At 53.5% G+C, this 114,677-nt stretch overlaps 7 protein-coding genes and 1 non-coding gene across 17 annotated transcripts; 4 read left to right on the top strand and 4 right to left on the bottom strand.

The window, feature by feature from the left end:
* Positions 1-525: 525 nt before the first annotated feature.
* SLC9A5 (solute carrier family 9 member A5) lies at positions 526-15,017 on the bottom strand. 7 transcript variants are annotated; one of them, XM_061445460.1, is made up of 16 exons: positions 14,832-15,017; positions 9,564-9,866; positions 8,719-8,882; positions 8,345-8,423; positions 7,767-7,944; positions 7,412-7,632; positions 7,026-7,228; positions 6,249-6,338; positions 6,075-6,145; positions 5,105-5,234; positions 4,801-4,889; positions 4,460-4,586; positions 4,160-4,330; positions 3,199-3,289; positions 2,815-2,987; positions 526-2,572 (listed from the first exon to the last, which is right to left on the bottom strand). In XM_061445460.1, the coding sequence occupies exons 1-16, from the start codon at positions 14,962-14,964 to the stop codon at positions 2,132-2,134; spliced, it is 2,664 nt and encodes an 887-aa protein (XP_061301444.1). In that variant the 5' UTR covers positions 14,965-15,017; the 3' UTR covers positions 526-2,131. The 7 variants fall into 7 exon arrangements, with proteins under 7 accessions (XP_061301444.1, XP_061301446.1, XP_061301445.1 ...); XM_061445462.1 differs by having other exon boundaries at positions 2,856-2,987; XM_061445461.1 differs by having other exon boundaries at positions 3,220-3,289.
* Positions 15,018-16,839: 1,822 nt separating this feature from the next.
* Positions 16,840-32,762, top strand: FHOD1 (formin homology 2 domain containing 1). 2 transcript variants are annotated; one of them, XM_061445440.1, is made up of 24 exons: positions 16,840-17,032; positions 22,959-23,065; positions 23,188-23,252; positions 24,569-24,636; positions 24,736-24,841; positions 24,968-25,062; positions 25,445-25,556; positions 25,658-25,752; positions 25,849-25,992; positions 26,099-26,307; positions 26,757-26,867; positions 27,152-27,175; positions 27,623-27,676; positions 28,111-28,277; positions 28,516-29,363; positions 29,632-29,784; positions 29,929-30,111; positions 30,343-30,462; positions 30,638-30,799; positions 30,899-31,089; positions 31,171-31,363; positions 31,442-31,595; positions 31,681-31,857; positions 32,375-32,762. In XM_061445440.1, the coding sequence occupies exons 1-24, from the start codon at positions 16,862-16,864 to the stop codon at positions 32,455-32,457; spliced, it is 3,792 nt and encodes a 1,263-aa protein (XP_061301424.1). In that variant the 5' UTR covers positions 16,840-16,861; the 3' UTR covers positions 32,458-32,762. The 2 variants fall into 2 exon arrangements, with proteins under 2 accessions (XP_061301424.1, XP_061301425.1); XM_061445441.1 differs by lacking the exons at positions 27,152-27,175; positions 27,623-27,676.
* An 8,219-nt stretch (positions 32,763-40,981) lies between these two features.
* HSD11B2 (hydroxysteroid 11-beta dehydrogenase 2) lies at positions 40,982-56,918 on the top strand. The gene is made up of 5 exons (XM_061445470.1): positions 40,982-41,267; positions 53,932-54,144; positions 54,399-54,584; positions 55,076-55,213; positions 56,016-56,918. Exons 1-5 carry the CDS (start codon positions 40,997-40,999, stop codon positions 56,375-56,377), a joined length of 1,170 nt encoding a protein of 389 aa, XP_061301454.1. The 5' UTR covers positions 40,982-40,996; the 3' UTR covers positions 56,378-56,918.
* Positions 56,919-57,411: 493 nt separating this feature from the next.
* On the bottom strand, positions 57,412-95,377 carry ATP6V0D1 (ATPase H+ transporting V0 subunit d1). The gene is made up of 8 exons (XM_061445471.1): positions 95,196-95,377; positions 84,335-84,506; positions 67,999-68,177; positions 64,891-64,970; positions 61,058-61,135; positions 60,238-60,414; positions 59,226-59,303; positions 57,412-58,736 (listed from the first exon to the last, which is right to left on the bottom strand). The coding sequence occupies exons 1-8, from the start codon at positions 95,323-95,325 to the stop codon at positions 58,575-58,577; spliced, it is 1,056 nt and encodes a 351-aa protein (XP_061301455.1). The 5' UTR covers positions 95,326-95,377; the 3' UTR covers positions 57,412-58,574.
* A 1,690-nt stretch (positions 95,378-97,067) lies between these two features.
* AGRP (agouti related neuropeptide) lies at positions 97,068-98,367 on the bottom strand. The gene is made up of 3 exons (XM_061445296.1): positions 98,182-98,367; positions 97,850-97,944; positions 97,068-97,335 (listed from the first exon to the last, which is right to left on the bottom strand). Exons 1-3 carry the CDS (start codon positions 98,348-98,350, stop codon positions 97,144-97,146), a joined length of 456 nt encoding a protein of 151 aa, XP_061301280.1. The 5' UTR covers positions 98,351-98,367; the 3' UTR covers positions 97,068-97,143.
* A 2,925-nt stretch (positions 98,368-101,292) lies between these two features.
* LOC133265159 (SNF-related serine/threonine-protein kinase-like) lies at positions 101,293-106,618 on the top strand. Of its 3 annotated transcripts, XM_061445438.1 has the most exons (6): positions 101,293-101,422; positions 102,178-102,793; positions 104,445-104,586; positions 104,703-104,915; positions 105,008-105,136; positions 105,664-106,617. In XM_061445438.1, exons 2-6 carry the CDS (start codon positions 102,205-102,207, stop codon positions 106,508-106,510), a joined length of 1,920 nt encoding a protein of 639 aa, XP_061301422.1. In that variant the 5' UTR covers positions 101,293-101,422; positions 102,178-102,204; the 3' UTR covers positions 106,511-106,617. The 3 variants fall into 3 exon arrangements, with proteins under 3 accessions (XP_061301422.1, XP_061301423.1, XP_061301421.1); XM_061445439.1 differs by lacking the exon at positions 101,293-101,422 and having other exon boundaries at positions 101,860-102,658; positions 105,664-106,618; XM_061445437.1 differs by lacking the exon at positions 101,293-101,422 and having other exon boundaries at positions 101,862-102,793; positions 105,664-106,618.
* A 1,197-nt stretch (positions 106,619-107,815) lies between these two features.
* On the bottom strand, positions 107,816-107,888 carry TRNAK-UUU (transfer RNA lysine (anticodon UUU)). Its single transcript has one exon. It is a non-coding gene; the product is annotated as a tRNA-Lys (tRNA).
* A 1,844-nt stretch (positions 107,889-109,732) lies between these two features.
* On the top strand, positions 109,733-114,300 carry SETD6 (SET domain containing 6, protein lysine methyltransferase). The gene is made up of 8 exons (XM_061445436.1): positions 109,733-109,855; positions 109,940-110,084; positions 110,480-110,621; positions 110,927-111,121; positions 111,292-111,415; positions 111,726-111,906; positions 112,126-112,268; positions 113,214-114,300. The coding sequence occupies exons 2-8, from the start codon at positions 109,979-109,981 to the stop codon at positions 113,523-113,525; spliced, it is 1,203 nt and encodes a 400-aa protein (XP_061301420.1). The 5' UTR covers positions 109,733-109,855; positions 109,940-109,978; the 3' UTR covers positions 113,526-114,300.
* Positions 114,301-114,677: the final 377 nt, after the last annotated feature.

Genomic DNA, 114,677 nt, shown 5'->3' with positions numbered 1-114,677 from the left:
AAAAGGACCTGTGGGTGATGGTAGATGCTAGACTGAACATGAACCACACATCTTGAACACAAACCACACACCTACCTTGTGAATCAAGTCTCCCTGAGGAGAAGCAAAGCCAGCAGATGGAACGAAGTGCAATGCCACCACATTGCACATCCAATGCAGGATGCTCTGAAACAGACCCATTTGAACCACATGTTTGGCAAAGGTAGAGGAAGTATGGACATGGGATGATGTGGGCTCCCATCACTCTGGTGCTGTGTACAACACTGGAGTTGTAGTGCCCTGCTGGCCTCTTGCTGGCTGCTCCCCACAGCCTGGCCTAATAACAGCTACAGGCAAGCTTCTGTTTGGAAAGAATTTCACATTTTCCACAAACATCCTCAAAACTAGGAAACCCAGTTAGGCACAGTGAGTCTGAGAGGGGGCTGTGGCCTCAGGCGGAGAGGAATAGAGGGAGAACCAAATCAGAATCTGCAGCAACCAGGACATGCAGAGGTTCCCAGAAAGCAGAGAAATCAGACCACGATATCTGCTCCAACTCAGCTTTATTGAACATTACAAAATACTCTGCATATATTTTCACATTAAAACAATATTCTTGCAAATAAGAGATTAAGTCTTGAGTCATCCAGGGTGCCCATGGCTACAGAAAACACTGACTCAGCTAAGGATTTAGTATGGCCCAATATCAGCAATCAAAACCAGAATAAGGCATACCAGAAATGCAAAACTATATAAAAACCTTTTAAAAACTTCATGCTCATCCAGTGGAACAGGTACCAAGCACAATAATAGCCTTTGTTGAGCCTTGCTGACAGCACCAGGGGGTACCACCAGCTTGCCTGCTCCACACTGGGCTCACTCACCCAGTACCTCCAAGTATCCCCAAGTGTCACCTGCTGTCCCAGCACACCCCTGTAGCTGGAACAGGCAGTTATTTACCTGCTCTGGGGCATTACCAGCCCAAATCCCCATTCTTCCTTCAGAGGAGCTAGTGCCCAGCTGCTGTGCTGAGCTTTTGCATGCAGAGCAGCTTTTGGGGAGCAATTCTTGGTCTTTGGGGTGACACCAGGGCTGTTGCCACCGTATCTTACCAGCCTCTCAGGAGGGCCCAAGGGTGGCTGGGAGGTGGTGGCAACAGACCTTGAAGATGCACTTGGTTCTCACCTATCACCCCTGTTGCTGATGTACATTCATACCTGCTGCTTCTTCAATCCTTGCCCCATGACCAGCCCTACCAGCTGATGAGCCCCAAGCAACTGGAGAGACTGGGATGTGGGCAGGATGAATACCAAGGTTGCTATACAGGGCAGCTGCCCCCTACCAGTCTGAAAGCTGAACATGGCATTTTTGGGAACACATCCAGGCCACAGGCATGAGGCTGGCACAGCAGGTTGGCTGCTGGAGGGGCCCTAGCATACAGGTTCACTAGTCGAGCTCCTCGTGGAGCCAGAGCCCAGAAGAGCTGCACCCAGTCCTGAGAAGGTCATGTCCTTGCCTCTGTGATACCTCCATAACCCAGGAACACAGAGCTGCCATGGCAAGAAGCCCATCTCTGACCTTCTAGGTGCATCCACGCATGCTGTGAGGAGCCAGCACTGTAGCCACTTTAAAGTCAACAGCCCACCACTGGGTGTGAATGGGCTCCACGTACCAGCACAGCTCCCAGGGCTCTCCCCAGAGGTCTACTCACAGCAGGTTGGAAATCAGCTCCACCATGCTTCTACACCCGTGAGCAGCCGCAACCCATTAACCAGCACCCACACACCCCAGGGCAGCACAGCCACTACAGGATAGAGTCCCCTTGGGATCCCAGCCCTGGGAGGAACATCTCTGCCCTCCCAGCTGCAGAGATACATATCCTGAGAGGAAAAATGAGGTTTGGGGTCTGGGTGAATGGAGGCTGGTACCTGCTGTTGCAGCAGAAATCCCAGTTATCGACTAGTTTGTATCAGTAAGTGCATAGGCAAAGCCCACCCTGCAGTGCAGCTCTGGCAGGAGTAGTGGATTCTTCTGCCACTCCTGATTTATGGAGATACACAAGCTTTACAACTCAAGACAGCAGAATGGCCACAGCCCTCATTCCTTTCACCATCCACAGTGTGCCCTCAGAGGTGGCTCACTCAGTTGAGCATCAGCCCCCTGGGCTCCGTGGTTGGCAGCACCCTGCCCTGCTTCTCTGTGGCCATAAAAGGCTGCATTTCCTGCTGCTCTGCACCACTGGGGTTGCTGTCACTCTGTGACCGCCCATTCTTAGAGACATGGCTGGGGAACTGGAAGCAGGAGCTCTGCTCTGGCATGACTTGGCTCGCAGACTGGAGTTGCTCCTCCCGAACAGGGCAGGCAAACCTCTTGTGCTGAGGTCCACTCTCGATGCCTGGCGGGGAAGCAATGCTCTCCAGGGAGGAGATGCTTTGGTTCCACGCCTTCTGCATATCCACTGGCACGATTTTGGTGGTCTCCGAGGAGATGTAAACAGCCAGACCAGCCTGGTCTCCTTTCCATGGCAGCTCCTTCTCTGCCAAGGTGGGTGAGGGAGGGATGATGCAGGGGCTGGGGCAGACATACAGGCTGTCTGGGGGTGCAGAAGGAGTGACAGTGAGATTTTGCACAGCTCTTGGTTCCTCCTCAGGCTCTGCAAGTATTGCAGAACCAACCACTACCAAATGGTCAGCTGGCCCAGGCATGCAGGAGCCACCAGGGAGGTTCTGCCATGACTCCAGAGCCACAGAGAACAGGGATTCTCCCATTCATGCTCTGCTGACTTTGGGTTTGCCCAGGCCAAAGCAATTTAGTGGCCCAGGAAGGACAAGTTACCTTAATGGCAGCTGCCCTGGCATGGGAGCACCAGTGCCTACCAGAAGCTGTCTTTCCCTGCAGGACATCATCGGTGGCTCGAGCAATGAACACAATCCCTTCATCATCTTCTCTCTCCGTCTCTGAGCCATCGCTCTCCTCCTCCTCGGAGCTGATCATCACCAGGACAGGAGCTGCAGCCAGATGGAGGGAGTTGCTTTGGAGGCTGGAGCACCGTGTAGGGGAGGACTGCACCCATGGGACAAGGACTTGGTGCTAGTACAACCACTTGTGCTGTTGTGCCACCATGCTGGCAGTAAGCAGGCACAGGGGGCTGCTCCCATCCTATCCTATCCCATCTCACGCCACCCCACCCCACCAGGTCCCCATGCAGGACTTGCAGACCTTGCCTGCCACCCGCCTCACCAGCATCCTGCCAGGGGACATTTCTGTGCATCTTGTCATTGGGAGCCTCTCTCGTCACAGAGATGTTCTTCTGTGAAGGAAGAGGGACCATCTGGGACCTGCCCAAGCAAACCCCTAACCCCAGCCCAGATGGCCCTGCAAGATAGGGTAACCCCAGGGACCCAGCTTCCCACCCCAGCCAGATTCCTAGCCCTTAGGCATTGCATCTTCATAGCCCTCCAACAAACAGCTCAGTTTCAATGGCTTCAAAAACCTCCAAATGAGAGAAGATACCTAAGGCTCAATTTAAGCCACGGGGCCTGGATCTGCAGTGATGTTCAGGCTACTTTATGCTGAGTGCTCTTGGAAAACAAATATGGGGCTTCCTCAGGGCTTGGGACTGCTTTGCCCAGGGAAAAGCCACACCACAGCAGTGCTGGGATGGTGAGGACACATGGACATGTAACACCCACGTGCTCACAAAGAGCATATGACAGGCTGAGAGAGCTGGGCTTCTTCAGCCCAGAGAAGGCTCCGAGGAGACCTTAGAGCAGCTCCAGTGCCTAAAGGGGCCACAAGAAACCTGTAGAGGTGTTTTGGACAAGGGTCTGTAGGGACAGGACAAGGGGGAATGGCTTTAACCTGACAGAGGGGAGATTGGCTGCTCCATCCCTGGCAGTGTTCAAGGTCAGGTTGGACAGGGCTTGGAGCAACGTGGTGTAGTGGAAGATGTCCCTGTCCATGGCAGGGAGTTGGAACTGGATGAGCTTTAAGCTCCCTTCCAACTCAAATGACGCTGTGATTCTGTGATATGCAGGACTAAGATGAGATTAGCAGCTTTCCCCACTGTTTCTGCAGCTGCTGATGCCCTTCAGCACCTCACCTACACCCCACTGTCTGCATCCTGGGGGAGGCCAAATCTCAGAGCTAGGAAAGGAGCAGGACGCTGTGGAGTGCTTGCCTTTTTCCTGCCCTTTTCCTTCAGCCTGGCCTTACTCTTGGAGAAGCAGATGTTGTGCTTTGTGGACTTGAAGGTCTCCAGGCGCCTCCTCATGTTCTGACGGAAGATTTCTTTGTCTTGGCGCTCTTGTTTATCTGGAGAGATGAAGTGACGGCTGTAGCTGGCCTTGTACTGGCCGAGGGAGAGGCAAAGAGACACAGGGTGAGCAGCTGGCCCCACAGAGCATACTCCACCCCTGCTCCTCTTGTGGGTGCTGCTACCCTCAGGGTCAACTGCACGCCACGGCGAAGGAGCACTCACCCGCCGGCGTGGCTTGTACAGGTTCCCTCGCAGCACGTGGTGCATGGCAGCATCCTCCTTGTCCCGCCGGCTCCGCACAGTGTCAATCACCTGCATGTCCAGGCACGCACCACTCCCACTCTCCCTCCTGGGGGGAGATGGAGATGGAGATAGAGGTGGAGCGGAGATGGAGATTGAGGTTGAAATGAAGGTGGAGATAGATGGAGTTGGTGGGACTGGGCTACATGCCCCCATCCTATCAGCCCTCTGCCAGCCCTGGCACAACACATCCCCACGTAAAAGGGAAGATGCAGGAGTCCAGCGAGGTCTGCCCAGGGGCTTGGGGGGATGCTTGTACTCACAGGAGGTTTGTGACTGATGACTCCGAAATGGACGTGCGGCTGGGCATTGAGGGCAGAGCCAGCTTGGCAGCAGAGAATGCATGTCCACCCTGGGAGATGAGAGGGCAAAGCTGGCAGCAGGGCAGCAAGAACCTCACTGGTCTGGGGGTTCCCCACTGCCTGTCCTGCGGGTACATGTGTAGCCATACATGATGGAGCCACCACCCCAGGCCACCAGCTCCTGTTGGGGCCATCCCATCACCCGGTCCCCCCCATATGCCCCTGGTGGGGAAGCTGATAGCAACATGGATGTTCAGCTTAATACCTGGTCAACAAAGCTGATAGCATCACGGATGTTTAGCTTGTAGTAAACATCCCAGATCTCATCCCGCAGCCTGTAGGCAGATTTCCGCATCAGGAGCTGGCTCAGGTACTTCTTGTCAAACTGTTCCCACCTGCCATAAGATGAAGACATGGGTGATTAGCGCTCAGGGGTACCACAGACAGGGACCCCTGCCCTGTAAGGTTGACTGTTCAAAGCATGCTGAAAGCAGGCTGCGCACACAGGACCTGGCTCTGCCCAGGGACACACTGCCAGGGAGAGCAGGAGCACAGGGGACATGCTGACCCTTCATCTCTGTCCAAGGGGAAGTCAGAGACAAGTGGGTCTGTGGGAGTGGAACTGGGGCCAACAGCTGCCCAGCTGGAGCCCTTCCCCTCCAGGAAACAGGCTTTTCTCAACCTGTTCCTGTTGCTGTGCTGCAGATAAACACTGCCCAGGACTTAACAGGGCCAGTCCCTCCTCAGTACCCAGCTCCCCACCCATGGAGAGTCACTGGGCCATAGCCCCATGCCCCATGCCCCATCCCTAGCAGTGTTCAAGGCCAGGCTGGACAGGACTTGGAGCAACCGGGTCTAGTAGATGGTTCCTGCCCATGGCAGGAACTGGATGACCTTTAAAGTCTCTTCCAACCCAACCCAAACCATTCTATGACTGCCACCACCACGGACACCCCATGCCTCCCCAGTAGCTCCAGCACAAGCAAGCAATGCCAGCTCCTGCAGCATCCCCAGGTCCACCTGCCTGACCTCTCTCTAGGATGCTTTAGGTACTTCGGTCTGATGTATAATAGGAGGCAGATGGTCCCTTTCCAGATGGACTGACTGATGGACATACAGCCTTCTTTGTCCTACTGCCCTGCCTACAGCCAGGCTGTCCTGCAATGTCCCCATGACTGGCATTATGTCCCTCTTCCACCTGATGGCCGGCAGAGGATCCTGGGTAAGATACTCACTTGTCCCGCCAGTAATGGTAGCCATGGTGCCCCACAATATCCTCCACTGCTGCCATGATGTGGTCAAAGGCCTTGAGTGAGGAGAAGAGGGTGAAAGCAGTGACAAGGCTGCAGGTGCCCCAGGAGTGCTGACGCAGCACAGGGAGCCAGGCAGCCTTCACTACCAGCACCTACGTGCTCATGCAGCTCCTCATTCAGCGTGGGCTTGTGGTGGTCACTGCGCTTCACCTTCAGCCACGTCACCAGGGGTTTGATGGTGAGGCCCTGGAATGCAGGAAAAGGCAAGGGAAAGACTGGGAGGGCAAGAGGGTGAGTGGCTGGGGCAAGGGAAGCAGAAGTAGCAAGAAGTCCCTAAACCATGTCACTAAGGGACATGGATTAGTGGTGGACTTGGCAGTCCTGGGGTAAAGGTTGGACTTGATGATCTTAAAGGTCTTTTCCAACTCAGTTGATTTTAAGATTCTATGAAGTGACTGGGAACAGCAGCTATGCCAGCAGCACATACCCCTACCAACCCGAGCCTCTGTGCCTGGACCTCGGTGATACTCCCATGTCCAAGGCAGCAACCATGTTGTACCCCGTCAAGTCCCCTTTCCCCTACGATCACATCCATCCACCCTTTGTCTCCCCTTCCCAGGGTGGAGGGACTGCAGAGCCAGGGGCCATCAGCAGCATTGTAAAGAGAACATTCTCAACACACTGTTGCTGTTGTTGGAGCCAACCCCAGAACAAGAAGCCAATGGGGAAACAATGTGGAGCATGGCCCCACTATTGCAACAGTCACCACCATGGCCCTCCACACCAGCCTGGTGATGGATGAAGTGCCAAGAGGCACTGAGAACCAAAGAAGTACTGGCCCCAAGCACATGGCCCCAAGCACCCGCCTGGCCCCGCAGGCCACCTCTGGGGCAAGAAGGCAGCACTGGAGAAGGGCACACTGCCCATCCTCACCTGCACAATGACAGTGAAGAACACCACCACAATGGTCGTTGCCACAAAATAGTCCTTGGCTTTCACCTTTGTCCTGTCCAGCAGGATGACCAGGGCAAAGGCCACGGCCCCGCGGAGGCCACCATATGACATGACCACTTGGTCTATCCTGTCCAGAGGAATGAGGCGGAAGCGGTTGAGCACACAGGTCTGCAGGACAACACCTAGGAAAGGAGAAGGAGAGCCTGGGATGCTGGCAGGGATGCTGGGATGCTCCTGGAGATGGGGCAAACCACAGCCAGGAACCATGGCTGGCCTCATATCCCAGCATTTCTTGGGGAATGCCACTTTTTGATATGAAAAGAGCTGGGTTTTTACTGGCCAGAGGCACTGAGGGGCAGACTTACCCACAGCTCTGAAGAGCAGGATATAGAACAGGGTGCCCAGCACCAGTGCTGTGTCCCATGCCCATTTGGAGGTGTCCACTGCCGAGATGCCCAGAAACATGAAGATGATGGTTTCTGAGCTGCTGGCCAGTGTCTTCATGGTGTACTTGACCGTGGTGCGGGACTTCTGGGAGATATTGGCTTCTACATACTTCTTGCAGCAGATCCCACAGAAGGTGACTCTGCAGAGGGGCAGAAGGAGTTGGCATGACCTTGCGGTGGGATAAGGAGTGGGTCTGCTCACCACCTCTTGCTGCTCAGCACTTCACCCCTAATTTCCTGGACCCCCCACTCCATGGGATGCCCCAGAACTCACGCCAGGATGGAGGAGAGTGAGACCATCTCAGCAACAAGGTATGCAACATAGGCCAGGAGGAAAACGAAGAGTGGCTCGATGATGCGCACGTGCTTGGTGAACCGTGTGATCAGGGCCAGGAGGAAGGCAAAGAGCAGCCCCACAGCCGTGCCCCCCAGGCTCACCAGGAAGAAGGAAGCTGGTGGGGGGAGAAGACTCATCTGCACTATAAGCAATTGAGCCCAGCTCCTGTGCCCCCATGACCATACCATGCTGGGCTGGCCCTTGTGCTCCCACCCGGCTCCCCACCAAAGTGTCCCATGATGACAGCCAGGATGTGTAGATGAGGCCCTTAGTGATATGGTTCATTGGTGGCCCTGGCAGTGCTGGGAAATGGTTGGACTTTATGATCTTGAAGGTTTTTTCCAACCTGGTTGATTCTATGATTATGATTTTATTATTCTGATTATGTGACCACTTGGGATGGAGATGACAGAGCTGTGGTGCTCACTGCCACAGAGCAGGACAGCACCTATGCTTTCCTCCAGCACTACCACACTGGTGGAGAAGATGGAGGGGCTGGTGGGGCACATACTTACCTACCCCCTTCACGTAGTCTGTGGCACGGATATGCTCTGGGCCCAGCTCCACAAAAGAGTTGAAGACCTTGTACAGCACCTGCAGGCAAGGCAAATGCCTTGGGGAAGGCAGGGTATTATCCTGCCTTGAAAGGGACAGCACCCATGGGCAGGATGGACCCTGCAGAAGAGGCTTCACCCACCCCAAATCTGTCAGGCAACACAGCTCATCTCAACAGGCAAAGTCCCACAGGGACAGGAGAGAAAAAAGGCCAAGAGAGCATAGGGATGCCCCCAGTTGAGGATGTCACCTGCATCCTCTGCCTGTCCTGGGGGGCTCCAGCACTCTGGCCCAAACCTGGTTCCACATTAGGGTCCCCCAAGCTTCAACTCACCACAGTGACAGCATCATTCAGGAGAGACTCGCCAAACACGATGATGAAGAGGGTCTCATTTACATGGACCTCTTCAAAGACAGCCAGCACTGCCACAGGGTCCACAGCTGAGATGAGGCTGCCAAAGAGCAGGAAATCCATCAACCCAGCTTCAACACCTGGATCTGCTAGGACAGAAGGACCAAGTTCAGGCAGACCATCTGCCCCAGAGTCCCTCTCATCAGCCTGAAACAAGCCAATCCCTCATCTGCTCCTGGTCATCTGGCTGCAGCATCCCACCTTGGGATGCACTGGGCTGAGCCTGGGAGTGCTCACAGATGTCTGGGGTCTCCAAGCAAAGCACATTCTTGCTGCAACATGAGGGCAGCAGGGCTTGGATGTCCCCCTTGCACCCAGGTGCATTGCTGCCCCTTCAGTAGGTATAGACCAAAGGAGGCTTAGCAGCCCCACCTCAGGTCCAGGCATCAAGTGGTTCCTGAGGACTCAGTAGAGCTCAAACCACAGCCCAGGCCCCCAAAGGCCAGTAGCTCAAGCAAAGGACAGGGAACACAGCAGTGAGCCAGCAGAGCTAGTCAAACTCTGGGACAAAAATAGCAAAGACATGAGTCACCCAGTGCCAAGGCAGACCCATTTGTCCTGCATGCTTGACAGTCTTGCCAGAGCACTGTTCCTGGGATGCCAGGACCCCGCTCCTGCTATAATTCCTGGGAGTCCATGGCAGGGCCAGGCAGTGGACTCTGAACCTGGGGGTACTTTGCACCTCCAACTTATCTTTTGGGTTGGGTGATGGCGATGGTTGGTTGGGTTGGGGATGTGGTCTAAGCTGAACAGCCCTGTGCACGCACCCATAACCCCGGCCCGATGCAGCCCCCAGAGTGCAGTGCCAGTGGTGAAGGAGTTCCAGAGGGTGCCCACCACCGCGTAGGTGAGGATGGCACCGATGTTGTCGAAGAACAGTCGGCTGGGCATGAAGTAGCCTGAGTCAAGCACGATGGGGGGCAGAAGGAAGAGGAAGAACATGTTGGGCTCCAGCTGGTACTCAGCTTTCTTTGCCACAGCCAACACAATGCCCCCCAGGCCCAGCCCCAGCAGGATGAGGAGGCAGCTCTCCGGCACGATGGACGTCACCTTCCTTGACAGGTGGAAAACTAGAAGGAAAGGAGGAATGAGAGCATCAGCTAAACAGACAGAGCATCTCAGATCCACAAGCTCCACAGAAGGCTTGGTTGACACATAACAGACGCCAGGGAGGACAAGGGAGCACTTAAGGCAGCTTTGTGGCCATGTGTGCACAGACCTTCCAGCTAGCTCCCAGGTCAGGATTTCAGGTACCTGACCTTTTGGGAATTTCCTTTCCTCCTCAGCCACTGTCTATCAAGCCAAGCAGCCAGGAATTTTGCTTTGCTTGGCCTCTGGTATTTGCCCTTAATGGCTCAAAGCAGCCAGCAAGCATGTTCACAGTGTCACAAGCAATGCTGGCTGCTGTTTGAGACATCCTGGTTCACCGGGACACATTACCCCACTCAGAGATGAGGATGCTCAGCCCTGGTGATGAGGTGACCTTGTTTGCAGCCGTCTGAGCAAGCAGGGGGAGCAGCATGCAAAACACTGCAGCACTAGGCAGTCTCCATGCCCTCAGCACCAGCTAAACTATGTGCATGCAAAAACCAGGCACAAAGGAGCTGCAAATCTAGAGATCAGTTTATTCCCTATGAGGTTTGGACCAAATCTTCAGCTGCCACAGATCAGGATATATTTTTAAAGCCTGCTGGTTATGTTCGGTATTCATCCATCAGCAATGTGGCAGTGAGCCTGCAGCTCAGGCACAAGCCAGTAAAACGTCACACCAGACAGCACAGGGCACTCGTTCCTCCAGGCAGCCTTGTCCCCAAGGCCAGGGCATCCCGTGTAATCACAAATCATTCCAGCTTTCTGGTGGGCAAGCCCCCACCCCTGAGGATTTCTCCAGCCTAGAGTAGGGTGGTGTATTTTTGGTACCCCTCAAAGGGCAGTGCTTGGGGCAAGGCTGTTAAGGGTCACAGTGGTTTTGCTCCCCTCATTGTTGAGTTCTGCATTCATCCAGCCCACCTCTCTAGCTTGACTTGGTCATCAGATGAAGAAACCTCCTTTTGGGCATTGGGTTCTGGAGCCACCCCTGTCCTTGAGCAGCCAGCAGGTACAACGGACAACATGGCAGCCTCTGAGCCATCACATGGCTGCAATCCCAGCCCTGCTGCCAACCCAAAACCCAGTCCCTAAAGCCCTTTAGCTGGATTAGAGATGCCTGTTGCTTGTGCCAAGTCATCCTGCCAGAAGGAAAGCTGTGCTGTGGTCACACACCAACCCAAGGTCACTTGGCTTCTTTCCTCCTTAGGAACCCCCATGGACACACCTTAATTTCTGCTTAGGCCAGGGTCCTGTCTCCAGTGCCGTAGACCTGGAGAGGAGCCCAGGAACAAGCAGCACTTCATCATCAGGTTTCCATGCCCTTGACTTTTCCCTTTGAATCTGCCCCACCCCTGCTCTATCCTTTCTGGGGCAGGTCCCAGAGTCCCTGAGATGCAGACACCCTGGAAACTGAGGCCATCACCTCCTGTTCTTCCTTTCTTCTTTCCTAACATCCCTTAGTTGATTTGCTTTCCTTTGCTGCAGCTGAGCACTGAATAAGAGGAGATAACTCAACCTCAGAGATCTGATTCTTAACTAGAGACAACACCTTTGAGCCCACCACCAAATGTGCAGGCTAAGGGTTGCTTTTCCTCCTGCTGAGACCTTCCCAGTGACCGGCACTGCTCCTTGGCATGGTGAGCCATGTCCGTGCTGTCCTGGTGAGCTCCAGCACTGCTTCCCTTCCATAACACACCAGGAACATTGCCTCAGCCATGAGGAGAGGGGCAACCACCTGAAGGGGAAAGAGCTGCAGAGCACCCATGGCCAAGCCTCCATCATGGCTCTGTGGCTTGTCTGCAGAGCCTAGGGCATCCCATTTGCCCCCATCTGCCTTCACGTGATCCAGCCATGGAGGCAGGAGCAATATGGACACTACAGCCTTCCCATCCCACTCACAGGCCGGAGAAGGGCTGGCTGAGCTCCAGCCCAGCGGAATTCTCACTAAATGACTGCAGAAGCTATGGCAAAGCCCTGTTCACCCCACATAAGCCAGGCAAAGGCAGTGCTGGTGGGTACATGGTGCCTGTAGCATGCTGCAAAATCACTTCCCGCCCACAGAAACACAGCTCCAAGTTTTCCAGAAAGGAACAAGGCGTCCGGCCTCTTTCTGCACGCTTGGGATCATTGCCAAGATCCCTGCTCCGGCAACCCATATGCACTTTCCGTGCTGCAGAGATATGCCCTCCCTGGCTGGAGAGATTTGAGAGAGCCCACAGAGATGCTATGGGGACATGGCTCCTGGCTGTCATCCATCATTCCTTCCCCCAAGCCAAAAACTTGGGCAAAGAAGGGAGCAGCATCGATGGGAAAGACCTTGCTTGTTCACAAAGCCCCTGGCTGAGGAGGAATGCTGCCATCCTCCCAAGTGAATAACAGCACACGAGCTCCTTTGTGCCGCGGGAAGCAGTCAGCAGGGACGGATAGAACAAGCTCTAATTTTACACACACTAGTCAAGGATTTCAGTATTAAAGGTTCCCACAGCAACAGTAACTTAGCCACATGTGAATTAACTTCAGAGCCATAATCTACTCTCAGGCATTTATAATAAATGATTTGCCATTGGCAAGACTCGGATTCAAAACCTGCCTCTGCTCCTCTGATGCTGGGGGAATGGCGAAACACCTAAACCAAGACATGAGCACCGGGGGACAGAGGTGATGGTGCAAAGGGAGAGGGTTGTGACCCATGGGGTGCTGCTGGGTGGAAAAAGTTGCCACCACTGCACTTAAATTCAATGGCAGTTCAGCCCTTGACTTCAAGGGTAACCAAATTCTGACCAAGGAACATCATCGGGTGTTCAAGGCCAGGTTGGACGGGGCTTAGAGCAACATGGTGTAGTGGAAGGTGTCCCTGCCCATGGCAGAGGGTTGGAAATGGATGAGCTTTAAGGTCCCTTCCAACACAAACCAGTCTGGGATTCTATGATTCTGACAAAGTCCTGCCAAAGGGGCAACTGTGGGAGCATGTCTGGGGCAATGCTGATCACCCCTCTCCCCACACCTGTTCAAGAAGACCTGTGCTCTGACCAGGGATGGAAAAGGCAGCAAAGCCTGAATGATGCCTCACTGTGCAGGAAGGCAACACCCAAGCCAGTTTCTCCCTGCCCCGGATGTTTGCTAGGGGCACCCTGGCATCGTGACTGCCTTGGAGAACAGAGACCACAGTGTCATTTCCCCATCACCCAGGCGCAGGGCCGCTTCCTCCTCTGCAGTCACAGGGCTGTGAGCTGGCAGCCCAGTGCTATAACTCCAATGGCTCCTCTGCATCAGCCTATGCCCAGTGTCCATGGTGCTGCAGCTGGTGCTGCCCCTCTGCTCCAAAGCATCCTTCACCCCTGGCTCCACCTTGTCTGGCCTCCTGTGTGCCCTGGGGACTATGTGTGCCACCTCCAGGGTCACCAGCTGCATGGTCCCATGTCAGGGAGCATGAGATCCTGAGGCCATGTGGATGTGGAGTGACCTACTGGATGGGACTGCTTGCAGCCCTTGCCCCCAGGTGTGGATGTTGCTCCTAGCTCCAGGCTCCCAGTATCCATTGGACTCACTGGATGTACTGAGCCAGGCAGCCCAGAGCTACTGACCACCAGGGTTGTGTCTCCCAGATGACAGTGGCCATCAGCTTGCCTCAGGCCTTGAAGAGCATGGCGGGGTTGGGGACTTGGGAATGGCCCCAGCTTGCTCCCGCACAGCATCCTGGATAGGATGAGGCAAGGGTGATGATGGGAGCACATCAAGGAAAACCCACACAGGGAGCCGCTCCAGGGAGGTGCTTGAGATAATCAAATAAAAGCCACTGAAAGGAATCGCCTCTCTCATCTTTTGCAGGTAGGAGAGACTTACTCAGCAGCTGGAGGTGGCAGAGCTGAAGACAGAGGGTTACATTTTTAAGCCTACGATGTCCTTTAATTCATTCCTCGTGATGCTATAGATCTCCCTTGTGAGAAGGCGAGAAAGGAGAGAAGCACGAGCTCCGTGGCCATGGGTTCAGTGATCCTTGGAGATAGGCAGAGACCAGCTGGTGCTCACAGCAGAGGCTGAATGCTGCATACTGAGACCTACTGCTGGTCCCTCACTGCTCAGACTCTCCCCCACCTAACTCTGAACCCACACTTCTTGAGCCAGCTCCAAACTATGAGGATGCCTGTGCCCCCTGCCACAGGGGCTGTGCCCACAGTGTGACCTCCGAGGAGGAAACAAACCTGCCTCAAGGACACGGCCTCAACCCCTGAGCCCAGCACCAGGGCACTACTGGGGATCAGCCCTCTGGGGACCCTGGTCAGCACCCATACATGGGCATCCCCTCCCCAGCACCCAGGGTGCAGGGGAGGGCACAGCCCTGCAGCACCTCACCCACCTCCTCCTTGCACCTTCCTCCTCCTCCTTGCCTCCGCCCTGGCTCCGTGGTCCGGTGCTGGGGAGCACAAGAGTCTGAGGCCATGTGAATGTGGAGTGACCCACAGCAGGGGATCACAGGCACGAACCCATCTCCAGGCTGCTGGGGACACGTCTTGCCCAACACCTGCACCACTGGGTGTACTTCCTGGGGCTGGGGGGCTACCAAGCAGTCTCCAGCCCAGCTGATAGCATGCGCTGTGCCAGCCTCTGGGGCACGGGACATCTTTTGGGGGCATCTCTGCTCAGCTCTTCTCATGAGCCCTCCCTCTGTGCCCACCCATCCATCCGTCAATTGCAGGGAAAACAGGCCCAGGCCCCTGTGTTGTTCCGCTGGCTGTGCCTTCGCTTCGTCCCAGGGAAGGGGATGGGGGATGAGCCATGGGGTCGTACCGGGCACGCAGCCCTGGGAGGCAGTGGCACCCTCACCTCGCATACAGGGATGTCGTACCCCACCCTACCCTCTCCGCGATGGGCGCAGGAGCTCCCCGTGCCCCGGGGGACGGGAGCTGGGGAAGCGGTGACGGGGGACAGGACACACGGACACTCACCGATCTTGGCTAGGCTGGCCACTAGGATCCAGGCGGCCACCAGGCAGGGCGCCTGCACTTCCTGCCACTGCCACCGCAGCAGCTCAACGCTCGCCGGGGCGGCGGGACTAGGGGAGGCCGTCTGCGGCTGCATGGCCGCATCCCTCCGCGCCGTTCCTGCCGCTCCTCGCCGCTCTGCCGCGATACCGGCCCTTGCCGCGTCACGCGCACATCCGCGCCGCGCCGGCCCCCTCCGCCACCGGCTCCGCCAGCCCCTCCCTCCCGCCAACCCTCTCGGTATTGCCGGGGGCCCCGGTACTGGCTTGCACACCCCGCGCACTCTGCTCCGCCGCGCCCCGACTGCGCCAGTCCCGGTCCCCTCCAGTGTCCCTGCACCACCTCCGCTGTTACGCTGCCACACCTCGGCCCCCTGAGCCAGATCCGGTTCCACCCCCCTATCAGCCTGGTGCCGCTGGGGTCCCGGTACCCCCCTACCCCATGCCAAACCCCTGCCCTACTCCTCCCTGCAACTTCTCTGGTGCCACCTGCATCACTCTGGTGTCCCCTGCCTTGCTCCTCCCTGATACCATACCCGTGCCTCCTGCATCACCTCGGTGCCCCGTGTCCTCCACTGGCACCCATGCTCCGCCCAAGTCCCCTCACCCTGGTTCAGTCCTCCTGCACCCATCATGTTCTCAGTCTCCTCAGTCCCCCTCCTGCTGCCAACCAAGACCACCCATTCCTGCCCCAGCCGCTGCCTGAGCACTAGTCTGGAAGCATTCCAAAGGGGTCCCGCTTCCCTCCTCAGCCCCTCTTAGACACCCCTAAAAGCTCCCACTTGCCCACCAAACCTAGGCTGTCCACTCTGCTCCAGGAGGTGCCCCATCTCCCTCATCCCATCTCTGTGGTCCCAGATCCAGGGCCTCATGGCCTGGGCAGACAGTGAGTGATGCCCAGCAGCCTGAGGAGCAGTGATGCTGCCTGGCAGAGGGCAGGAAGGCGTGGTATCAGCACACTTCATGGAGAGCCAGCTCTGAGCTGCATCCGTGTGTCCCTGGAGCATAGACAGAAGGACACCTTGTCTGTGGAGACACAGGAAAAGCCTTGCAAGGGCTGCCCTGAGAAGCCGCTGCCTCCTGTTTCCCCTTTAAGCTGCCAAAGGTTTAATTAAATCCCCCTTTGCCTTGCCTCCCACAGGCTGGTCCTGCCCTGCTGCTCTGGCCTCTTGGACCCAGCCTGTGCTACTGCATGGGGGTCTCTGCAAAGCTCCCCCAGTCTGTTCACACCTCTCTCCTACTGGGGGCCAAGAGAGAGGGGAACACCACTTCATTGTGTTGAGCTATTTGCACTGCCCAGTATGCAATCAAAAAGGTCAAATCACCTTTGCTAAAGCTTTTCCTTGAAGGCTTGTGCTTTGTGCTGAGTCCATGGGAGATGAAATCTGCCCATGTCCCCATTCCTAGTGCAGCCGTGCTTCTCCTGGGGATCCTCCCAGGGGTTCTGGCTCCCCTTTGCATCCTCCTTCCCAAACTCACCTTCCCAAACTCACCATACAACACTACTCTGTCCATTTTGGATGTTCTCGTTAACATCGACACCCTGCATGCGCAACGATCTCGTTTGTATCAACACCGGCCTTGGAGGCACTGAGCTGCCCCGCTGGCCCCCAGCTTTGGGGTAAGACCCACCGGCACCACGGAGCCCCACGGAGCCTGCTGGAGCATCCCCCAGACTCCCCTGGAGCCCCCCGAAGCATCGCGGGAGCGTCCCCTGGACCATCCCCCGGAATCCTCCGAATGTTCCGCCGGATCACTTCGGATCCCTCCGGAGTATTCCTGGAGCACCCCCTACAGCATCCCCCGGAGCATCCCCGGGAGCTGCCGGGAGGCCGCGGGAGGGCGCCCCGAGCGGTCCGTAGCGGAGGGGGCGTGGCCGGGAGGGGGATGGGGGCGTGGTCACCGGAGGGGGTGCGTTCGGTGGGGTGGGCTCAGACGGGGGCGTGGCTTCCTGCGCTGCTCCGGTGGCGGAGAGGGGGCTGCGCTGGTGGCGTCATGGCGGAGGTGGTGGTTCAGTGCCGGATCCAGTACCTGGAGGACTCGGATCCCTTCGGCTGCGGCAGCTTCCCGGAGCCACGGCGAGCCCCGGTTTATGCCGTGGTGGAGGCGCTGCCCCTTGGGGCGCAGCTGCCAGCGCTGCACCGCCTGGTCGGGACTCCGCTGCCGGTGAGGGGGAGCCACGGGCGGGCGGGGAAGGCGGGCAGGTACAGGGCTGGAGTCGGGAGTGGTCTGGAAGGAGCACGGAGGGGAGGTGAGGGAGGGACTGGGCAGTGTGCCCCCGCCGGAGCACGGACAGCGCTCCCGGTGTGAGTCACGGCGGAATCCTTGAGCCCTCTGCGGGAGATGCCGGTTCTCGGCCGGCACCGGATGAGTCGGCTGAGAGGAAGAGAATGTGCTTGCTCAGAGCAGTCAGGAACCCGGGCAAAGGGAAGCAGGATGAGGGCACGTGTCCATTCCCATCTCGTCGGGGCTGACCCAGGCAGCGGTCTCCTATTCCAACATCCACCCTTCACACTCCGTTCCAGGAGTAGAGCCGAGCCTCGAAGGGAGCACGCCGCTCCCTGACACCGGGGGGACCGGGCCAGCATCCCCACTCACTGCAGCACGTGAGCTTTGGGGAGGTGCCGGTGGGGCCGGAGGACCCACAGCCCTTCACTCTGCCAGTCCACCGGCAGTCTTCAGCGGAAACTTGTGCTGAGCAATTTCCTCCGTCCAGGAGGAAGGCAGGAGGCCAAAGCAAGGCTCCGTTTCTTGCTTGTGTGGCCTCAGGCCTGCTCCAGGCTGGGTAAAAGAGGCTAGGGAGAAGAGGAGTCGGGGGACCTTCCCTCTGGGGTGTCTTGTTGGAGTGATGCTGTCAGAGCATCCTTTACAGGGTGGGGATAGGCTTGTTTTCTTTAATGCGTGTGGACCAGCAGAGCTTTGGCAATGGCTGAGCATCTCTTGTCTTGCAGCACAGCAGGAGTGCAGGCAGGAACCCAGGCAGGCAGGGGCAATGTACCCTGCTCATAGCTGGAGACGACAGATGGAGGCAGCAGGAGGGGGAAATCAGTTCCATGTGCCTGGCACTGAGCTTGCTGCCCTGCCAGGGAGAGGGGATCACTGCGAGACTTTTGCCTGCACCACAAAACATTCCCTTTTAACCCACTTTTCATTTTCCTTGAAGCAAAGTGTCAGTGTCTCATGTCATCGTCATCGTGGGATTTTTAGGTGGTGACTAAATGGAGTTTGTTTGGGAACAACCAGCCCTGAGACATGACGAATGGAGCAAACTCAAATTTCAGGCATGTGCTCTCCTCCCAGGCAGAAGCTGGCTGTAACGGGATCACCATCCGAGGGTGCTGTGTGGTGACATGGGGGGGCTGGGTATGGCGTTCCCTAGGACAGGAGTGCTGCAAAGAGGTCCTGTGCGCAGCAGAGGCATGTTGATCTGGGATTTCAAGCTTTGTTCTCTGCCTAAGTCAAGTTCTGGATATTTTTTTATCTGTAGTTTTCCTACATCGTGTAACTCTTGGTGACATTTGCAAATAGGACCCTGCTTTGGGTTTATAAGCCAGAGTCCTCATTTATATGAGTTATATAGGTTATAAACCATGATCCCTTTATTACGTAGAGCTTTCTGAGCCGCAGCCCAGCCTGACAAGTTGGGATGCTGGCTGGGATTTGCATGAGACAATGTGTTCATTGGGAGCCTCTGCACGGGGATTTACAGCCTGCGGAGCAAGGTCACTATCCTGAGCCACCTGGTTCAATCCAAATCCAGAGCTGGCACCCCGGAACTGCTCAGATGACATTACACTGGTACAATGAGCAGAAACGTCCCTTGGTGCCCCTTGTGCCAGGTGGTGCTCAGCTCCATTACTCACTGCCCTAAAATTAGTAAATGAACAGTCAGATTTTTCCCAAGGAACTGGCTGTTAATAAAAATCAGCCAGGGGTGCCTGGTGCCAGGCTTGTCCTGCAGGGCAGCATGCCCAGAGCTGAGCAGCACAGGGAGGAGGATGCAGTGGCTGGGAGAATGCAACCAGAGGTCCCTACATCACCAAAGGAGGATGAACTATAGAGCCCATGGGGTTCTGTCGTGGGGGCTAGTGGCATCCTGCCCTCCCTGGGCACAGGAGAGCTGCTCCCAGCCCTGGGAACAGCCTGGAGAAGATGAGCAGGAGGTTTCTCATGCCAGTATCACTGCCTTGAACAGCCTGTCCTGCCCCATGACACCCCCAGTGCTTCCTCTCCTGCAGCTCAACCCACCGCTGATGACTTTTTCATGCTCTCCGGAAAATGTGTTTGTGCTTGGAAATACCTTCCTGCTTTGTTTGTGCTGCTGCATTGTTCAGCTACGGGCTGATACTATCTTCTCCTGCTCTCCAGCATTTTTCTAGTACCCTTGGGTGATGCTCGTGCTGGGCGTGGGCCTTTTCTGAACCTCCACAAGCAGGTTTTGACAGGGAAGGTCCCCAGATGCTGCTGCACTCCCTTGCCCCAGAGATCTAGGGATTTTTCCAAATAATTGCATAACCCAGGGGCTGGAGCATTACTTTCCCCTTCCCCCACTGGAAACCCAGGGAAAAGCAAACAGCTCTCTGTCCTTGGTGCCATAAGCTCACTGCAAGCTCTCAGGCTTGATAGAGGAGAGCTCCTAGTGCACTTACAAAGTGCATGAGCCTCGTCCCACCAGCCCCATTGTCCTCTATTTCCTAACTGGCTCAAGGGGAGCTTTGCTCTGGTTCACCTCAGACAGGCATGGAAGTGGTGAGATGGGGTCCACAGCAGCACTTTGAAACTGCTGTTTGCTTCTTGCCAAATGGTTAGGGCCAGGTGCTGGTGCTCAGCAGCCTCTGGCGATTCCCAGCTCCCGGCAGTGTCCATGCATAGGTCCCAGGGTGGGAGTTGTAGCCAGGCATGCATTCCATGGGTTTGCCGGAGTGCCAGCAATGGAGTGCCAGCTTCAGCAATCCTCCGGTTGCCTTGGGTCTGTTGATGAGAAACGTGGCTCTGTTAACGAGCAACAAGCCTGGCTGGAGGAGCAGCAAGGACCGTTTGCGAGCAGGTGTGCAGTTCTGGGCCAGCTCTGGGTGACCTCCAGAGACCCCTTCTGGCCCCGGGATGGATTTTTACCCCCATGATAAGGTAATGGCAGTGCTCCCATCCACTTGCTGCCATCCATCAGATAGGTGCAGGCAGGACCAAAAGCCTGCCAATAAACAACCTTCTGAGCCATGAAATGGAATGCACTTGGTTGCTGGTTGGGGCTGTCTTGTGTTTAACTCCTCCTTCAGCTGCAGCAAATGTTAGATTTTTTTTTCTGTATTTCCCCCATGGCCTTCCTAGAAGAGCTGAAGCAACACGAGCAAACTGTGGTCAGTGCAGAAAGAAAGTGTTGGAGAAAGGGGAAAATGTTTCCTCCGCTGGCAGATAAAGAGGATATTCACTGCCCAGCCATGGAGCATTCTCCCGTGTGGGAATGCCATGATATGGGTGAGCAGGAAGACATGATGCCATGGTGCGTGGCACCAGTTAGGTTGTGGGTGGAGGATGTCTCCATCACATCCCATGGTTCAGGGGGCAGCCCCATCCTGAGGGGAGCTGGCTTTCCCTGGGAAATCACTTGCCTGGCATGTATGTCATTGCTGAACTGCAAAGCCAGCCACAACACTAGAGGTTGGTAGAATCAGGGAGATCCATGTGTTCCTGCCTTCCCCATGTCTCAGGTCTGAGGCATCAGCATAGGTAGAGTGGGGCTTTCTTAACACAGGCAAATCCCTCTCTGGACCATGGGGTCCTGGTCCCACACTGGGGCTGGCACCAGCACTTTTTGTCCTCAGGGAGACACCAGAACCTCCCCATGTAGCAGATGAAGGGCATCAGTACTGCTGGGGGTGCACGGGCCTCCTTGGAGCCTCGGGCTGGAGGTGTGACCGTGGGATGCTCTCCTTCCCCTGCAAGTCCCTATGACACTTGAAGCTCAGCTCATTTTGAAATGGATTTACATGCAGGAGGCAGATAGATCAGAGCTGCCCCACGCCAGGATCTGTCTTTACCCCATGACCCCAGTGTGCTGTCCCCAGCAGCACAGCCCCGAGGTCCCAGCTCAGAGCCTCAGCTGGTGCTCCCTGGGGTGGAAATGCTGTCCTGAGATGTTTGGCAGGGCAGCATGAGCCTGGGACAGCCTGTCCCATCCCCGGGGGCTGCTGCTTGCCAGGGGGGGTGCAGCCAAAGCTGGGCCCAGCTCTTGGAGCGTCCCTCGTGGGGAGCGCTGCCAAGCTCACACGGGAAACATGTGGGGTCGAGTCCCAGGGGCTTGGCCTACCCCACCAGCTGGGACATGTCACTGGCCTCAAGAGGAGCTGGGGATGTCAGCTCTGGCTTGCTGGGGTTCTGGCTGCCCAGAGAAGGCGAAGCTTTTGTGCTGGAGCTGTGAGAGTTGCTTTGTACTGTGTTTGAGTGCCCAGAAGGATGCAGTGGTGCCTGGGAGGATGTGGGAATGCCTGAGGAGATGCCTGACAGGATGTGGGTATTCCCAGGAGGATGCAGAGATGCCTAAAGGGGTGGTTATGAGGTTACAAAGATGCCCAGGAGGATGTGGGGTTGGCTGAAGGGATACCCAGGGGGATGCAGCCTAGGAGGATGCAGGGGTGCACAGGAGGACACATGAATGCCTGGAAGAGTCTGTCCCTGTGGAGACATTGAAGATTTCCCCTGCATCAAACCCTGCATGGGGCTAGCATGAGCAAACACCCTACACAGAGGCAGGGCTAGCAGCCGAGAGTGCAGCCGAGGACAAGCCTGTGTTTGGTGCAGGTTGCCATGGCTGGCTGGCATGGCCAGCAACTGCTGGAGGTGGAGTAGGACGCTATGAATATGAACAACCCAGCAGCAGTGCCCTGCCAAATTGCTTCTTATCCAAGGCTTAGTCAGAGTTGTTAATGGTGTTAATGCACGTGGCATTTCTTCCTTGCCCTCAGGTTTACTGTCACGTTCACAGTGAAGTCATGTAAGCTCTTGTGACTTCCGGCACTGCTGTGGGTCACTTGAGGGTGGCCAGGGCCATGGTGGTGAAAGGCATTGATGGTAAAGGCAGAAAAGCTGTGACCATGTCCTCGGCCACAGGTTGTGCAGTTTGGGGCTGAAATTGAGGTGGGTTTTTGAGTGACTGATGAGCCCCACTTCTCTTCCCTGGTTGCTGCTTGTGCTGCTTGCTCTTTTTGGCAGCAGTAGTAGCATTAATCATGGGGTTTTATCCCTGATGCTCAGCTCCCCAGGTGGTTACACAGCAACTGCTGTGGGCAGTTGGGAAGGGGCATCAATTCCTTAGAGGTAGGGTGAGGGGTGTACTACAAATGCTTTAGGAACAGGTCCAGATGTGCAGGGTACTGGCAAGACCAGGCAGGCATTTGCGCTCCCTTTGCCCCTACATACACCTTGAGGGCAAATTGCTCCCATCAGGAGCTCACCCAGGATCCCTGGGTGCTGTAGGGTGCTGCTGGGTCCCAGGCAGTTCAGGGGCTCTGGAGCACCCCCAGGTGCTGTGCCCGCCTGTCAGGGTGCACCATGGGTGCTGTACATGGACTTTTAAGGGAGATGGCCTCACCCTAGCCTTGCCTTGGGCTGTGCTTTTCTGGGTCAGTCAGCTGGAAGATGCTGCATGGCTGTAGGCTGAGCCAGAGGCTGCGTCACCGGGGGACACCCCTGTGGGGTTTTCGCCTGTTTGGGGTGTCCTCTTGTGTGCCTTGGTGGTTCTCACAGACCCAGTCTGTGCAGGTGGAGGCAATTCATCAGCCCAGGCGAAGGCACTAGCCCTGGGAGGAGGCAGGTCCTGCCCTGGTGCCCCAGGGGTGCAAATCTGCCAAGGAACCTGGCACTACCCTCGCTCTGCCTTTTTCCAGCCTGGGGCTCCATGTTTTTTCTGTTTGCCATTGGAGGGTGCCAGAGCATTTCCCCATGGGTCCAGGATGGGATCTCCCACCCTGCTGTGGGATGTGGCTGCTGGGTGTGCTCGGTGTGTGCAGGAGGGTGACCCAGGGATGCTGCATCCTCTGGAGCCGGGAGGGCTGTGGTGGGCACAGGGGCTCAGCCAGGCTATCTGCATCCCCAGCTGGAGGACTGCACACTGCAGGTCTCACCCTCTGGGCACTACCTGGACCTTGACTTATCCCTGCTGGAGCAGAAGGATGATCTGGAAAGTTTCTACGAGGAGGTCAGGTGAGGCACATGGGGTGGCCAAGCCCTCCAGGGATGGTACACGGGGAGCTCATGTGCGTGTGAACAATGGGAACCATGGTGATTCCAACTACAAATGCTCACAGAGTTTCCCCTGTCCCTAGGAAGGGGAGACGGCCAACCCTGATCCTTCGCACACAGCTCTCTGTCCGAGTCCATGCCATCATTGGTGAGTCCTCCTCCGGCAGCTTGTCCCCCTCTCTGGGTGGTGGCTTGATCTCTGCCAAGAGTTTTGGACAGGCTTTTTGTGATGGAAAGAGGGAGCAATCAGCCCAGGGCTGCTTCTGCTCCATAACCTGTCCCTGAGATTCAGGGACATGGACCCCATGAGGCTGGTGGGGACCTGCTGGGTTAATCCCCTGCATCCTCAGAGATCAGGATTTTTGCCCTTTGGGCTGGGAGCCCACCACCCACTGCAGATACTCCGGGTCATTCAGGCAAGCTCTAAATATAGCCTTGCAGGATGCAAATAAATAGTTTTGCGCAGCAGAAAGTGCTGCTGCACCTTGGGGCTGCCTGCTCGGAGGTCCTGCACAATGCTCAGGAGTGCCGAAGCGTCTTTCCTCCTTAGCAAGAGGGGAAACAAGTGCTGAGCAGAGAATACTGGCTGGGCATCAGCTGGCCAGGCAGGGCTGCAGCCAAGCCTGAGTGACGCGGGAAGGGTCAGGAAGGCCAGGATCGGGGTCATGCTCTTTGTGAGCAGTTCCCAGGCTCAGACTGAGCTCTGGACTGTCTGCTTTCCCTCTGGGCTGCTCTGTTTTCCCTCTGGCTGCAGTGACAAGCTGATAAGTGAGCAGAGGAGGCTGCTGGGACTTCATGTTTTACAGAGCCCTGTCAGCATTACTGGAGGGTTCCTTGCACAGCTTGCTTCTGGCTTGTTACACGCATAAGCCTGACCCAAATAACTCGGGATGCTCAGATAACTCGAGCTTTGGATGCAGGAAGTGCTGACTCCCAGTGGCTTTGGTCTGCACATTTGTTTTAAGTGGAACTTTCCAGTTTCCCATTGCCCTGGCTGTTTCGTGCAGGCTCCTGCCTGCAGGCACCATCCCCATAAGCACATAGTCTCCTTCCCAGTGTCTGTCCTTCTGTCCCCGAGCCAGTGTCATGCTGCCATCCTTCCCATCCCCATCCTGCAGCTTTTCCCAAGCTGTGGGGCTGCTGGGAACTCCAGGATCAGGGCAAATGTGTAAGGAGTGATGGCTAAAAGTAGCTCAACCTCTTGCCCTTGTTCCTGTTTCGGTTATGCACAGGAAACCAGAGGAGATTCTTATGTCATTGCCGGGCAGAAAAAGGCGGCAAAACGAAAGGAAATTGGAAGGTGGCATGGCTGGAATAAGTAGGGGTGTTGCTGCAGCTGCCTCCACCCGGGGGCAGTGCCGGCATCATGGGATGACAGCACAGGGTTGAGTTGAGTTGAGGGGCTTTCCCAGGCAGCTGGCGGCATTCCAAAGCCCCGATTCAACATCAGTCCTTTTGTTCCAGAGAAGCTGTACAACTCGCAAGGGCCGGAGCTGCGGCGATCTCTCTTCTCCCTCAAGCAGCTTTTTCAGGTACAGTGATGCTGGTGGGGCCCAGGGGGAGTTCCCTGGGGTTTGGCAGCCCACCCCTGCCTCCCCACACTGCGGTAACACCTGGCCTTTGGCCTGCAGGAGGACAAGGACCTGGTGCCGGAGTTTGTGAACCTGGATGGGCTGACGTGCCTGATCAAAGTGGGGGCAGAGGCTGACCAGAACTACAAGAATTACATCCTCCGGGGTTGGTGTTTGGGCACCTCTCATCCCTAGGGAGGAAGACTGGCACTTGGAGGGGGGTGAGGCAGCCCCCTCCAAGAAAAGCCCTATCCCTGCTGCGCTGTGACCCTGCCTGCTCTCTGCCTTGCAGCCTTGAGCCAGATCATGCTCTTCGTGGATGGGATGCAGGGTGTCATCAACCACAACGAGACTGTCCAGTGGCTCTACACTCTGTCAGGAAGCCCAGTAAGCTCCTGTTGCCCTGGGGGCTGCCTGTGCCCCTCACTGCACCCTTCTTCCCTGCCTGTGGCTGTCTCCTTGCACTGTCCCATAGGGGATTTATCCCATCCTTTTCCTTTGGGCTCAGTGCCCTTTGTATGTGTTGGGTTCTGCTCCCAACGATTTGGAAGCCATGCAGGTTTCTGGAGCCTCCCCATCCTGATGTGGCCATGCTCCTGGGCAGAGAGTTTGAGCAAAAAGGTCCCACTCCAGGTGCCTTCCCAGTGCCCATTGCCCGTCAGCATCATAGCTGCAGGCCAGTCTGTGGTCCCATGGCAAAGCCCCCAGCCCCAGAGCATGGTGACCCAGCAGACACCACTGCCATCCCAGCCACTGTCCCTTGTCCCAGTATCGCCTGGTGGTGAAGATGGCTCTGAAGCTGCTGCTGGTGTTTGTGGAGTACACAGAGCCCAATGCCCTGCTTGTCATCCACGCCGTCAATGCCGTGGACCAGGCAAGAGGTGGGTGCAGCAGCAGCCTCTGCAAGGTCCCCACCGGGGGACAACATATGTGTGTGTGTGTCCTTGTCCCGTGTGTCACTGGCATGGGCTGTTTTTCCTAGGAACCTGTCCCTGGTCCAACCTGATGGCTGTCCTGGAGCAACGCAATGGGGCTGACACAGAGCTGCTGGTCTTTGCCATGACACTGATCAACAAGGTCCAGGGGGGTGGCAGGGTGTCCCTGTGGTGCCACAGTGGCAGGGCTCAGTGTGGGTCACACTGGCGTCACCACCATCCTTTTGGTCCTGCTTAGACACTGGCAGCCCTCCCAGACCAGGATACGTTTTACGATGTGACGGACTGCCTGGAGCAGCAGGGCATGGAACAGGTAGTGCAGCAGTTCCTAGGCAGCAAGGGCACCGACCTTGACTTGAAACACCAGTTCACACTCTACGAGGTGAGTGTGGCTCCTGTGGGGTCTGACCATGCACCATGTCCTGTGGCAGCAGGGAGGGCAAGTGGGGGGGTGGTGGGGCTGACAAGCCCTCCTGTTCCCTCCACAGAGTGCGCTCAAACTGGAGGATGGTGTGGAAGAGCCACCCTCAGGGGGACGCAAGGACCGGAGGAGGACAGACGAGGGCCGGCGTGGGTGGCGATTCCAGGCCGGCTGCCCAGAGCCTGGTCCTGATGCACAGCTTGGGTCTCCTGGAACCCCAAAGGAGCCCCCCACTGAGGAGACCCCAGCTGTCCCCATGCTGAGCAGCGCAACAGAGTAAGTTTGGCTGGAGGTGGCCCAAGGTGGGAATGGTCCCAGGACTCTTTCATCAGGGTCTGTAGCAATATGACAAGGGGTGATGGGTTTAAACTGAAGCAGGGGAAGTTCAGGCTAGATAGAAGGAAGAAGTTCTTTACTGTGAGGATGCTGAGGCCCTGGCACAGGTTGCCCAGAGAAGCTGTGGCTGCCCCATCCCTGGCAGTGTTCAAGGCCAGGTTGGATGGGGCGTGGAGCAACCTGGTCTAGTGGAAAGTGTCCCTGCCCATGGCAGGGGTTTGGAGCTGGATGAGCTTTAAGGTCCTTTCCAACCCAAACCAGTCTGGGATTCTGTTTCTATGGTGAAGATGCTGGGATACAGTGTGAGCAGTGCTCAGGTCCATTCTCAGTGCCAGGGTGAGGGCAGCTCTGCAGGACTTGCCCTCATTCCCTGTCACCTCTTTCTCCAGCCTGTGTCCCAGCAGTGTCTTCAGCAGCGCGTCCAGCGTGCAGCTCGCACTGGCCTCCCCACCGGCTGACAAGGAGCAGCCTCCAGCCCCAGGCGAGCGCAGTGTCTACAGGTAGGGAGCCAGGAGGGGCTGGGTGCACAGGGGTCCCCCCGGGGTGGCATGGGGGCTCCCAAGAGTGTGGGGTGCACCTGTGTCAACACAGGGAAACAGGGTCTAGGTAGGCACCAGGGATGGAGAGAAGTGTAACAGGGGGAGCAGATGTCTGAAAGGGACCGGCCAGGGGCTCCAGGGCATCCTTCACGTGTGCACAGCTCCTCTCCAGCAACTCCTCACTCTTCCTCTTGTCCACGCTTGACCTCTTCTCTGCCTACTCTCTTCTATCTTTCCTTTTGCAGGCTGCGCCAAACTGCCCCTGTCTGGTAAGTGCCTGGGCTCTGCATGTGTGTGCTTCTTCCCAGAGTGATGCTCTGGCAGGAACGGGCGCTGTCGTGCCCCACTTGCTGTTCCCATCCCTCACCTCTCCCCTCTGGCCCCCATCATCGAAGGGTGACAGCATCTTCTTCTCCCCACCTTCTAGGGTGAGATGTCCCTCTGGGGCTGGCAGGGGCCTGGCATTGCATTCCTGGTGGCATACTGGGTGGCTCTGGTGCAGTGGATGCTGCACCATCTCACCAGCACCTAATGTCATTTTGTGCCTGGGCAGGAAGGGATTCGCTGGGCATCTCCCGGCTCCCCAGTGAACCCCAGTGCCATGGGGTGACAGCAGGACAAGGGTCCCATGCTGGCGGGCTGTCAGAGGGGGTGTGCAGGAGGAGCGAGCCCAGGGGGTCTGGCAGCAGTGGGGGCTAACCCCTATTTTCCCTCAGGCGGGAGGATGACCCCTCCTTGCATGGGGACAAGCCTATTTTGAGGAGGTTTGAGTAAGTAGAGGCATGCGTGTGTCTCCAGGTGTGTGTTTCCTTTGGCCAGCGCCTGCTGGAGGCTTCTGGCCTCTGGCCACACAGGGCATGCAGAGCAGGACAGTCCCCACAAATCTCTGCCTGGGTTTTGTAGCTTTTGGATGAGGGTTGCAGTGAGCACCAGGTCTGCTGGGGCCAAAAGGTGACAAAGACATGAGCCTTTGGCTCTCATGGGACTGCAGCATCTCTGTCCCCAGACTTTGGTGGCATCATCTGCCTCTCTGCAGCACTTAGAGGAGGTTGAATCCTCCATGTTCCTGATGTTGTGTGGCCCAGGCAGGGGGTTTCTGTGCTGTGGGGCTGGCTGTGCAGTGTGACATGGCATGGTTTGCGCATTGTCCCAATTATCCCCATCCCTGCCTTGCTCCTGGCCAACATCTGCCCCTGTCTTGCAGAGCTCGCTTCCTGGAGAATCTGGCTGCAGCCCAGAAGGACAAGATCTCTTCCATGACCAAGGGACAGCTCAATGTCTTCAGTGATGCTGCACTGCAGCATCCCACCACTCTCGCTTGGGACAGGGATAGCAGTGCCCCTGAGTCCAGCATGGAGACACCCAACACAAGTAAGTGTTTCCAGGGTATGTGTTGCTGGCTCTGGGCTCATTGGGGTCCCCATAATGGGCATTAGTGGCCTTTCTGCCCCCAGCCCATGCCTGATACTCAGAGCCATGGAGAAGCTGGGTGGTGCCTCCCTGTCCCACTCCCAACACCGGCATCCGAGCACAGCCCACCAAGGAGCAGGACCCCAACTCTACGTGCAGCCCAGCACAGTTACCGCAGCCTCTACCCCTCTCCCTGCAGGGTCTTGCCTGGCTCAGCAGGACACCACTGATTCCTGCAGCACCATCTCCTCTGACACCAAGTTCATGCTGGACATGCTCTACGCTAAAGGCTCCTCAGAGCCAGGGAGGGAGAAGATCTCCCCTGAGGTCCCCTCATCTGCCCTGGTCCAGAGTGAGGTGGTGATGGATACCGTTGGAGGTGGCAGCCAGGAGCAGGAGGGTGCCTGGTCCCGTGGCAGGGCTCCAGATGGGCTGGTGGCCAGTGCTCATGCCAAGCTAGTGCGTGCCATGTCCAGCGTAGATGCTGAGACCCACACACAGAAGTTGGAGAACACTGGGATGATGCCCATCAAGAAGGATGTGGAGCTGACATGGGAGCGCCTGGAGGCCAGCCCTGCACAGCTGAAGATCAAGGACCTGGACTTTACTGATCTGGGGGAAGAAGAAGACTTTGACATCCTGGACACGGGGCCAATAACCAATGGCTCCTTGCTCCCTCCCGCAATTGAAGTAACAAAAGCTGGAGCATTAATGGCTCCCCCTCCACCTCCTGCTGTCCTTGGCTGCCCACCACCTCCACCTCCACCTCCTGCATTTTCTGGCTGCCCACCACCTCCGCCTCTTGCTGTCCCTGGCTGCCCACCTCTGCCAGGGATGCCAGGCCCTTCCATAATGGATGGTCCCTCTGAGGCCAAGAAGAAGACAGTGAAGCTCTTCTGGAAGGAGTTGAAGCAGCTAGATGGCACTGTGGGGACAGGCAGGTTTGGCCAGGCGACGCTGTGGGCATCCCTGCAGAGCGTTGAAGTCAATACTGCCAAACTGGAACATCTCTTTGAGTCACGGTCAAAGGAAGTACCAACTTCAAAGGTACCCATGGGCTGGTACCCATCAGCCAAGGGGAATTGAAGGGTGGGAGGAAGGCTGTTAATTCCTTTGGGGACCCTAGGCATGCACTGTCACCCCTACCCTCTGCTGATGATGTGTACCTGCAGCCTGGAGACTTGGCAGGGACAGTGATAGGCGGTGTGTGGGTCTGGCTTACCACCAGGTCTCTGATCAGCTCATTGTGTCCATTGTGTTTTCTTGAAGGAAGCCCTTTGCTTTCCTCTCCCCATCTATCCCATCCTCTTTGTAGAAGGCCATTGATGGGAAGAAGGTGGTTGTGGTGCTGGACCCCAAGAGGAGCAATGCTATCAACATTGGCCTCACGGTACTGCCGCCTGTGCACATCATCAAGACAGCTGTGCTCAACTTCGATGAGTTTGCAGTCAATAAGGAAGGGATTGAGGTGAGCACAAGAGAAGCTTAGCCCCCCTGAGGTCCTTGTATAGGTCATTTCCCCTGGCCAGAAGGCCTGCCTGCCACTGTCAGCCCTGAGTGACATATCTCATGGTGACATGTTTGGAGTCTGACACATCCCTCCTTGCTCTAGAAAATCCTGACCATGGTTCCAACCGAGGAGGAGAAGCAGAAGATCCAGGAGGCCCAGCTGGCTAACCCTGATGTGCCCTTGGGCTCTGCGGAGCAGTTCCTGCTCTCCCTGTCTTCCATCAGTGACCTCACAGCCAGGCTCCAGCTCTGGGCCTTCAAGCTGGACTATGAGAGCCTGGAGCAGGTACAGAGCCATGTACCCCATTGTGCCCTCCCAGCCCCAGCAGTGCTGAGCTCTGAGCCAAGTGGGGATGAGCCATGTCCAAGTACAGCAAGTGCCATCCTGGCTGGGGACGGGCTGCAGGTCTCCAAGGCAAGCACAGGCTTGGGTTGACCACATGGGCAAGAGCGAATGCTGAAGTTCCTAAGGGAGGGGGATGGCCAAGGGGTCTTATCTGCATCTCTCCTCTTCCAGGAGATTGCAGAGCCACTCTTTGATCTGAAGGTGGGCATGGAGCAGCTGGCTGAAAACCACACCTTCAAGTGCATTCTGGCCACACTGCTGGCCATGGGCAACTTCTTGAATGGCTCCCAGGTGAGAAGCAGCGTGTGGAGGGATGTGGCCTGTCTTGAGTGCTGCAAGCACGGGATGAGCTATGGTGCATGGGAGCTTGGGATGGCACCTGAGGCTGGGTGGTGCTGCTGGGTCTGAGGACTGGAGGTGTGCTGGAGGAGAGATGAAGGACTTGCTGAGTCCATTGTGGTTTCAGAGCAGAGGCTTTGAGCTGGGCTACCTAGAAAAGGTCTCGGAAGTGAAGGACACAGTGCACCGGCAATCCCTGCTCCACCATCTCTGCCAGATGGTGGTAGAAAAGTTCCCAGAAACCACTGACCTCTACTCGGAGATTGCCTCCATCACCCGCTCTGCCAAGGTAAGGCAAGGCAGATGATACCTGCACAAGGCAAACCTGTGGATCCCACAGCTGCCCAGCTCCACAGCATGGCCAAATGCTGACATCTTGCTCTACCAGGTTGACTTTGATGAGCTCGCCAACAGCCTGGTGCAACTGGAGCGGAGGTGCAGGGCCTCCTGGGACAACCTGAAGGTGATTGCCAAGCATGAGACCAAGCCAATGCTGAAAACCAAGCTGACAGACTTCCTCAAGGACAGCACCCAGCGCATCGTTGTCTTGAAGGTGGTGCACAGGCGTGTCCTCAACAGGTCAGTGCCTCAGGCCTTGGGGGCACAGTGGGTAACCCCCTCAGTCCCATCGATGGCCTGTCATGACCGGTGTCCCTGCAGGTTTCACTCCTTCCTGCTGTACCTGGGGTATCCGGTGAGTGCAGCACGGGATGTGAAGGTGACTCCCATCTGCAAGTTGCTGCGGGAGTTTGCCTTGGAATACCGCACGTGCCGGGAGCGCGTCCTGCAGCAGCAGAAGAAACGGGCTGCCCACCGTGAGCGCAACAAGACCCGTGGACGGCTCATCACTGAGGTACAGGCACACTCGCCTGTCACCACCACCAAGTGTTGCCCACCAGGTCCCTGACGCCTGCATCTTCTCCCACTGTAGACAGAAAAGTTCTTCGGCATCACTGAGGCTGCTTCCCCACCTGCCGTGGTATCCAGCAGCCCCAAGGAGCAGATGGAAGCAGGTCATGAGAGCATGAAGAGCCTGCTGGCCTCTCCCACGGACAACCCTGCCCGCCGCAGCCGCTCCAGCCAGGGTAGGAGTGGGGTGGCAGGGGCACACAAGGCATGCCTGGCTGGCTGGGCACAGCTGATGACAGCATCCCGCTTGTCCCCTTGCAGGGACAGGGCACACCAGCCCGGCTCAGGGCTCTCCAGCCCAAGAGGATGTTCCCAGCTCCCCAGATGATGCTTCAGATGAAATCATGGACCAGCTGGTGAAGTCGGTCACTCACAACACCAACCCACGACCCTGTGCCAACAAGGAGCGCAGGAGGTCCCGTGGCAATAGGAAGTCGTGTAAGTTCCAGCCCTATCCCCATACCCTTTACTGGCTCTGGTCTGTATGCTGTGCCTGTTTCCCTGTACTCTGTCCCATTTCTCTGTCTCTGTCCCACCTGTGTCCCTGATTTTGTGCCTATTGCAGCTCTATGTCTCTCTTCCCATGCTCTAGTATGTACCTGCACTTTGTCCCATCTCAGTGTCCCTGTCCCCATACCCTCTCCCACCTTTGTGGCCCTGTCCCTGTACTCTTTCCCATCTTTGCATCCCTGTCCCATCTCTGTGTCTGTACTCATGCTCTATCCCCATGCCTTGCCCCATGTCTGTCTCCTTGTTCCTATACCCTGCCTGGCTCCTTCCCTTCTGGCCACCCCTGATCTCCTATGTTGAGCCCACCAGCCCACAGCAGCTTGTACACTGAGACCAGACTGTGCCACTGCCACCCCTCCCCAGTATGTCAGAGCTACCCTGTCCAGTGGGCACCCTGAGCCATCACTGCTCATGCTGCCAGTGCCACCCTCTCCTCTTCCCGCAGTGAGACGGACACTGAAGAGCGGGCTCAGCGATGACCTCGTGCAGGCACTGGGCCTGGGGCGGGCACCTGGCATGGAGGTTTGAGGGGGCTTGTGCTGCTCCCCACCACTGTAGGAGGTGGTGGCAGGTGCTCCAGGATTGGCATCCTTGGTCTCACCTTGCTTTTCCTTGCTGGCCTCCAGCTCCTGGGTGTGCAGGCAGCAGGATGGGAATGATGCCCTGGAGCTGCTTTATGGGGATAGAGGATGCTCAGTGCCTATGCATGGGCGTGAAGGTTCTGGGTTCATCTTCACAACAGTATTAAAGGGGTTAAGGGGCTGGACCCAGACCCCCTCTGGGAACTGGGTCTGGCCTATGGCCCCTGTGTTAATAAAGTAATTGACACGCTGCTAGTGTCCCGTATCTGTGCACTGGAGAGGCTGGGGTACCCTGTGCCAAACCTGGATTCGTGTCCTGGCTGCATCCCCAGCCCCGCTGCCCAGGAAAGCACTGGGCTTGCAGGGACCATCATCCCTCCCAGGGACAGTGTGGTCCCCTCTTTACCAGGACACAGGGGGAGACCCTGCCAGCCGGAGCAAGCACTGCTGCAAGCTCAAGGCTGCACGCTCAAGGACAGGAACAGCAGCTCCAGCATGAGCCAAGGGGAAATCAAGAATTTATGCCCTGTCTCCAGCGTCTCCTGGGGGATTTCAGCCGGACCTAGACGTGGATCTGGGACCAGGCTGTTTCCCTCCCACAGTGAGTTCAGGGCACAGCAGCCATGTTGCCCCTGCAAACCTGGTCAGGCTGCAAGCCTGGGAAACAGAGTCCCAGACTGGTTTGGGTAGGAAGGGTCCTTCAAGCTCATCCAGTTCCAAACCCCTGCCATGGGGCAGGGCCGCCTTCCACTAGAGCAGGTTGCTCAACATCTCCCTGGGCTTGGGGCTGCCTCATCATGTCAACACAGCAAGGGCAGCATCTACTATGCCCATGGGGGACTGGCAAATGTCAAGGCAGGAACATGCCACCTGTTGGCCCAGTATCATTCATGCCATCCTGGGCACAGGTTATTACCCTCACTGGATGCTGGTTGTGATGCTCCCTGTGGGTGCTAGGTGGTGAGTACCACTTCTGAGCATCCACTTCTGCCAGCTGTAATGCTTTGGGCACTCACCTGTGGTAGAGACATTTGGGAACAGTGTCACATCATCCATCAGAGCAGCTCCACCTCGGCACTGCCCCGGTGCTGCCTCCAGCCCTGAATCCTGCACAGCAGGTCCCTGTGGCTTTCAAGGAATGAAGAAAAACTCCACCAGGCAGGACAGCTTCTTTTTCTGAGCTAACCTTTGCCCAGGGTTGTCCCTCTCCTACGAGGCTGGACACACTGGTGGCCTTGGAGGAGCTGGGCAATACTAGGTTGTGACGTACCTGAGATGTTCCCAGGTGGCTCCAAAGCCAGCAAGATACTATGGTAAGAGCTGCAGATGTCCCAGAGATGCCCCAAGACATGGTCTGGCTCTCCTTCCTTCCAGGTGCTTGCTTTGTGTTCACAAAGAGATGATGAAGCAGTCACAACAGGCTGCTTTGAGCCACACAGCAGGAAGGAGAAAGGGGTAATAAAGCCTCTTTCAAACACCCTGCACCTGCCCCAAAACGTACATGTGACAACCCCAGGATGGTTGCTCCTGAGGGCTTGCTGGGGGCAAACCGAAGCAGGATGCTGAGAAATGCCCCCGCTCCCCCCATCCACGCTCCCCCCGATGGTTTGGTGGCTGTGCTCCAGCAAAGGCCTCTGCCAACCCGTTTGTTTTTTTCCACCCGGGAATTTTTGCAGCCTTGGAGATATTTCCAGGATTCCCAGCCCAGCTCTGGGCACGCGCTGCCCTTGAGCGGTGCCTCAAGTGCTTGGTTTGGCCACGGCACAAGGGGCTTATGCCAAAAACCCACCAGGCAGGAGCACCGCCCCCGGGATAGAGAGGAGGTGCCTGGGTGCTGGAGCCCCGTTGTAAGCGGATGCAGGTTGGTGGGGATGGCCTTGGACACGAGGGAGTCGGGATGCTGCACCCCAGGAGGATGCTCGGGGTGGGGTAAGGTGACCTCTATGATGGTGCCTCCATCCTGCACCCGGGCTCAGTTCCTGCTTGGCTCCCGCCCTTGCCAGCCCAGGCCACCGGCTGTGTCCTGCTGCCACGAGGGGGCACGGCGAGGCCACCCGAAACACCCTTCGCATCTTACCGCTCCTCCTTGTCGCGTCCTGCCACTTTGCAGGCGCTCGCAACTGGCCTTCTCTTTGATGTTGTGTCCCTCCTCCGTCACCCAGGGAGGCTGCACCCTGCTCCCCCCCTACCCCCAGAGAGATGTCCTGCCACTTCCATGTCCCCAGTGGAATGAATGACAGCCATGTCCTTGGTCCTGGCCATCTGGCTGGCTGGCAGGGACAAGCTCATCTCTCCAGCGCTTGTCCCTGGCCCCCATCTCTCCCTGGCCCCCTTTCAATCACTGGGGATAAGCCCAGCTTCTTTTGCTGTCCCATTTCCCCTCTTCTATAGCAGTTCGATAGCAGAGACAATCCCACCCAGTACCCAGCCTGTGCTCATGTCCCCTGCCTCCTGCATCCCACCCTGCCTGCCCTGTCCATGACACTGTCCCAGCACAGAATCTTCTTTGTTGCCAAGCTCCAAGGTCAGCTCCAGCTTCCTGCCCCTTGGGCATGTCCCCACCGCTGTCCCCAAGCTCAACAAGGGGACCTTCTGTGGTCCTGGAATAATAGTTGCCACTCAGCCCTGCCACCTTGCACGAGAAGCATGATTCCCGCCAGGGATAGCACAACCTCACTTTTGGTCAGGGGCTGGAGCCATCTAGAGTGCCTCTTGCAAGCACTGGTGTGCCCTGGCCACCTTCCAGAAGCATCAGGATCATCTGTCCCACCACCCCAAATTCCTCCTACTGTCTCAGCTGGAAAACTCCTCCTCTATCTCCTGTCCCCAGCCCTCTTAAGCAATCCCAGGCTAGCAACATGCTCTGTTCTGCAGCCACCTTCCCCAGCAGTACAGAGGCGTAGGACAGGAACCAGGTCACAGTTGCTCTGACCTACTGCCCTCTTCCCTGGGGGCACCTGGAGCATGGCCCAGCCAATTTCCCCTGGGATCTGTCTTAGGGCCAAGGGGGAGCCACGTTTCCCTTGTCCCCATCACCCTAAAACTGAGGTAGAGTCCCTGTGACAAGCATGAAAGAGGAAGGTAATGCTGGGCTGGCAAAGCAAGCTGAGCATGGGTACTACTCATGCCCCAGGAGATGGAGGATGCAAAGTACAAGGCATTAGTGGAGCTGGTAGCACTTCAGAGCATCACCTATGCTTCCCAGCCACACCAAAGGAACAAGGTCCCTGCAGTCCAAAAGCAGCTCCTGTTCGGAAAACCATGGAGAACCTGGTGAAAGGCCTGGAGCAGAAGTGTGACAAGGAATGGTTAAGGGAACTGCAGGATTTAGTCTGGAGAAGAGAAAGCTCAGGGGTGCCCTTATCACTCCCTACAACTGCCTGGCAGAAGGATGGAGCCAGGAGGTAGCTGGTCTCTGCTCCCAAGGAACAAGGGATAGGACAAGAGGAAATGGCCTCAGGGTGCACCAGGGGTGGTTTAGACTGGATGTTAGGAGTAATTTTTCCCCCAGAGGGTGTTCAGGCATTGGAACAGGCTGCCCCAGGCAGCGGTGGAGTCACCGTCCCTGGAATTGTCCACAGACTGTGTAGACAAGTACCTGAGTGACATGGTTTAGTGGTTGACCTTGGCAGTGTTGGGGAACAGTTGGACATGGTGATCTTAAACATCTTTTCCAACTTGCCATTTCAACCACAATAGATTCTATGATTCTATTGTGCAGAAAGCCTGGCTGGTGAAGAAGAGCTGCCAAGGCTGCATGGGTGAGTGGACATGGGAATCCAGGGTCCTCATCAGGACAGAAAAGCTTCAGGTCAGGATAAGGAGTGGCTTCCCAGAAGGTGAAACTTCTCCCAAAGCTATGAATGCGGATGGAAGTGAAGCTGGGTTTGGTAAGTACCTGGGGATCCTGCGCAACCTGAAGAAAACAAGTCAGGGGCAGGAACTTTCCAAGAACGAGGGGATTTGCAAAGAGCCAGATGTGGGGTCAGCACTCAGCTGGATGCTCCATGCTGTCATTATGAGCACTGGGGAGCAGCCCTGCCACTCCAGCCACAGCACCTTTGGAGCAGAGAGGTCCCACCAGGAGCTGGGGAGTGGTTTGTACTGTGCCACCATCCAGCTGAGATGTAGGAACCCCCTGCAGATGTAGGATCAAAGCCTAGGACTCAGGCTGATCCCACCAATGTGTCACCAGATGCATGGAATGATGGGCACAGACTGTCACCCATGCTTTACAGCAGCAAAACACAAGGAAATCCCCGAAAGAATTCCTCAAGCATGGCCTGAATTATGTTGGGAAAAAGGGGTGGGAAGTCCTAGGGGGAGAAAGGGGAGAAGATCCCAGCACAAGTACTTAAAGTGGCTTCTTGAGCAGTTGGCTCAGCTTTGCCATGCTGCGGGAAATACCTCCATACTGGGCTTTGGTAGAACCAAGTTTCCATGCACTGCACTTGAGGAAGGACCATGGGTATCCTTCCCTAAGTGCTGGGTGCAGAAAAGGCTTCCAGGACCTGACCCTGGCTTAGCTGAATCACAGCCACCTGAGGATCTGCCCTCTGTGGAGAAGAAAGCAACAATGACAGAGCTCTCACTCAGCAAAGCCCAGTCAGAACAAGTAGAATATTGCAAGTTCAGTGGCAGGACACAAATAATTGATGCTGGGAGTAACTAATCACTGTCCTCTCTGAGAAAAAATTTGACATTTTGGGTCAAAATGAGAGCGAATTCCAGGCAGTGCAATGGCCTTTGTCATCCCTGAACTGCATTTGGCCCCTTAACAGGCTCCAGTGTCCCACATTTTCCCTGTGAAGAAGGATGGACCCACCTCCATCCCAAGGACTCCTTGAGGACATGGTGTGGGAAAGAGGGAGCCCCATCTGCTTTAGCTAGTGAGGGACATTTCCAGAGCTTCCTTTAATGTGGGCTTGATAGACTATGATAGGTACCCAGACCACAGATGACATCCATGTGGGTCCAACCCCCATAGTCCCCCCTCCTGAGACAAGTGGACAATTCCACATGGCCTTTGTGAGGAGGCACAAGCCTCTGCAGACAAAAGTGCCCTGTTGGGTGCTCGCCTGGGTGGTGATAATAAGGCGATAATAGCCATGGAAGAAGGACTTGCTGTTTTGGAGAAGATTAAGTATCTGTGGGAGCAGTGTGGATGAATCATATCCCTCATGGGCTCAGAGCCCCTGGAAATGGCTCATGGCACTTCGAAAACAATGTCGTGAATCTTCTGCAGATGAGATTAGGGAGTGGAACAATTATCTCAAAACCTGTTAGTCATGGGAGGCTCCACGGAGCTGGAGGAACAGCTTAGGGCAAGGGGAGCACTAGGAAGATGTGGAGTGTGTCCCCACTGCTGTGGACCTGAGTGAGCAGCCCCAGTGAGGGTGTGGGAGGCGGCTGTGGTGGAACCAGCCCCTTTCCCCCTGAAGAAGGTGAGCTGTAATTACCAGAACAGGTAAGGAAAAGCTCAAATAGGTCAAAAGGTAATGGGGCTATCACCAGCATTTCCTAACAGCACAGCACAGCTGGGAGGCACCCTCCACTGTTGAGCAATGGGAAGATGAACAAGGCCAGGCACTGTCTTCAAGGGAATAGCCACCAAGGTCACCCTAACGGCATGCCAGCCTATTAGGGAAGAGCTGGAGACAGCCACAGTTACCAAAAGGTGCTGTTGATCCAGTCCCACCCCACCAGAGCATTCATGGGGAGCCCTGCCTGCAGCTGACAGAGAACATCATGGCTACCTACAACCCATCCTGAGGTGTCCCTCAAGAATAGCATGCTAAGACCACGTGTGAGGAGCTCTGGAAGTGATGGATGAATGGACACCCAAACCAGCTCTCAAGGGAATGCAGGAATTCACACTGCAGCTTGGGAATGGCCACATCTACCCTTTGTGAAACACTGTCACTGGTAGAGACTCTACGTTCTGACTGTCTCTGTAAGGCACCGTATCCCCAGCCCTGCTCCCTTGCACACCCCACAAGCTCTGGCTCTGTTGGAGGATGGAGACCATGTCTCTGAAAAACAACCTTTATCCAAAAGGATTTCTCCAGTCCTGGTGAAGCAATGGGTGGGGATTTTTAACAGGGTCCTGTTCAGGGCCTGAGGCTCAGCCTTCTGGCTACCTCCATCTTTTTCACCCAGTTCAGTAGCCCAGTGCCACAAGAGAGCAGGATCCTGTGGGAGAACCCACAGCCATACTGTTGGGAACATCCCTCCTCCTCTACCTCACCAGCATTCCCGGCATTCCCCTGTCTGGAACATCAGGGCTGTGGACCTAGCCATGTCCCATCACCACACCCCAGCAAAACCACCCCAGCCTGTTTGACACAGCACTTCTGCTGCTGCTGAAATGTGGGGTTTGTGCCAGTACCAAGGGGAGTTGTTCCCAGGAAGGATGGCATGGATATCCACTGCCATTGCCAGGGCTGGCAGGGGCTGGCAGAGCCCGGTTCCTCTGGAATCAGAGACTAGTGTTGATGCTGGCATGTGAAAGCCTCTCCTGGAGGTCATCGAGGGTCATGCCCAGAGCAGGATTACCAAGTACAGAGAGTTGGTAAAATATTAAAGCGGGTGCTTAATAAAGCGAGCCCAGTCACAGCAATTCTTGATGTAATAAACCTCGGAAGGAGAGGACTTTGCCTCTCCAGACAGGTTGATATGGGGAGCTCCTGCTGGCACTCACTGGAGATGGCACGGACCTGGCACCAGCACTGCATGGTGAGGTTTCCCACAAGCCTCATGGCACCAGCCAGGGAAAGCCAGGAGCCGACATTCCAGCGCAGCTCGCCATGCTGCAGCCCCACAGTACTGCTGGGTAGGCAGGATGCTGTCTGCTCTGGGTGGGGGATGAAGAGCAGGATGCTGAGAAGTGGTTTGGGAGCAGATGGAAAGGGATTCACACCTTACCTGCCTGCTCCTGGCACAGGGAGAAACGGAAGCGTGGCTGGACACAGCACTGGGACTTGGGTGGAAGGTGGCCATATGGTGTCCATATGGCGCTTCCCCAGCAGATAAGCAGGTCTGGGGGCACCATCCTGTGAGTGGAGACACCGGGGGGGGGGGGGGGAGGTTCGTGGGGGCACTGTGCCCTGTGCTCCCGTTGTCCCAGCAGGATGTGAGTGCTGGTGGCACTGGTCTTGGCTTTGACAGCAGGCAGGGAAGGCACCCTCCCACCAAGCACTGCTGCTTGAAGCCAGGAAGCTCTGCCTGGCATGAGCACCGAGCCATGCCAGGCTGAACCAAGCTGAGCTGAGCTGTGCTGTGCTGTGCTGAGCCATGCCATGTTGAGCTGAGCAGAGCTGTGGCGACCTGTGTAGGGTGAATGTCCTGAGCTGTGCTGAACCGAGCCAAGCTGAGCTGTGCTGAGGTGGCATGACATCTTAAACCATGCTGAACCAAGCTGAGCCATGCTGAGCTGAGCCGAGCCATACCATGTTGAGCTGTGCTGAACTGAGCCCAGTTGAGCTCTACCTATTTAGGTGGCATGATGTCCTGAGCTGTGCTAAACTGATCCAAGCGGCACCAAGCTGCACTGAGCTGAGCCATGCTGAGCTGAGCCATGCCCACCTATGCGGTGTGATGTCCTAAGCTATGCTGTAGATGGTATGATGTCCTGAGCTGTGGTCAAATGAATCATGCTGAGCCAGGCTGATCCAAGCTAAACCATGCCATGCTGAGCTACATTGTGCCATGCTGAGCTGGGCTGTGCCTACCTAAGTGGCATCATGCCCTGAGCCATCTTGAAAGGAGCTAAGCCACGTTGTAGGTGGCATGATGTTCTGAGCTTTGCTGAACTGAGCTGAACTGTGTCTACCTGCGCAGCATCATGTCCTGAGCTGAGCTGAACCAAGCTGAGCCAAAATGAATTATACTAGGTAGCACAATGTCCAGAGCTGGGTTGAGCTGAGCCGAGCTGTGCCTGCCTGGAGGGGCATCATGTCGTGAGCTGAGCTGAACAGAGCTGAACTGAGTTATGCCTGCCTAGGCGGCACAATGTCCCAAGCTGAGCCATACTGAGGTGAGCCGAGCTGAACTGCGCCCTACCGACGTGGCACAATGTCCCACGCTGTGCTGAGCCGAGCCGAGTTGAGCCATGCCTACCGAGATGGCATGATGCCCCAGGCTGTGCTGGGGCGAGCCGAGCCGAGCCGAGCCAAGCTGAGCCGTCCCTACCTGGAAGGCATCAAGTCCTGAGCAGAGCTGACCCGAGCTGAGCTTATCGAGGTGGCACAGCGCCTGGAGCCGAGGCGCGCCGAGCAGCGTGCGCCCGGCAGTCCCGACGGGCTCCCGCGGCACCGGCTCCCGTGCCCCGCTCCGATGTCCCGGTGTGCCGATGCCCCAGCGCGGACCCTCCGGTCTCCCATTGGCGGTGTGGCTGCCGGCCCCGCCCCTTTCCCCCCCTGCCTGGGCGGTTATAAACGGGCGCGGCGGGGCCGGCCGCGGTGGCAGCGGCGGGGCCGGGGCCCAGGATGGAGCCGGGGCTGGAGCGCTGGGCTTACGGCGCGCTGTGGGCGGCGCTGGCCGGCAGCCTGGCGCTGCGGGCGGCGCGGCGGGCGCTGGGGCCGGGCCGGGGGCTGCTGCTGCCGCTGGCGCTGCTGGCAGCGCTGCAGAGCCTGTGCCGCGCCTGCCTGCCGCTGCCCCTGGGGCTCGCCCTGGCCGCCGCCGCCGCCGGGCTTCTGCTGTGGCGGGCAGCGCCCCGCAGGCTGCTGCCGGCCGCGGGCAGAGCCGTCCTGGTCACAGGTGAGTGCGGGGACACGCGGTCTCGACGTCCCGACGGCCGCAGCGGGGAGCGGGACGCACCGCGGGCACCGGCACGGTGCTGGCTGCGGTGTCCTGCCTGGTTGTCACCCCGCGGGAGGAGCGGCTCCGCCGCGCATCACTCCTCCTCCTCTCGTCCAAGCAGAACTGTTCAGTATGTCCCCTCTCTTGCCCCCGTCCTAAAGCAAGGAGGTTTCACGGAGCTGCGTTGGACCCTGAAGCAGCTCCGCCGCTCGAGCAGTCACCACGCTGCCGGGAGCTGCTTCCTCTGGAAGCTGGGAGATGGAATGGGACATGTGGTGGGGCTGGCGCAGAGCCGGGCAGCTGGTTTGTGAGCACCTCGGCTGGCCCGAGGGCTGTCCTCTCTTTCCCTCCGGAGCCATGCTTGTTCTTAGAAAGCTTCTTGTAGTATCTCTAGAGGCTACAACAGAGCCCAGGGCTGAGCACAACTGTTCGCCCAGAGCTCCATCCCAGGAGCTTCCAGGGACAAGGGAGGAGGCTGTTTTCCGTCTTTGCAAGAGCATGCTTGGGAAGTGCTGCTCCACTCTGACCACCTCTTTGGGCTGCCTGGCACAGACCTCCTCCTTGGGAAAGGTGGCTCTGCGGTAGATGTGCTGTGCTCCCAGACCAGGCTTTGCACAGCTCTGCCCTGGTGGCTAAATCTCTTTAGGATAGCTTGATATACAAGGGTTTTTTTACACTCCTTTCTCCTGGCAGTGGGACTGGAGGATGATGAAGGTAGGCTGGGGTCAGCAGGCTCTGTGCTGTGAGATGATGGGTGAGGAGGAAGCACTGAAGTCAGGGTGGTTGTTGCTGCTGGTGAGCTGGGAAAGCACTGCTGGCTCCACATGAATGCAGAGCAAAGGGAAACTTGTGGGCACGACCTTGGTGGTGCTCCCAAGGACAAGAGCCTGCATCCTGGTGGGGATGGTTTGGAGACCACAAGTTGGAAAAGGGGGGCTGCATGCTTCTTAGCTGGGTCTTATGGTGGAGAGTCTTTGAGAAGGAGAGAGCTGAATGCTCCATTCAACTCAAAGGGCTCTGTGGTGTTGGTGAGAAGCAGAGGGAGGCCTTTCTGGAGGAGGAAGCTCGGATGAACAGGGCAGTGGATGAATGGATGATTCAACTGCGTGAAGGTCAAAGCCTCAGCAGGGCAGGGCTGCCTGGGGAGGACGTACCTGACAGCCATGTGCTCACAGGTGCCCTGTGGCACACTGGGTTTAGCCAGCCCTGGCTCGGTGGCACTGCCTGTATAATTAGTGAGTCAGTGTCTGGAACAAGGTGTTCTTGCCCTGGTGCGTTGAGGTGACACCTCTGCAGCGTTTGCTCTCGGCTGTGAATATTTTGTGGTTTTACAGGTTGTAGGCGCAGGCTGTGGTGCGGGATCATCACTGCTCCAGCAGGTGCCTGCCCAGGGGCAGATGCAAGGGCTGCTCTGCCCAGGATGGCATTCCTAGCTGGAGCATTTGCAGAGTAATTAGCCTGATTCCTTTGCAGATTAATCTGGGACACCTCCTGGCAACTGCCTATTGAGTCACTGCTAGTATCTCCTGTGGTAGCAGCCAGGGAGGATCAGTGCAGGAGCAAGATCTTTGACAGGGAGAAGCATGGAGTTGGGTGCCAGGGCTGCTGAACATCAGTGAAGGTGTGTAAGGTCAGGGACAGGGTTTCTGCGATGTTGTGTCTTGCTGGACACTGGGAAATACAACAAAAGCCCCTCCTGATCCCTGCCATGGAGCCGTGCAGGTCCCAGCCCGAAGAGCTTTGTGCATCGCTTCCTTTTATATACATTTCTTGGACACTGGTTTAATCCTGCAGCAGGGAGTTGCACAGGTTTGGTGATGTAGTGGAGCAAGGGAACATGGCTGAGGTGCTGTTGTATCTCACAGTTGAGGTGCCCCAGCTCTTCCAGCTGCCCACTGTTCCAGCCTCCCTGGGAACAACCCCAAGCTGAGCTCTGCATGTCATGCTCCAGCCGTATGTCCTGGTCTGGACATTGCTGCCTAATCAACAATTAGTTCATGGGAAGGGCTGAAGGAAAACTCTGTGGCTTGGTGGGAAAGTGGCAGAGATGTGTAGTGGCAGCAGGACTGGAAAGTTGTGGCATTCCCCTTGCATTGCAGGTTTGCATTTTAGGTGTTGCACAAGAGGCTGGGGTTTGGCTGGAGCAGGGATGGACAGCTTGCCTGAAAGGGGCAAGGAATGCTGTGGTCTCCCACTGTGCATCCCTTGGGCCAGCAATGTAGGTCAGCTACTAGTCTCCGTGGTGCTGTGTTGATCCATAGCTGTGACCTTGGGGCTTTTGCTCTGCATCCTGATGGTCCAGCTTCTCTGACAGCATTTGATAGCCTGTATGTGGGCTGGCTGGGGGCAGGGAGTGAGGAAAGTGTTAATTCTGCCTTCCATGGGGAGGTCACAACTGTTTGCAGTGGGGAGGAGAATGCCCTCTTGTGCAGAACAGGCTGGGAGAGGTCAGGCCCAGGACAATGGGCTGAACGAGGAGGGGAGTGGAGATCCTGAGAGGGAGACAGCAGCCATCTCTATGCTGTCCTGACCCTGCCCATGAGCCTAAATATGCCTCTAAGTCGAGCCCAAGGTCTAGCACAGGCTTTGGCTAAGCTGCGGGGATCCCAGCATGCTTGTGATGTGGGCTTGCTAGGTACAGGCAGCAGCAGCAAGCTGCAAGATAGTTGCCATCCCTCACTAGTGCTGTGTGGTTTGGGCACACTGGGGTGCTGATGGTGGTTGGCACCATGTGCCAGGGACTCACTGCAAGCAACCGTGTTCTGAGCATCAAACGGACAGCTTCTGTGTGTGCAAGCCCCTTCCCAAAGTTCAAAAGGGTATTTTTGGGTGTTCTCAGGTGTGTTGGAGTCCTCTGAGCTGTGTGAGCGAAAAGGAGGGGTGCTGCTTGTATCTCCTATGTCCCCTATCCCCTTCCTATGGGGAATCAACATAAAAAGCAGTCCAGCCTCTGCAGCCTGTGCAAGGGTGATGGTCTGTGAGAGCAGCCTTGGAGGGAGGTGCTGAGCTGACGCTGACATGAGTTGTGTGTAAGGTATTGGTTCTTACACTTCAGCTTGGATGAGCAGTTGAAAGTGGTGCTCTGGAAGTTGAAAGCCCTGTCTGTGACAGCTGCACCGAATTACACAGCTCTGAAACCATCCACAACCACTGGATGACTGCCTCAGGGAGGTAATTTGGGTCTCGCGTCCTTGTAGCTCCACAGGTGTAGCCTATGGAGCAGGAGGCACCTGTGCTCTCCCTGATAAATCATCTCTGTGAACAAAGCTGGATGGCAGGTCAGGCTCCCCCAGCACCAACCCTTCCAAGTTTTCCTTTCTTCTGCTTCCTTGCTCCAGGGAAAACATGGCTTTCCTGGTGGGGCTCTCTTGTTACAATTGCATGCCCCATTAGCAATCTGAAATGGGTCAGAGCTTCAGATCATGTTCAAGGTTAACAGAGGTTTTGCAACTTGATCACAGTCAAGCGGATCTTCAGTATTTCCCATGGACTCTCCAGATGTGGAAGCATCTGGTGACTGTGGCAGGATAGTGATTCAATCCAGATGTTGGGACTCTCACTGTTCTGCTTCAAAGGTAAATCACTTTCCCCTGTGAAAGAGCAGCATCACCCCTGCCTGGACTGGGGTGGTGTCTCTTAGACCTGTTTTCCAGCTAAACTGGGTGATAGAGAGATGTTGGGGGTTGAGACTTTGGGGCTGTTGAGTATCCCGGGCTGGCTCCAGAATGGATGTGGCTGGTGCACTGGCATGGCATGCTCCAAACCTGTACTTGGTGCTGAGCCTGCCAGCAGCCTCACAGTGAGTTAAGCTTTATGCAAGGACACTGTAGTTCTTCATAGAAAGCTTCTCTGCTTCTGGAGCCAATGAGCCAGCTCAGAGGTACCTGGAGCCTTTCCCCAGGCTAAGTGCAGGCTGAACATCAGCTTGTTCTCTGGAATGGCTCTGTTTTTTCCAGGATCTATTAAAAATTAACAGCAGAGACAACTGCTGTCCAAGCTGAGAGCAGGGAGGACGGGACCAAGACCAAACAGCCAAACACCCGAACTGCAACCCTGATGTACAAGCAATCCCTTGTGTATTTAAAGTATGGGGGGAAAAAAGCAGCACGTAGTTCTAGTGAGGGGTTTTGCTGCCAGTTTCTGGGAGCAGAGCAGAAAACCTGCTCTCTCAGCCACTCATTGCAGGGCTGAAACTCATCCCCCCACCTCCAACGTTGTCAGCAGCTCTCTATGATTTTAGGATTCTTCTTCCCCTCGGTAGGTTTCTTCAGAACTTGATACCTGCCCCTGCTCACCAAGAGATGTCAATATACCCACTCAGCTTGTCCTTGCTTATCTATTGAATGAGCACTTTTGAAGTCCACTAATGACACAGACCTGTTGGGATGGGGTTTTAGCACTGCTAACCAAGAAAAATTGGTAAGTATGATGAGGAGGAAAAGCACATAGAAGTTGCACACTGTGGGAGACCAGAATTGGGAGAGAAACCCAAGCTGGCTTGATTAGCACTCGGGGTTATGCAGGGACATGAGAGCAACAAAGCAGAGACTTCCCTGCAGAAATGAGATTGTCAGATGGGAACGGATGCTTCGGGAGAAGAGGAGTGGAGGCAGTGGCTGCCCTCTCTCCAATGAGCAGCACATCTTTAATGAGGTCTGGGATTGTGTTACCCACTGTTGAGTCTAGCTCCCCTCAAGCCAGGATCAGGTTACACAGGAGCTGCGCTGCTTTTACTACTGGTAGCACAGGGATGATGGGCTTGCCCACGAAGGATTTTGCTTGAGCAGAGGTGAAGTGGGAGGTCTTCAAAGTGCCTCTACCAAGCCTGGCGAGCATTTATTTTCTCTCCATGGTCTTTCAGTGCCATTCCAAAACCCCAGCTGGGGGACCTCAGTTTGCCCAAATGACCTATGCAGGAAGAAAGGCTGTAGGGCTTTCACAGCTCTTCACCTCCCCATGTCCTTACTGCCATCTCAGATCTGAGTACTGCTATGGAGCCTGCAAGATGGAAAATGACCGGGACTGTTGCCTTCATGCTGTCGGTGTGTTGCTATAAGTATTACCTGGGGCTTTCCTTAACCTTGCCCAGCATATATCTGTTACCTCCTTGTCTAGTTCCCTCAGCTGCTGTGGTACATCCACTGCCTCCAGTCACTGTTCTTCTGTCCCAGCCTGTGCACGCTTCCACATGCAACATATCACTTCTGCTTCTTTCTGCACTGGAGAGCTGCCAGCCTCTGAGCTTTATTGACTTCCCCATTGGAAGCTGGCTCCCACATGCTGCTGTCCCGGGATTTGCTGGCTCTGAGGCTGTAATCTTGAAAAGCAGTTTTTGGCTTTACAGGCTTTGTGGTGGTGCAGCCTCTTGTTGGGGTTGACCCTTCAGGAGCCAGATGGTGGGTGCTGGCCAGGCAGGCTGGGGAGGCATGGGCTGTGAGCTCAGGTCCTGGAGGAGGTACCTGCCCTGGTGCCTTCCACGGAGGCTTTTTAAAGCCTGGCTTCTTGTTTCAAGCCTTTCTCATTGCCTTCTGGTGGTGGTGATCTTGTGCGGGGTCTCTCAGCTTCCACCAGACATACCCTTCAGCAGATCTATGATCCCTCCCTACCCTGTTTCTCCACTGTGGTGGCCATACTCCAGTTTGGCATAAACATCACACCATGCACATCTGCTTCTTGTGCCCCTTGTCCAGTGACACTGTGCTTGCTCCTCTCCAGGGTCCCAGTTACCAGGCAGGGACAAGGTCTAACCTGGGGTGTGCAGCCATCCTGTGGTGACTTCTGTCCCCTTCAGCTGATGTGCTGTGCTCTGCCTGTGCTGTTCCAAGCCAAAGGGCACACATAGGTGCTGCTGTGTGCATTGCTCTTCAGCCTGGGTCAACACGATTGTGTCCAAGCACATCAGCCTGGAGGCTACCTTCATGTATTTTGTCAGAATGCACCAAAACAGGCTTGTGATACTCAAACTGATGAGTTGGTGGGAGCTGCAGGTTGGGGATGAGGGGGGGACAACTTAAACCAGGTACAGAAAGGGCTGGTGTGGCTTGAGGTGGTCATGGGGGTACAATTCAGCCTAGGGGCCTAAAGAGTTCAGTGTATTTCAAAAGCTGTCTTGGCTGGTGCTCAGTTGGTGCTCACTTGCGTGTTTTGCTCCTGAGTGTTTTTGTTGACCCCAAAACAACTCTCCCCCAAAGAAAACCCCCAAACCTGAGCTCCACATGGATGTGGAAGCTGCAAGAGAAAATAGAGTTGGTGCAACTGCAGAGCCTGTTGTGGTGTGGGGATGGGCAGGGTTTGCACCCGTTCTGCTTGCCTGGGCTTGTGGCATGTGATGGCAGTTTATTCTTGTGACAAGGGGAGTGATGAGATGGCACCTTACAAACTTAGATCACCAAAATACCCGTGAACTGACACAGCCCCATTGAAACCACGTTAGCTTTGTCATGGTGCTGCTTAACATTGTGATCCCCTGACCTTGGTCTGGAGCCCCACCTCTGGGCTTCGTCCCTGCTGATACTGCCTGTCCCAGACTCCTGTGCCTTGTCACCACCACAGTGTAGTGGCTGGAGTGGCACCCTCTGTACTTCAAAGCTCTTCCATGGCTGACCTGACACACCATACGGCCAGAGGTTCTCCTGGTCCTGTGCTAGAAATACCTTGTCTGAGATGTCCCAGGGTGGTGGTGGCTCATGGTGATCCATGTAGGAGAGCTGGTCTTCCTTTCTGCTGCCTGTGGATGGCTTCGCCCTGCCTGTAGCAGACCTTCTACCTCTCCTTGATGGCTTCTGGGGCCTGATGTGTTACTGCATGGGAGAGATGGATATGAGGCTTGGCTGGAGTCTCTGGGGAGCCTTTTTGCATCCCAGGGATGCTACCAGCAGGTGACCAAGGCATGGCTTTGCTGCCACCACCTTGTTCCCCGGGAGTATCTTCAGTGCTGAATCCCAGCCATGGTCCATGGAGATTTCCAGCTTCCCAGCCTGCCTCTCCAAGAGCCCAGGATGCGTTACTGGCATTGGCTTATCAGCACTGATCCAGTTGAGCCATCCCTGGGCCACGGGTGTCCTTCCCAGTGACAGCTCTTGCTGATGGATGCCTTTTGCGGCTCACCGGCTCTGTGTTCCTGGTTCACCATGTTCCCTCTGAAGGTGATTATTAACCCAATTATCGCTGCAGCTCTTCACAACTTCCTCTTCTCGGGCACACATCCATCCGTCCATCCATTCCTCCCACATTAGCTCTGATGTACCGGCTGTGCCCTTGCCCAGGCGCTGTCATCTTCTCCATCTCATGCCTGCCCATGGAAAGCTCAAATTCTTGTCTATGAGAAGATTTCCCCTTGGTGGGAGCTGGAAGATGCTGCCTGGCCCTGGGATGTGGTGAGCGGCTGCTTCTAGGAAATTCCTGTGTCCTTTTTCTGTGAAACCCTGCCATGGTGCTGGGAGGAGAAGCACTTCCTCACCTGCCTGTTTGCAAGCCCTGGGCTGGTTCTCATCAGCAGCACCATTGCTACCATTCCACGTCATCTCCTAAGCTGTCCTGTGCCTCCTGCTCCTGCGTCTGAGGAAGACTGGTGCTTTTGCATCTGCACTTTGCTGGTGCAAGCACTTAAACTGAGCTTAGCAGGTCTGGGTGCCAAGCTTAAAGCCTGACTGCAAGCTCATGGATGGATCCTGACCTTCTTGAGCATCTTACCAGGCACAGGCCTTGTGCAGGGGAAGGTGGCTGAGCTTGTTTCTGTCCTGGCTGTGCCATGTATAAGCTCCTGGCTTTGTTAGCCCCGCCAGCTGCAGGCAGCATCTGCTGCTCACAGCTTTGGGGAGGGGGATAAGGCATCTGGGTGGCTTTCAGTGACAGCAACAGGGAGGGCTGTGGCTTCTAGCCCTGGTTTATCTCACACTGCTCTTATTGGGCCCCCAGTAATGATGCACCAGCGCCTGCTCCTGAGAAATGGGCTTTAATTCAGGAGCTGTGGGTGCATCTGCACCAGCCTCGGGCTCCTTGTCATCCCTGCCTGGCTGCTCTGGGTTGTCTAGGCAGAAAATCAGATTTTCCCCCTTCTGTGTTTTTTTTTTTTAAGTACAAGATCTCGCCCCAGGTGGAGGTGATGGTGTGGGAGGCTTCAGAACCACTCAGCTAATCTGTTGTAATTCATACCATCTGGCCATTGTCCCTGTCCAGGGAGGGGATCTGGTCATCCATATACCCCCTGTGGTGATGGGCATCCCCAGTTCTGCCTTCTGCCGTGGTCTGTCAGCATCCCTCGGGTGGCTGCCTGGCCCCTGCCACCCTCGTGGTGGAACAGCTTGGGTGGGGGCTTGGCTGTTGTCCCATCACCAAGGATTTGGATCATCACTGAAGGCTGGTTTAAATTTCATTTAATTAGGCTTGTGGCTTCCTGAAACCAGGTGCTGAGGACCAGCTGCAGCACTGGGGCTGCTGCCACCTGCCTGGCTCCATCTGCCTGGAGACCTCCATGGGGAAGGAACAGGGACACCCCGGTGCCAGCCACTGGCTGGGCTGTGGTTTCCTGTTGATGGTTATGGCATGGGTTGGTGGGGACCTTGGGTGCAGGTGATGGTGGCCACGCAGCGTGGTGGTGGCTCAGCTGCTGTGGGTGCTCCTGCTGTCCCCTCCCTCCACAGCACCCTGCCAAGAATTTGTTCCCTTTCGCTCAGGGCTGACATCACCCCTTTATCGCTCCCTGCTCCAAATGTGCCCAGCATCCGGGAGGTGTTGGCAGCAGGGCCCTGCCCTGCACACATGGGCTTTTGCTGGGTGCTTTTGTTCCAAATGGACCTGCCCAGCCCATGTCTCTTTTGGGGAGCCACGTCCCCACTGCTGGCACCATCCCCCCCACTGGTGCCATCCCTGCTCAGTGCACCCTCACCCTGGGATTCCTTATCCACATGGATGGAGCCAGGATTAGCCCTTGCTGCACCTGCTGAGGTCCCCAGATGGGTCTCCCCATGGTGTGGCTGCATTCAAACCCAACCTGTGCTGGAGCAGCTAGATCTGAGGTGGTGGTGGAGGATCTTGCCAGGGCCATGAGGCTGTGTTTTGCTTGGCATCCCAGGCAGGATTTGAGCTTGAGCCTATGGAAACAAGCAGCTCAGTGTGTTAATCCTCTCAGCCTTGGCGCCCCAGCTCCCCTCTGGCTGATGGTGTCCTTGAGCCCAGCGCCATCCCCAGGCTGTGAAGCTGGTGACAGTGATGAAAGCTTCATCTTGGCAAGGTGTCTTGGACAGGGTGGTGGGACACACAGTCCAAAAGCTCTGTTTGGGAGGTGGAATCGTTGTCCTGGGGTTTGGGGAGCAGTGGCTGGCAAGCACCCAGCTGCCTCTGGCCTTGGTGGTGATGGAGCATCCTCAAGGGGTGCCCCAAAGCCACCCCACTGCACCTGCTGAGTGCCTCAGGAGCAGTCCCTTGGGGCTGCCTGTGCTAACCTGGGTGCTTCATCAGGTGCTCAATCCTAGGGCAACCCCTCCCCAGGTTCTGCACTGGGATCCAAACATGAATGGAGCAGTTGCACCCAGGCATATGGGACTGCTTCAGCTGAGCTGCACTTCCAGCCAGAGATTTTGCCAGGTCTGTGCTGGTCCTCACCCATCATGCATGGCTCAGAGATGAGCATGTACAGCTTGTTGTAATTCATACAGAAATGAGGATGCCCAGGGGTGAGGCTCGTGGCTTGAGGATGTTCTGCTTGTGGCTCAGGGATGAAGATTCATGGCTCACAGCTCAGGTGGGGAAGCTGCTCTTGCCTTGCATGGGGTTGAGCGCTGTAGATGTGTCCCACCAGCCCTCCATCCCCAAGGATGGGCACAGGAGCAGGGGAGTGGTTGGGCTTTGGCAGCTCATGGGCAGTATCCACATTATCACCCATCTCAGCTCCGCTCAGCAAAGAGCAGCATTGATTTTGAGCATGTCTGTGCATGGTGGCCTTGGTTTTGGCGGCAGGAGCAGGCCAAAGACCTGAGACAGCAGAAAGCCAGTGCCTGACTCACCTGAAAGAGCTTCATCCACACCGAACTGGGACCTCAGCTGGTGCATGAGTCCAGCCACGGCAGCACCTCCACCATGGCCAGGCTGCCGAGGCTGGATGGGAGCTGCTGGGCTGGCACAGCACAGCCCCTCCAGTGGCTTCACTTTCACCATCAAGGGGCATCTCCGGGCAGTGGTGCATGGTGCTGCATGGTTGGTCTTCTTCAGTGCAGGTGGGAGAGCACCCATCAGCAATGCTGGAGCCCAGGCCTTTTTGCTTCTCAAGATAGGTAAAGCTCAGGCTTATCGTGCCACAGTTCCTCTGGAGGCTGGTGTGCCCTGCTCCTGGGGAAGCTGCTGCAGGGGCTGGAGCTTCCAGTCAGCCCCTGGAACAGGCATTTGCCCCCACTGCTGGATTTTGCAGCCTAGACTTGTGCTTTGCTGCAACAGAAACCTCTGGTGCTGGCCGGGAGCCGAGGGGAGTATGAGATGGGGGCTTCAAGACACCAACCCTCCTTCACTGCACTCCCCATTCTGGGCTTCTCTTGCTCTTGGTCCGACTGCGGTCCCTCCCACCAGCACGGATGCAAAACGGGTTGGCAAGCTGGAAACGGGCTGGTGCCGGCATCTCCTCGTGATGCAGCATCCTTGGAGGCTGCACAGACTGTCCGGCTCCAGCACTCCCAGAGGCTCATGTGCTGGTAGCCACGAGAAGTGAGTGTGGCCCTGGGCGAGCTGCAGGGCCACGTGCTGTGGTCCCCAGGGGTTCATTGTCCCTCCCTGCACTCTTGGCCATGCCTGAGTGCAGCGGCTGGGAAGCAGAAACCTTAAATAACTCCAGAGCATCCTCACCCTCCCAGCCCTGGGCTTCCCGCCAACATCCCAGGATGGGGTTTTTTGTGTGTGTGAATAAATTAGAACTTCCGAAACAAGCCCTGTGACCGCCCTGCTGCTCTAAGGCAAAACAAGCCCTGCCTGGCTCAGGCAGCACGCAGCTCTGTTTGTTGCCTCCAAGCCACGGTTGCCTGAAAGAAGCTGGCAGACTTGTCCCTCTGAGGTTTTTGGGATGCTTCCTGGTGTTTTGAGGCTTGGGAGGTGATCGGGAGCTTCATGGTTGGACTGGAAGCTTTTCTTGCTGGCTGGGGTGGGAGCAACGCAGGTAACTGTTAAGGCCGTGGCCACCAGCACTTTTATTTTTAAACCTTATCTTTATTGTAGTTTTCTCCTGCCCTGTTGGGAAAGGAGAAACACAACTTATCTGGCCAGCTGCTGGCAGCATGACCTGTTCCCAGGGAGGGGAGAGGTGGATGTCCTGCATCAGCAGCACCTTCTGCATCCCCTTTGGCACAAAGGATGGAGCCAGGAGCAATGATGCTGGGGTGATGCTGAGCCAGCCTGGCACGCACCTATGATGGGTGCTGGGTGGGAAAGGAAGGTCCCTGTAGCCCCTTACTGCCACCTGAGCACCTCTGGTGTGTGATATCACTCTGGTCTCTGGCCATGGGCTTCATTATGGGTTTCTGATGCAGCAATAAAGTCAATTCTGAGCTGAGGACAGCTTAACTGGCACCCCAAGAGCTGGTGCTGGCAGCAACCAGATCCCAGGCTGGGGATGCAGGAATGGGGAGGTGAGGGGGCAGCCGGTCCTTGTGCCCACCCTGGGTCTGGTGGGATGGGTGCTAGGAGGAGTCTGGGTTCTGCAAAGCTGGTGGCAGTGCCCAGGGCCACCATTGTGCCCATCCCAGGGTGGCTCCAGGTGCCTATGGGACTATTTCTCAGGGGTGTCCTAAGGAGCACACAAGGGTGCCATGCAGGAGAGTGCAGGGACCATGGGTTGTCCCTGCAGCACTCCCCTGTTAATGGTTAATGTGACTGAGCAGCAGAACAGGCTGTACCTTGCTGCTGCTGTTTGTTTGCATCGCAGGCTCTCCACCCTGGCCACTGGCCCCACAACACCCTGCTCCTGTCTGAACTGTCCTCCAGCCACCCTGACAGTAGCTTTGGGGGTGACAGTGTCATCTGCTTGAGCTGAGATGTAAGAGACGAGGCTGAGATCAGGCACGGTAGCACCAGTGCTCTCCAGCACGGGACATCCTAGTTGGATGCTCCCTTGAAGGATGTGGGGTGGCAGGAGCAGACCAGGATTCCTCTTTTTTATCCCCTTCTTTATTCCCCTTGGCACCCCAGCTGGGAAAGGGTGTGCTGTACCTCTTGGCCACCATTTCTGGGAGGTGAAAAGCATTCAGAGAAAGGCACCAACTCCCATGGAGCCTTGTGCCAGCTCTGAGTGATGCCAGTGGAGATTTTGGAGGCTGTATGGCGCTTGCCCCATACCCCTGCAGGGCTCTGGGCTATCCTGGTTCCGCACTGTATCTGCAGCTTGCATCAGATTGGTGCTCAGGGTGACAGGGTTGAAGACAAAAGTATTTTCTTTCTCCCATGCATGATAGATTGAAAACAGCAACTCTGACCTGCAAATACTCCAGAGGAAGGCTGGGAGCCGGGTGATGAGCCAGGGTGGTTGGGAGATGGGGGAACGATGCTGGAGATGGCGTTTGGTCCATGTGGATGGAGAGGCAGAACTTGGGGTCTCTGGGCATGGAGACAGGCTATACTGTAGGGCTCCTCTTGGCTCTTGCAGGCTGTGACTCGGGCTTTGGGCAGGCGACGGCACGGCACTTGGATGCCATGGGCTTCCAGGTGTTTGCCAGTGTGCTGGACCCACAGGGACTCGGTGCCCAGGAGCTGCGCAGGAGCTGCTCCTCAAGGCTGACACTGCTGCAGATGGACCTGACCAAGCCAGAGGACATCCAGCGTGTCCTGCAGCACATCCAGACACACACCAATAGCACAGGTAGGAGCCCTTGCCACACCTCAGGGACACTATGCAGCTCCCCAGGATCTCAAGCAGTGCCAAGCGTCCACGTGTCCCCCATCATGGACTGCAACCCTGTGGGCATCCATAACAGCCTCTGCCAATGGGACTTGTCCTGGGACACCCCATGATTCCCCTGCAGGACCCCCATGAGCTGGGGAGCAGAGGGGATCCCTGGGGGGGGGGGGGTGTCTCCCATTGGGGTCACTTCTTCAAGCATCCTATCCTCACAGGACTCTGGGGCCTGGTAAACAATGCTGGCTTCAATGACACCATCGCCGACGCCGAGCTCTCACCGCTGGGCAAGTTTCGCACCTGCATGGAGGTGAACTTCTTTGGCTCGCTAGAGCTCACCAAGGGGCTCCTGCCCCTGCTGCGCTCCGCTGGTGGACGCATCGTCACTGTGAGCAGCCCTGCAGGTGAGCAGCTGCCTTCTGCCTGGCCCACCAGACCCCTGGCACCCCAAGTCCCCAGTGCCAGCTGCATCCAACTGGCACCCAGTACCCTGGGGTGGGCCAGTGACATTGCTGAGCTCCACAGTGGGCATCCACACAACCCACAGGGCTGTGTGTGCACTCAGGGGACAGCAGTGTGGGCAACGTCAGCCCAGCTCCCACATTGGGGTTGCCTCCCACATTGCCTCCAGGGGGGATAACAACCCCAAGCTTAGGCTGGCCCAGGGAGGGAAGAACAGCTTCCTCTCCTCCGTTTTTCCATCCTCTGGTTAAAACACATTAATTTGAACCAAATTCCAGCTGCTTTCTCAGTGAAACAAAACCTAAGCCCTTTCTGTGTGCAGGGGCTGGGAGTGCAGCCCTGTTGAAGTCCTCCCAGTCCCTGCCTGTGCCTAGGACATGCAGGCAGCTGCCTGCTCAGTAAGCCTGCTCACTCCTCCTCTTGCTCCTGCAAGGTGACATGCCCTTCCCCTGCCTGGCAGCCTATGGGGCCTCGAAGGCAGCACTGAGCCTGCTCATGGACACCTTCCGCAGTGAGCTCCAGCCCTGGGGCGTCAAAGTCAGCCTCGTCCTACCAGGCTACTACAAGACAGGTAAGAGCGACAGTGCCTGCTGGCTGCCTGCGCCTGCAGGTAAAGGGCAGGTACCCCTGGGAGGCAGAAGATGGAACAATGGCAGATGCTGCCAGATGCAGATTCTGAGCAGCCCCAGCCTCCTGTGGCCTTTGGGCTCTGGTTGGTGACAGGCATGGTCAGGAGCAAGCTCTGCCTGCAGATCCTGAAGATCAGGAAGAGAAGACATGCTGAGACCTGCGCTTGTTCAGCCAGGAGAAGGCAGCTTTTGGAAGACCTTGTAACAGTCTTTCAATACCCAAAGGGCTCCTACAAGAAACCTGGAGAGGGTCTTCGGGCAAGAGCCTGCAGGGACAGGCAAGGGAGAATGGCTTTAACCTGACAGAGGGGAGACTGAGATGAGATCTTGGGCAGAAGTTCTTCCCTGTGGGGGTGCTGAGGCCCTGGCACAGGTTGCCCAGAGAAGCTGTGGCTGCCCCATCCCTGGCAGTGTTCAAGGCCGGGTTGGAAGGGGCTTGGAGCAACCTGGTCTAGTGGAAGGCGTCCCTGTCCGTGGCAATGGGTTGGAGCTGGATGAGCTTTAAGGTCCCTTCCAACCCAGACCAGTCTGTCATTTCTGTGATCCCCTGCCACGAATGATGGCTGAACAAGCTCAGCCACATTTATGGCAGCATTGCTCCTACTGCAGGCAGGGTCTGAGACCTCTTTTCCAGTCCTGGGGTACCAGCAGCCACCATGGTGCTCCCACCATGGCAGATCTCTGCCAGGGTTCCAGCTGAAGGAGAGGGGCCACACAACTCACAGGGGGTCTGCATTCTTGCAGGGACAACATGCGACCCTGCCTTCTGGAACCTGCAGAAGAAGCAGTTAGTAGCCAGTCTACCACAGGAGCTGCTGCAGGCTTATGGTGAGGACTACGTGGAAGAGATCAACCGCCAGTTCATCCAGTTCATGAAGGTGGCAGTTGAGGACCTCAGTGCAGTAGTGAACAGCATCACGGACGGGCTCCTGGCTGCCAACCCAGCTGTGCGCTATTACCCAGGGCAGGGCCTTGGGCTCATGTATTTCATACACCGCTACCTGCCCTATTTTGTGCGAGACTTGTTCCTGAAGGGGTTTTTCATCAACCCCAAGCTCCCACGAGCGTTGCGGCAGGAGCACCATGATGCCACCAAGAAGGCCTGACCATGGCCTGCATGCGGTCGTGGGGCAGAAGCAAGCCTTTTCCCGGGATTCCCTGGCACCCCAGCCCCCGAGCTTGTGCACAGCCGCCAGCATCGCCCTCCTGCACTGGGGGGGAAATAGGCAGCACTAGACAGTGAAAACCAAATTGCTTTCCAGAATCAGGCAGATCTATTTTCTATTGTGCAAGAATCAATGTTTTCTAGAGACCATGGTTTTGTATTTTTTCTACCCATGCATCCTTGAAGGAGGCCAGCCCTGCCTCACTCAGCAGCTCTGCACCACACGCTGCAATGGACCGTGGGTGTTTCTCAGCTACCCAACATCTTTGTCACTGCTGTTGGAGCTGCATTCACCTCCGTCCATCACCTCTTGGCTGGGTCATGCCCAGAACCCTGTGGTCACTGCCTCCCTGCCCTTACCACACACTCCACATGCTCTGAGTGAGTGCAGGGGCCCGAGGCCAGGCTGCCAGCACTGCAGAGCTCCTCGAGATGAGCTACATGATTGTCACTTTTTAAATAAATTTGTTCTTGATACACCACTGGGCTCTGGCAGTCTCCTTCTATGGTGCCACGGTTGGGCAGCGATGCCCTTCCTGCCGGCAGAACGAAGCTGGGTCCCCACCAGCCCTGCATCAAGCACCATGACAGGAGCCTTGTGTGGGACAGCAGCAGCCACTAGCTGTCCCGGAAAAGGGGTGAGCCTGGCAGGAGGAGCTTGTGCCTCCTCCCCACTTCCCCTCCGCCCCCCAACCCAAGGGCTTCCTTGTCCTTGAGTTGCACCTCCTGGGCACTCATGACCTCAGCACCCATCTGCCCCCACAGACCGGGGAACGCTGCAGCTCAGTGTGCTCAGGAGTGAGTGTCCAGGGCCTCAGGGATAGTACATCATGCCTGGGGTAGAAACAAGTGTCCCAAGTCATGCAAAGAGCCACACCAGGCTCCACTACCACAAACACCAATTCCCTGGATGATGCAGATTCCTCTTGGGGATGCAGGAATAGGTGCTCAAGTTAGTAAGCAGGGAGAGCACAGTGCAGTAGGCAGATATTTATTGGTGTAGGCAGGAAGGGAAGCACAGGATAATACACACTGCAGAGTTGACCACAGCACAAGCTGGGACAGAGCTGCTCTCGATCCCTCCCTCCCTCCCTCCCTCCCTCCCAGCAGCAGCATCCAGCACGTTTCCCACCAGAGGAGAGAGGGAGGCTTCTCCGCTGCCACCAGTCATCTCTCAGACCTCCAGCCACAGCACAGCAGCCCAGGGTTTGGTTCCCTTACCACAAACAGCCAGGGCCTGGACAGGGTATGAGACATCTCCACCAACAGCTGCGCTCTGCACTCATCAGGATCTCCAAGGGCCAGTGGCAGGGGCACAGCTCCACAGCAACTGCCAGGCAGACACCCTGCACAGGGGAGTGGGATGCGCTAGCCTGGGGGATGCAAGTGTCCAGCACCATCCACAGAGCTAAAGGAACCAAACTCCTGCGTGGCTGCAAGAGGAACCTCCAAGCCATGGGTCTTCAGGGAAGGAAGAAGCTCAGCCAGCTTGTGGAACCCTTTCATGGCAGGAGGGAGACTGACAGAGCTGCTTCTGAGGACACAGGGAGGCCGTACTAGGGCAAACACTGTTGGAGCAGGGAGCAGTATGGCTCTGCCCTCCCAGTCCTACAGTCTCTTACCCAGTCCTGACCAGTCTCTCTCAGGTCAGGGTTAGCTACAGGGAGATACAGGGATTGCACAGCAGCATTGCCTACGCTACAAACCACACTCAAAACTAAATCTCACAGGATCAATACTGACTAGGAGGCGTGCAAAGCAATGACAAAGACGACCTGCAGCTATAGGAAACCTGATGTTTTCCTCTGCAGCAGTGGGAACCCCTTGGAGGCAGCAGCCCCCCCGTTAGTCCTGCTCTATGAGCATAAGCACATACAGTATTAGTACAGTAACACAGGGACTATTAGATATACAACAGGAGGTGTCCCTCCTGCCCTGGTCCCTCCAGATGCCTCACAGCACACACAACTCAAAATTCAGCTTGTGAATAATTTAACTAGCAACTGTACAGCCTCCTCATCTGGGTCAGCTCCACAGACAGGACATCCCTGGAGTCTGGGCAAGGGATAACTCAGGGAGTTAGACAGGGGTCCCTCCACATTCCAGGGGCAGGAGGGTCAGACAGGAGCAGAGCAGGGTTAGAAGATGGGAATGTAGTTGTCAATCTTGGTCCTGTGCCGCTGGGCAATGCACTCTGCAATCCACACAATGTTGCGGCACTCCTGCTCCTTCAGCTTCACAAAGGCATAGAAGACTCCGAAGTGGAACTGGTTGAGGAAAGCCAGCTTGTTCAGCTTCACCTGGGGAAAGCCCAGAGATGGACATGTCACTTGTCCATCTCAGTTCGGAGGAGCTGGTCAAGACAAGTGAGGAGCAGTTCAGGAGGTCCCGTGACTATCCCAGCACGCTGGAAGGCTCAGCACAGCTATCCTGCTCTGCATCTCACCAGGTCCTTGGGACAGCTCTAACCTACAGTACATGGCTTAGGACAGGCTCTGACATTTAAAGGGTGAACTATTTATACCCTCAGTACTGTGAAAATCCTCCTTTTCCATGTAATTACAGTGGTTTTACTATTGATTCACCAGCCTCCCAAACTTGCCTCCCACACTGCTCTAATGTATCTGGGTGAGAACATGGACTGAGCACCATGCTGGATTCCCACTCCTTTGCTGGAGCATCCTTTTCCTCCCCCCAGATTCTGTTCATCCAGATCACCTACTGCTCCCCTTAGCTTTGCAAATGGCACAGGTAGAGACAAGCCAAGAAGTGTCTTGGGGCTCACGTACCTCATGCTCAAAGAACCTGTCTTCAAGGGTCTTGTCTCCAGGGTTGCTGCCAGCCCCTTCAAACAGCAGCTTGTACTCCTGCAGGAAGACATTACAAGAGAATATACTCAAAGCCCCCCAAGCTCAACAGCATAGGGGGCCCTGGGCATCAAAGAGACATCCCAGCCACCCTGTCAGGTCAGCAGAAGACACAGAGAAGCCAAGTCTGCCCCGTGCACACATGAACGTTGGCAATGGGGTGCTGCCAGGACTGCACTGCACACACACCAGTTGAGGGCAATCCCCAGAGAGGCAGAGAAATAATTTATTTCATCTGTAAGCTTGTCCAGCCAGAGATCCCACCCCTCCTTTGAAATGTGCAGGTCTCAAAGCTGTATCGTTGCTTTGAACCTGCAGAAAGGATGCGTCAGGTACAGAGCCCTCTGTGTACAGACTGGGGTGTTTGGGCCCCTGTGCCCACAGACACTGCCACATGCCCTGGCTGCTTCAGTAAGGGGACACTGAGCTATCCAACTCCAAACAGGTCCCCAGCCATGCGCAAGATGAGCTTAAGGAACCCAGACACATCCAAAAAGTGTCCTCCCAGGTCAGTGTCTCCTCTGTGACTGAACGAGATCTCAAAGTAACCCACTCCGGCTGGGGAAGCAACAACTTCTCACTGAAGACACGCTTCCACCCCTAACCAGACAAAGAGAGACAGTCACTGCTGCCACATTGATACCTCATGGGTTTGGTGGTGAAGGCAGGCCCCACAGTGTGGGATGGGGTGCACAGAGCATGGATGGTCTCCCTACCACTACTGCAATGACAGCCATGACTAACAAACCAATGGCATCCCAGGCAAGCCAACTTCACTTTGGCCAAGAAGAGTACGGGACCAACAGGTACCAGCAGAAGACAGGCACCCCTCTCCTCAGGCTGTCAATCCACAAGTTCCCCCAGATATCTGAGAAACATTGACCCAGATCAGGTCCTTGCACCAGTCCTCATGGCTCTAACCCCAAGCACTCACAGGGTAGTAGTCAGCAACATTCTTGACTTGTTCGTAGTCATCTGCTCGGGCCAGCTGAGCCAGGCCCTCAGGGTAGAGCTTGCCACAGTGCGGGAACAGCTTTGCTCGGTCCTCCTTGGACAGCTCAGTCCCAAATGAGTTAATGGTGATGATGAACGCCCTCCGGTCAGCTTCGAACTGTGGGAGAAGAGCGGTTCACCTTGGGATGCAGCATCTTTGCCAGAGCCCAGCAAGTACTTATACTGCTCTGAACAGAACCACATCAGAAGGGCAGCATGAACAAACTGCTTTGGACACATATCTGGTGCTCAACCAGGGCAGGCTACACATGCAGGCTCCCAGTATGCCCAGTAGCTGGTGTGTGGGGAACAGTCAGGTGATGAAATCCCAATCCCATGCACAAGCCAAAGCACTGAGCAGAACCCTGCAGGGTCAAGGAGTTCCTCACCTACTGCCCCTGAGACCTGCACACCCCACAGCTAGCCTTGGCATGGAGACAGGCATGCACTGAACAGCTCCAGCTGTCTCCTGCTTCTTATCCATGTGATGAAGGTGTTGCCATGAAGGCAACAGATGGCCTTCTGTGCAACTGTGCATGCATGATGGGCAAGCCCATCATCTCCATCACCTGGGGAACCAAACCTGCTCAAGGTCATGTTCAGGCAGTGTTTTCCCAGGCATCCCAAAGCACAAGCAGAGTGTGCATGCAGTGCTGAGAAATATCTGGAGCATCCTTAATGCTGGCAGGCAAGCTGGGCCTGAGTACAGAACAGTGAGTATCACTGCAACAGCATCCAGCTATAGGGGTTTCCAGACCTACCTCCAGGATTGGGCACATAGCATCTGCTGTGGTACCTCCCAGCACCTTGCAGAACTTATAGAAGGACTCCAGGTAAGCCTGGAAAAGAAAGGGCAGGTGAGGACTCTCCTTCACAGGTTCATCTAGTGCCCCACAGAGCCATTCAGTAGAGGACAGACACAATGCAGGGATGCTCCCAGAAACACAGGAGCTCCCAACTCCACATGAACTTGGATGCCAAGCCCACACTAGGAACTGTGATTCCACAGGAGCCGGAGATGTAAATGGTTTTGGCTGGGTTGGTTCAAGTGACTCATGATCTTACTGCAGGCAAGATCCCCAGGCAGCAAAGTTAAAGCCCACTTTGCTCCTTTGAGTTGTCTTAACTCCACCACATTTACTGAAGTCTCGCACGGTTTCCTGACCCTGCTCTGGCCTCCACAAACACGCCAAGCCACGCAGACCCTAGGCTCAGAAAGTACCACTGTGTAAGCGGAGATAGGAGATGAGACAGGACATCTGTGAAGGAAACCAGCCATCCTCTGCAATCCTCTTTTCACACTGCAGCCGCTTGGTCACCATCCCAACTGGAGCACTGCAGAAAACATGTTAGGCTAAGCACAGCCATGCTGCCTCCAGGAAACCTAATCCTTTGCAGAGATACACTACAATCCAGCTGGAAGATGACTGTATCTCCCAGGGCGAGCCTATGAAGGCTGTGCATGGCTAAAAGTACTGCTCAGCAAAAACTTTCTCAGAAGTCATCACGTGATAAAATACCTCCCTGAACAGAGCACTGCAACTAGAATTACTTGGAAGGGATGGAATAAAATGATGCTGAGACATCACAAATCTCTGCTTTGTCACAACTCCAGGACTACGGATGGACCAAGAATGCACATGTTGGACACCCTCAGGCTCTGCACTAGGAAAGCACCTGGGTTACTGTGTTCTGTAAATATTTGCTACCACACAGTGCAAGAGGACACTGCTGGGAAAGCATCACACGTTAAAGAAACATCACCTCCAGTGCTTGCCACTGTTCAAGTGCAGGAGAGCACAGAGCATCAGTCTGCAGTTACCACAGGAACACGGACATGGATAATGGACTTTGCTTGAGGCCAACAGAAGAGGGAACCTGGATGAGAGGGTCAGTCACTGCCTCTGCCCTTCTTGGAATTCACACACAAGCCTAAGGCTCTACAAGCAAAAATTGGTGAACTCAAATATCCAGCACTGAATGAGGATCCAGTATCACAGACACCATGGGAACACAAACTAGAAATGTCATACGGGGTACACCCACCATGTACTCTCCAGTGTCCTGAACCCCTCAACCCAGAAACAGTTGTGTCTTTGCATTTAATAATCCTTAATGCACTTTACTTTCATGAACACACATATTCACCCTCTGCCTCCTCCTAGCCTCATCAGTCTGTCACACACAGCCTAAAGGGAGACCTGTGGCTTTGTCTAGCCACACTAACTTTTCCAACACTACCTACAGCTACCATCACAGCTTGGGTTCACTCCTCTTGCAGGCAAGGAACCCTAACCTTTTTTGCAGTTTCTCATGCAGAAGTCCTTGTACCCAAATCTTAAACATGTCCTCCTTAGCAGCTTCTCCTGTTCCACTGTTCATATTCAAAGATGAGAGAGGAGAGGAATGAGCGTTTAGAACAAACACAATTCAGATGCACGCAGCAGTACAGTAATATTTGTGCAGTTCTTTTCTACTGTTAGGAACAGATTACCTTGGAAAGATACTCTTGCTTAGGGCAATCAGAACCTAAGACTTCATTTAGTAGTAGAAAGAACAAGGAGGCCATCACTATACAAGCAGGGTTAGGATTACTTTGTTGCCTCTTCCATATATCACTCCACATTTATCACTCTACATTGATCTGCCTGCTGTATTTTACTGTTCAGTCACAAAGCTCCTTCAGCTATTTCCTAGAAGAAGGTCAACAACAAAGGCCAACAGTCAGCCAGCTTCACTTCAACAGAGCCATTAAAGATGTGGCAAAAAGGGAGGGAGCATTGAAAATAACGCCAGCATGCCTCCGCTGCAGAACTCTGCTGTTGACCATCCTCTACACTAATAGCTGACCACTTAATTTTTAACCTCTGCTCCCCGTCTTAACCATATTTCCATTCAAGAACCTTCTCACTTGTCAGTGCTAACAAGAAAGCCTTGTAATTGCTTTCCTCTTATGAATGCTGCTCAAAGCTTTTGTCTACATGCTCATGGATTCCTTCAAAAAACCTTCAGTAAGTCTGGGAGGTAGTGCTTCCCCTTCCCGTACCAACTCCTTCAGGCCACCGGCATCTAACCCAGGCACTCGCCTGCTGTGCTCCTCAGAGCAGCTCTGTGCACATTTCAATCCTGATTTTATTTCCCTTATTTGCCTATGGAGACCATTTGCATTGTATTATACATTTTCCAGTCCCTGGGGAGAGAGGTGGCTTCGAGTGAGAATCTGTAAGTGGCAGTTACCTTTTACCCTCACATCCCTCTGATCTGTAACTGACACAGCCCCGTGTTCCCTGGGGGCTGCTCTTCAGCAAGAGCCAGTCCCAGCATATACCAAGGGATTATCGGGCATCCACACTCCCATTTGGAGTTAGGGAGAGCAGAATGCAAACCATTATCAGGCCTCAGAAAGGAGATGGGAAAGGATGTAGCAGCTGGGACCCAAGGACCCATTGGGACCCACACTCCCTAATCTTTTGTCCTGCGCAGAGGTCTGCACCCTGCAAGGCTGCAGATACTTATGCAAACAGGAATTCCTCCCACCATTACAGCAAAAGACCAGTACATGCCAGAGGCCACACACTGCTGGGCATGACTGCTGACACACAGCTCCTTCTCCTCTCCCTTCACCTTCTTTCCTTCACGCCTGGCTTGTTCTCTGCCTCTCCCACCAGGCCATGGCTTCCTTGGGAAGCAGAGGTCACACTGACTACAGGCTGGCCGTGACTAGCCAAAACAAGGCTGGCAGATACAATCTGTATCCCACCCTTAATCCAGAGAGTAGAGATGGAGCGATAGACACAGCCTGCACATAAACACATGCTGTGATACTGCCAGCTAAAACCAGACAGGGCCTGCAGAGATGACAGTTCCCTGTATGGGCTCAGGACAAGTTGATCCTTAGCCCTCCCTCATCCCTTTGCCAATACTCTCCCAGCCTGCAGGACTCCTCCACCCCAGCTGCACCTTTTACTCTGCTGAACCAAGATCGTCTAACCCCAGCCACAGCCACTGAAGGCTGGAGCAGGCTGTTGGAGGCTCTTCTAAAAGAGCTCAAGAGAGAGAGCCAAGCCTGTGGAAGGCTTTCGGCAATGTTAATGTTAACCTTAGCCCTCTGAATGCACTCAACTACACATCTGAACTCATGCGGTTAAGAGGGAACCTTCTCCTGCCTGCTTGGGGCCTGAGAAAATTCAAAGGCATAAATTCTGCAAAATCTCTTGCACAGACTCTTCACAGTTTGATAACTCAAAAAAAAAAAAATATCCCAAAACAACAAAACACCCCACTCCGCCTACCTAGCTAATGTAATTCTGCAGAGCTGGGTTATGGGATGGCAGGGACCTCCAAGTGCACTCTCTTTACTTTCCAGTGGATGCAACCACTTCTTGATCATGTTTACTCTATCACTACTCCAGGGAAGAAAAGAAGAGAAAAATCAAAGTTACTTTTAAGTCTACTCCAAGAGGAAAACACCCTCCCATCTTTGGTTGAAGAAAGCCAACCTAGGCTGGAGCTCCTGACCCAAGAAACACCTCTAGTCATACTAGGAATAACCAGGCAAGTTAACATCTCTTTCCTTTCCTACAGATTCACTCACCTTATACAGTGTGTTTCGAATTATTTCAATGTTCATTTCATCCAGGTCCTGTTCAGATATACAGTCTTGGAAGAAAGCAGCTGAAACAGAGCCACAGACAGAGTCAGCATTGCCCTAACCAGATTCATGCCCAGCACCTCCCAGACTCTTCAACAATACCAGGCAATAGCACACCCTGTGTTGAGCTTGACCCTCCTAGGCTTGGCCCTTATCTTCAGTAGCCACTAAATTGCCATGATTCAAAATGTCAGGCTCCACCATGGTTCCACAGGCCACAATAATTTCTGGGGTTCTCCCATGAAAATCTTTCTTCACCCCTTAGTCCTATGGTTTGGTTAACAGCCTGTTCTAAGCTCTAAACCCCAGCATCAGGGCCAGATCAGCCCATGTTCAAAAACCAGCAAAACCCAAACTCTTCCTAGATGCAGGTATTCAGAGGTGACAAGACAGCCTCCCAGCTGTCCGCTTAGGAATCTGTGAGACAGTGGCTATCAAGTCCTGAGGAATTTGGTGCTTTTCCCTCCTTCTCCAATGAGGCATGGAGATGTCACAGCTCCTGCAGCCCATAACACTCCATGGTTGGAGTCAGGAGCTGTTTCTCCTGACCAGGTCTATCAGTCCCATTTTCCACCTCTTCCAAGGACTTCTATTTCTTTATCTGGAGGCAAGAAACAGGAGACAGGATCAACTAGTGGCTTTTGTGGTAGGATGCTCAGCCCTACATACTTTGCCAAAGTATCTCTGGGAAGGAGTCTGAGAAAATGTTTCCACAGATTTCAGACCTAACACAAGGTACTTCAAGCTCTAGATAAAGATGAGTCTTGTATATCTAATATAAGGCTGTTGTGCTCTTGCTGACAAGCGACTGGTACAATAAAACCCATTGACGGGACTTTTAATGACTTCTACTCTCCCTCAGCAACCAACTTTGCTGAATTTGCTACACAGAGAAATATGATCTTTCTCAGCTTACACAGTCCAGCTGGGGCTAAAGAGCACTGCACTCATGCTGAGAGCTGACCAGTGCTCTGCTCTGTGTGACAAATCAGGTATGATGCAGGCTCACACCTCTGATGTGTGCAGCTTCTATAGCAACCGGACTGTCGGTCTAGACAGACTTGAACCGGGGTCAACCCCACCAAGGTTTCTTTGCAAGAGCATCAGAGACCAATGCCACGTAGCTGGAGGAGCACTGCTCCCTCGGTTGGCAAAAACGAAAACAGAGTGTGCCAGGACTGGTTTTTCACTGCAAGACTCCCTGGCTAGCTTAGCTAGCTAAGCAGTGGCTACTTCAGAGTAGCAGAGGAATGAGAACACAGCTATTTCAGTTCTTGGCCCTCCAATATCCCAAATTAAGCTAACAGCAAGTCTTATTTTGCCCTGCTAACCTATGAAAGCCATTTGGGGTTAGGCATTCCTACCAAGCCACATAGCTACTCAAGTACTTTTAGGAGATAGAGCTTCTGTTTCCTTGCGTGTGGTCACTGGAAAGAGTGCAAGTTAAACAACTGGAGCCTACATGCCTGCTTGTTTAGGCAACACAGCTACTCCCCATGTTCTCCTGCTGAAGAAATGCCACACTAGATGGTACACAGCCTCAAGGGCATGGCTAGGGCGAAAGGTTTGAAGAAGAAGTCAGCATAGCCAGGGCAGAAGCAGGCAAAAGTGAGTCATGTACAAGTACATGAATGCAAGAGGCAAAGACCCTTAACTGCCAGATGCGCTCTCCAGAACCACCTTGTTGCTGTAATGGGGCTTTTTCACTCTTTTTTTTTTTTTTCACAGCTGGAAGCTTTGAGGTTTCTGAAACAGTATCTTTGAAATATCCTTATCTTACTCCCAAAATGGGAAAGTTCTCACTTACTCATCAGGAGGATTTTCTTCCCACACATCATCCCTACAGCAGGTTCAATTCAGCTGCATGCAGAACCTCCATTCTGCTGTGTCACTGCCTCACCTTGCAACCCAGATCTCTTGAGACAAGCTTCCCCTCCTCTGCTGGGCTCTATCTGGCAAGCCATTTTTCCATGACAGCTACTTCAGTTGCCCCATTATTACATAGAGCACTTGCAAAAGCACTTTCAGTTCCAAAACCAACTATTTCTATCATAGACAATATGATGATTTTGTGTGTTTTGTTCTTTTTAGCAACCCCAAAACAATGATTAACCACTGACTCAGCTGTACCTCATTGTTTTTGCCCACAGAGGCTAAACTAGCAAGTCACCTGTGACTACCTCCCCTACTATTGTATAAGGGTTTCATATTTTCTCCAGAACCACTTCCTACACCTTTGATCTTTAAAGAATGTTCTGTCTGAATAGCTGTTCATAAGACACCTGGTTTTAGCATTATGTGCCTCCTGGTCAAGGCCTGTACCACTGAGACAGTATTCCTCAGCACAGGATCTTGCTACACAATGAACTTAAAAAGGTTTTGGAGACTTTTCTTTTGCTGTTGCTGTTTGAGCTTGGAGGATTTTGTATATAAAGAGCTTTCCTCCATCTAGAGCTAATTTTCTCATGTGCAAGGGCACGTGCAGATCTCTCTGATTCTCTATAAAAATTGCCTACAAGAAATTGCCCAATGGTCCAACTAAAAGTGCTGGAAATTAAGTGACTCATTCCAGAAGAGGAGCTGACAGCTCTTCACTAAAGAAGCCAAGTATCTCATGACAATTACTGAGAGGTCTTAGAAAATGTGATCTCTTCAAACTTTCCCCTTCCTCCCTAATTGCAGGTGATGTTTCCCAGAAGTGCTGGTAAATGGACATATCTAGCAGACCAGATCTAACTACATCCGCACTGCCACCGCAGCTCAAGGCCTGGCTCACACAAATCAAACTCCCCATCAGCCTGTACTACCAGTGTGCTGGTTTGGACATTTGCTGTGAACTAGCTGGTCCTCCAGAGATAAAACTGGCTTAGGACAGGCATAAACCTGAACTCAAGCCCAGCCACCACAGGCAGTAGAGCCACAGCTGTGCACTACCCATCACTTTGTCTTCCTGGCACAAAACTTAGGCTTAGTTGGACCTAGTTAGACTGGGGGAAAAAGGGACATCTGCTCCACACACAGCTGAGAGGTATTTTGAAAGGCTTCACTCACCCAGGGGAGTGTCCACCAGGATTGCATTGTAGAGCTCCGCAGGCGTCTGAGCAATGTTCACAGCTTCCATCTGCTCAAAACTTCCCAGAGGATGGCACTTGGGCACCAGTTCGGAAATGGAACGCTGGTGCAGAGTCCCAGTGATCAGCAGAATGACGTTGTCAATCATGTAGCTGTACCTGGAGGAATGCCAGAGGAAGCCTGTCACAATTCAAGTAATATAAAAACCAGCACTGGCACCAGACAGGCACACGTCTTCAGTTCCCGTAAGCATGTCCAGAACGATGCACCCTTACCACAAAAAAATAGTAAGGGGTCTCCTTAGTGTCTCCTTATCATGCCAGACTAGGAAAAGGGCATCAAACACAGTCCTAGGCCATAATTTATGCTACACACCATCTGGGTATCTCCTACCTACCAGTGAAGAGTTGTAAGGGACTTCTGGAGGTATCTGGACCAATGCCCTCCCCCAAACATTGCCAGCTCCAGCTGAACTTTGCATTATTTGCAAGGATTTGTAGATCTCACAACCTCCCTGGGGCTCTGCTTCAGTGTCTGATCACACTCACAATGAAAAGTCTTTTCCTAACAGCTCATCGAAATTTTCCCTCATGGCCACGTCTGATGTCTCTCATCCTGACCCCACACATGTCCAAGAAGAGCCTGGCTGCAGCTTCCTCATATCTTTCCACAAGGAACATTTCTCCCTTCAGCATTCCCACTGCTCTCCTTGCATCACCATGCTCTACAGACCAGCAAAGGGGAAATCTGCAGAACGCCTGGTGCAAGCTCAGCTTCAGTGCCAGCAGCAGTGCTCCACCTTGCCAAGACTATGGAGAAAGGATCATGCTTCTGCAGCCCCACTCCCTTCCCAAAACAATAGGGCTGGCAGCTTTGGCACAACCTTCATTCACACCCTCACAAAACTACACACAAGGTCTTTTACACCTCTGCCATCAAAAGTTAGGAAGTTCTTTGTACTAGCCCATGTTATGATGTCCCTACCCAACTTCTCTGCTTATGTTATACAGGATTAGCAGATTCAGTCTACACCACTCAGCACAATTTCCACCAACACAAGCTCTTTGTGGCCCTTCTCTCCCGTATATCCTTGTTTCTCTTGCAAAAAGGCTGACTGCCTTCTCCAAGCAAAAGACCCAAGCAAGGGATCAAGGCACCATGTAAACACAAGATGAGAGACGAAGTTTCCCCAGCAAGAACAGAAGAGGTGCTGTAGGCATGTTCATCACCAGCTGAACTATAAGAAAACCAAGCTGAGAACATGAACATCAAGCAAGATGAGTCTTTTTCCAGTCAGGAGTAGATGCTTTTGCAAATGTCCCTCAGCAGCCCAGTGAAGAGGCACAGATGCTGGAATAGCAGGGTAATTGGGATTTTACAATCCCTTGCTTTCACTGCTAAAACTCTAAAAAGTGAGATGATGGAAGAGACCTGAAGAGACATGCTCCAAGACAAATAAGATCAGGACTTGAACTAGAACGGCTGAAGCAGCTGTGCAAAGAACTGGAACATTGTTGAGGCTGAGGTTCACATGTACTGGAGGACCAAAGAAAGGGAACTTAAGGCCAGCAGCACACTGGGACTGGGACAAGGGCAGAGCTGGCAAGGCTCTGCACATGTTTGTCAGGCAGGCATTGGGATGTTCCTGGTCTTTATCTTCCCGAGCTAACAAGAAGGGCATAGTGCAGGCCTGTTTCCTCTTGAACCACATCAAAGGCAGGTAAGTTGAGCCAGTTAGAGGCAGATTTCAGTAGTTTTTATTAGATGTGGTCTCTACCTCTCAAACGGACTCAAAGGGCATGTCCATGAACAAATCCACACCTTAGTTCCTCAAACAGGTGCTGCTTGTTTCTCCACACCACAGGGCTGGTAATGTGCCTCCTGGCCCTACTATTTTTGCAGAGAACCTTTCTCTGTTTGCAGCCTACCTTTCCAGGGGTGTTCAATCTAGAACCAGGACAACCAGTGCAAGCTTCATGTCCTAGGAAACCTCCTTTTGCCTTTTAATCGACAAAGTCATTATCTGCTTCTGTTTGTGCAGCCTCTCACCACAGAGATGACTGCAATCTCCAGACAGCAAGAATAGCCTGTTTATGAGAACTGAGGGCAAGTCCCTTGCAGTAAGCAGCTGGTTCCTGGTAAATACAAGCATCTGCACTCCAACGGATCTCCATGAGGTGTACCAGACCAAGGACACAAACCATCCTTTACCAGCTCCACCACTTGACCTCAAACATGTAAGTTTGCTTAGTGCGACACAGTGGCTTTCAGGAAAGACCACACACAGGACTATTCTCACCAAAATAAGGCAACAACACAGGACCAGACTGTATTTGTTTCTTCAACTCAATCTACAATAAAGGAACAGGCAAGGTAATGTGGTCATGGCACAGTATGCTAGCACTCCTCTTTCCTGATCTCAGCTTGCTCCACCATGGATGTTGCTCTCCACAAGCTATTTGAGTTGCAAGGAGCCTGGCCAAAGTCAACCACACAAGAGGAACTGAGGGGAGAATGCCTGGAGCTGTTTCTGTTCACAGGTCTTCAGAGCAGCTTAGCTTTGATTTCCTGGAGTCACACCGAACTCATCCATGCCCTCCCAGCCCAGCTCAGCATGAAAGCCAGGCTTGGGAAGAACAGCCCAAGTCTAACCTCTTCATGCATGAGAAGCTCTTGCTTTCAGACTGATGGTCCCAGGAATGACAACCAAGCTCTCCCCATTTCATAACTTGCTTGTTTCCTCATCCTTCAGGGAAGTCTGGGGAAATGCACACTCTAAAGACCAAATGCCAAGGTCTCTAAGCAGGCCTGGCACCAACTTTTTGTTGGTTTTTTGTACTTTACCTATTGAAACTACTTAAATCTTGCTGTTAGAGCAGGATTCATCCCTGCAGGAGGAGAAAGAGTTACTATGTGCAAGACAGAGGGGAAATTTCTCATTCAGATTTCCACTATGACAGCATTTCAAGCCTTTACAATAATGAGAGCTGCAGCTAGATAAAGGTCTACTCCTGCCTGCTGAGGCCAGGCAGACACCAGCACCACTACCAAATCCTTACTGATAGCTCTATTCCCTTCAAGCAAAGCTGGACCACACTTATTCCCATTCAATCCCTGCTTTAACCCAGTAAAACCAGTCATGACTACAAATCAAGTGTCTAGTGCCAGGAGAGCTGGAAAAGCTTCTTCTCATCTGTGGAAGGGGCAACACTTGCTTTCCTTTGCCAAGTCCAAACAAGAATGCATCTGCCTCCAGTAGCACAGCTGTACTAAGACAGTATCAGAGGTCCTGGCCATGCTGGCATTTCCTCCAAGGCCTGAATGATTAGATTTATTACAGGGGCAGCAGTTTTCTTAAGAACATCCACCTACTTGTTTAATAGAGCAGCTTTTGTCATCATCCTCCTCATCTCCTATTAGATTCTGACCAGCTTCAAAGGTTTCAGCTTTTATGGTTAATGCATACTCAGACCCCTTCAAAAGCATTTTAACCTTTACTAACTCTCAGTGCAGCTAATAAGAGGTACACATCACAAAACAGGAGTCACTTGCAACACCATGAATGCTTACTGCTGCCTGCTTAGCAAGGAAAAAGAGATTGGGACATAGGATGGTCTGGTAGAGAGTGGAGACCTGAGACACTTGTCTGGTGGAGACTGGAGACACCAACCAGCTCCTTGGTGAGGACAAGCCTCTGCACTAGCTCATGTGAACACTCTCGGTAGGATCTCGGAGGAGAAAACACTACATGGAGGCTCTGTGCAAGCTACACCCAGTGACACAAGGTGCCAGGGTCTTAATTAAGAGATAAAATGGTACCTTTTCTTAAGTTCCCCACCTTGCCTCCACAAAGACCATAGCAAAACTCTCTTGGGCAAGAAGGTGTTTTATACTCCTCCTCTAAGCTGCTCCCTCCCCACACAAGGAGATGGACACAAAACGAGTGTATGTTTGGCCAGTTTCATATTCACAGTTACACCCTGCCTCATTCTTCCTGTCACCACTGCACTGAGGTGTGGTATATTCCAGAAATTCACATTCACAGAAACACAATTTCAAGTTGATACCGACAAGGGTCCTCAACATCTCACAAGATAGCACAATTTCTTATTAAAGAACAGAAAAGAGTCAGCAAGCATAGAAATACCATCCACAGCAGGAGAGGTGATGGTTTAGAGCTTCCTGAAGTCTGAGACAAGAGTAAGTACCACAGAACCCTAGAATGGTTTGGGTTGGAAGGGACCTTAAAGCTCACCCAGTTCCAACCCCCTGACATGGGCAGGAACACCTTCCACTAGAGCAGGTTGCTCCAAGCCCCATCCAACCTGGCCTTGAGCACTGCCAGGGATAGGGCAGCCACAGCTTCTCTGGGCAATCTCACAAAGAAGAACTTCTTCCTAACATCTAATCTCAATCCTTCCTCTGTCAGTTTAAAGCCATTCCCCTTTGTCTTGTCCCTACAGGCCCTTGTCCAAAGCCTCTCTTCAGGTTTCTTGTAGCCCCTTTAGGCACTTGAAGCTGCTCTAAGGTCTTCCCTGAGTCTTCTCCAGGCTGAACAAGCCCAGCTTTCCCAGTCTGTCTCCAGAGTGGAGGTGCTCCACCTCTCGCAGCATCTTCACTCCTCCAGTGACACCCAGGTCAGCACAATGCACACTGGGTGACACTTGCATAACAATAACAAAGCCAGGCTAGGATATGCCTAGAAAAGCCAAAAGGTGTGTGTGTGGTGAGGGAAATGTTCCTTCCATGAGCAGTAGGTCAGAGAGATTGTTCTCCCTGCTGGCTATGGGAGCTATGGTCTCAGACTGGCACAATAGAGACCTCCCAGAAAGAAAAGTGGACAGACAAGCTCCAGAAGCTAACTTGTCATCTGTGAATGGAGGATCTTCAAGGAGTAATAGAGCACACATGCAAAAGCCATGTGCAGGTTCTTTGACAATGTACATGCTCCTTCTCCTGCTGGAGTTACTTAAATACAAATGAGACATGCAAGAAAGATTGCAATGGCCCACTGAACATTGGGAAAGACTTTTTATAGCAGAGGAGCACATGAAATTCATGAAAGCTCATCACAACTTGGCATTTACAACTTGGCCTGAAGGCACTCAGGCATAGCCCTGCAAGGCAGTGACCCCAAGACAATTAGGGCTTCTCCCTCCCCCACTTACTAATCTAATCTTCAAGAGTCATTGTCCTGTGGCAGATAGGTTGGGTTTTTTATTGCTTTCTGCTCCAGGATACTGAAGAAACCGTAAACAATAATGCAAGTGGTCACAAAGCATGACTAATGACAGAACATTGCACGACCTGCACGATCCTGTTTCTCAGGGATCCTCTGAAAGCCTTGCAAAGCCAAACTGTAGCTTAACAGCTGCTGGCCAAGAGGTCATGAGGACAGCCCTCCTGTCAACAGTGGGATGAGGCACAAGTGCACAAGCTAGGCTGCAGCTTAGGTTTTGCTGGGATGGGTTAAGGTATTGTATTGCTCAGGCAATTTTAATGCTAAGACCAGCATTAGACTAATGCAGACTAATGCTTGCAAGGCCAAAGTCATAGAATCCCAGCCTGTTTTGGGCTGGGAAAACTTTAAAAATCATTTACTCCCAACCCTGCTGCCACGGGCATGGACACCTTCCACTAGACCAGGTTGCTCCAAGCCCCATCCAACCTGGCCTTGAACACTGCCAGGGATGGGGCAGCCACAGCTTCTCTGGGCAACGTGTGCCTGCACCTCACCATCCTCAGAGTAAATAATTTCTTCCTTGTATCCAACCTAAATCTCCCCTGTTTAAGTTTAAACCCATCACCCCTTGTCCTATTGCTACAGTAACTGATGAAGAATCTCTCTCTGGTGTGCTTTGTGACTGTTTATTTTGGGATAAAAAAAGGAAATCTCCAGTGGGATCACATCAGTGCTTGAACTCAGCATGAATTCCAGGGACAGCTTTAAAAGACAATTAAGTTGTTTTGAGTACAGTCACTTTAGCATCCAGTGCTTCCTTCTTACAACTCATCCAATTCATGTACTCAGGGGCTAGTGGGGGAAGTAGCCTAATGGAAAAGTTTTGGGCTGGTTGTGCTGCTGCTTCCTTGGGTTTGTGCATAAGTACACAGATCTCTCTATATCCCACTGGGCTAAGGACTTGAGCAAAGGTGCTGGTACACAGAGCCACTTGTCACACCTCTTGACTTTGAAGTGTAAGCAGTTATGGGGGAAAGCCATACACAGACTTCAAAGCACAGAAGAGCAGTAGCTGACACCAACACTAGTGCCAACAGCTGACATACTTGTATCTAGAGTGTTCTTTTAAGATCATCAGTAAATAACTGTACAGCAGTCCTGAACTGGAAATGAAAGGGCTGCTGCATATCAGGAAGAGCTCAGTGCCTCACTAAGGCTTGTTTGAGGAACAGACAGCAGATGAACCAAATCAAATCTTTACATAAGTTTTTCAGCTCAGACTAGAATGTGTCAGACCAACAGCTTCTGGCCAGTAGGAGTTCTGCATGTGATGCTCAAAGTGTGCTCAAATGTGTGCTCAAAGTGCGCTCTTCCTATCTTTGTTCACTGTCTTTCCTAGAGTCACACCAGTAAAAACCACACCTAAGTGGTAGGTTTGTGAACCTGCCAAAGAGAAAGCTGAGAATTTTATGTTTGCCACCACAAACTAAGGGCATTCAGCCAGTAAGTGGGTGCCCTCCTAAACTCAGATCATTGAGACCATTTCACAGCAGAGTTGTAACATCATAGTACTAGAGAGGCTGGAGCAGCCTTTCAAATCTAGGCATCCAGGAATGTTCTCAGCATTAAATAGTATTTAGCTGCATCTCCACATGATTTTTACTATCTTCTAGTAAGTCTACATGTCTTGGGATAGTGACCTCTGTTTTCCAGTGGCACCTTCTAGTAACTTATAAGCAGTCATATAGCATTAGCTGCATTAAAGGCTAATGAGAGAAAAAGCTAGATGAAGTACTTTTTCTTTTTTTTTTAACTTTGAGGCTTTATGAATATGATGTTGTGTCCTATCTGTGTCCAAATCCCTTGAAATACCAGGGAATGTTTTGAACACCTCAAAGCCTTGTGCAAGAATCTCTGGCTGCCTAAACTTGATGCCTCAAAGCTTAAAAACACTAGACTGATACGCAAGGCTGAGTCTTGCCACTCCCTGCCGTGCTGAGCAGACCCCAGCGCTAATTACATTTTAAATATTGACAAGAAACATGTAATCATGCCGCTTTCACGCAGACCAAAACACAACATATTTCAAGGATATGAAATTAGAGGAAAGACTGAGCTGTTTAATCTCAATTTATCCCCAAAACTGCCTCTTGTAGTCAAGACAGTTGAAGAAGTTTGATGGCCTGACAGCCTTTACTCACTTCTCAGTGACCATGTGGCCCGGACCCAACAAACATGCAGAACATTACTGTGCACACAGATCTGCTGCTAGCAGAAGACAAGATAAATCATCATCCCACTTGACATGCAGTAAAACATATGGGCTAGATTTAGCTCATCCTCCAAATATTGTGTTACTTCCACAAAGCTCTACGCAAGTATTTGCTAGACTTCAAATCTGCATGCAGAATAGATCTGGGAGAGGGGACTAGGACCCAAGATACCCCCAAGAAGGCTTCAGAACCAGTACCCTTGGCTTCCAGGCCTTTTCTGAGCTGAACTTGCCAGTATAAAGCATTGGGTGAAGCAAATTGATGGAAAGGCAAGAGAAAAATGAAGGCTGCTAAAGTCCAGCACCAGAACACCTTGAGAATGGTTTCAATCAAGGACTGAAACATGTTACACAGCAACAGAAGTGTTCAGCGAATGTTCATCCAACTGAAGGTACTGCATGTAGGTGGCCTTCTGGAAAAGTCTCAACCATACATAAATTTATTAGAGGAGCACTGATAACCTTCCTCCCTGTTTTATGCCTCTACCAAAAAGGCGGTAGAGGGAAAGACTGCAAGAAGGAACATGAGGGAAAGGCAAGGACTGCTCCTATGATATGTAGAATCACCAGAGACATTCAGCTTTAAACAAAGCCCAAGAAGATACCTAAGTCCACACACTGCCTCTGGATGAAACAGCATCAGCTTGTGCAGGGATGTTATCCAGAGCTCCCATCTAATCACCCACAGCTTGCCAGAGCCACTTCTTGGGGCTGCACTTTCATTCAAGATTTCTCTTTGTGAAACACTGGCTTAAATCTGGAGGTCTTCACTTACTTTTTCTGCATCTTTACTGCCACTGACAACACTTTGCTAGCTCTTCCAAACATTACTGTAGCTCACTGTGTTTCTGAGGCACTATGTTAACACCTTCCAAGCAAAGAACAGTGCTGGTCTGTAGGAGGAGGGTTATACAATTCCAGCTCAAATCCAGTGGCCAAATGAAGTGTTTTCCAGGCATTAGAGGTTTGGAGAAAAAAGCATTCCCTCAACATAACACACAGTAGAATTCACCTTTGAAAGCCTCCCTTTCTGATGAGGGCACCCGCAGTCACACCATTTTGAAAGATGACTCCATGCCTCCCCATCAGGCACCCAAACCTGTCTGTGCTGACACTGGTTCTGGGAAACAGGTAGGAGATATGTGTCCTTTGAGTAGGTGGGTATGCAGGACAATAGCTGCAGTTCCAATGCTACCATCCAGAGGACACAAGTCTGTGATTGTTTCCAGACCATTAGTTATATGCCCTCTTATTTTGAATATTGCATAATTCCTCCAAGAATTTGGCTTATCAGTTCAACTTTGCACTCCCTGCAAACAGGGAAGCTGTTTGTCAGAAACCTGTGCTTCTCTGCCAAAACAGTCTCTGCCAGAAAAATCTCATAAAGCTTTTATTGCAGGATCCCCAGCCACTCCAATCATTTTTGCTTCCCAACCCCACCACCACCAAGCAGTCAACAACTAATTGAAAATAGTATAGCACAATTTTAACCACAGCAGATTAGGGAAGATCCTTCAGATTGGGGCATTTGCCCAAATAAACTGCAAGTGTCTAATGTAAAGCATCAGGAGCTTTTTCTTCTGCAAGAGAGACCTTCAAAAGGATGCAGTCATGTTTTGTAACCTCTGCAATTATGCCAGGATGCACACTCCACTATATTTAGAATAGACAGGCAACCTGCTACTCCAGAGAAGAGGATTATTGCTCTTCAGCAGAAGTAGCAATTGAAAACAATCTGGCTCCAGAAAAACCACTGCTGGAAGATGAAGTTCGAACTCAAAGTCATGCAGCAGAAACTAGATCTATCCAGTGCATGGGAGAGGCAGAGCAGCACTGGGTCAGGGAGAAGGTAACAAGGGGAAGCACCAGCTACAAAAAAAGCATGTGAAAGGGGAAGGGTACATGCAACCTCATCAAAAACATGCCTTGTGACCACAAAAACATACTGAAAGCGAAGTTCCCAGGTGCATCCCCAGGGCAACAAAGAACCCAGTTCCCAGCCCTAGCAGACTGGTGAGGTAAGGACAAAAGACAACTTAGTCTTGTCCTCTGACGAGAGGCTTGATTATGGATTTGGGAAATGTGTTTAGACCCAGCTCACCCCTAGACCTCACTCTTACAGCCAGCTCAAGTCTCCACACAGTTACCAGCAGCTTCCCCATCTGAGCACAAGATCAAACCCTTCTCTGCCCAAGAGCTTGCTGCAAGGACTCCAGGAGCCCAAGAGCTGTCAGAGCCCTGCACACCAGGATCTGTGAAACCACTTCCAAGGGAAAGGAAGAGGTTGTGCTGAAGCAAGGGCAAAAAAAAAAAAAACAAACAACCAAACCTTTATTACATGTTTTTTCCCCTAGAAAAATACTAAAGCTGACAACCAGACCAAGCTACAGCAAGCAAGAGTCAGAAGCAGCACCATGATAAAGAATCCGATCCAAACCATGTACAGGAACACTGAAAGGAAGGAGAGACAGGACATAGCATGGTGACAGGCTAACGCAAACAAATCTTTTACAGAAAGGCAGGGCAGCACAGCACTGAGAAGAACCTAAAACCCACTTCCATCCCCCCAAGTCAATATCTGCTTGTTGAATTCAGGAAGTGGGTTTTGCTGTTTCAAGTACACTTAATACCTGTTTGTTGCTGCCCTACAGAACATAGCTGCATTCCCTCAGCCAAACAGTCAATTGTTTGTATTGGAGCGAGATGTTAACAGTCAACTTGTGCCTATCAAGTCAGAACCTACTGTGGGCTGTTGAAAGACATGGGAAGGCACCAGCAAGGAGCTACATGGCAAGACACAGAGCTAGCAGGTATTTCATAGACTGTGGCAGGCTCAACAAGCAGAACTTTTCCTTGCCACAATATGCAGTGGCAGAAGGCCACCAGCTACAGCCACCACTTGAAAAAACAAAAGGGAAATCAGCCAACTTCCTCTATATTTTGATACTAACAATGCTACACTTGCCACGGAAACGTTCCTGGAGAGGATAAGAGCCAGGAAAGAGTCAGTGTGGTGCCAGGAGAGGAGCACAACAGGACAAAAAGCAGTGGCAGCAAGTGACGAGTGGAACTGGGATGCTGCCTAGGTGCATTCTTGGATTAGTTTTGTTCGTGTGCCTTTCAACAGTGTCCTTTCCCCTAAGCTCAGGAGGTAAGTTAACTCCGGCTTGCCTCCAGAGGTTACCTAGCAGATGGGATGCCCCTGGGGCCGGGCAGTGACAGGGCTGGAGTGCCACCTTCCGGCAAGTCACAGGCCGAGCTGGGCTGAAGCTGGGCTGGAACAAAGACCAGGAACAGCATCCTCCCGGTGCTCCAGATCCCCCACACCAGCCCCACTGCTGCTTCTGCTTCCGGTGGCACCTACCTGGGTTCATAGGACACAGAGAAGAAGCAAGAGAAATTACACACGGGGGGACAAACAGTTTTTGGCAGGTTGGGGAGGGGACAAGGGCATACCTGCTCCTGAGATCAGACAGTTCCCCAGATCCCTCAGCAATGTGCCCTGGGTCAATAGCAGAGCACCCTCGAAAACCCAGCACAACACCCATGTGCTGATCAACTCAAAACCACTCCAGAGGTCCACCAGCAAAAAGACTGCTTTTAAATGCTCCATCCACCTCCCAGCACCAGCCACCAACATCCTGATTGTTCTCAGTGGGATGGTACCTGAATATTTAACATGCCTCTGTCTGGTGTGAGGTTATCTAGTATTTCTAAGACACCCAAGAAGTTAAGTAGCTACAAAGGCATCCTGCAGCAGTGAGTTTCATAGCTGAACTGGACATTTCCTTCCATTTTAAGCCAGTCACACCTCCTGCTGTGCCACTCAGTTTTCAAAATCTGTTTACAACCAATGCCTCTCTCTCAAGACAGTCCCAGTGCACTCAAGCTTTCCTCCTGCAGAAGCCAGCCATGCTCAGACTTTCCATATCTTTCTGCCATTTTCTATTTCAATTCAGCCTGTACGGTTTAGCACATAGACACATTCAGTTGAGTACAATTTCTTCTTCTGACCACCTGGTGAGTCACTTGCCCTGAGCTGCCTACCAGGAACATCTTTACCATTTCCTCCTGAAGTTTCATTAGGTACCCTAAAAGAAAGGAGTACGAAACAGTCATGTTCAAAAGGCCAAGATAAATCACCCCATTACGCCTATTCTGTGTTCACAGCCAGAGCAGGAGATCAAATGGCACAGGCTTGTTCCAGTGTCACCCAGGTAGGCAGATGACATAGTACCTCTGTGCGCACAGGCACAACACCCCCAGCACTGCTAACATCGTTGGGCTGAAACTGCCTGTGACACTGACAAGCCTGGGTTAGGTGAAGTACTGGCACAAGTACATGCTGCCAGACTCCCAAGGGAGTTGTCCTGTGTTCACTCAAGCTATTTGGGATGTGTATGGCAAGCTTCCCAGGAGAGGGCTCTGCAAACAGGACCTCTGAAACTTCTATGTCATGTCCTGAACCAAGAGCTGCTACAACCTACGGGACAGTATCAGGGAAAAAAAGCAGTCTGAAAGGCAGCCCAAGAAGTCATATCTAGTCTACTCTCTTTTCTACTAGCCCTGTCACTAAGTATTATCAACAGAATACAGTTAAAACTGCTGGGCAAAGGTGGCACCCTCTCCAAGCTCCTGTGTTTCAGCATCATTCTTGTATTTTAACTTGTCTGTAGTGTCATTAGAAGTTATTAGAGCCTGTAACATGCTCACAGTGACTCCCACCTTGGACCTTCTGAAGCTGGTAACACCTTCTCTATTTCAATAATACTCCACTGGCGTGATGAGTGCAGACTCAGGGGAGAGTCCTGCAACAGTGGTGCAGCAGAACCACAACAAAATGCAACTAAACACTTGGACACCTTGTACAACAGGCTCCGCAAGAGTGAGGATGTTTCATGTAGGAAAGCGGCTTTTCTCCTGCTTTACCTTTTGCCTTCTTCCAGGCAGCACTGCAGACAGTAGCATTAAAGCAAATCTTGTGGGTAAAAAGGAAGAGATGACAGTGAAGACAACTCAAGAAAGAAACATCCTGTGCTGAACGGGATTATGCAGTATGTAAGAGATAGGGATACCTGCAAAAAATTGTGATTTGCTGTACAGAACTCATCAAAATCAGAGACAGAAGCAGAACACAATGAAAGTTAAATCAAGCTGAGACAAAACACCAGTTTTACAATTAAGTCATTCCAACAGCTGGAATGATAGCCACCAGGCTATCAGATCACAGGAGATGTTCAAGGTCTTCTACACAGCTCTAGCTGGATATACACACTGGATAAAGGTCAACAGGACCTTTGTAACAAGAAACTGGACTTCCAGAGCAATTCAGAGTCTTCCTACCAAGTCAGGCAGTGTGTAAGTGAGGAATGGGTTAGAGACCAGTTGAGCAATCCGGACATCCATAAATCCATGGGTCCAGATGGGATGCACCCATGGGTGCTGAGGAAACTGAAGGAAGTCATTGCTAGACCACTCTCCATCATTACCAAATCCTTGGAAACGGGAGAGGTGCCTGAGGACTGGAGGAAAGCAAATGTCACTCCAGTCTTCAAAAAGGGCAAGAAGGAGGACCTGGGTAACTATAGACCGGTCAGCCTCACTTCCATCCCTGGGAAAGTGATGGAACACCTTATCCTTGGTGCCATCTTAAGGCATATCAAGGATAAGAGGGTTATGAGGGGCAGTCAACATGGCTTCACCAAGGGGAAGTCAGGCTTGACCAATTTCATAGCCTTTTATGAGGAAATAACACGGTGGATGGATGATGGCAGAGCGGTGGATGTGGTCTACCTTGACTTCAGCAAAGCATTTGACACAGTCTCCCACAGCACCCTCACAGCTAAATTGAGGAAGTGTGGTCTGGATGATCAGGTAGTGAGGTGGACTGTGAACTGGCTGAAGGAGAGAAGCCAGAGAGTTGTAGTCTATGGGGCAGAGTCTAGTTGGAGGCCTGTATCTACTGGAGTGCCTCAAGGGCAGTACTGGGACCAGTATTATTTAATATATTCATCAACGATTTAGATGAGGGAATTGAGTACTATCAGCAAGTTTGCTGATGACACTAAGCTGGGAGGAGTGGCTGACACGCCAGAAGGCTGTGCTGCCATCCAGCGAGACCTGGACAGGCTGGAGAGTTGGGCAGGGAATAACCTGATGAAATATAACAAGGGAAAGTGTAGAGTCTTGCATGTGGGCAGGAACAACCCCAGGTTCCAGTATAGGTTGGGGAACGACCTGTTAGAGAGCACTGTAGGGGAGAGGGACCTGGGGGTACTAGTGGACGACAGGATGACCATGAGCCAACACTGTGCCCTTGTGGCCAAGAAGGCCAATGGCATCCTGGGGTGTATTAGAAGGGGGGTGGTTAGTAGGTCAAGAGAGGTCCTCCTTCCCCTCTACTCTGCCCTGGTGAGACCCCATCTGGAATATTGCGTCCAGTTTTGGGCCCCTCAGTTCAAGAAGCACAGGGACCTGCTGGAGAGAGTCCAGCACAGGGCAACTAAGATGATCAAGGGAGTGGAGCATCTCCCTTATGAGGAGACTGAGGGAGCTGGGTCTCTATAGTTTGGAGGAGACTGAGGGGTGACCTTAATAGTGTATATAAATATATAAAGGGGGAGTGTCATGAGGATGGAGCCAGGCTCTACTCAGTGGCAAACAATGATAGGACGAGGGGTAATGGGTACAAACTGGAACACAAGAGGTTCCACTTAAACTTGAGAAGAAACTTCTTCTCAGTGAGGGTGACGGAACACTGGAACAGGCTGCCCAGGGAGGTTGTGGATCTCCTTCCCTGGAGACATTCAAAACCCACCTGGACACATTCCTGTGTAACATTATCTAGGTGTTCCTGCTCCAGCAGGGGGACTGGACTAGATGATCTTTTGAGGTCCCTTCCAATCTCTAGCATGCTGTGATACTGTGATACTGTAATCAGGGCAGGCATGATCTGAGGCCTTTCAGTTCATCTTTTACAGACATCAGTTTTCAAAGTGAGACTGTTTGGGGACAGCAAGTTTTAAAGTCTGCAAGATACTCATCTATCCTGGCCAAACTATTGCCTCTAAGCAGATAAGGCAGAAGCTAGAAGAGACCATTAGTGATTACTATGATATTTCCATAGAAACATTTCTATAAACCTGTAAGGTAGCAAAGGAAAAGCATGCATGGAGGACAAGCTACCTAATATTGCCAGGCTCAAACAGTCTTTACAGCAAACTCAAGATGGGCAAAGAGGTGTTTCGGAAGTTCAGTTTGAGAGACTAGAAGAGATTGCTCCAATCAGCTTAAGATGGGCTAGGAACTACTGCATCTATTGCAAACACTCCTGCAAGATGAGGCCTTAGTAATGTCCTGCTTATGATTTGCCACATCTTACTGCATATTTGGAGCCAAATATGTAAATTCCATGTGTTTCAGAGACAAGCATATAAGAAAAAGCTATTTCTTAGAAAACAGGAAAAGCTTAGAAGACAGGCAGCTTTAGCAGAGTGACCCAGAAAGTAACAGATAAGAGCCACTGGGTTAGAAAATAAGATACTTGTTTCTATGTCCTTTCAGACACAGAAAGGACAGAACAGGAAGGAACATGGCAGACAGACAGGCCTTTAATCAATATCTGCATGTGCAGGAGACACCCCAGATAGGCCAATCTTAAAATCGCTGAACTGACCACAAATGCCTGTCTGTATCAGCCTCCATCCTTCAAAAATCTCTAGGTGGCTAGCAAGATAATACACACACAATTGTTAGAAATGCAAGACTAAATAACACGTGCCAGAGTGCCTGCAATGAACCCAAGCTCACTGTATCAAATAAATCAGTGCTGATTTATGAACTATCATGCTCAAGAACAGAGTACTACTTTCCCCTCAGAAATAGGGGGCCCGTAAGATATCTCCTTACTGCTCAGAGGAGGCCACTGGCTAGGCAGTTTGCAGGGCAAAATAGACCTTACAGGAGTGTAGGCTAAAGAAAGGAAAAAACGCAACTGAAACATGGAAGTAATATTGCTGACTAGCACAACCGGTATCTCACCGAGACTAGGAATTTCTCTTTATTCCAATTAAAGCAAAAGCAAAACACAGAAGGAGAGGGTGTTGCAAAACTGCTAGGAGAAGACACTTGTGAGGAAACTCCTATTTCAACCTTTTCACATCAGCTGAACCTGCTGTGGAAGTGTACACACCCTGTGTCTTTCCATGCACCAAGTGAGACATATTGAGGGTGCTGCAGCCCTGTCTTTCCCTGCTGCATGTTCTAGGCCTCCCTTTCCTTACTGGAAATCCACTATTTGGTGGATTCCACAGGGTTGGCTGGAAAAAAAAACAAATAAATAAAAAAAATTAATGATTAACACCAAACAGTAAGGTGGTTCAATTTTTGGCCAGGTCAACTCCTTAAACCAGTTTGTGATAGGATCAGAGGAAAGCATACAGAGCCCAGAGTGAGATATCGGAATCACAGCAGCCTCGACAAAGGCTGACAGACCTCAGTGGGTCAGAATGATCAGCCAACTGCTGTTGTGCACATGCATTGCAGCAGGATCACATTTAAGAACAATAAAATAGAAACATTTAGCACAAGGGACAAAGCTAAATGACAGGTCCAATAGAGACTGAACCAGTGCTGCAGGGAAAGCAGCCAAGCAGCTGTGCCAGCACATCCAAGAAGCAGAAGCCTTTAATAGCATAGTGATACTGTGCTGCTGCTTTGAGACCTCCAGATACAAGTTTTGTTCAAGATGCTGCAGAACACACAGGAGCTACAGGGTCAAGAGTGCAAAACTGGTCTGAGAGCCCTCAAGTCTGGAAGAACACCAGTGTTTCAAATGCTATTGATGAATAGTTGGTACTCACGTGATGAAGTCCAGAAAACTTGCTAGAGGCTCATAGGCATGGTTCCTCATGTGACGGAACTCCACTACCATCTTCTCTTTCAGCTTGTCGTCTATGACGGAGACAGTGAGTGGGGAGGCTTCATTGGCCAGGAAGTTCCCATAATCTGTGCTCTGGAGGTGCAGTTTCAAGTCTGAAAAAGAAAGAATTATTCCACTCTACAGGGTTTGTGTTGGGTTTGGGCTGTTTTTTCTTTTGAGCACACCCAAGAAAGCTGTTGCTCAGCCCTTCTCTGGGCATTCTCTTCTCTGAAAAAAGATCACCTAGAAAAAACCCACATTAAATCATATGTTTTTATCTGTGCTTAGTTTTATCAGGGACAACCCAAACACAGGAGGAGATCAGTGTTTCACAATACCAGCTTTGTCCCATCTTAAAGAGGTAACTGTGGCACTGTGCAATGGAGCATGTAGCTGGCCACTGTGCTTGATAAAGATGGGAGGTTCTAGATTTCTAGCAAATACTTCCTAGAAAATAATTTTAAAAACCAACAACTTAAGCACTTTCTCTAGCCCCAAGGGCTCTGGTTGCAGGCTTCTCTGAAGCAATCACAACCAAGAACCTATCTGCATCCACAAGCAAGTTCCCTCAGATACTAGTGATGGGTGGCACTGGAAAAGCTTTCAAAGCCAAAAATACACAAACAGCAACCTTGAAATGATAAAACAGGCAGACCAGTTAGAGCGAGTCCAGAGGAGGGCCATGAAGATGCTGTGAGGGCTGGAGCACCTTTGCTCTGAAGACAGGCTGGGAGAGATGGGCTTGTTCAGCCTGGAGAAGAGAAGGTTTCCAGCCAGCTCCCCGTAGTTTCTACACTGGTCATGACATGCTTTGGTGTGGAATACGCCTTTGAATAGTTCAGGTTAGCTGTCCTGGCTGTGCTCCTGTCTGGCTTCTTGTGCCCCTCCTCCCCCCCCCCCCCCACTGGCAAACCATGAAAGACTGAAAAGTCCTTGATTTAGAATAAGCAGTACTTAGCAACAGCTAGAACACTGGTATGTTATGCTCATCCTAAATTCAAAACAGCACTGGACCAGCTACTAGAAGAAAATTAACTCTATCCCAGCCAAAACCAAGACAAGGAACATGCTTAGAAGCCTTCCCCTCCTCCAGTTTGTAGTAGAGGGAACCTTTGTTTCCTCCCTTACCCTTGCTGTAGGTCAGGTGCCCAACCAAGCTCCAGTCCTGGCCAACAATCAACTACAACATGCTGAGCTCTGTCAAGATAAAAGCCCTATTTGAGCCAAAAGCATTTAAGTGTCTCCATGGAAAAACTGAATCCAGAACTGAGGAACATCATACAATCCTACAAAGCTCTGCTAGTTGCACTGGTACATAATGTTCATCTTCCTTCAACTCTACCTCGGAGGGCCAGTTAGACAAGCACCCTCCAAGGGATTCAAGACCTTTATGGGGAAAGGAGAGTAGCTGGAAGAGTTTAGTTAAACCAGATGTGAACACACAGTCCAGAGAAAACAAGAAAAAAAAAAAAAGAAAAGCCATTTCTCCCTGGTTTCTGTGAAAGAGCAGCACTGAGGCTGCCCTTCCCCTCCACTGAATCATTGAGTCCTCAGCATTACAGCACAAGCAACCACAGTACTGAGGTCAAAGCAAGGACTCAGCCTAGCTTGAGGAGTTTGATCTTTTGACATTCCACCCAGCTACAGGCACGAGCTGGAGAGCATCCTCCACACTGGGCTCCAGACTGAGCTTGGACTGTACAGCAAGACACTGTCCTCAGCCCTAGGGGTCAAACAGCCTTCAAGCTGACTTTAACTCTTCTGGTTATTTCCAAGGAGGTCTATTAAATATGTTGTTGACCCAGCACTTTTTAGTTACCAAGACATTACCACTGCTAAGTGTCACAGGAAACATGGTGGTTACAGAGAGAGGAAAAGGCCAGCGACTTAGAAACATGGCAGAAACCGAGCACTATTTCTGTGGTTTACAGGAGAGTTTGGTGGTACTCTTACTAAGGAAGCCTGGATGCAGCAAAGAGTTACTTGCCCAACACACATCCCAGCTGAAGCAAAGCAGAAACTTAAAGTAGATCTCTGTTCCCCAGACTATGCTGCAGCTAAACAGCTGTGTTTTGCTCTACCAAAACATTGCCAACTTACGCTCACACTTCTGAGGTGGGAAAACATTGTCTGGATAACTCAGACAATGGAGTTTTCAACATGAACCTTGCCACAAAGTCAAACACTTGAGAAGTTTCAGTCCCTCTTCTGACAGGTCTTGGATGAGAAGCTTTGGAGTCCAAATGGAAATTAAGTTCCACTCTCAGATCAGGGCTTTACTTGTTTGCTTTTAGAGGAGGCTGGAGAAAGCATGGAACAAAATTCAGCAGCTGCTCAGTGAATGTGAGAGAAACGATCATGGTAAGAGTACTGCACCCATAAAATCAGACTGCAAGGGAAGGCCCAGCGGACAGCAGTAGCTACATCCACATACCTCCTTCTTGCAGTTCTCTGCAATTGTGCAGAGCTTTAACGAAAACTAAGCCTTCCCAGAAAGGCATGCAATGCTGTTTTGCAGCTATACAGGCCCTTGGAGAGGAAGCAGCTATTGCATATCCTACCTAGCTCTTACTTCGGTGGGGAAGCTTCCAAAGTTTCTAGCCATCTCCTCAACTCCAATTCTACTAGCCCAAAACCATCTGTTCCTTTTGGTGTCACCATGACCTGCAACTCTGCTCTTCCTTTTGAGGCTGCAAGTGACACAAAAAGTAGAGTTTGCCATACCATCCACTTCCAGAAGTCAGAGCTGCATGTCATGGAGACCAGAGTCACACAGGCTGCATGCTGTGCCTTGCAGCTTCTCCCTCAAGAGCTTCGAGCAAGCTCCCAGAGCATTTTGTCCTGCTTGATGAGGGGGTTGCCCCGCCAGCTCCACGGCACAAGATTCAGCATAACATTATGTTGCAACTGGAATAAGGGCCATGTTTATATAACACTTGGAAAGCCAGACACAAACTGAAGTCTTCTGAAGTCTCTTAGCATCCAAGCAGACAGAACAGAATAGATTTTCCAAAAATCTGACCGGATTTATAAACCCTGACTCAATGCATCCCATGGTGTACAACTGACTTAAGTGAGCCTGTCCTCCTCAAGCCCATCACTGAGCCTCAGCCAAGAGGGTTTGGGAGGTTTTAATAGGGCTATTCACATGTCAGGCTTCACAGTTAAGAACAAACTAATCCCACGGTCTCACAAATCCCCTGCCAGAAGAGCTGTCCCAGTAGCACAGTGACTAATAAGTAGACCCACTGCTGAGCAAGCCCCAAGCTCTCCACAAGCTCAAGTTCCTATTTTCTAACACAAGTTCAGACTGAGCTGGAGTTGGCCTCTAGCAGCAACTGCAACACCTCGGCAGCAGCAGCTGCCAGGGATCCCACACGCTGCATGTCGACAAGATGCTGACTGGAAGTCTTCTGCCTGCTGAAAAGAAGAGAGACCTGCACCTAGAGCCCAGAGAGACCTGGACCTAGAGCCCAGGAGCTGATGGGCTCCTCCAGATGCTGGGTAGCATCAGTGCACAGCCTCAATGCAGCAACTGCTTCTGAGAGGTATGTTTGCTTGTTTCGGCATTTTTCCAAGCAGTTCACAGACTTTAAGAAACAGATTTGAGGCAGCATTTGGCATGGGAGTGTCTGAATTACCACAACACTTTTGTTCTCTCTCCTCCCCCGCAAAAGCTAGTAAATTATGGCCAGGTCATAGTTCCCAGAAAGCTGCCTTATGCAAGAACACAACAGCCTGTCAGAACAACAGCCTGTTTCTGCTGAGTATTCAAGTAGGGAAGTGACTGAAATTACCATGACATGTACTTACAGCCACCTCCTTTCAAATCTCTGATAAGGCCCTCTGGTTTCGATGCAGCAGACTATATGTGAGGCACAAGCACAAACGAACTTTAATTCAACCACACCTTGACGTTTCATATGACATTTTCATGAGACTTCAGATCCACAGTAATACTACTATGCTCTCCTGCAGGTCTGCTTTATCATAACAAGGAATTAAGCCATTATTCAGTCTTTCAGACATCTGTCAGTCAAAGCCTATTCTCTAAGCCCTACTCACAGCGACCCAAGGCCCTAGCAACTCAAACTTCTACCCTTCCTTCTTCAGCATCCTCCCGTAACCGCATTGCAGAGCTCTGAATCAAGTTAAGGGCTTGAGCACTTCCAGGCAAGGACCGATCTGTCTTCTCACACACAGGCATGGGATCAGCTTGGAAGCTGCAAAAGCTTAACTGATGTTTTCACACAATTATCTGCTCTGACCCTGACATCTCATTCCAAAGCACCCTGAGCCATCGCTGCATATATTAAAATTACAATCTTTTTTGCTATATCCCAGGCTGGAGGCAGTAAAGCAGCTGAGGGATCACACAGCAGTCTGCAGTTCAGCTCTGTCACCCACATCTCCCTTCAGAAGACTGCAGTCATTACCATTTGGCTTACTGCTTTTCATTAGATCTGTTTAAAGCCACCTCAGACACTCCTGGAACTGATTCTATGAAATCTCACCCAAGAAGCATCCAGAGACCCTTCATTCCCCAGAGAATTTAAGACCTTTTCTGTGGTTGCACACCACAGTACAGGCGTACCAATTTTCTTCTGCTGTCAGGCAGCAATTCCTCTAGGACAGAGGAGGAGCAATTCCTCCAGATCAGAGGAGGAGCAATTCCTCCAGGCCAGAGCTAAACACAGAGAAGCATCATCTTTGCCCCTTTCCACCCACCAGCATCTTGCCTCTCATTCTTCACTTCTCTGAGACATCCTCACCACCAAATAGCAGCCCATGTTTCTAGTCCAGCCCTTCCTGGGGTTGAAGTTGCCCCCATCAGAGTCTCAAACCCAGCACATCCAGATTTTGTTTCCTCAGGAGCCCCTCAACCAGGTAGCCCTCTCCTGATCCTTTCAAAAGGTGAGGAACACCTCCTAACCTACCTGTGTCTCCAAGAAACTTCACCTCTATGTACCCTTTTCTTCTCCCCTCTAAAAACAGACTGCACTAAGTCACAGCTGTAACCTCTCAGGTCCAGTACACCAAGAGGACATCAGCCCAGCACCTAGTGCAGTGGTTTAAATGAGAGGCAGCAAATCATCCAGAAGCTAAGGGAAACAGGACAGAAAACATTCTCACACTGCAGGAGCTGACAGCAAAGGAAAAACAAGAAGATGAAAGTACCAACAGGCTGCCAGGAAATCCAGACACCACCATCTTCTAAGGAGGGGCAGGACATAAACAAGGACTGAAGCTGCACTAGTACTGAGAAGCTGACCTCAGCTGCTGCATGCAAGTTTAGCTAGAAGAAGCCATGAAGTGTGTCTCTGCCCAGTAAAGGAGGCCAGAACAAACAGCAAAGAGCCTCTGCTGAACCCTGCAGGAAGCCAGAGACCACAGTGTTTGCTTGCCACCATGATTTAGCAGGCTATGGAAGTGCCATCTTTCCCCCAGTAAAGAATGTTTTCCTTGAGTTTGTTTTAACAGGACAGCTGATTAACCAGCCACAGCCAGCAGTTACACTGGAGGATGCAGGACAAAGCATTGAGATTAGAAGGACAAGCCTTTCAGCTACTGCTCTCTCTCCGTACATGCAGCCAGCATTCACAAGACAGGAACAGTCTAAGCCCTCCTCAGGTGTCATCATTCCCATATGCTTGGCCTCATCCTGCAGATGAAAGCTCCTGGGGACAGGGACAATCCTCCAGCACAGTCCCAGCAGGCAAAGGTCATCTTTCAACAAAGGGGTCTTAGATGTCAGGAGACAGAAAACATTGTTATCATGGTTTCGAAAGGTACCTAACCACATTACAGCCTGGTTTCTACACCCACCGAGTTCCAGATTCAGACTGAACCATTCACAGAGTTCAAGATGGATCTAAGCATGGCCACCCTTCAGGACTATCAAGTGCCCACTCCTTAGTTGCTTGTACAGCAGAGGAGCTACATGGGAAAGGACCTACCCTCTTCTTCCCACACCCAGGAGAACACCATGAGCTCCACCATGGATTGAGGTGTCAAAAGCAGGCTTGCAGGCAGTGTGTACCTCTGGTAACAATGCAACTTCTCTATACAAGAGGACACACTGCCCATGTGGTTAAGCCAAAATTGAAGCCCAGCTCCAAACTTTCTGGGCTTGAACTCCAGGACCACAGCAATATAATGGAAGAGAGAAGGGTAGCACAGCCTCTCCTGCTCTCAGTGAAAGGAGATGTGGTGAACATTCAGCACATAACACCATAAAGCAAAGGCAGCCTCCAGGGGAGAAGAAAGATCCTTGGGACTATGAAAACAAAAGCACATACTGCACTCAGCAGAAGCCTGGTGCACAGAAGAAACACTCCAAACATCCATTTCTTGCCTCCAAGAAGCCACAGCTCTGCTCAGGCAGGCCTCTGCTCTGGTGTGTCTACTGCTCTGTAGTTAGACAACAAGAAGACAGACAGATTTCACTTCACAGCGGCTCAATCACATGCTCAATACATTTCCAATTATTTCATCTCCTTTGCCTGGAGAAAGAGGAAGAGGAGAGAGTGGAGGAAAAGCAGATGTCATTACTCTGAAGAGGCATTTAAGACAGCAAGCTTTTAGTAATGTACTCCTCAGCTGACTGAAAGCAGCACTCCCGTTCTGGGCAGGGAGGGCTACAGACAGCAACCCCGGAAACGCTTCCATGACTCAAAATCAACCAACCCATCCAGTCTTGGTTTATTCACACCATCCAGCCCTGTATCAAGAGCATAGCACTCCCTATGTGTTCCTGCAGATGCATTTGACACCAAACAGGGCTCCAGTGTGAGGACACCATTCAGGCAGACCACCATGCCCTCCAGCTGGTGTGAAGCGAGGCAGTCCAGTGCTTCAAGCTCTTCAATTTCACTGCTGATTAGCAAGCATCCTACAAATGGAGGCCTGTAGACTAAACTGAGGTGAGAGGACCACAGTCTTGGAAATCCTTTCTATCTAAAAGAATCACATGTATTTTCTTCTCCTAGCCAGCCTTTGCCTCCCAAATACATCTTTGGGGCTCAGATGGTTGCTGTGCTCTTCACAGACGTGACACAACACCACTACTTTCGGGTTATGCAAACTGAAAACCCAAGAGCTTTCACAGAAAAAAGTGCAGGCTGAGATGCACAAGCAGAACATGAGAGAGCCTTGAGGGGCACAAGATTCATTCTACACACACCTTAAGCTGAAGACACAAAAGAAGCCATCCCACCATTGTTTCCATAAGGTGCACAAGACCCCAGCTGGGCCAACTGCACCTACGGAAGCACTAGCACCCACATAGGTGCTGGTGGAGGAAACACACAGCCTGTGGAAAGCCTTTCCCAACAAAGGCCTACACTAATAAGCTTCAGCCAGCTTTTCAGCTGGCCATTTCATGACCTCATTACCTAAGTAGAATGTGATATGTCCTGCTGCTGGATTTCACTGTATCAATCACATCTGTAACACTAGCTGGTCAAAAAGAAATGTTTCCTATACTAACAGTGTGGAAGGAAGAAGAACATTAGCAATAGCAGGCTCATGAATGCTGACTTGAAGGAAAAGAAATTCCTGTTTCTAAAGATGCTTCTGTGCACTTCAGGCTCCATATACTTCTTGGAGTATGGAGCACTGCAGACCAACAGTAAAGCCTGGAAATAACCTACATTCTAGTCCCAGACTGAACTCTGCTGCTTAAAAGCAGCACTGCTGTCCAAATGCATCAACAGCTTTTTAATCTCCAGAGATGATACCAGCTCTCTAACAGGCCACCACAGCTTTTAGAAGGTGGAGACAGCTCACCATCTGTTTGACAGCAGAAATATGAGTGACTCGTAAGTTTGGCTACCCAAGACAGAGTCCACTCAAGCACAAATCCATGCTCACAGCATCGAGGCAAAAGAAAGCAGCTCCCAGTCCTTCACTGACACCTTGTGTCAGAAGCAGGAATTGGCTGCCACAGAGAGGGCCAGGCAGATTCTAAAATCCAGCACAGGTGTGTGGCACACAAGGATTTCTGGCAGAGAAACAATCACAAAATTTGGAGCTAAAAGAAGGGATTAAATATATTATTGGCGAGGGTTTCAACAGAGAACTTAAGCCAAAACAGCTCTTACTCCCTCCCCTCAATCCTCCTTATGTTTTCCTGCCCCTTCTGTAGCCAGCTCAGGAGCCTGCCTGACCACCTGTTTGGCTCTATTTCCAGCTCATTAAGAAGCCAGAGCTTGAACTGGGTTTCTCTGTGATCAGATAAGCAGAGGATCACACAGAAAATCATTACCTCCTTCCAGCAGCACTAAGCTGTAAGCCCAAGTCCTGAAGCAGAGAAGTCAATTCCTTTTTGCTTTCAGAACGATACAAGTACACAAGAGGAAGCAGCATTTCAGACCTGGAAGCAATACCTCCTAGCAGCAGCAACCAGACGGATACCAGATTCCCAGGGCCAGCCCCCAGACAGCCTTGGTTCTTCAGGACCAAGGTGATAATTTGCTCCAGAACTGAACTAACTGCAGAGCCAGACTCAGGCAAGAGGAGCAGTGAAGACAAAAAAGAATAGCAGAAAGTTTATTTTATGCCAGAGTAATTATTTTGGCTGGTAATAAGCTAGCTACTGCCTGGATTTAGTGCAGACAAGCATCTGGGAGAGAAAGTGTTAGAAGTCTGCAAAGCACAGAAAACAGATACTGAAATAGGAAAATGGGAACTAAAGGGACAGAAGAAAGAAATGGTCTGGCCACAGACATAGTAAGTGATCAACAGCAATGTTGCTTTGAAGGAAAATCCTTCTATATGAGCACAATGTAGAGTGTCTTGTAGAGGGACTTTGTCACTTCTGGTATCTCCAGGGGCACAGAAAGCCAAGTGGAAGAGGAATGAGACTGGCAGTGAACTTAGAACAGCATTCAGGCTCTGAATGAAGGGTGACAAGGAGCATAGCAGCAGCCACCATCAGGGAGCTGTCAGGACAGGGCAGTAACAATACCAAGACAAATGTATGAGTGGGGATGGCACAAGTTACTCCTGGAGAGATTCTGACTGGACACAAAAGGAAAACTTTTCCCAATGAGAACAGCCAGCCATTGGAATAACCTCTGCAGAGAATTTTGGACTCCCCAACACTAAACACTTCAGACTGGGCTGAACAGGATGCTTAGACATGCAGTCCAGCTCATGCTTTGCCTAGAAAGGTTGGACCAGATGATCCTTGAGGTCCCTTTCAACCTAGGATTCTGTGACTGATATGGGAACTTCGAAATGATCACTCCAAATGGAGAAAACAGGACTCCAAGTGAAAGCAAAATTTACACAATCTCATTCAGAAGGCAAGGAAAGGAGGGGGAAAATAAAATTATATACTTAAGGAGAAGCTGTAAGGTACAGAAAGACTCCACAGAAGAAGTTACCCGCAGGGAAGGTGATAAAGTGATAATTTAGGGCATGCTGAGACTGGCGACTAGCAGGAGAGCAGAAATGCCTCCCACCACTCTCTTCCAAACCCTGAGCTCCATAGCAAGAATGACAGAGACTGCTGCAAGCAAAGAGCTGCAAAAAAGTCTACCTGAAAAGGGGCTTCTGTCCTAAGTAAAACCACCCTGGATATGTTTTAAGGTAGAGACTGAGGCACACCACAGCATTCTGTTTCCATTCTGTTATTTAACAGTTGAGCAAGTAGCTCCAAGTAACTTGCATCCAGGATTCTGCTGGTGAAGGATCCCTCTAGAGAGTTAATATAAATTTCAGTCACTCAGCAATGGTTAAGATCAGGCTGATCTTAACCACTATTTTCAGAAGAAAGAATGATCCAATAATTATAGCCCTATTGACCAAAACAACCAACATCTCTGGATACATGCTTCTCTCTGTTTCAAGAGAGACCTGGTTTTGATCTTCATGATTTGCGACCCAGGTTCTGGGCACCCATGAGGGAAAACTCTCAAGCAGGTCACTGATACAGAGGAATAGATCAGCACTGGCTAATTAAGACAAACTGAACAGATGAAAAGCATCACTAAACAAAACCTTCACAGCTCTCTACGTTTATACACACTGATCTAGAATAAAAAACGATGGCTGGAAGTCAGATTTAGCCTTGAAAGAGAACTCAAAATTACAGGTAAAGTGTAATTCACCAGTGAATTTACAAAGGTCTGCACTAGAGTTTTTCCACTAGCAACCCTTCAGTAACAACATGTACTTTCCTAAGGGATCCAATCTCCTTAAACTGATCACGGGTATCAGGGATTAAGTTATAATACCCCATTAATCTTGCTTCTGGCCTTAAAAAGCCTTCCTGCTCTGCCTGCCACTTAGGAAGTGAAAGCCCAAAACAAGACTCCTCAGCAAAGCCTGACAAACTAACCAGGTTCCCAACAACCGCAGGAAACACACCACAGCTAGACAGCCTCCTCAAGAAAGCACTGGGAGCTTGAGCTTCCTTAAACTGCCAGCTTTCATCAGCTGCTACAATCGCAAGGCCACAAAATTGAGTCAGCTGAGCTCAGAGGAAGCAGCCGCGGTGGGGGGACACCTCTAGCGTGAGGTATCATGCCCACGGAAGGGTGGGTTGGAACTAGATGATCAAACCAAAACCATTCTATGATTCTATGGCGCCAAATGCCTGCTCAGCCAGAGTGAAGAGGGAAAAAAAAAACTCAAAAAGGCCTATATGGACTCTTTTCCTCACTGCCACACAACACCCCGCCTCCCCACGGTTCCACCACCCCTCCGTTAAGCTTTCCCCTCAGCCCGACAGCCATTCTCCTCAGTATGAAGGCGGAGGGTGTCCCCCACCCACCTCAGACACACCCCCAACTCACCCTCCAGGCTCTCACACTGCACCAAGTTCACGTAGTCGCCTTGCCGGAGCACTCCCGCCTTAAAACCGCGAACCAAGCCTTCCAAGTAGCCGTTATCCACGTTAAAATACAGCTCCGGGAAAGACGACATGGCGACGGGCGAAGAGGCGGCAGGACTATGGCGGCGGATTACATGACGTGCGTGCGTGCGTGCGTGCGTGCGTGCGTGCGTGCGTGCGTGCGTGCGTGCGTGCGTGCGTGCGTGCGTGCGTGCGTGCGTGCGTGCGTGCGTGCGTGCGTGCGTGCGTGCGTGCGTGCGTGCGTGCGTGCGTGCGTGCGTGCGTGCGTGCGTGCGTGCGTGCGTGCGTGCGTGCGTGCGTGCGTGCGTGCGTGAGTGCGTGAGTGCGTGCGTCCTTCCGTTGAGGCAGTGCAGGGCGAGAAGCGGTGGTGGGGGTTTTGGGAGCAATGGCGTGGGGTGGGAGCTCCGGGGTCGGTAGTGCTGACGGCCCCAACACAGCCTTGCTTTTCAAGCCCTGTTCCTGGAGGTTATAAGCCACCACTGAGACCGAATTAAACAAGTATTTCACTGTATATAGACATAGTAATGGGCAAAACTTCCAAAACTCTCCAGGTAAAGCAGGCATGAAACAAGAGGACCAGCTGCTTTATTTTAAATCGGTGTGGGCCTTCCTTGCGTTGATAGTTAATGGTTCCAAGAAAAAAACGGCTATAAGGAGCCTCTTAGGGTTGTAAATTAACCCAAATGAGAATACATAGTTAATTAACAAGGCTAAACAAGCATTTCAGTGTCCTTAAGTACTGGGTTTACATAAAAGGGTAAAATGAGTGGGGGTATTTCTCCCCAGATGACCCCCAGAGACACGTGGGGGAGATGCAGAACGATACGCAGTGAGTAATGAGAGATGTGGGCACCCTGCTCTGGTGAGTCCCCGCTTGGAGCACTGTGTGCACTTCTGGTGTCGTCAACACAAGAAGGACCTGGAGCTGCCAGAACAAACCCAGAGGAGTCCACCAAGATGCTGCGAGGGCTAAAGAACCTCTGCTTGGAGACAGGCTGGGAGAGCTGGGCTTGTTCAGGCTGGAAAGACAAGGCTCGTTATGGGAGACCTTAGAGCAGCTCCAGTGCTTAAAGGGGCTACAGGAAACCTGGAGGGGGGCTTTGGACAAGGGCCTCTAGGGACAGGACAATGGGGAATGGCTTTAACCTGACAGAGGGGAGACTGAGATGAGCTCTTAGGCAGAAGTTCTTCCCTGTGAGGGTGGTGAGGCCCTGGCACAGGTTGCCCAGAGAAGCTGTGGCTGCCCCATCCCTGGCAGTGTTCAAGGCCAGGTTGGGCAGGGCTTGGAGCAACCTGGTCTAGTGGAAGGTTTCCCTGCTTGTGGCAGGGGGCTGGAAGTGGATGAGCTTTAAGGTCTCTTTGAATGCAAATTACATGATTCTATGCATATAATAATGATATATAAGCTGTAAAATGTCTCTTCTCAGTGTGCATGATAGGCAGAACAATCCCCTATGCACCTGGTACCACAGTAATGTTGGCTTTCTAACTTGTCATTCTGGTTACAAAGTTTATTTCCTGGATTTTGGTGGCACCACAAGCACTACTGACAGGACAAGAACACAAGTGAAGCTCCCAGTGCAGCCGGAATGTCACTTCCTGGGGCACCCCTCCTGAAAGACTAGGAAAAGCCCTGCAGGGGCTCTGGAAAGAAAGTCAGTCTCATTTTGCTTGACATGGAGGTGCTTGACATTGTCTGTGTGGACATGATGCCCACCTGGGCAGAGGTACTCTTGCTTTGCTGCTCCCCCTCTTCCCTGAGACTCCCAAGCAGATACATTGAACCATTCCCACTCAGCAATAGCTTTTGCTAACAGGTGGTTTATTAGACCTGCAAAGCAGGATGTGCCACACATGGGCAAGGAGCAGTCAGTCCCACAGCACAAGCACTAGTTCTTGCCACAGGGGAAGCTGGTGCTGATTTTCCTGCAGTAGCAGAAGGCATTGAAGAAGCGGCAGTAGCAGGTGGCACAGGGGTCACAGCAAGGGACCTGGTGGCCCAGGCACGACTCCAGGAGGCGGACACAGCGGCGGGGGGAGCGCTCCTCACGGCCGGCACCTTCTACTTCTGTGGAGGATGCCTGGTGGAGGGAGGAGGAAAAGAGTTGGTGTTAGACCACTGTGTGGGAAAGAGACAAGAGTGGTTGCTGAAACCTGCTGCTGCCAGCAGCCCAGTTCTGTCATGCTCAGCTCTGGACTGGGTCTGTTGGAAATCACGACTGAGCCCTGGGGGCTCTCATGCCTCATCCATCATGTCTCAAGGCCTCTATGAACACATTTAACTTGAAGTGCAGCCTCAACTTTAATGAAGGTGGCACCAAGCAGAAGCACCAGGGTCTGAGCCAGGCACTGCCTGGTTTCCTCCTGCTCTGCAGAATGTGCACATGAGGTTAATTAAACAGACTGCAGGGGCACAGGTTTGGACTACCCTCCTTTCTATGCCGGAGCCCCTTGCAGCTCTGGGCAGCCCTAACTGCTCTCCAGCAGGCAATGAACAGATATGCCCGTCCCAGGCAACACCACGCTGGCCCCAGGGGCACTGAGAAGGCTGTCCTGCTTCTTGAGGTACCTGTAAGAAAGCTCAAGGAGCGTTACCTGTGGTTCTAGGATGCTGTCTCTCTGCATGAGGTTACCATTGGCTTCTTGGACCTCCAGGGTCACCTGCTCGAGCCCCAGCCTAGGGAGAGCTCCTGCAAGATACAAAGGCTTGACAGCAAGGGGGTGAGAGCCACTGCAATATAGTGGAGGCTATATAACTGCTGTCACCAGTCAGTGACAGAAAAAGATGTGCTGCTTTATGGGGCTCCCCTGCAGCACCTGGCCATGGATGGCAGGTCCTCACTTCAGTTTCGGGGCCCCAGCCATGCCAGCAAGCAGATTGTGGAGGAGGGGGGGGAACTGGGAGAGTAGGGCACCAGAGGACTCACCCGCCGGCTCCACAGACACCTCCTTGACTCTCCGCAGCAGGCTGGAGGAGCGGGTTCTGTCTGTGCCCTCCAGCCCTCCACTCGCCTTCTCTGGCAGCCCACAGCCCAGGTTGGCACTGAGGACAACCCCCTGCAGCAGCCCGCAGCACAGAAGCAACACGTTCAGCATGGTCCTGGGGGGCAACCTGCACACAGATAGGTCCTGGCCAGAGTCAGCCCACCTGCAGGCAGCCCGGCCTGGCCCCCACTGCCACCCTTCTACCATCACCCCCCCAAGCAGGCCCTGCCAACACCCACCACACCACTTGCTCTTGTGGACTGGAGAGTGTTTCCTGAGCCACCACATACCCTGTGGGATCAGTGAGGCCTGGCACAGGTTGCCCAGAGAAGCTGTGGCTGCCCCATCCCTGGCAGTGTTCAAGGCCAGCTTGAACAGGGCTTGGAGCAACCTGCTCTAGTGGAAGGTATCCCTGCCCATGGCAGGGGTTTAGAACTGGGTGAGCTTTAAACTCCCTTTCAACCCAAACCCTATGATTCCACAGTTCTTTTACAGCAGTGCAGGGTCTCCCTGGCCCAGAATGCTGAGGAGCCTTCATCATCCTACAGCAGCCACAAGCCATTGCAGTGCTGTGCTTTTACTGCCTGCATGTGTATGGGATGTGGCCAAAACATCTGACACTCATTCAAGTGTTTGGATACAAAACTCTCTCTGCCTGGGACATGGACACCATCTCCAGATGTACCCTCCTTTGGACCACCCCAGGGTTTGCTTCCCCTTCCCTGCCCATGGGCCTGGATGGGGACTACCATGGAACCCAGCACCTCTTGTTTTGGCAGCACTGGGGCTCCAGCTTTGGCTCCAGCAGCCCAGAGCTGTACCAGCCACTCCTTGCCTCCCCATCCCGACAAAACCACCCAGCCCTTTGCCAGCAGAGACCCACAGCTGTGGGTATTGCATCCCACATGCCCCCAGCCCATCCCAGCCCCTTCCCATGGTAAGCACTGACCTCTCCAAGCAAAGAGGCTTGCTGCTCGCTGCTTCTCCAAGCTTGCTGGGGGTGCTGCTGCCGCTCTCTGCCTCGATGTCATCCTCCCCATATGCTTACTGGAGTTTATATCAGCTTCTTAATTAATTAAGTGCTGCAGCCACATGACTCTGCTAACCACCAGGTAGGTGGGCTTCTCTGAAACCCGGCTTTGTACGGACACTGTGGCAGCCATGGGGCGATGTGCGGGGGGGGGAGGGAAGGAGAGAGGACTCTGTCCCTGCACCCCGCATGGCTGCAGGGAGGAACAGATCCCCATTGTCCCCAGAATGTCAGGTTTCTGGGCATGATCCCCACTATCCTTTGAACCAAATTCCCTTTCCAGCCATGCTAGCACTGAGGCTGCAGCCTGAGGACATCTGGTTCCTGGTTACACACTTTACATGCCTACATGCTCCTCTCTTCTGGTTTTCAAAGGGAATGGCGCCCACAGCTCCTGATAGGCACCTGCCATGGTCCAGGGCCTCCATAAGTCCTCCAGCTCCTGACCACTGCAAATTCCTCAAGTTCCCACCTGTGCTAACTGCATCTGTCATTCAGGCATTCTTTGGAAAAGCCGCAGCTCCCCACAGCCAGGTGCTCTCAGAGGAGCCCCACTAGGCATCCTGAGCTTGACTTCATGGGAAGAAATGAAGGAACCAGCCACTCAGGTCTCCCCAGCCCTAACACTGTCTTTTACAGCCACCGTATGTGGCCTCTTGAGCTTCCCAGTGCAGAGACCTTCAAGGGCCACTCCAAACCCCAAAGCAAGCTGCAGCCTCAGTCACGAACAGGCACTGGTGGAGCTGGCATCTCTGCAGCCTCTCACTGGCCAGCGCTGTTGGGGGACATGCATCCCAGTGCACCTCATGTCTGTTCTCCCTTTTCAACTGAAGGCTGCAGACCTGTGTTGGCACATGTACAACAGGCAACTGTGCAGAAGGATGTAGACCTGCAGCGCGGGTGCAGCACCCAGCACCCTGTCAGGAGAAGGACTTGGCCCCAACACCCACAGGCCCTTCGCTAGTGGAGGGCAACCAGGAGTGGAGGTGGTGAGAGCCTCCACAGTCTCCTCGTGCACTGACAGCAGCAACTCTGAGAGCAGTCTGCTGGAAATCCCAGTGCCAGAAGCCAGGAAGGAATCACTTTTCCCTTTGAACCCCAGATGCTGAGGACCCTGCAGGGTCATGGCAGGGATAAGACATAAGAGGGGTTTGAGAGGGCTGTGACAAGGGAGGCTGATGGCCCAGGATCTGCTCCCAGGCCCTGCTCCCAGGCCCTGCATGATCAAGGACATCCCAGCACATCTCCAGTGGAGCATGACCCCGTGCTCCTGGCTGCAGCCTGCATGCTTTAGATGAAGACTCATCTTGGCTTAGAGGCAGGTTTGGCAGCTCCCCCTCTTCCCAATCCCATTCCTAAAGTCCCGATGGGTGCTGAGCACCTCATCCACCCCAATTCCTATGCTGGGAGCTGCTGGCAGCTTGTTCCCTGCCCCTAGCTCCTCCATCCCCAGCCCTGGGTGTTCGGTCCTGGTCTGAGTTGCACCCTGCTGACGCTAGCCCCGCAGCCCAGCTCATTAATGCCTGTTTGCATCCTGCGGGATCGCAGGCACGAGCGGGACTTCTGGGAAAGCATTAGCCATAGCGGGGGCGGCTCGCTAAGAGCTTCTTAATCTGCAGGAGCAACATCTGCTTTGTGAGCATCTCCGCGGCCATTAACGAGCTAAATGAGGCGGATGGGCCGCTTCCAAGAAACAGGGCTCACGTCTGTGCCCCCGGGCCCCGAGCGAGGGTGGGAGTGGGCGATGTTGGAGACCGGTGAAATGGCAGCAATGCCCATGAGCAGGCAGGAGAGCAGCAGGGAGGGAGCTCATGCACATCAGGACCCTCGGGACACAGCCCCGAGCGGGGGCTCTGCCTCTCTTCCTGGAAGCGGCCGGGTGGCTCATTTAGCTCGTTACCAGCCCTCGTTAACGCTAATGCCAGCCCCTAACGGACACTGAGTAGTCGGGCTCAGGTCCCGTCCCCCCCCACACTGCCAGGGGCAGCACTGCCCGCTTCCTTCTGGGAGGTGCGATGAGCGTTACCCCGGCCTCAGCCCCGGCGGATGGGGCCCTTTAAGCCGCGAGCCCGGAGCCGCCCTGACGTCAGCGGGCGGTGCGCCCGGGCAGCCGCAGCCCCGGTAGCTCTGGTAGCCCCAGCTCCGCAGCCCCGGTGAGCTCGGGGGAACCGGGCGCTGCGGGACACGGGGAGGGCATGGGGTGGGTGTTGGGGTGCCCGGGGCCATGGGGTGGTGGGGGCTGAAGGTGGGGCACCGGAGTGCACAGGGTGCTGGGTGAAGGTATCGGGGTGCCCAGAGCGCTGGAGATCTGGAGGTAGGGTATTGGGGTGCCCAGCGTCCTGGGGTCTGGAGGCGGGAGAACGGGGGTGATGAAGGTGCTGGAGACCTGGAGGTGAGAGTATGGGGGTGCTCGAGATGCTGGGGAGTGGAGGTGAGGGTATTGGGTTGCCCGGAGTGCTGGGATCATGGGGACCTGGAGGTCGGTTATGCCCAAAATGATGGGGGTGGATCGGAAGTGGGGTATTGGGGTGTCCAAGGTGCTGGTGACTCGGAGGTGGGGTATTGGGGTGGTGCCCAGGGTTCTGGGGACCTGGAGGTGGGGGTACCCGAATGCCCTGTGGTGCTGGGGAAGGGAGGTGGGGGTGTGGAGGTGTCCAGGGTGCTGCGAATCTGGACATGGGGTATTGGGGTACCCAGGGTGCTGAGGAGTATAGGTGGGAGTAGTGGGATGCCCAGGGTGCTGGAGGTGGGGGTGCAGATGGATGGCCAAGTCCCAGGATGCTGGGGTGTTACGGATGCCCGTGGTTCTGGGGCTCTGATGTCCAGGGGATCCTGACCTGGTGCTGGGGGTGTTCAGGGATGCCCCATCCCTCATCCTACATGGCTCAGCAATTCCCCCATGGTACAGTGCCCGCTGCTGTCCCTGTGTGCTGCCATGGCCGGGGTGCAGGGCTGCGGCGAGGGGCAGATCGCGGGGCTGTATGACCTGGGGCGCACGCTTGGCACGGGCCATTTCGCGGTGGTGAAGCTGGCACGGCACGTCTTCACCGGGCAGCGTGTGGCCGTCAAGGTGATCGACAAGAGCAAGCTGGTGGGGGGCGCTGCGGGGCAGCTCCTGCAGGAGGTGCGCTGCATGAAGCTGGTGCAGCACCCCAACGTGGTGCGCCTCTACGAGGTCATCGACACGCATGCCAAGCTGTACCTCATCCTGGAGCTGGGTGACGGTGGGGACATGTTCGATCACATCATGCGGCACGAGGGTGGGCTGGCCGAGGCGCGAGCCAAGCACTACTTCGCCCAGATTGTCCACGCCATCTCCTACTGCCACAAGCTCCACGTGGTGCACCGCGACCTCAAGCCCGAGAACGTGGTCTTCTTCCAGGAGCAAGGTGTGGTCAAGCTCACTGACTTCGGCTTCAGCAACTGCTTCCAGCCCGGCAAGATGCTCACCACGAGCTGTGGCTCGCTGGCTTACTCAGCGCCCGAGATCCTGCTTGGGGATGAGTACGATGCCCCAGCTGTCGGTAAGGGTGGTGGGGCTCAGAACCGTGGCTGGTGCGCACCATGGGGACCTGCTTCCCTCATGTCCCTTGCCAGGAGTGTGATCCTGCTGGTGAGCTACCACCTCAGTTTTGGTTCCCTGTGCTGGGAGCACCTCTGCCCTGGTGGCACTGCTGTCCTTGCAGGGACCGAGCCTGTCTGTCCCTTGGGTGCTCTGCTCTGCCTATACCTGCACCAAGATCCCATAGAGCCATGCATCCTGCCAGGGAGGGGATGAAGTCGGAGCAGGCTGGTGTGGGCTGTGGTTTGAGGGCGTGAGGCCGGAAGGAAACCCGCTCGGGATGCTGCTCTTGGGGCTCCTCCACCCAGAAAGTTTCCTTTGCTCCATTCCCGCCCTGAAAATCACTTCCTTCCCATGGCTCCCAGTGCTCTTCCGCCCTGGCCAGAGTGCAGAAGGGTTTGGGAGACCATCCTCTTCCCAAGCAGAGGGCACCAAGAGGATTTGCTGGGGCAGAGAGGGGATGTGGGAGGGAAGCGGAACCCCAGCCAACTCTGCTGGAATTTGGGACAGGATTTAGTAAAACAAAATGTGAGCCCTTAAAAGGAAAAAGCCCAGCGTCAGCTCAGGGAAGGGCAGCTCCTGAGCTGAGAATAGGGAGAGCATGTAGCCTCTCATAGCAGCCTTCCAGTATCGAAGGGGGCCTATAGGGATGGTGGGGAGGGACTCTTAATTAGGGACTGTAGTGATAGGACAAGGGGTAATGGATTAAAACTTACAACAGGGGAAGTTTAGATTGGATATAAGGAGGAAATTCTTTCCTGTTAGGGTGGTGAGGCACTGGAATGGGTTGCCCAGGGAAGTTGTGAATGCTCAATCCTTGGCAGTGTTCAAGGCCAGGTTGGACGAGGCCTTGGGTGAGATGGCTTAGTGTGAAGTGTCCCTGCCCGTGGCAGGGGGGTTGGAACTAGATGTTCTTAAGGTCCTTTCCAACCTTGGCTATTCTATGATTCTATGATTCTATGATTCTATGTGGAGACAGTAGGAAAGGCAGCTGGTGGCTCTGCCAAGGGATATGAAGGGTGAAAACTATCACAGATGAGAACATTTCAAATGCAGGCACTTGACTTAAGAAGCTGAAGGTATTAATGGAGAGCCGTGGGGTGTGCTCAGCATGACAAAAATGTACATTTGCAGACAGTTTGTGCAGTGCTCAGGAGCTGGTGAAGATGTTGCTGGCTCAGTCCCTGTGCCCATGATCCCACTCAGCCTGGTTCCATCACAGCTGCGGGCAGCTGCGGGTGTCCCCTCTGGCACAACCCAGTGCTGGGATGGCTGTGGTGGGGTCTGTTTAGGAGCCAGGAAGATGAGTAATATCATGAAATGGTGCTGTGGGTGGGTTACTGGGTGGGAGAGAGCTCAGGGTTGTCCCCACCTAGAAAAGGGGACAAGGTCTCAACTGCTTGAGACCTCAACTGTGGGGATAGGGAAAGTCCTTCCCTGCTCCAGTGGGGCGGCAGTCGCCCATCTGTGGGGCAGGATGTGGGAGCCATTGCCCCCAAGGAGCATCCCCGTGAGCACTGGCTCAGCACTGGGGGCTGGTGGGTAGTGCCCGGAGTTGGGGCTCTCTGCTGGGCCATGGGGGGTGCAATCTGAACTGCTGCTGCTTCTTGCAGACATCTGGAGCCTGGGGGTCATCCTCTACATGCTGGTCTGCGGCCACCCCCCCTTCCAGGAGGCCAACGACAGCGAGACCCTCACCATGATCATGGACTGCCGATACACTGTGCCTGCGCACGTCTCGGCTCAGTGTGCTGAGTGAGAACCATCCCGTGCCCCCCAAACCCCGACTCACTGCCCCGGGCAGCTGGGGTGGGAGAAGGGTGGTAGAGCTGACAGGATCAGGGTTCACGTCACCCCTTTCCCCCGTCCAGCCTCATCTCCAGGATGCTGCAGCGGGACCCTAAGTGCCGAGCCTCGCTGGAGCAGATAGAGGGCCACGCGTGGCTGCAGGGGGTGGACCCGTCCCCCGCCAGCCGCTGCCTGCTGCCCCTCACCTCGCACAAGCGTGTGTCACAGGAGGAGCACGAAATCATCCTCCGGGCCATGATGTGTGGGAACATTGCGGATAGGGACGCCATCCAGGAGTGCGTGACAGAACGGATGCTGTGGTGGGAGCCCTCGGGAAGGGCTCTGGGGTCCTTCTGAGTGCTGATGCAGGTCCCTTGGTCCCATGCAGGGCGCTGGAAGCCAACCGCTACAACCACATCACGGCCACCTATTTCCTGCTGGCGGAGAGGATCCTGCGGGAGAAGCAGAGCCGCAGTCTCAGCCTCGTCTACAACCTGGCAAGGGAGGTGCAGAGCAGGTGAGTCCTGCTGCTGCCCCCTGTCCCCCCACACTGCCCTGGGTCCCCAGTGCAGGGCCCCAGGCAGTCTCACATCCCCATCTTCAATGCAGCCCTTGTGATGCCCAGGTGGGTACCAGCAAACTGGGGCTGTTCAGCCTGGAGAAGAGAAGCTGCGTGGAGACCTCAAAGCAGCCTTCCAGTATCTGAAGGGGGCCTACAAGGATGCTGGGAACTGTTCGTCAGGGACTGGAGTGATAGGACAAGGGGGAATGGGTTCAAACTTAAACAGGGAAATTCAGGTTAGATATAAGGAAGAAGTTCTTCCCTGTGAGGGTGCTGAGGCCCTGGCACAGGTTGTGCAGAGAAGCTGTGGCTGCCCCATCCCTGGCAGTGTTCAAGGCCAGCTTGGACAGGGCTTAGAGCAACCTGGTCTAGTGGAAGGTGTCCCTGGCAGTGGCAGGGGGTTGGAACTGGATGGACTTTAAGGTCCCTTCCAACACAAATCTGTCTGTGATTCTGTGATTTCCATCCCTCCTCTTACTCAGGGGCAACTTACCAGGCACGTTCAGCCCCATGGGCAGCGCCAGCAGCCTCCTGCCTTTCACGGAGGTGCCGGGTGGCCTCACAACTGTCTCCCACCTGCCACCCCTGCCCACTGGAGCCGACATTGGCAGCCGGCAGCCCCCCAGGACCCTGCTGAAGATCCCAGCCGTTGGCACCACCATCACCAAGAGCACCCCTGCCCTGCAGCAGATCTGTGAGGAGGAAGAGGAGGAGGATGAGGAGGATGAGGGGAGGCCTAGTGCCATGGAGAGGAAGAGCAGTTCACTGAACCAGGAACAGATGCGAGCCTTCCTGTGCACTCACCACCCATCTAGCTGTGGGGAGCTGTGGGGCCCTGGGGCCGAGCTGGGGGGCCGGGGCTGGGCTGGGAAGGCAGTGAGGGGGGTTTGGGATCCCCCAGCACTGTGGGGAGATGGAGCAGAGCCCCCCAAGAGGGAGGAGGATGCAGACCCTGGGAGTTCCTCTGTAGAGCCCCCCTGGGAAAGGGGAGCCACTGGATCACCCCAGAGCAGCTCTGCTGAGGTGCCCCAGGGGCTGGGGGCAGAAGTGACCCACACTGCCCTGTCGAGCCCCATGGACAAGTCCGGAGGGCAGGAGGCACCCACCAGCCTGGCTGGGAGGTCGGTGGAGAGCTCAGGGCTGGGGAGCATCGAGGGAGGTGTGGAGAACGTGATCAAGCTGGACCCTGGCAAGAGCAAAGGGGGCAGCCTGCGGGACAGGCTCCTGCAGTTCCCGCTCTGTGAGAAGGCTTTGGCCTTCAAACTCCAGCCGGGCTCCAGAGAGAGCCTCCTCTCGCTGGGGCAGTTCAACTGCTGCCACGTCATTTAGACCCTGCCTGAGGGCTCAGGAGGGGACCCTCCCCCCCCTTGCCTGTCCTCTGCCCGTGACCCACAGCCCCGGGGCTGCTGGAGGGCTCGCAGCCCTTGCTCTGTCACCGACAGTGGCCACCTGATTAAGCACCCACCTGGGGCACCCAGGAGGGGACTGCCCGTGGGGAGGGTGAGGTGGGCTGGGGTCCCACACCACAAGCCCCGGGGCAGCTCCATGGCCCTGCCGCTGCTGGGTGGGCCACACTGGTTTTTTTATCTCCTAGAAATAACTTTTTTAAATAGTCTATTTTAGTGTAACTACATAGAGGTTGCTATATTCCCCCTGCCCCACAGCAGGGCTGTGCTGCCTGTAGCAGCCGTAGGGCTGCTGCTTCGCTATCTGTACCCCCTCCTGCTGTCCCTCCAGACAGGGCCAGGCACGGCTCTGCCCGTGGCACAGCCTGACCCGGTGCCTTCCCCTGCAAATAGGCTTCTATTTATTATCTCTTTGTTTTCTTGCTGGCAAGAACTGAATGACGACTGTGGCGCGGGCTGGAGCTGGACAGCACGCGCGTGCGGAAGGGAGGGGAGCCACTGGAAGCAAAGTCCATCGGGACAATAAATAAGCTGGTGGGTTGATGCAGGTGCCACGTCTCATTGCCAAAACACCATCATCCACCAGGACAGCTGCCCAGGAGCTGAGATGGGCAGCGAGGGGCTGGTTTCACAGTATCCCAGACTGGTCTGGGTTGGAAGGGACCTTAAAGCTCATCTGGTTCCAACCCCCTGCCACAGACAGGGACACCTTCCACTAGACCAGGTTGCTCCAAGCCCCATCCAACCTGGCCTTGAACTGCCAGGGATGGGGCAGCTATTACTTGGGGGCAGCATGCACTGGCCTTCCCTGCCCAGAGCCACCTGGCACAGAGGGGAATAAAGACAGGGATGGAAAACACCCAAAGTCCAAGGAGAAGGAGGCTCAAGGTTCAACTGTGCCCAATAGCTCTCCACTCCCTAACCTGGGGGAGGGACACACACACGACACAAGACACCTCCATGCCCCCAGTTTCCAACTGTCTTCTTTCCCTCCAGCTTCACTGTGTCTCTCCCTCTTCCATCTATCCTACTTCCTGGTCTCCCTCCATGCATACCCCCAAAACACCACCCTTACCTGGGACATCATGCAACTTGCTGCAGTACTGGGTGGCTGGAACTGTAGGAGATGGCATGGAGCTGGCCGTGGAGAGATGATGGAAAAGAAGCAGGGGAAACTTCTGCTTTTGCCCACGGGTTCCCCAACTTTGCTCCTAAAGGATAAAGCCTTCGCCTGAACAGGGGCTTGAACCCTGGACCCTCAGATTAAAAGTCTGATGCTCTCCCAGCTGAGCTATCCAGGCTCACAATTAGGGTTTTGGGGGATGCTCAGGACAGGCGGTGAGGACCCCACTTCACTGTGGCAGTGGAGGGACAATGTGGGGACTTGCTTTGGCCTCTTCCACCCCAACAAAGCCACCACAGCGGAGGGCATCCTCCCGCGATGAGGAGCATCGCCAGGACCAGGACCAGGACCTCTACCCTGCCCTGGCAGGCACAAACACCGGGTTTGCCCTGCTGGGGACAGCCAGAAGCCAGAGTCACAAAGGAGAAGGGGGAGGAGAGCGACGAGGATCTGCACACGGGCCGCGCTCCCACGGGACCGACCCCCGATGCGCCCGGGCAGCGCTGGTGCCGCAGGGATGCGCTGGCAGCAGCGAGAGGGAGCTGGGAGCGGCTGAGAAGCCCCGCCGGCTCCGGGGGGATCCGGCCGCAGAAGAGCAGCGGCCGCGGGGGCGCGCTGGGGCCGGGGCTGCACCGCGCTCAGTGCCTTGCGCTGGGGCTGCGGCTACCGCGGCTCGAGCCCGAGTCCCAGCAGCAGCTTCGCCAACAGCCAGGCCTTGGTTTGCTCTTCTCCTTCTCCAGCCCTGCAGGACGGGGCCCCTCTCTGCTCCAAGGGAATCCACCGGGCCAGGCTGGGGAAGATTCAAACCGAACCCAAATGCTCATGATGATGCAGAGGGTTGACCAATGTACAGGGGGGTTGTACAAGGGGGTTAGAGGAATTCTTTTGCTTAAATAAAAGTATTGTCTGTACCTATCATGCCTAGTAAGCAGAACAAAGGCACTAACTATTGATAAGGAAAAGCAGACACCTGGTTCTATTGACAAGGAAAAGCAGACGCCTGATTCTACTGATAAGGGGCAGAAGCAGATGGTTTATGGCTGGGACACCGACCAAACTCTAAGGCCATACGTGAAGACTAAAAGGTGAAAAGTTCAAGAAGAGGAAGACTCATTTACTTCATCTTGAAGACCCCTACCTACAGGAGGGAGACTCAGTTACTTCATCTTCAAACCGCTGCCCATGACCAGAGGGGGCACTGGGCAGGCGCAAAGGACCTTCTAACTCATTATAATACGAAACGGAGATAGGACATGAATATGTATAGACGTATTGTGCAACCTCATGCATATATATAACTTTAGAGGATAAATGTAGAGGGACTCAACACTGAGGCACGCATGACTTTGAGGAATTATCCCCGTGCGTCTCAGCGCTGAATAAAAGCATACCTAGTTTGCAACTTTAGCGAGTTGTGGAGGCTATCTGCGTACAATGACGTGGGGCAGGGTGCCAGGGACAGCGGTTTCACTGAAGAGGGGCATCGTCAGGGACCTCTTTGCACTAAGTGGCTTTGTTAAAAGCACCAGTGAAGGCAGACGCCTGTCTTGTGGTGCTGGGTCAGGGGATGGATGGAAAGAAGCCCCAGATGGGAGATCAGAGCTTGGTTTATTATCTGGATTAACTAATCAGTGCCCACTGCTTTTATCCCATGTGTTGTGGTGTGACCCCACCAGAGGCACCCGGACCAGGATCGGGACACCCCGGAGACCCCAGTGTGGGTGCAGAGACATCCCACAGAGACACAGTGGGTGCCCCCCTGGTGCTGAGAGCCCCAGACCACCCCCACAGGGCCTCATAGGAGCACCTCGCCACCGTGCGCGCCTGGGTATGACCCTCCGCGGCCGCCGTCGGAGAGGAGGGGTCCTCCCGCACACCCGGAAGTGCCAGTCCGGGACCACGTGGGGCAGAACCACGTGCCAGCCCACCATGGCGTCGGCGCCCAAGAGGCCCAAGGTACCGGGGGGTGGGGGGGGGGGACGACACCCACGGGCGGACGTGGGGCCGGGCCGATGGCTCCGCCTCACCGCGCTGTTCCCATTGCAGGCGGCTGCCGGCAGCAGCGCCCGAGGGAACGGCGCCGCCGATCCCCTCTGCGGCTTCCTGGCGTGGTGCGGCCGGGCCGGGGTGCAGCTCAGCCCCAAGGTGAGGAGGCGGCGTGGGCCCCGGACGGCCGGGTTTCCCCGCGTCCGCGCGGGCAGCCTGGTCACGGCTCCCGTCTCGCCGCAGGTCCGGTTGAGCAGGGAGGGCGCTGTGGCGGGGTACGGCATGGTGGCTGCCGCGGAGCTGGAGCCGGGAGAGGTCCTGTGCACTGTGCCGCGCTCCGCGCTGCTGTCCCAGCACACCAGCTCCATCCAGGCGCTCTTGCGGGAAGGTGAGCGCTCCCCCCGGCCTGAGCTGCCTCGGTCTTCCCGTTTAAAGGAAGAAAATAGGCTTGCACCTATTTCACGTGGGATGCTGGAACAGAGAGGAAACGGGGTGGTTGGGCATTGTATCACCGCTGTTAAGATGCTTTTGTTGAGGGCCTGGACAGACTGCTAGGAGAAAGAACACTTCCTTCCTTGCTGAAGAGGGGCAAGGGGGGTGATGGTGGGGTCACAGGGCCAGGAGCAGCTCTCCCACCCAAAGCTCCAGAGCAGCAATTTCTGGTTCTGCTTCAGCCAAACCTAAGACAAACCAGAGCAGAACTCCCCAGCCCAGGCTGACAGCCAGGCCGGTGGGATCAGGCTTTGGTTCTAGGTCAACTTATATTCGTCTATGGTTTCTTAGGCCAGGAGTCCCTCCAGAGCCAGTCCGGTTGGGTGCCGCTGCTGCTAGCCCTCCTACACGAGTACACAGACAGCAACTCCCACTGGCGGCCTTACTTCTCCCTCTGGCAGGACTTCAGGAGCCTGGATCACCCCATGTTCTGGTAAGGCGAAACCTCACAGGGTTGTGGACAGCTCCCACAGGCAGCTGAATGTAGGCCACAGTCCAGAGGTTGCTGAGGATGGACATGGGCTGGTTGGGTGACCCCAATCCACTGTGCTAGCCCCCTCTCAACAGCAGTAGGAGCCCGAGAGACCCTTTAGGCACTGCTGGGGGTTGGAGAAACCTGCAGGCATAACCGAAAGACAGGAACCTAGAGAACACCAGGAAGCTCAGATGGTGAAATAAGTTTACAGACCCTTCCCTTGGGGCAGGTGGAGATAAACCCACTGTGTTTCTTGGCAACAGGCCTGAAGACGAGAGAAGAAGGCTCCTGCAGGGCACAGGCATCCCAGAAGCTGTGGAGAAGGACCTGGCCAACATCCACCTAGAGTACAGCTCCATCATCGTGCCTTTCATGGAGTCCCATCCCAACGTATTTGACCCCAAGCTGCACACACTGGAGCTGTACAAGCAGCTGGTAGCATTTGTTATGGCCTACAGGTGAGAAGTGAGGGCTTTGCTCCCACAGGGAGCAAGGACTACAGGTAGGATGACAGGAAAGACTGCAGACTGCATTACTTTCTTGTGCAACAGCAACCTTAAGTGTAAGGCGGAGCTTTCCCTGTGCTGCAAGGCATGTAACTGGCTTATCTTCATCTCCCTTCTCTTAGCTTTCAGGAACCTTTGGAAGAGGAAGATGAAGATGAGAAGGGACCCAATCCCCCAGTGATGGTGCCTGTAGCAGATATTCTGAATCACGTGGCCAACCATAACGCCAACCTGGAATACTCCCCTGTGAGTGCAAAGCTGCTACATCAGGCAGCATTGTGGTCTGGTTCCTCTTTGCCGTGAAGCCTTGGGAGCTGGGTCTGTGAACCCAGGGCCAGAGCACTCTAATGTAAAGCTATTTTGCTCCACATCCTCCCCTGCACTGGCACAGGCCCCATCCCTGGCAGTGTTCAAGGCCAGGTTAGATGGGGCTTGGAGCAACCTGGTCTAGTGGAAGGTGTCCCTGCCCACGGCAGGGCATTGGAACTGGGTGAGCTTTAAGCCTCCTTCCAACCCAAACGAGTCTGGGATTCCATGATTTTCTCTCTGCCTGCAGCAATGTTTACGCATGGTTACAACACAACCCATCAGCAAAGGGCAGGAGATCTTCAACACATACGGGCAGATGGCCAACTGGCAGCTTCTCCACATGTATGGGTTCGCAGAGCCATACCCTAGCAACACCAACGACACAGCCGACATCCAGATGGTGACGGTGCGCACAGCAGCACTGCGGCGTGAGTGGCACTGTGGGCAAGGAAGGGGCAGGGATCCCCTTAAGTAGTGATGTGATGAAACGGGGATCAAGGAGGACATGAAAAATAAGCCTGTTCCACAACATCACAGGTGCTGGGGCCATGCCTGGGTTTTCTGCCTCCTTGTTCCCTTTCTCCGTTTGCCACTTCCCCTCCACCACAACCCAGGCTGGGTTTGCATCTCCGCTGTCTTCCAAGCAGGTGCCAGAAGTGAAGTGCAGCAGCGGCTGGTCTTAGAGCAGTGGGACTTCTTGTGCCAGCTGGAGATGGTGGGGGAGGAAGGCGCCTTTGTGCTTGGCTGGGATGAGGTGCTGACAGAGGAAGAGCTGTCTGTGACCCTGAAGGTAAGTGGTGGAAGAGCTGCTTGAGGAATAGCAGAGATTACGCAAGGGGAGCAGCGTGGTGAAGGGGGAACAGTGTGGCGAAGGGGGAGCAGTGTGTAGGGCCAGTGTGGTACTAATGCTCCTGTGGGAAGTGTGGTAGGGAGCATGGCTGCCCAGCTCCCAGGCTTCAGGCACTGTTGCTGGCCACTTTCCTTTCCTGACTCATGGCTTACACACCAGCCCTGAATGGCTTCATGGCTGCTGCTGCTCTAGAGCACTGCTGCACCTCTCTAGAATCAGAATACCAGGTGGGAAGGGACCTCACGGCTCCTCTGGTCCAACCTTTCTGGGTAAACCTGACCTAAACTAGGTGCCCCAGCACCCTGTTCAGCTGAATCTTAACAGTCTTCAGCATTGGGAAGTCGCCACTTTCCTGGGCAGGTTATTCCAGTGGCTGGTTGTTCTCAGTGTGAAACATTTTCCTCCTGTGTCCAGTCAGAATATCCCCAGGAGTAACTTGTGCCCATTACCCCTTTTCTATTCCATGGGACTTCTTGTAAAAAGGGAGTCTCCCTCTTTGCAAACACTCTGTAAATACTAAGGCACTGGGGATAACCCCTGAGCCTTCCTTGCTCAAGGCTGAGCAGACCCAGCACTCTCGGCCTTTCCTTGCACAGCTTCCTAGTCTTTGGATCATTGTTGTGGCCCTTTTCTGGTCCCTCTCCAGCTTGCGTAGGTAGCAGCAAAGATCATTACCACTGCTGCCAATACCCAGATTTGCTGTTTGGATGTTCTAACCTACAGGTTACTTGTGATTTAGATACCTGAGTCAGTTTTACTCTCTCACCTTCAGTGCAGCTGAGGAATAATTCACCTGCCCCACGTGGCTCTAAACCCACAGCTCTGCAGAGAAGGCTGATGTACCCACACTCCTGGTGACCTATCTCTTTGCCTGGGCCATCACAGGTGCTGTGCATGTCGGAAGAAGAATTCAAGGAGTATAAGGAACAAGACAGCGGGGAAGATGACAGTGAGGAAGACGAAAACTTGACCCTTTCAAATGAGGCTCTCTCCAGACTTAAACCCCCTTGCAAGCAGCTCCTTTATGACAGTGTGCTGCTCACTCTGGAGTCCTACAGGTCAGACTTGAAAGCAGAGCAGGACTTGCTACATAACAAGGAAGCTTATGAGAAACTGAGTCAAAGGGAGCAGCAAGCTTTGCACGTGCGCTATGGACAGAAAAGGATCTTGCATCAGCTGCTGGAGCTGGTACACTAGAAACCTCACTGTCCCTGGAAATGAACTGCCTGGAGCTGTGTATAGGAAGAGAAGGTTGGCCTTCAGCTATCTCTTCTACAACAGCAAAAACAGATAGCAGGATTGAATACAGGCCCACTTATACTGCATCTTGCATGTGGCTTTTTAGCTACCTCTACCTAAACCATCTTCCACAACACAGAGTGATTTTGGGTGGCCCTACCTTATCATGAGAGCTCTGGAGCACAATTACCACCTTCTAGAGGACTTCAGAAAGCCCAGACCTCCTACTGGCTGACTTTAGGAAGGCAAACATACACTATCAGAACAGCAGGTGGGTTCTCTCATGTAGCATCACAAATTTAAGGCAAGAACTGCTTCTTGGCCAGATGGAGAGGGCAGAAATCTATCTGATAGGCCTTACACCTTACTGTTCAGAGTAAACATCTGGGAGGTGGAGATGCTGACAACACTGTGAACTCTTCACCTATACTTGGCTAATATTAAGCATTTTAAAAAGTACACACCCATTCATCTGGTTTTCACATAGGCTCAATAGAGCAGGTATCCCCTTTTACCTTTCTGAAAGGCATTTCTGTATGGGCCTGGGACAGCTCTGAAGGAACACTGACACAGTTGTGCAGACCCTCCAGTTGACAGAGCTCTCCCCTGAACTCAGGCACTGCTCTGCATCATGTTAAGCTATATTAATATCTTTCCCTCAGCAGTTTTTGTATGACAGATCACTGTAGGTTTGCAGGCCAAGTAATAAAGATGCTGTTTCTTACCCAGTCAACACAGTCTACTTCAACAGAATGCACAGCCTCATCCAAGGGGGGGGGGGGGGGTGGGAGTCTGCTGCTGCTGCAGTTAGAAGTATTTCAAACAAGCAAAACCCAGACTGTACTCATGTAGATCAAGGTCAGCTACAGCCCTACCTGCACTGCTAGGGTAGCTTTGTTCAGTTCCCCTTATAGAGTGGTGCAATGCAGTGTCTGGTTGGAGTCCAGCCTGCTGCCTTGGTGCTTCTCTCCCTACAGCAGACTGATTTTCACACTAGGCATATGTGGTAGTTCAAAAGGTCAGTTTTAATTTCTTAAACATTAATTCTACCCAGGGCCTCTGCTGTTAGGGACACCAGTAATGCTTGGGGAGTTGACACTAGCATGATTT

This window comes from Pezoporus flaviventris, unplaced genomic scaffold (assembly GCF_033815535.1).
Source record: "Pezoporus flaviventris isolate CSIRO_AGI_PZ_B2104156 unplaced genomic scaffold, CSIRO_AGI_Pfla_v1 ptg000004l, whole genome shotgun sequence".
Taxonomy (NCBI): Eukaryota; Metazoa; Chordata; class Aves; order Psittaciformes; family Psittacidae; genus Pezoporus; species Pezoporus flaviventris.
Note: the sequence above shows the minus strand (reverse complement) of the source record. Positions and strands in the feature narration are given on the sequence as shown.

What these genes read in the sequence shown, in the direction of transcription:
- ATP6V0D1 (XM_061445471.1), bottom strand. Translation starts at nt 95,325, where the DNA reads ATGTCGTCTTTCCCGGAGCTGTATTTTAACGTGGATAACGGCTACTTG. An exon ending in AGTTTTCTGGACTTCATCAC is followed by an intron (nt 68,178 to 84,334) that starts GTGAGTACCAAC and finishes GCATTCCTCCAG; the next exon opens with GTACAGCTACATGATTGACA. An exon ending in CCTGGTGGACACTCCCCTGG is followed by an intron (nt 64,971 to 67,998) that starts GTGAGTGAAGCC and finishes GCTCTGTTTCAG; the next exon opens with CTGCTTTCTTCCAAGACTGT.
- AGRP (XM_061445296.1), bottom strand. Translation starts at nt 98,350, where the DNA reads ATGCTGAACGTGTTGCTTCTGTGCTGCGGGCTGCTGCAGGGGGTTGTC. An exon ending in GGTGTCTGTGGAGCCGGCGG is followed by an intron (nt 97,945 to 98,181) that starts GTGAGTCCTCTG and finishes TGTATCTTGCAG; the next exon opens with GAGCTCTCCCTAGGCTGGGG. An exon ending in ACAGCATCCTAGAACCACAG is followed by an intron (nt 97,336 to 97,849) that starts GTAACGCTCCTT and finishes TCCCTCCACCAG; the next exon opens with GCATCCTCCACAGAAGTAGA.
- HSD11B2 (XM_061445470.1), top strand. Translation starts at nt 40,997, where the DNA reads ATGGAGCCGGGGCTGGAGCGCTGGGCTTACGGCGCGCTGTGGGCGGCG. An exon ending in CAGAGCCGTCCTGGTCACAG is followed by an intron (nt 41,268 to 53,931) that starts GTGAGTGCGGGG and finishes TGGCTCTTGCAG; the next exon opens with GCTGTGACTCGGGCTTTGGG. An exon ending in GACACACACCAATAGCACAG is followed by an intron (nt 54,145 to 54,398) that starts GTAGGAGCCCTT and finishes CTATCCTCACAG; the next exon opens with GACTCTGGGGCCTGGTAAAC.
- SLC9A5 (XM_061445460.1), bottom strand. Translation starts at nt 14,964, where the DNA reads ATGCAGCCGCAGACGGCCTCCCCTAGTCCCGCCGCCCCGGCGAGCGTT. An exon ending in GCATCGGGCCGGGGTTATGG is followed by an intron (nt 8,883 to 9,563) that starts GTGCGTGCACAG and finishes CTGTCCTAGCAG; the next exon opens with ATCCAGGTGTTGAAGCTGGG. An exon ending in TGTACAAGCCACGCCGGCGG is followed by an intron (nt 4,331 to 4,459) that starts GTGAGTGCTCCT and finishes TCCCTCGGCCAG; the next exon opens with TACAAGGCCAGCTACAGCCG.
- LOC133265159 (XM_061445437.1), top strand. Translation starts at nt 102,169, where the DNA reads ATGGTACAGTGCCCGCTGCTGTCCCTGTGTGCTGCCATGGCCGGGGTG. An exon ending in GATAGGGACGCCATCCAGGA is followed by an intron (nt 104,916 to 105,007) that starts GTGCGTGACAGA and finishes GGTCCCATGCAG; the next exon opens with GGCGCTGGAAGCCAACCGCT. An exon ending in GCAAGGGAGGTGCAGAGCAG is followed by an intron (nt 105,137 to 105,663) that starts GTGAGTCCTGCT and finishes CCTCTTACTCAG; the next exon opens with GGGCAACTTACCAGGCACGT.
- FHOD1 (XM_061445440.1), top strand. Translation starts at nt 16,862, where the DNA reads ATGGCGGAGGTGGTGGTTCAGTGCCGGATCCAGTACCTGGAGGACTCG. An exon ending in GGCGAGCGCAGTGTCTACAG is followed by an intron (nt 26,868 to 27,151) that starts GTAGGGAGCCAG and finishes TTCCTTTTGCAG; the next exon opens with GCTGCGCCAAACTGCCCCTG. An exon ending in CGCCAAACTGCCCCTGTCTG is followed by an intron (nt 27,176 to 27,622) that starts GTAAGTGCCTGG and finishes ATTTTCCCTCAG; the next exon opens with GCGGGAGGATGACCCCTCCT.
- SETD6 (XM_061445436.1), top strand. Translation starts at nt 109,979, where the DNA reads ATGGTGGCTGCCGCGGAGCTGGAGCCGGGAGAGGTCCTGTGCACTGTG. An exon ending in CTGGATCACCCCATGTTCTG is followed by an intron (nt 110,622 to 110,926) that starts GTAAGGCGAAAC and finishes TCTTGGCAACAG; the next exon opens with GCCTGAAGACGAGAGAAGAA. An exon ending in CCAACCTGGAATACTCCCCT is followed by an intron (nt 111,416 to 111,725) that starts GTGAGTGCAAAG and finishes CTCTGCCTGCAG; the next exon opens with CAATGTTTACGCATGGTTAC.